The following is a 144179-nucleotide window of genomic DNA, read 5'->3' on the forward strand; positions in this document are numbered from 1 at the left end:
CTCATGATGGTCCTACAGAAAATGTATTTTTTCTCCCTAAGGGAGTTTTGTATTGAACAAATTGTTCACCACTGGCTGGTATATGACCACAAGTGGACACATTTCTTATGATACTGATCTTGACAGCTATTTTATACAAACTACAGAAAGTTATATATTGTATTCCCCTGTATAATTATTTGTATTATCATAAATATATTTGTATGATTTTACAGAACTGTGAAATCAATGCCTTTCAGTATTTAAGTCATATTTATTTTTAAACCACAGTCTGTGTGTTACAGAATTACATTTGATGTTTAAAAAGTGTCTTTTTAAATATAATAAACATTTCAAACATTGTCAATAATGTTCTTATTTTTTCCATTATTTTCTGTCCAATGCTTTTTATAATAGCTGTAAATAAATAGTCCATGGCTATCTGAGTTCAAATGTACCAACAGAGAGCAACATTACTTCAAATACACCAGTAGAATAAGAATAGGTAGAGTGGTACGAAAGGATACCAAGAGGGCTTCGGTAAGCCCCACGCCCCTTGGTTACTTTAGCAAACTCAGACATTTTCCCAGGAAGCCCAAATCCCCTTTCAACCACCGACAAAATCCCCCCAGAATGATCCCAATCTGTGTTTCTAATGAACAATAAATAAACACAGACTACCCCTTACAAATCAGGAAACTCTTGGGTATGTTGTGTCAGACTTCACTAAACCCCACGCCCCACTGGGTTACTATAGCAACCATTGACATTTTCCCAGGAAGCCCAAATCCCCATTCATTCACTGGCAAAATCCCCTCAGAATGATCTCAATCTGTGTTTCTAATAAACAATAAAATAAACACAGACTACCCCTTGCAATTCAGGAATCTCTTTGGTATTTTGTGTCAGACTGTCATTACAATTGCTTCACAGAAACCTGGTAAAATGATGTTTGTAGTATAACTAGCCACTAAATGGCTCTGAATTCACTGTCAGCATACAGTCAAAGCTATAACCACACAGAGCACAGTATGACAATAGGCAGAAACTGCTTCTCCTATAGAAATCCCCAATAAAACTCAGGCGATACAGTTGCAATGTTGGCTGGCTAAGCTCATATGTAGAAACACATCATGGGGTCTAACGGTCTTCTCACACCAAACTGTGCATGTGTAGGCCATCAAATCAAAGGCACTCCTTTGATATAAAGTTGTTTTTGACAAAAAAGAAAACACGTCAGTTTGTAACTGATGTCTACAGCAGATTGGAGTTGTATTCATAACATTTCCAACTTGCTAACATACATTTTGAGAACAAGTTATTGTGAGGACAGACGCTCGGAGACGAGAAGCAAGTACAGGGAGTGAACATATAATAAACGACATGAATCAAACAAGGACAGCATCTGGACAGGGGAAAACAAAACAACAATAATGCTGACACAGGGAACAAACTGAGGAACAGACAGATTTAGAGGGGCAATCAACAAAGTGAAGTACTCCAGGTGAGTCCAATGAGAGCTGATGCGTGTAATGATGGTGACAGGTGTGCGTAATGATGGGAAGCCTGGCATACTCGAGCTCCAGAGAGGGGGAGCTGGAGCAGGCATGACAGTTATATTATATTAAGTGGTTAGCTAGCGTCAGCAACGTTTTGTGGTCAATGAGACTGAGAGCTAGCAAACCAGCTGATCTACCAAATAATGTCACAAAAGTGTAATTTTGGATTTGAAAAAAATACTCCATCAACAGGCTCTGCATTTCAGAGATCACATTATCAAGTACTCCTGCTTCTCTGTTCAATTATTTAGCCATTTAAACATGATTTGTTTTAATGATAATAGCCCTAACTGGCTTTCATGGGATTTAAAGGTGAGCTCAACTTGTTTGAGGTGTTGGACTCAATGACATTTCCTATCCATTGGAACACTGTTAATGAATGCATCATGGTGGCGGTGGGGTTATGGTATGGGCAGGCATAAGCTACAGACAACAAACACAATTGCGTTTAAAGGATGGAAATTTGAATGCACAGAGATACCGTGATTGAGATCCTGAGACCCATAGTCATGCAATTCATGAGCTGCGATCACCTCACGTTTCAGCATGATAATGCACGGCCCAAGATGGCAAGGATCTGTACACAATTCAGAGAAAACAGATTCGCACAGCCATTTAAGAGGAGAGGGACAACATTCTACAGGCCACAGTTAACTGCATTGATCAACTCTACGCGAAGGAGATGTGTCTCACTGCATGAGGCAAATGGTGGTATCACCCAGTGGCGATTTTAGCGTGTAAATGTTGGTGGGGCAAAACCTAAAATAAGTGGGATGCATGCCAGCAAAGCCACTACACAACACAACACAACACTAAACAATACATTAAACAACTAAATACAAAACAAAACAATACATTATTTGCACTATAACAGTGACAAACGATGCCAACTAACTGTTAAGGCCTACATAAAGCTAAACCTGGCTAACAGTGGAGCCTTGTCTGGCAGCGAAACAGTTCATTCAGCCTCAATTACTGCCTTTCAAAGAAAAATAGATTTTATGGCTGACTTTTGCTTTGCTTAAACAAATGTGGTTTTTAATGACAACTGAGATGTACAAACTATGGCAATAGGGGACGACAAGCGGATAAGAGGCCATCCGTCATTTCCATTAAGACATTAATGTGCGAGCTAGGATGGACCTAACGTTGGTCAATATAACAATTTGTTTAGCACCTTTGAAATGTACAGCGACAGAATTCAGAACACGGGCCATTCTTACAGTGTTCTCCCTGTACACCAAGTCAGAACAGCAGACGAAATTAAGAGGGGTAAATAGACCAAATTATTAGGTTGAGGCACATGGACTACTATTTTTTATTTTTTTTATTTAACCTTCATTTAAACAGGAAGTCACATTGAGATTAAAAATCTATTTTACAAGAGAGCCCTGTACTCATTAGAATAAAAACAGAACATTAAAACAACATACACATGTTTATAAAACAATATAATTCAGCACAATAAAAAACAAACATTTAATAAAAGCAATCAACTGCAACTACGTAGAGGTCGTCAATCAATTATTTAAACTTCCTGAGTGACATCAGCACATCTAACTGCAGTGAACTCTGCAGATTGTTCCACAAATTAGGGGCAAAAAAACAAAACGCAGATTTTCCCAAATCTGTGGAGACTGGAGGGATCTCTAATGTTATCTGTTCCTGTGAACGGGTTTGATAACTTATGATTCTTAACTTTATTAATGATGTTACATATAGAGGGAGTTTCTGTCAGATTGCTTTGTAAATAAATAAAAGAGAATTCAGCTTTCTTCTTATAGACAGAGAGGTTCATCCCACATGTTTGTACAGACTACAATGATGAGTCCAAATATTGTCCCCTGTGATAAAACCTAATGCTGAATGGTAGACTGCAGCCAAGGGTTTAAAAACAGAGGTTGTGCCGCGTGCATGTAAACAATATCACCAACATCCAATACAGGGAGAGGTGTTGTTTGAACAATCATTCTCCCATTTGTAATAATTAGGCTTGATTTATTTTGATATAAAAAAACTATCTTGGATCTTAGCTTCTTCACTCAGATTTTTTATATGTATTACGAAGGACAACTAACATTTTACTACACAACATAGACTTAGTATTTCTTAGCTACCGTACACATATCTCTCTGGCATATTACATCATTTATGCAGCAGCATACAATACATTTTTGGACTCCCCTTGTTGTGCTGTGTTCACTTCAACAGGAAGGTGGTGCGGCGGTCCTTCGTGGGCAAATTTTGTCATCAAAGTCTGGCATTCTCTGGATTTATGGGTCTTTCAAAACAACTGGAGGCTGGATTTACAATCCTGAGTTGGATGACTGTTCAAAACGTATTTTCCAAGTTGGAGCTAATTTATTCACGACTTCCCAGTTGTCGTGAACTCACTAAAGTCAAAGTTTTCACACTTCCAAGTTAACAGTTATTTGGACGAGGCACAAATCATGCTTCACTGACAGCATGGCCGATGTCGAATGTTGATCATTTTAAACTTGGAAAAGAGCCCCTTAATCCCAGATTTGGGACCACACAGCCACTGTCACTGATTCCTTCCAAACCAATCGCTGAATTTGCGATTTCCAACTTGTTGTGTAATGTTTATGTCCAATGGCCGATGAGCACCGATACATTTAATCTATAATTTCTCTTTCTCTTGACAAGGATTAAAAAGGATTTGTCAGTAGCTTGTCGAGTTGATTCATGATGACTACTAGCTAAGATTTTGAAAGTATGATGTTGACAAGATCAGTCCAATCAAAGCTGCCTGTAGATATAACGTGATTTGACGTCATTTTATCAGTGGCTAATGACCTTGAGCCTTCTTGGATGGGCACTTCTAATGTAAGTCTATGGCAGCACCCAAAAGGGCTAGACATTTTGAGGTTTTCTTTTAGACTTTGGGGTGACGTAGTGTCCACATGATTGACAGAACACTGAGCCAATCACGGCGCAATGCTCCATATTTTCTGCTGGCTTCCACACCACCACAGAGAGCACTGAGCTAGGCTGAAACACCTGCATTTTTCTGCCTTACTCAAGAAAACAAAAAAGAGGTCATGTTTGTATGCGGCTTTTTTAAACTAAAATAAAGTTTGCAAACTGATATGGGACACGTATTAATGCCAAAATAACATGCAAAACAGGCAAGCCACACCCTCCCACCAAAACATTTTCATAACATTTTTTTCCCAAAAATGTGGGGCTCAAAACATGAATGACGGGTCACTACTGGTCACACCAGACACTGACTGGTTGTCTGATCCATGGCCAGGCATTCTTTTTAAGGTATCTGTGACCAACAGATGCATATCTGTAGTCCAAAGATTAAGGCCTCAATTGACTGATTTCCTTGGATGAACTTTAAAATCTTTGAAATTGTTGCATGTTGTGTTCATATTTTTCTTCAGTGTAGATGATACAGTATCTGTCACCTCATCAGTCACACCTGGACTTCATTACTACCTTGATTACTTACCCTAACCCTCATTCTGGGGCTGCAGGGTAGCCTGGTGGTTAGAGCGTTGGACTAGTAAATGAAAGGTTGAAAGTTCAAATCCACATGCTGACAAGGTAAAAATCTGTTGTTCTTCCCCTGAACAGGCAGTTAACCCACTGTTATTGAAAATAAGACTTTGTCCTTACCTGACCTGCCTAGTTAAATAAAATAATTCTAGCCTGAAAGCTAAACCTCATTCTGGCTTTCACCAGCCGTCTTTCATCCTAGCCTGAGAGCTAACCCTCATGCAGGCCGTCTTTCATCCTAGCCTGAGATCTAACCCTCATACAGGCTTCCTTCTTTCATAATAACAACCATATTTGCAGCATAACATAGATTTTTTGGCATGGTTAAGTCCATGCTTCCACATCTCCCTTTTCTTGTAAAACATCTACAGGGCTTCTAAATTAAATAGCTTTGAAGATACCAACATCCTGCCCTTTTCCTCTGCATTTACAGTATACGCCAACCTTTACGATAACCGTTATGACTAGTAAAAATGTCACTGAAGTTACCAAGCAACACTGTGTATGATTACATTATTAAGTGGTTATACTCAAACATAAACTGTTGGAAAGTGATTATTTCTCCACCTGTTATTGCTCATAACTGAGTCATCCTAATTAGAATCCATTAGGGATATCAAACCTTTATCAGACGCCATCTTGAAATCTCTGTTTCCTCACCGGCAGCATTAACGTCTTGGCCTAAGGAATGGGGGAACCTCTAGGAGTTAAATAAACAGTACTTCTGACGTAGATGTTCAGAGTGTAAGTGAGTCCAGTCAGGAAGGATGTGAGCCATGGTAGTCAGTGCAGGCAGCCAACAGGAGTCTATAGTGTTGTTTCCCATCACACAGACAGAAAACCTGTCTGTCTCCCTGTATCCTCATGACAAGTTGTCTTTCTCCCTGTATCCTCATGACAACCTGTCTGTCTCCCTGTATCCTCATGACAACCTGTCTGTCTCCCTGTATCCTCAAGGCAACCTGTCTGTCTCCCTGTATCTTCATGACAACCTGTCTGTCTCCCTGTATCTTCATGACAACCTATCTGTCTCCCTGTATCCTCATGACAACCTGTCTGTCTTCCTGTATCCTCATGACAACCTGTCTGTCTCCCTGTACCCTCATGACAACCTGTCTGTCTCCCTGTATCCTCATGACAACCTGTCTGTCTCCCTGTACCCTCATGACAACCTGTCTGTCTCCCTGTACCCTCATGACAACCTGTCTGTCTCCCTGTACCCTCATGACAACCTGTCTGTCTCCCTGTATCTTCATGACAACCTGTCTGTCTCCCTGTATCCTCATGACAACCTGTCTGTCTCCCTGTATCTTCATGACAACCTGTCTGTCTCCCTGTATCCTCATGACAACCTGTCTGTCTCCCTGTATCTTCATGACAACCTGTCTGTCTCCCTGTATCCTCATGACAACCTGTCTGTCTCCCTGTACCCTCATGACAACCTGTCTGTCTCCCTGTACCCTCATGACAACCTGTCTGTCTCCCTGTATCCTCATGACAACCTGTCTGTCTCCCTGTATCCTCATGACAACCTGTCTGTCTCCCTGTACCCTCATGACAACCTGTCTGTCTCCCTGTATCCTCATGACAACTTGTCTGTCTCCCTGTATCCTCATGACAACCTGTCTGTCTCCCTGTATCCTCATGACAACCTGTCTGTCTCCCTGTATCCTCATGACAACCTGTCTGTCTCCCTGTATCTTCATGACAACCTGTCTCCCTGTATCTTCATGACAACCTGTCTGTCTCCCTGTATCCTCATGACAACCTGTCTGTCTTCCTGTATCCTCATGACAACCTGTCTGTCTCCCTGTATCTTCATGACAACCTGTCTCCCTGTATCCTCATGACAACCTGTCTGTCTCCCTGTATCCTCATGACAACCTGTCTGTCTCCCTGTATCCTCATGACAACCTGTCTGTCTCCCTGTATCCTCATGACAACCTGTCTGTCTCCCTGTATCCTCAAGACAACCTGTCTGTCTCCCTGTATCCTCATGACAACCTGTCTGTCTCCCTGTATCCTCATGACAACCTGTCTGTCTCCCTGTATCCTCATGACAACCTGTCTGTCTCCCTGTATCCTCATGACAACCTGTCTGTCTCCCTGTATCCTCATGACAACCTGTCTGTCTCCCTGTACCCTCATGACAACCTGTCTGTCTCCCTGTATCCTCATGACAACCTGTCTGTCTCCCTGTATCCTCATGACAACCTGTCTGTCTCCCTGTATCCTCATGACAACCTGTCTGTCTCCCTGTACCCTCATGACAACCTGTCTGTCTCCCTGTATCCTCATGACAACCTGTCTGTCTCCCTGTATCCTCATGACAACCTGTCTGTCTCCCTGTATCCTCATGACAACCTGTCTGTCTCCCTGTATCCTCATGACAACCTGTCTGTCTCCCTGTATCCTCATGACAACTTGTCTGTCTTCCTGTATCCTCATGACAACCTGTCTGTCTCCCTGTACCCTCATGACAACCTGTCTGTCTCCCTGTATCCTCAAGGCAACCTGTCTGTCTCCCTGTATCTTCATGACAACCTGTCTGTCTCCCTGTATCCTCATGACAACCTGTCTGTCTCCCTGTATCCTCATGACAACCTGTCTGTCTCCCTGTATCCTCATGACAACCTGTCTGTCTCCCTGTATCCTCATGACAACCTGTCTGTCTCCCTGTATCCTCTCAAGCTGTGCATATCCTTTAATTAAAATGCAGAAACACAGTAGTGGGTTAGTCAAGTTCTACACTGTTATAACAAAACCCAACTCAATGAAATGCACTTGAAATAGAGGTTGACTTGACATAGTACATTTGTCAACTGTTAGCTTACAATATTCAACAGATTTTACACCCCACTCTTCATGACAACAAATGCTTGATGTGGTGTTAGCCAGACATTTCAAAGGAGTGAAAGAGACATTTCAACACCAGCTCAGTATCTGTGAGTCTCTGCCCAGGGCAGAGGCTGTTGTTAATGAATGCTTCCTCCATCTTTGTTTCCTGTTGCAGCCCGGGCTTTGGGCTCTGGCACCTACTCAGAGACGCTCTTATCTGCCTGACCAACACAATAGGATAGAGTCCAGATATCTAAAAGAGGGAGAAAGTTACCAAGTTGGAACTTCCAGAGTAGCCTGGAATGAATGATGAAAGGTTTCTTTGGCCGTTGTTGTAATGTGGAGTGTGTGTGTGTGTATATTATATACACTGCTCAAAAAAATAAAGGGAACACTAAAATAACACATCCTAGATCTGAATGAATGAAATATTGTTATTAAATACTTTTTTCTTTACATAGTTGAATGTGCTGACAACAAAATCACACAAAAATTATCAATGGAATTCAAATGTATCAACAAATGGAGGTCTGGATTTGGAGTCACACTCAAAATTAAAGTGGTAAACCACACTACAGGCTGATCCAACTTTGATGTAATGTCCTTAAAACAAGTCAAAATGAGGCTCAGTAGTGTGTGTGGCCTCCACGTGCCTGTATGACCTCCCTACAACGCCTGGGCATGCTCCTGATGAGGTGGCGAATGGTCTCCTGAGGGATCTCCTCCCAGACCTGGACTAAAGCATCCGCCAACTCCTGGACAGTCTGTGGAGCCTGTCGAGACCTGGCACGTCCAGCAGAGGGAGCCATCGCCTCGTAATGCATACTCCGTTTGTCACCAGGCCTTGACGAGTCTCCCCCTGGTGGATGACCTGCTGTACTTCACAATATGCACAGAGTACCAGAGAGCAGTATCATTTCATCCAATTGATAAGACTAGAAACATATCGTTTGGAGATTTACCTGCAGAAGAGCATCACATTTTAAACTTACCATGGTAAGTACTGTTGAGATAATTGGTTTATGCCTTAAAATTAAGATGCACCAGTTAGTTTATACGCATTTCAGACAGCCAATGCATTTCTCAGTCTGTAAAGTATGGCTTGATGTTGTCTCCACAGGACTTCTGCTCTGCATCACAGCAAGCCAGAAGCCCCAGCTCATGGATCACACTCTTCCTCCTGTATACAGGTAAGAAACACATTTCAAAAGATCTATGCATTTATAAAATCCCACTCATGTAAACTCATTCATGTACTGTATGTCAATATTGACCTTTTTGTCATTTCTCAGTTGTCACCATGTGCACTAGAGTAGAGGGCTGGTCCTACCATCACTCCCAACGAAAGTATGAACTGGGACACTGCTAGAAAGTGGTGCACGGAGCACTACACTGACATGGTGGCCATCCAGAACCGTGGAGAGATCTCCCACCTTAAAGGTCCCCAAAGTCGCTCGTCTTTTCAGTTCGCTGCAGCTAGCGAGTGGAACGAGCTGCAACAAACACTCAAACTGGACAGTTTTATCTCAATCTCTTCATTCAATGACTCAAATAATGGACATACTTACTGACAGTTGTGGCTGCTTTGCGTGATGATGTATTGTTGTCTCTACCTTCTTGATCTTTGTGCTGTTGTCTGTGCCCAATAATGTTTGTATCATGTTTTGTCCTGCTACCATGCCGTGTTGTCATGTGTTGCTGTCTTGCTATGTTGTTCCCTTATGTCTCTCAATCTGTATGTAGTGTTGTCTCTCTTGTCGTGATGTGTAATTTGTCCTATATTTATATATATTTTTATTTTTAATCACAGCCCCCGTCCCCGCCGGCCTTTTGGTAGGCTGTCATTGTACATAAGAATGTGTTCTTAACTGATTTACCTAGTTCAAATGTATTTATTTTTTAAAATTGTGGATATGGGCTGATAGACTTGCCCAGTCTTTCAAAAACAGTGTCATGGTTAAAGTTCACAAAATCACACTTTTATTTGTATGTGGCACGAGTAACACTAAGTGACTAGTCTAGTCTGACCACACAGGCTAAACCAGGGCAATCATCATTATAAAAACACATGGTCGTGTTATATGAAATGCCCAACAGGAGCTCAGTATAAAATGTAAGTATTTTTTTTTTTTTATCAAACAGAACTTGTCAGTGGTCCACTGTAAACAATGGCTGTATGTTGTACTTGGCAGCAACAAAGTGGATCGGAACATGGGAGTGTTCATTTGGAACCGTCATATTACATTACTGTTATAAAATGTAAGTTTTTTTTTTTTTTTAAACAAACAGAACTTGTCAGTGGTCCACTGTAAACAATGGCTGTATGTTGTACTTGGCAGCAACAAAGTGGATTGGAACATGGGAGTGTTCATTTGGAACCGTCACATTACATTACTGTTATAAAAGTAAGTATTTTTCCCGTTTACTAGTACTTAACCTAGTCGATTCGTCCTTTGATCTTATGAGCCTTCAAACGTGTAGACAGTTTTCGTACTCATCACTGCATGGACTTTGATGTCAAGTAGATTGATCCATTGCTACGTTTTCGTTTAAAAAGCCCTTTAACAAAAACAATCACTGTACCTAACATCATTACTAACCTTTAGACTTATGAGCTACCACCCCCCCCCCCCCCCCCCCCCCCCCCAGGGATGATTAACTCTGGAAATTCCTTTGGTTTCTATGGAGTTAGGTAAATCGGCTTTGAGTTTTCTCGCACCTTATTTGTTGAGCAATCTTCAAAATGTTCTGAAATGTGATGTTTCGGTGCTTCTAAGGTAACTCAGAAAACCGATTGAGGATTTCACTACTGATGAATGTGTTTGTTTTTTTGACCGTTTTTCTTTCTGATTGCACTTTGCATTTTATATTTTAATGTGACTATTATCTGTCATTTTTATAATTCAGGGCTCGTCTGTAAACGAGACCTTAGTCTCAGTATGACTCCCAGATAAAATAAAGGTTAAATAAGTATCCCCTGTGGCTAGGCCAGGTAAACCACATAGGCCTACTAATACACCAGGTTTAAAGCCACTGAGGTAAGATGTTCATTTGGGATAGCCCCATCACATGGAGTATATCACGCTGCAGGCCGTATCTCCATGTCCTGCTGTATTACAGATAATGGGGTTACAGGTGAGAGCATTCCCCACTCCTTCAGCCTCCATTTTCCCCAGGTACTCCTTATCAGGCCTCTGGAAGCCCTCCTTGACACTGGGGGGCAGAGAGTTGAGCAGCCCCTCCTCTACCAGCAGTCCACTAGGCATCAGGCTGTGGCACTCCTCCAGCTCGGCAGGAAGGCTCTCCAGCTGGTTCCCCCTCAGGTCCAACACCACCAGGTTGGTCAGCTCACCCACCTGCACGGTTGAGATCAATTCCATTTCACTTCAGAAGCCTTTCCCAGAATTGTTTGCGTTATCAAGTCAACTCCTTTTCACTGGAATGAGTGACAAGGTGTTGGCATGATAGCACAAACAGACTTGCACTAAGGCTATTCAATTCAGGAACAATACAATTCGATATCCTTTTTTGTCCATGTACCTGGAAATTAATTGAGTGAAATCAGCATCCAAATACACAACAAAACAAAACACTATCATACATGCAATACGAAAAACCCTGGAATGATACTAATGAATGCATACATAATTATTCACAGTCGGCCTCCCGGGTGGCGCAGTGGTTAAGGGCGCTGTACTGCAGCGCCAGCTGTGCCATCAGAGTCCCTGGGTTCGCGCCCAGGCTCTGTCGTAACCGGCCGCGACCGGGAGGTCCGTGGGGCGACGCACAATTGGCCTAGCGTCGTCCGGGTTAGGGAGGGCTTGGTCGGTAGGGATGTCCTTGTCTCATCGCGCACCAGCGACTCCTGTGGCGGGCCGGGCGCAGTGAGCGCTAACCAAGGTTAGCCAGGTGCACGGTGTAGCCTCCGACACATTCGTGCGGCTGGCTTCCGGGTCGGATGCGCGCTGTGTTAAGAAGCAGTACGGCTGGTTGGGTTGTGTATCGGAGGACGCATGACATTCAGCCTTCGTCTCTCCCGAGCCCGTACGTGAGTTGTAGCAATGAGACAAGATAGTAACTACTACAACAATTGGATACCATGAAATTGGGGAGAAAAAGGGGTAAAAAAAATAAATAAAAAAATTCAATTAAATTATTCACAGTCCCTGCCACCTACTGTCCAACCATGTATTGGGCCTAAATCTGTCCTATAGAAAACCATTGAGGAAAATCTGAATTTCAGTTGACTTCCTGAATTGAAATAGAATTGACCAACTCTGCTCACTTACCTGGTGAGGGACCACTGACAGGTTGTTGTGACCTAGCAGTAGGGACTGGAGGGTCTTACACTGGAACATACCTTCTGGGAGATGGTCGATCTGAGGTATAAGAGATATAAACAAATAGATTCTGATTATAAAGTTGTAATTCGGCCTGTCGTTCTGATGTCTCTCTCACTCAAAAAAAAAGGTACCTATATATTACCTTTCTCTCAATACAATGATTTAACACTCAGTTTTTACACTTGCTTTATAAATATTTTAGGGTTGTGGGTTAAGTTAACACAATCAAATAGCCTAAACAACTACAATGATGTCCATGCGTCTGTATAAAAAGAAAGTTTCCCCCCAAAAAAACTTGATTAATGAATGAACACATTAAATGCGTAATCTTAATCATATATAATATGCATACATTATTGTTAGACACATTGAGGAGCTGCAGTCTCTTCAGTTCCTGTATTTCAATAGGAATGGCAGACAGCTTGTTGTGACTGAGGTCTAGCAGATAGAGTCTGCTGCACAGGAACAGCTGCGGTGGCATGCAGCTGATGAGGTTATGACCCAGATGAAGCTGCTCCAGGTTGCCCAGCACGCCGACGTGGACAGGGATGTAAGTGATACTGTTGTACTTCAGCTTCAGGACAGAGAGCTTGGGAAGGTGCTGGAAACTGATGATCTCCTCAATGGTTTTGAGGTTGTTCCCTTTGAGGTCTATTTCTTGCAGGTTCTTCAGGCTGAAGATAGGACTCGGGATCCGCTGGAGATCACAGTTCGGTAGCTCCAAGCAGGTGAGCTGTGACATCATTTTCAGACTCTGCAGGACAGAGAGTTGGGTGCCTTCGTTGTCGACGGAAAGCTTCTGTATCGAGGGTATTGAGTTGGTAATGACTTTCGGCATGGCGGTGATGGTGCACTTGATGAATAACACCTTCAGAGTCTTGAGCTTGGGTAGGCTGTTGACGAACGTTGTGTTGTCCTGATTGAACATATTTCCATACAGATAGAGCTCAGTCAGGTTACGCAAACTGAAAACCCACCAGGGAGCCTGTTCCACCTCTGTGAACTTCATCCTCAGGATCCTCAGGTTCTCAGAGAGAAACCCCAGAGCCATGAGGTCTACGGTGGCAGGAGAATGATCCAGCCAGATCTCTCTCAGGTTCCCAAGCTGCGTAAGCTTCTGCGTGAGCCTAGGATCCGGTATCAGCTGCAGCTTGAGCACCTCTAGCTCCCTGATATCGAACACGGCCTCTGGGATGCCGCTGAGGAGCATGAGATGGAGCTCTATCTGGTCCTGAGCGTTACGCATCACCTTCTGGGTCAGCTTCTCCAAAGGCCACATGTAGTTCAGGTTGAGCTGCCTCAGTTTCTTCTCACTGACCTCTGAGAGGAAGACTGCAAAGCGTTTAGAGAACAGAGGGTTATACTGGTCCAGGAGGTGGAGGATGAAGGCGAAGTCATTCTTGACATCGGGGATGTCGCTAAAGCTGCTCTCCTCCCTCACTGAGTCAAAGGAGTACTCCCTGAGAGAGTTTCTCACCATCCACCAGAAGCTGTAGAAGCAAGTCAAGCTGTAAATGACCATCAGTACTGTGTAAACCAAGGAGAGGAGCCAGAAAATGGTGGCCAGTGAGTGAACACAGTGAAAAGGCTGAAACGGCATCAGCGCTTGGGAATCTACCACACAGTCAACGTCAAACAGGATATGTGAGGCTGCGTAAGGGATATAGGCCAAGGTGAACAGCAGAAACACAATCTTGGTGACTATCTGCCTCATATACAAGTGATAAATGATGTCTTTGTCCTCCACGTGTACTTTCAATTTCTTCACCTTCTCAAAGATAGCTTTGGCCTGCTCACCTTCCTTTTTGTCTAAAACGCTAAGAAACTCTGTCCCCATCGGCCTTCTGCTGCTACAGTCTGATGTTGAAGTGGCCTGGAGAGCAGGACTGCACATGCTCATTGAGGGCTGGGCCCCACCCTGCTCTGCCACTGTCTCGGACAAGGCCCGGGTGGTCCAGGGAGAGTCACAGCATTTGTGTAGAATGGAGACAAAGTGCATGAGTCTGGAGCTGGTGCTAGGGTACTTGAACCACAAGTTGCTTATAATCACAAGAGCCAGAGTCTCTAGCATCACAACGTAAGGGAAGAACTTGGCGAACCAGTGGAGTTGTTTTTCGTAGCACACGGCGTCAACGTAAGCATACTGCTGAAGATCTAGCTTGTAAAGGCCCTTGGGGAGGAGAGGGAAGCTGGCTTCAGTCGTGGCATTCCTTAATGTGGTGCCTCTATGGTTAAAAACCACACAGAAGTCATCTGATGTCATCTGACAGGGGACGCAGACGATCTTGCGGAGGGTGACCTGCAGGGCATTTAAACATAAGGAAGCATCAGAAACGTCATAATAACCTGGAACCAGAAGCCTTATACACTGGGAGACAGATGGAATTACATTGAAAATCGCATTGAAAAACACAAATGAAAAAATGTTCTGTTAAAATTCCTTGCCTGCAGAGTTCCTCCGAGGGTTCCGATTGAGAACATCATGATGGATAGGTAGTGGCTGAAGACATCCCACCAGGGCTGGAGAACACGGTACAGGGACTGGCCCTGGGCAAAGTCCTTCAGCTCACCTTCTGAGAGCATCTCAGCTGCCTACATGGAAAAAGACTCATCCATAAAGGAAGGGATAATAACAGTGTATTAAAAGCAACAACGAAAAAAAAAAAAAATAATGGATAAATTAGGCTGGTTAAAAGCCCCAAAACAATAAGGAAACATGAAGACCACAAGGCCTATCTTCCCCTATGCTCTACCAGGGTTTTGTGCAAATAAAACTAACATGAGTCAATTGGTTACAACAATGAGTTTGAAAACCAGTTTTGAGTTTAAACTCTGAAGAAAGTGTAGGGCAGGGGAGGCTGCCTGTAAAGTTAAGAATACTTGTTTGATTTTCATGAAAAAGTGAGAGCCGATGTACAGTACTTTTGTGTGTTTACTAATCAATAATTGTGTTATTAGCATTTTACCAGTAATGTTGTATTATCTAAATATGTTAAGAAGCTAGCTACAGTAGCTGCCTTAATATGGCCCTTATCTAACGTTACATGACAGCTAGCTAACGTCAGCTAGTTAGCTTAAGTGTAGCTAGCTAGCTAATGATGTTACCTAAACAATACCTTTGACTAGCTAAATAGTAACAAAAACATTGATAAAAACCGTAGCTACTTCTATTGGTATTTTCTTTGAAGAACAATACGAAACTTTGTGTGAATCTGCTGGCACACTGTTGGTTAGCTAATAACATCACAGATATAACGAGAACATATTTGATAATATTGCAACGGCTCTGCCGTTCGCGCATGTTTTTGTGGCACAGTCGATAGCGCGCCCGACCTCGGCATCGAGGTTCGAGGGTTCGAGACCTGCTCCCTGCTGTTTCATTACAATATCTAACTATCTAACAAGCTGGAAGAGAGTAGAAGAAAAAAAAAACATGAACTGCCGATGAGTATTATTGACTAAGTGACAGCCCGCTGCAAATTGAGGAGATACAGACACACAACCACCCCCCCCCCCCCTCCGCAAATGGGGGGGGGGGGGGGGGGGGTCTATAAACTTGTATATTGTCTATAAACATCTATTTAGGAATATTAAAACACTTCCTGATTTTTTTCTTTTTTCTCCCTATCATCAGATCCGACTATAAACGGTCAATTACGAATAAGAGTATGGCCAGGTTGGCATACACCTGGTCTTTTTCAAAGGCCAGCCACCTCGACCTTGATGACAGCCTGGACACAAGGGGGTGGACATAATATAGTACATGTAAATCCGACACACTCTTGATGTTATGTTTCGTATGATATGTATTCATTTGTGGATGTTAATTATCCATTGCGTATGATATGTTACGAATTGCAATTTGTTGTGGCTAACACTACTAGGTGTCTAACATTTGCTAGGCTAGGGGTCAGAGGTAGGGTTAAATTTAGGGTTATGAGTTAGGTTAAATAGTTATTAAAAGCCAATTTATGCTTGATCTGTCAATGTGGTCGAAGGCTCCAATAGCGGAGCCTCCGGAGGGATGCAGAGGCCAAATTTAGCTCTGTACCGCATCGCCGTGCGCCTCCCAAATTGTGTAACAATGCAGAGAACTCCGTATGGCCCCCGTTGACGTAACTGATGGACGGTAGATGGGGACCGGAGGTCCAGTATAAACACAAACTCACTTCATTGACAACGTCCTTCACAACATCTCTGCTCAACAGCTCTGTGCTGCTCCGCGAAGCCCAATAAGTATGAATGCCTTGACTTCTGCAGATGCCGTATCACTGACGTCAGATTGACCATGCAGCATATTTTAGCTAACATCCCAAGTAGTTGCAAAGTAGCTAAAAAAGTAGTAAGTAGTTGCAAAGTTGCCTAAATGCTAAAGTTGTCCATGATGAGATTTGAACAAGGGTCTGGCCAATAAGACACAGCTGCGACCTAAAAGGTCTTCAGACCTGTAACCCATCCATTTCAACACCATACCTAAACGTTTTATGTTATCTAAAGAGAAGACGTGAGTTGTGTAGTTAATGGACTCTCACATGCTGTTTATATCTTGTAGCGTTGTGCTTCTAGCGGACATGTAAGCTAAAATACCATTTATGTTTGATCGGTGAATGCGGTCGGAGGCTTCATATGGAGGATGTGACTCAATCGCGGAGCCTCTGGAGGCATGCAGAGGCCAAATCATCTTCGTACCGCATCGCCATGCGCCCCTCAAATTGTTTAACAATGGGGCTCCATATAACTCCGCATTGACATGAATAGTTGAAAGTAGGTGGGGGTGGTACGTCCTGTATTCACAAACGCACTTTCTTGACAATTTCCTTCACAATAGCTTTGCTCTGCTAAGAGCAAGAACCAACCCTGAGATCGGCAGAAGCTGCATGCAGTAAATGCTGTACAGCCACTTCAGATTACGGATGACCATATGCAGAGCCTTTAAATATGGGGGAAAAAATGCATATTAGTGTGTGCAATGTCTGACCTTTGCAGAATTAATGAAGGCGGCATGGTCAAAACCGATGGCCCTGCAGCATTTACAGTGGTACTTCTTGCGCTTGGCGGAGCAACACGGGCCTGTTGAGCAGAGTTGTTATGAAGGTAGTTGTTAAGGAAGTGAGTTTGTGTTTATACAGGACCTCCAGCCCCCCCAAATGTTTTTAAAAACACCGAAACGCATGCACAGGCATTTATAATATTAAAGGTTGCACTGACATGTCAACCAATCATGTCAATGCGGAGCTATACGGTGACCTCCACATTCTTATAACATTTGGGAGGCGCAGTCGGTGGAACTTAATTTGGCCTCTGGATGCCTATGGAGGCACCGAAATTGCGTCACACCCCCAGACTACATTTTCTGATCAATTATACATTGGCTCTTGAACCTATTTGTTAGGTTTGGAGTTTGATTTGTTATTATTAGCTTGTAACTAACACATATACTTAATACAGTCTTCTGTATTGCTATTTTTAGCCTATGCATTGCTACATGTGCATTTATTGAGTGTTGCCATTGACTGTTATTTAAGCAGTATTTATCACTATATAGCATTACATGCAGTTGAAGTCGGAAGTCATTAAAACTAATTTTTCAACCACTCCATAAATGTCTTGTTAACAAACTATTAATTTTCCAAGCTGTTTAAAGGCACAGTCAAACTTCTGACCCACTGGAATTGTGATACAGTGATAATTGTTTTGATAATTGTGATCGGATCATCAAGAACTTCAAGGAGAGCGGTTCAATTGTTGTGAAGAATGCTTCAGGGCGCCCAAGAAAGTCCAGCAAGCACCAGGACCGTCTCCTAAAGTTGATTCAGCTGCAGGATCGGGTTACCACCAGTACAGAGCTTGCTCAGGAATGGCAGCAGGCAGGTGTGAGTGCATCTGCACGCACAGTGAGGCGAAGACTTTTGGAGGATGGCCTGGTGTCAAGAAGGGCAGCAAAGAAGCCACTTCTCTCCAGGAAAAACATCACGGACAGACTGATATTCTGCAAAGGGTACAGGGATTGGACTGCTGAGGACCTGGGTAAAGTCATTTTCTCTGATGAATCCCTTTTCCGATTGTTTGAAGCATCGGAAAAAAAGCTTGTCCGGAGAAGACAAGGTGAGCGCTACCATCAGTCCTGTGTCATGCCAACAGTAAAGCATCCTGAGACCATTCATGTGTGGGGTTGCTTCTCAGCTAAGGGAGTGGGCTCACTCACAATTTTGACTAAGAACACAGCCATGAATAAAGAATGGTACCAACACATCCTCCGAGAGCAACTTCTCCCAACCATCCAGGAACAGTTTGTTGACGAACAATGCCTTTTCCAGCATGATGGAGCACCTTGCCATAAGGCAAAAGTGATAACTAAGTGGCTCGGGGAACAAAACAATGATATTTTGGGTCCATGGCCAGGAAACTCCCCAGACCTTAATCCAATTGAGAACTTGTGGTCAATTCTCAAGAGACGGATGGACAAACAAGAAAAAACCCACAAATTCTGACAAACTCCAAGTATTGATTATGCAAGAATGGGCTGCCATCAGTCAGGATGTGGCCCAGAAGTTAATTGACAGCATGCCAGGGTGGATTGCAGAGGTCTTGAAAAAGAAGGGTCAACACTGCAAATATTGACTCTTTGCATCAACTCCATGTAATTGTCAATAAAAGCCTTTGACACTAATGAAATGCTTGTAATTATACTTCAGTATTCCATAGTAACATCTGACAAAAATATCTAAAGACACTGAAACAGCTAACTTTGTGGAAATTAATATTTGTGTCATTCTCAAAACTTTTCGCCACGACTGTATGTTCATAATAACATTTGGGGGAATTGAGTTAAAAATTGTATCATTGATGGATTACTGTGGATACCAATATCCCTGTGAGCCTCCCAGGCCCATGTTGTGCATCTAAAAGTTAAGAACATACATTGTGGATGAACAAAATTACATTGTATTGTATTGACCACTCTAAACTTTTTCCACAGAATTATTGTCCAAAATTATTTTAGTCTGTTGTTGCTAGCAATATTAAAAAACTGAATTGTAAAAAAAAAAAAAAAAATCGTCAGCAAGACCCCACTTTGGGAACCCCTATACAGTGCAAGTTACATTTCTTTAGTCCTATCCCTTTATATGTAACCGAGTGGTAGGTCTGAATTGGTCTGAAACACAATTTGCTGCATGTACCTTTAATGTGGCTGGAGCTGGAGAGAAGTCGACACACTCATTTCCCCCTTGGAATCCACATTTTCCTCCAGTTAAATATCGTAGGTCTATTCTTCAGTTGTAAGTATGCTTGCAATGTCCTAAAGTCAGTTTCAAGTACATGTGTCATTCTATTTAGCTTTGCTCGCTTTTGTTCAGAAATAATTTCAATGACGTGCAGTGAAGTTTCATGACAAAATTCATGAAATATATAACGTTACTGCTATTTGCTGCGGATATTTTGATACATTTGGCTTCCCAATACATATGGGATTCTTATTAATGTTGTACGTTTCGTAATAGAATACTTTGCGATTTAAAACTATTACGTTTTATAACTTTATAAACGTTTTAATTTTAAACATGCATATCAGACTCTCTGAATCACGAAAGTGTCAATCATTAATGGTGTTCAGTTGTATAACTACGAACCATTCTATTCACTGATTCGATTGGTCAGAGTTGGGGGTGGGGATAATTTGACGTGTAGAATCTTACGACGCAAAACATTAACTAGTTTTGCTTAACGCGTCTCCTCTCTCTATTTGCAAGTAAGTGAACTAGAATTTTCAGCTGCATATTTTATGATCGGTGCTATCCGGAATACTTGGAACGTCCCGTTGTATTGGGTTTGGAGCTCTGCAACCAGAGCCCGGCGGGCCCCGACATTATACATTGCTTTAGGGCCGGGTAAGGCCTTTTTTTAAAACATGATCAATTACTAGGGTACCGGCATGGTTTGGGGATCACTAAATTGATCACTAATATTTTGAAGCTGAGCCGTTTCCATGTGCTCTACTGCACTGCACAGTTCAGTCATATGACTAAGATCATAACATGGTGTCAGAAGTGCTTTAACCTTGCCAAATATAAATCAGGAAAAAAGCTACAAAATAAGGAATTTTTCCGCCTCATTTACATTTGTAAATATAATATTTGACCAAGAGAATGATAATGTTAATAAATCGTTATGTTATTATACCCTGATGAAGACAGCTTGGCTGTCGAAACGTTGGTATTACATTTTTGCATCTGAGCTCTTAGAGTGTGCGGCTCTCTTTTATTTTCAAGTTTCTACTCCGCTAGCCAGCACCTCGTCTTAATAGGTGTGCGTTTCTTTTTCTTCTAATAAATAGTTATGATCGGAATTACAAGGATAGGCATAATTCCATTTAATATCATCAAAGGTTAACATAGGTAATTCTTGAGATTTTATACAAAACCATTAATGAATTTCAATCCATAGTTTACTAGAATGGCAGGATGAAGAAAATAAATGCTCTATTGATTCTAAATCAAAGGACCAAAAAACTCAAGGCATTTCGTCAAAATTGAGTCTTTTGTGCAAGAAATCATTAACAGAGTAGAAGGAAGAAAATATTTTAAAATGAGTTTCTTTAACTTTTGTGATAACTGGACAAGTAAGGTAAAAGGTGGTGTCTTTTGACCATAGCATGGGCTGGTCACTTCCATAGCAATATATTGAATTATAATCACCAAAAATGGCTTCATTAACTGCCAATCGTATCCACTTATTTTGGCATTTTTTATTGAAAAAGATTCAAGTAATTAATTTCTTAACGTGGAAAACAGGGAACTACCTCATAATATAACAAAGTGTTCTTAGTAAGTCCAAGTAAAAAGGAAGTGGAATTGCTTTGCAAACCTTCATATATTCTCTCTGAGTAATATTAACCTGAAATTTACCAACGAACTCATCAAACGGCAAGAACTCCCCAGTGTTGTCGACCAAATCACATACAAAATGAATACCCTTGTCAAACCAAAGGCCGTTGAAAATCGATTTCCTATTCATTTTAATAACTCTATTATGTTTTGTGGGGGGGGTAAAATTGTGTTTGTTTATCATTTTCCAGAAGAAAAAATTTCTGGGGAAACTTAGATTAATTTAGACAATTTCACAGTTAATTTTTGGAGGGTCAAAATTCACAATTCATTAGGAATTCAAACATCTTCCATTATCCCACTGTAATTTAAAATATCTAAAAACCAATTGTATATGGTTATGGAAACTCCTTTAATGGGGCGGCAGGGTAGCCTAGTGGTTAGAGTGTTGGACTAGCAACCGGAAGGTTGCAAGTTCAGAACTCCCGAGCTGGCAAGTCTGTCGTTCTGCCCCTGAACAGGCAATTAACCCACTGTTCCTAGGCCGTCATTGAAAATAAGAATTTGTTCTTAACTGACTTTCCTAGTTAAATAAAGGTTAAAATAAAATGAAGCCTGATTGAGTTTCACTGATTATATCAAGGCCTTTTCTCAGCCTATAGACATAGACATGGGCTAGTAACTTATAGTCACCACATTGTCAACAATGTCCAGGTAAAGAGAGTCCTTCTTTGGTTTGGGTATAAGAACTATTAGTCCCTGTCTCAAAGAAGGAGGTAATTAGCAATACCCTCTTTATAGACCGAAAGCAATAACTCTAATATCAGACCCAAAAATGTCGATTGGCTTGGTCCAACTCAGAATCACAGAGTTTCTTAAACCTTTCTTCTATAGGCTTAACAGAGTTATTAACTGAATCAAAAAAGGAATCCAAGTCGCCCTCTGAAATATGAGATTGATATAATGAAGAGTGTCTTTTCTTATTAATCACTTCAAGATCATCAGATATAGTTTAATTTACATAAATTGATGTAATACTATTCCTAGTCTGCCTACTCTTCTCCAAATTAAAGAAATAAGATGTTTGTTTTTATTTTCTTCACCTTTTCCAATCCATTTGGCCTTTGAATGGATGAAGGTATTATCGTTATCTATCACGTCTAGTTCACATTGACATTTAGCAAGCTCAGCCTTTTTCATCTTCATTTAAATCAAGTGTATTGCTCAGCCTGTTAATATCAACAATAATATCCATCTGCTCTGAGAATCTTTTCCGAGCTAGCATTTTTACCAGCAGTGATGGCAAGACATCGAATTCTGAATTTAATCATTTCCCATTTGTTAGTAGAAGAAAGAGCAGAATTGAGACAGGTCTCTGCTAATCATAGTTACCATGTCCGGGAATTGGACCAGTTTGAAAACTATGTCGCAGGTGAAAATGGATTGGTCACACATTGCAGGTTTTTGGCCTACTTCTAAGTTGCACCACAGCTGCCATGCTGTGCAGTCATTCAGTTCTAGTGATTGTCTTGTGTTTTGTGGCAGAAATATAGTTCACTTTTGGGATCATCAGTTTTTGTATTGCAGTGTTGATCTGTCAAATTAAAAATGATTTTGATCTGCACTGTTTTGTAGATATGAACATTACACGTCGAACCCTCAGCTCTGCATGCCGCTTGATTAACATCAACTGTATCAGAAACATCTCCTGCTCACAGGTGAGTGTTACGACATGTTTATATCATTGTTATAGCCTAATGTAATGTTGTGTGTAGATGTTCTTGCTTATTCCTGGCATCTCTATTTCTTTGTCTCAGTGTGCTATGACATCATCAAGGCATACAAACTCCAAAAGGATTGAGGGACTGGACAAGAATGTTTGGTAAGTTCGTTGCCAGGTTACCAAGACCTGTACGTTGGTCCCACTAACGAAACCAAGGGTAGCGTCGGGCGGGAATGAGTCTCGAACTCTGCGAACCACTTTGCTTTGCGGTGTGCAAGTCAGCGGTTCATTGGATGGTGTATACCATGTGTATCCCGTACATACGACTAATACAACTTGAAAGGAACTTTAAACTCCAATAATGTCCCACCTTGGGGGGGGAAGATCGTAACGTGCTTTAAAAACATTCCTTCATTTCATTAATTAAAGGCACAGTAACTAACTGTCTGTGTTGGTGTCAGGGTGGCCTTCACCTCGGTGGCAGCAGACCCCACCATAGTGAACCTGGGCCAGGGCTACCCTGACATTCCTCCCCCAGCCTACGTCAAGGAGGCCCTGGCTAACGCTGCTGCAGTGGACAAGCTCAACCAGTACACAAGAGGCTTTGTAAGTCTAATAACAGAGTATCTTATCTATTGAAATGGGATATTTTAGGCCTACATTTAGTGCATCAACCCATAGTCATTGGCACTGGCAGGCATATTGACTGTTTAATGATGTACCATACCAGCCTGCCAACCTGCCAGCCAGCCTGCAATTGTATAGATTGACTTGTGTGTAAGTTCTAGATCATTCTGAGCTAAACTGGTCAACTGTGGTCATGTAGTGTATAACAGGGTGGTGGTCACTTTACAGTACAGTACACAGCAAGCTCTGTTAGTTAAATAAAACATTGGTATTAGATTGCCTCCAGTCATGTGTAAGTGTACGTGATCTCGTATTGCTTCTCTGACACTAGTACTTTGTTTGGTCTCTTACAGGGCCACCCGTCTCTGGTGAAGGCTCTTTCTCAGGTGTATGGGAAAGTGTATGGACACCAGATTGATCCTTTCAAGGAGATACTGGTCACAGTAGGTGGCTATGGATCCTTGTTCAGTACCATGCAGGCACTGGTGGAAGTGGGAGATGAGGTGAGGGGTTATTCTTTGTTTAAACCTACTGACTAATATTTAGCCTGGTACCAGAACTGTTTGTGTTGTATTGCCAACTCCTATGGTCGTAACAAACAGATTTGGGACCAGGCTAGGACATGTTACCCTTTCTGAAACATTTTCACATTTTGATAATGTTTCATAAAAGTTACACCTGTATCTGTAATCTCTCCTCTCCTCTCCTCTCCTCTCCTCTCCTCTCCCTCTCCTCTCCCCTCTAGGTTATAATTATCGAACCCTTCTTTGATTGCTATGTACCCATGGTTCGAATGGCAGGGGCAACACCTGTCTTGATACCATTACGACTTGTAAGTCTACTACTATTCAAACATATTATAGTCACAGGTTTTGAGTAATTGTGGGAAACATACATATTGCAGAATGACATGGAGTGTTTTACTTCTCTCTTGTCTTCCTCACTGACATCTCAGAGATCCAATAAGGAGACCAGTAGTGTTTCCAGTGCTGACTGGGTCCTGGATCCAGAGGAACTAGCCAGTAAATTCACCTCAAAGACCAAGGCCATCATTATTAACACTCCTAACAACCCCATTGGGAAGGTAAGTGTGGCAGCAGGTAGCCTAGTGGTTAGAGCTTTGGGGTCAGTAACTGAAAGGTTGCTGGATCGAATCCCCGAGCTGACAGGGTAAAAATCTGTCGTTCTGCCCCTGAGCAAGGCAGTTAACCCACTGTTCCCCGGGCACCAAAGACGTGGATGTTGACAATGGCAGCCCCCCCCCCCCCCCGCACCTCTCTGATTCAGAGGGGTTGGGTTAAATGTGGAAGACACATTTCAGTTGGAGGTATTCAGTTGTACAACTGACAAATCCCCCTTTCCTCTACGGCAATTCTCATGAAGTAGGCATAGTACAATTGAGTGATTACTGTCCGTGTAGCGTTCCTCGTTAGAATGAGACCACGGTGCAGCGTGGTAGGCGTACATTATTTTATTTAAATGTTCCACCAAGAAAAAAAACAATACAACGAATGAAAAGCTTCGTTGTGCAAACTACATGCACTCAAACAAAGACAAGATCCCACAACTGAAGGAGGGAAAAAGGGCTGCCTAAGTATGACCCCAATCAGAGACAACGAAAGACAGCTGCCTCTGATTGGGAACCACACTCGGCCAAACACAAAGAAATAGAGAACATAGATTTCCCACCCCAAATCACACCCTGACCTCACCAAATAGAGAAATAAAACGGCTCTCAGGGCGTGACAGTCCGAGAAACATTTTCCAATTTATTCCACCGTCTGAACTAAGTCCTGTTGGCGAGGTCTCCCTTGTGAAGAAGTTATTCTGGCCTAAATGCTTTACCCTGGTTAAATAAATAAAGACTTAAATACATCACTACCCTGTCCCTGTCACACTGACCTGTGAGTTTCTGTGTTTCATCCATGTCCCATATTCCAGATATTCACCAAGGGTGAGCTTCAGACTATCTCCGACCTCTGCATCAAACACGATACTCTGTGCATCAGTGATGAGGTGTATGAATGGCTCATCTACAAGGGACACCAACACATCAAAATAGGTACTGTACTTACATCGTGTTTAGGCTGTGAACACGATTCCTCACATCATATAAGGAAACAGATGTGTTTTATGTTTAGTGCATTGTAGTTTAGTTTCATTCTGTTTAGTTCAGTTTAATAGTTTGTTTACCTAGGTTTACGGTTTCCTCAACCCTCTTCTGTTTTGCTAGCCACTCTTCCTGGCATGTGGGACAGAACGATCACCATCAGCAGTGCAGGGAAGACCTTTAGTGTGACGGGCTGGAAGGTAAGGGCTGGGTATTGTTTTTTACCATGGGAAACCCTCTGTCATGACTTTTAGAGATGAGGGATTTCTGTTACCCTGGGAAACCTCTGTCATGACTTTTAGAGATGAGGGATTTCTGTTACCCTGGGAAACCTCTGTCATGACTTTTAGAGATGAGGGATTTCTGTTACCATGGGACACCTCTGTCATGACTTTTAGAGATGAGGGATTTCTGTTACCATGGGACACCTCTGTCATGACTTTTAGAGATGAGGGATTTCTGTTACCCTGGGAAACCTCTGTCATGACTTTTAGAGATGAGGGATTTCTGTTACCATGGGACACCTCTGTCATGACTTTTAGAGATGAGGGATTTCTGTTACCATGGGACACCTCTGTCATGACTTTTAGAGATGAGGGATTTCTGTTGCCATGGGACACCTCTGTCATGACTTTTAGAGATGAGGGATTTCTGTTACCATGGGACACCTCTGTCATGACTTTTAGAGATGAGGGATTTCTGTTACCCTGGGAAACCTCTGTCATGACTTTTAGAGATGAGGGATTTCTGTTACCCTGGGAAACCTCTGTCATGACTTTTAGAGTATTATGTGTGTGTGTGTCCCGTTTGTTTTATTGTGTGTGTGTGTGTGTGTGTCCGTGTGTGTCCGTGTGTGTCCGTGTGTGTGTCCGTGTGTGTGTCCGTGTCTGTGTCCGTGTGTTTGATCATGTGAAGTTGAGTTGAAATGGTTGTGTATATTCTAACCAGTAGTCTTTGTTTTGTTCAGCTTGGCTGGTCTATAGGGCCAGAACACTTGATAAAGCACCTTCAGACTGTTATGCAGAACACCTTGTACACCTGTCCAACGCCACTGCAGGTAAGGCCTGCTCATCATTCTAGCAACACGTATTCCGTTGGAAGTGTTAAAAAAATCAAACGAGTGGGAATTCAAATACTGTTGTAAAACCCTAACCCCTCGTCAAAACAACGCATTTTAGCCTTGTCGTGAGAGAATGGAAACGCGAAGAACATTTCTATTCCCTATTTAATACACTACTTTTGACCAGGGCCCGTAGGGCTTTGAATAATGCATCTGTATCAAGACTATGATCTGTTTCTGCAGGAGGCTGTGGCCCAGGGCCTGCTGAGGGACTATGAGCTGATGGGTCGACCTGAGTGTTACTTCTCCTCCCTGGCCGTGGAGCTGGAGGGGAAGAGGGACCGCATGGCTGCTATCCTACAGGACGTTGGCATGTCTCCTATCATACCCGAGGGAGGGTACTTCATGTGCGTGGACGTCACACCCCTTAGTAAGATACACTTTTATGAAAATAGTACGTTTTTACTTGGTTGTTGTGTAGATGTGATAATAACAGTGTGGTAAAGATGACATGAGGTCTTCCATTTGCTGTAATGTCCAAGGAAATTAGAAAATAAAGATAAACTGGGCCAGGCTAACTCTAAACTGGGCCAGGCTAACTCTTAGCTGGGCCAGGCTAACTCTTAGCTGGGCCAGGCTAACTCTGAACTGGGCCAGGCTAACTCTTAGCTGGGCCAGGCTAACTCTGAACTGGGCCAGGCTAACTCTGAACTGGGCCAGGCTAACTCTAAACTGGGCCAGGCTAACTCTTAGCTGGGCCAGGCTAACTCTTAGCTGGGCCAGGCTAACTCTTAGCTGGGCCAGGCTAACTCTAAGATGGGCCAGGCTAACTCTAAACTGGGCCAGGCTAACTCTAAGCTGGACCAGGGTAACGCTAAGCTGGGCCAGACTAGCGCAAAACTGAGCCAGGCTAACTCTAAGCTGGGCCAGGCTAACGCTAAACTGGGCCAGACTAACTCTAAACTGGGCCAGGCTAACTCTTAACTGGGCCAGGCTAACTCTAAACTGGGCCAGACTAGTGCAAAACTGGACCAGGCTACCAAACAGGCTTGGGATGATCAGAAGTGGAGAGGTCCTGTCTCTGTTTTATTTAACAGTAGATAACAAAGAGGATGGACCAAACATAAATAGTTTCTCTCTGCAGACTGTTTGGCATAACAACTACAAGGACCCTTCATTACTAACTGGCTATAGTTTGACCCTACTATATTTTTCATGGTTGTAGATGAGGACTTGTCTCATATGGGGGATGATGAGCCTTACGACTACAGGTTTGTCAAGTGGATGATTAAGGAGAAGGTAAGAAAAAACCAACAGCTTGATGCCACATCTTATCTGCGTTTCAAATGGCACACTATTCCCTTTATTTATTTCACCTTTATTTCACCTTTATTTCACCTTTATTTCACCTTTATTTAACTGGGCAAGTCAGTTAAGAACAAATTCTTACAATGACGGCCTACCCCGGGCCAAACTCGGACGACGCTGGGCCAATTGTGCGCTGCCCTATGGGACTCCCAATCACGGCCGGTTGTGATACAGCCTGAAATCAAACCAGGGTCTGTAGTGACTCCTTTATGCACTGAGATGCAGTGCCTTAGACCTCTGCGCCACTCGGGAGCCCATATATTGCACTACCTTTGGCCAGTCGAAAGTAGTGCACTACAATAGGGAATAGGGTGCCATTTGGGACAGCTCTGTGGTAACAGTAGTTTTAGGGAACATTTTAACATGAAATATCACTTACTATCACACAATGAATGCAGAGTAATTGCTGCATGTTAACATTGTAGGTAGTATAAAAGGCTTGTTGAATGAAGCACTTGTTCACATGAGGATAATTACTATCAACAAGTTGATCTCTCCAGAGTGTGTTGTTGAGCGTTGTTGTGTGTTGTTGAGTGTTGTTGAGTGTTGTTGTGTGTTGTTGAGTGTTGTTGTGTGTTGTTGAGCGTTGTTGAGCGTTCTTGAGTGTTGTTGAGTGTTGTTGAGTGTTGTTGTGTGTTGTTGAGCGTTGTTGAGCGTTCTTGAGTGTTGTTGTGTGTTGTTGAGCGTTGTTGAGCGTTCTTGAGTGTTGTTGTGTGTTGTTGAGCGTTGTTGAGCGTTCTTGAGTGTTGTTGTGTGTTGTTGAGCATTGTTGAGCGTTGTTGAGTGTTGTTGAGCGTTGTTGTGTGTTGTTGTCGTGGTTTTGTTGTAGAAACTGGCAGCCATTCCGGTCACAGCGTTCTGTGGTGATGCTTCCAAGAAGCAGTTTGAGAAATACGTCCGTCTATGCTTCATCAAGGTAAACATGGGTTCTCTCATTCAGAAAAAAAACAGACTTTCTCACAGGCCAGTTCATTGTGTTAAAATATCTATATATTTTTTAAAAGATGTATTCTTTCGGTTTGCTTTAACGTGATCATGTGAATATTGAAGAACGTATCTCATCACCTGTCTCTCTGTGTGTCTCTGTAGCAAGACAGCACTCTGGATGCAGCCGAGGCTATTCTCAAGAACTGGAACAAGTAAAATAAGTCCTGTTGGATGTAAGGGTTTGTCTCAAGACCCTCTCTTTTTACTGTGACACCCCTATAACACGTTACTTTGTAGGACAGGTATGGAACGGTTTGTAGGACAGGTATGGAACTGTTTGTAGGACAGGTATGGAACTGTTTGTAGGACAGGTATGGAACGGTTTGTAGGACAGGTATGGATGGAGCTGTTTGTAGGACATGTATGGAGCTGTTTGTAGGACAGGTATGGAACTGTTTGTAGGACAGGTATGGAACTGTTTGTAGGACAGGTATGGAGCTGTTTGTAGGACAGGTATGGAACTGTTTGTAGGACAGGTATGGAACTGTTTATAGGACAGGTATGGAACTGTTTGTAGGACAGGTATGGAACGGTTTGTAGGACAGGTATGGAGCTGTTCGTAGGACAGGTATGGAGCTGTTTGTAGGACAGGTATGAAACTGTTTGTAGGACAGGTATGGGACGGTTTGTAGGACAGGTATGGAACTGTTTGTAGGACAGGTATGGAACTGTTTGTAGGACAGGTATGGAACTGTTTGTAGGACAGGCATGGAACGGTTTGTAGGACAGGTATGGAACTGTTTGTAGGACAGGTATGGAACTGTTTGTAGGACAGGTATGGAACTGTTTGTAGGACATGTATGGAACTGTTTGTAGGACAGGCATGGAACGGTTTGTAGGACAGGTATGGAACTGTTTGTAGGACAGGCATGGAACGGTTTGTAGGACAGGTATGGAACTGTTTGTAGGACAGGCATGGAACGGTTTGTAGGACAGGTATGGAACTGTTTGTAGGACAGACATGGAACGGTTTGTAGGACAGGTATTGAACTGTTTGTAGGACAGGTATGGAACTGTTTGTAGGACATGTATGGAACTGTTTGTAGGACAGGTATGGAACTGTTTGTAGGACAGGTATGGAACTGTTTGTAGGACAGGTATGGAACTGTTTGTAGGACAGGTATGGAGCTGTTTGTAGGACAGGTATGGAACTGTTTGTAGGACAGGTATTGAACTGTTTGTAGGACAGGTATGGAACTGTTTGTAGGACAGGTATGGAGCTGTTTGTAGGACAGGTATGGAACTGTTTGTAGGACAGGTATGGAACTGTTTGTAGGACAGGTATGGAACTGTTTGTAGGACAGGTATTGAACTGTTTGTAGGACAGGTATTGAACTGTTTGTAGGACAGGTATGGAACTGTTTGTAGGACAGGTATGGAACTGTTTGTAGGACAGGTATGGAACTGTTTGTAGGACAGGTATGGAACTGTTTGTAGGACAGGTATTGAACTGTTTGTAGGACAGGTATGGAACTGTTTGTAGGACAGGTATGGAGCTGTTTGTAGGACAGGTATGGAACTGTTTGTAGGACAGGTATGGAACTGTTTGTAGGACAGGTATGGAACTGTTTGTAGGACAGGTATGGAACTGTTTGTAGGACAGGTATGGAACTGTTTGTAGGACAGGTATGGAACTGTTTGTAGGACAGGTATGGAACTGTTTGTAGGACAGGTATGGAGCTGTTTGTAGGACAGGTATGGAACTGTTTGTAGGACAGGTATGGAACTGTTTGTAGGACAGGTATGGAACTGTTTGTAGGACAGGTATGGAGCTGTTTGTAGGACAGGTATGGAACTGTTTGTAGGACAGGTATGGAACTGTTTGTAGGACAGGTATGGAGCTGTTTGTAGGACAGGTAGGGAACTGTTTGTAGGACAGGTATGGAACTGTTTGTAGGACAGGTATGGAACTGTTTGTAGGACAGGTATGGAGCTGTTTGTAGGACAGGTATGGAGCTGTTTGTAGGACAGGTATGGAACTGTTTGTAGGACAGGTATTGAACTGTTTGTAGGACAGGTATGGAGCTGTTTGTAGGACAGGTATGGAGCTGTTTGTAGGACAGGTATGGAGCTGTTTGTAGGACAGGTATGGAGCTGTTTGTAGGACAGGTATGGAACTGTTTGTAGGACAGGTATGGAACTGTTTGTAGGACAGGTATGGAGCTGTTTGTAGGACAGGTATTGAACTGTTTGTAGGACAGGTATGGAGCTGTTTGTAGGACAGGTATTGAACTGTTTGTAGGACAGGTATGGAGCTGTTTGTAGGACAGGTATGGAGCTGTTTGTAGGACAGGTATGGAGCTGTTTGTAGGACAGGTATGGAGTTGTTTGTAGGACAGGTATGGAACTGTTTGTAGGACAGGTATGGAACTGTTTGTAGGACAGGTATGGAACTGTTTGTAGGACAGGTATTGAACTGTTTGTAGGACAGGTATGGAGCTGTTTGTAGGACAGGTATGGAGCTGTTTGTAGGACAGGTATGGAACTGTTTGTAGGACAGGTATGGAACTGTTTGTAGGACAGGTATGGAACTGTTTGTAGGACAGGTATGGAACTGTTTGTAGGACAGGTATGGAGCTGTTTGTAGGACAGGTATGGAACTGTTTGTAGGACAGGTATGGAACTGTTTGTAGGACAGGTATGGAACTGTTTGTAGGACAGGTATGGAACTGTTTGTAGGACAGGTATGGAACTGTTTGTAGGACAGGTATGGAACGGTTTGTAGGACAGGTATGGAACTGTTTGTAGGACAGGTGGGGAACTGTTTGTAGGACAGGTATGGAGCTGTTTGTAGGACAGGTATGGAACTGTTTGTAGGACAGGTATGGAACTGTTTGTAGGACAGGTATGGAACTGTTTGTAGGACAGGTATGGAACTGTTTGTAGGACAGGTATGGAACTGTTTGTAGGACAGGTATGGAGCTGTTTGTAGGACAGGTATGGAACTGTTTGTAGGACAGGTATGGAACTGTTTGTAGGACAGGTATGGAACTGTTTGTAGGACAGGTATGGAACTGTTTGTAGGACAGGTATGGAACTGTTTGTAGGACAGGTATGGAACGGTTTGTAGGACAGGTATGGAACTGTTTGTAGGACAGGTGGGGAACTGTTTGTAGGACAGGTATGGAGCTGTTTGTAGGACAGGTATGGAACTGTTTGTAGGACAGGTATGGAACTGTTTGTAGGACAGGTATGGAACTGTTTGTAGGACAGGTATGGAACTGTTTGTAGGACAGGTATGGAACTGTTTGTAGGACAGGTATGGAACTGTTTACCCTGTTTATATTTGTAGACATTTTTGTGTTTTTATGTTCTTTTATTAATTTATTTTTATTGCCTTTTTTGTTTGAGTTTTTATCTCATTTGATTGGATTTTATATGACACATAGAATGGATTAACTTCCAGGTTTGAATTTCCTCTTTGTGACATAAGCGCTCGCTGAGTAGCACTCGTCATCCTGTCAACATTGTTTTCCTGTACCCTTCATATGATGGGATAGAACAGTTTTGATCCTGTGCAGCCCTCCTGGTTTGGTGTTGAATTTCGTCTGTGAATAAAATATTACTTTTTTAAAATATCAGGAATATTCAGTCAGTTCTACAAACGGAGTGTGGTTCTGTGTATGATGAGACTGTTCGTAAAATAACTTTTTTGTCACATTAATGTATTGGTAAAACAAGGATAGTACACCAGAGGAGGCTGGTGGGAGGAGTTATAGATACATGATCTGATAGGACACGCCTACTGTAGAGGCATTATATACCAAGTGGAAATAAGCAGGGAGTATTTATGCCTACGCTGTGTGTACTTTGCACTAGCAATCCTAGCTTTCAGTAGAACCTTGTCTGCCAGATGATGTCCGACCAGTGGATTGAGCTGGTGAATTATGGGCACGTACAGTATCCTCCTACACCTTTTATAACGGAGGCCAGTTGTGTTTTATAAAGACTGTTCATACTTCACAGCTAGCTTGGTTTTATTGACTGTTCATACTTCACAGCTAGCTTGGTTTTATAAAGACTGTTCATACTTCACAGCTAGCTTGGTTTTATAAAGACTGTTCATACTTCACAGCTAGCTTGGTTATATAGACTCTGCATACTTCACAGCTAGCTTGGTTTTATAGACTCTTCATACTTCACAGCTAGCTTGGTTTTATAGACTGTTCATACTTCACAGCTAGCTTGGTTTTATAAACTGTTCATACTTCACAGCTAGCTTGGTTTTATAGACTGTTCATACTTCACAGCTAGCTTGGTTTTATTGACTGTTCATACTTCACAGCTAGCTTGGTTTTATAGACTCTTCATACTTCACAGCTAGCTTGGTTTTATAGACTGATCATACTTCACAGCTAGCTTGGTTTTATTGACTGTTCATACTTCACAGCTAGCTTGGTTTTATAAAGACTGTTCATACTTCACAGCTAGCTTGGTTTTATAGACTCTGCATACTTCACAGCTAGCTTGGTTTTATAGACTGTTCATACTTCATACATAGAAAAATCTTGGACTTATTGTAGTGGGCCCAAATGTGATCATGCTACTATTATCATGATTTTTCATTCATGCAAATATTTACAGCCAGCCAGACTCTTTCCTGAAGGACCGCCAGACTCTTTCCTGAAGGACCGCCAGCCAGACTCTTTCCTTCATTATCTACCATTACTGGTTAATTTCAACCTATTTTTTATCTGTTGATCAGTGTGGACAAGTTTGCTCCGTTATTTTCTGTCTCTTCCTGCCCCCCAGACAGACAGACAGAGGCTTCTCTGGAATGATCCCAAATTGACCAGCTCCAGGGCAGCGACCCCCTCTGGCTTATTTCATCACTTCCTTTTGGAGCAAGAAAGATATTTCACTGTACTTGTGCATGTGACATTAAAACTTGAAATTGAAACTCTTCCGGTCTAGAAATCTTTCATTTCCCCTGGAAAAAGTTTGGCCTACATTAACATTTCCTTCCTGTCGGTCGATGAGGGACCTGAAGACAAGAACCCACCTAGTCATCACTTTGGCAAAGGACATCCTGTTTGGCCTAGTAATAGATAATACTATAGGTCTACTACTACCACCAATCTTGTATTCTGCTCATAATGTAGGTAGATTTACAGTCCAGTGAAAACTATGTTCAGTTTGGAAGAGAGTTTGGCAAATCCAAGGTTTTGTTCATTGTGAAGGTCTGATGTTTTTTTTATCATGCTTAAGACCTTCAGTAGACAACACATTCCCATATATCACTTAGTAAAGGGGGCAGGAAAAAGATGGAGTTTCCTATCAAACCCAATGTTGTAAAATATTCCTGGAATGATATCGCCACTGCTCTACCTCTACTTGTATGCATTTGATTAAACAGTATTGGGAATATCACCCTCCTTTATCCGCAGTAGGTTTATACAGTGTCAGCATGGCTGGTTCCTGCTCTGTCAAACTACACACACACACCCTGTTTCAGACCAGTCACGCAGGCTGGGGCACAGTACAGCCTCTTCCATGTGCAGCCCTGGACCGTGGGAGAGGGATCCTGTTTCTCAAGTCAGACTCATCTGAGTCAGAGTATACTTGTAGTGTAGCACGCACACACGGTCTGAAAACGTGACTTGAGGCTGGTTTGTCAGGTTTCACTAGAGGTACCAGTTTATTATCTACGAGTGTTTTAGTTCAGGATGAAGTACCAGTCAAACGTTTGGACACACCTACTCATTCAAGGCTTTTTCTTCATAAATTTACAATTTTTACACTGTAGAAGAACAGGAAGACAAACTATGGAATCATGTCGTAACCAAAATGTGTTAATCTAAATATATTTGATTTGAGATTCTTCAAAGTAGCCACCCTTTGCCTTTGACAGCTTTGCGCACTCTTGGCATTCTCTCAACCAGCTTCATGAGGTAGTCACCTGGAATGCATTTCAATTAACAGGTGTGCCTTGTTAAAAGTTAATTTGTGGAATTTCTTTCCTGCCTCAATGTGTTTGAGCCAATCAGCTGTGTTGTGACAAGGTAGGGGTGGTATACAGAAGATGGCCCTATTTGGTAAAAGACCAAGTCCATATTATGGCAAGAACAGCTCAAATAAGCAAAGAGAAACGACAGTCCATTACTTTAAGACACAGTTAGTCAATCTGGAAAATTTCAAGAACTTTTAATGTTTCTTCAAGTGCAGTTGCAAAAACCATCAAGAGCTATGATAAAACTGGCTCATGAGGACCACCACAGGAAAGGAAGACCCAGAGTTACCTCTACTGCTGAGGATAAGTTCATTAGAATTACCAGCCAAATAAATGCTTCAGAGTTCAAGTAACAGACACAGCTCAACATCAACTGTTCAGAGGAGACTGCGTGAATCAGGCCTTCATGGTCGAATTGCTGCAAAGATCCCACTACTAAAAGACACCAATAAGAAGAGACTTAGTTGGGGCAAGAAACACGAGCAATGGACATTAGACCGATGGAAATTTGGCCTGATGAGTCCAAATATGCGATTTTTAGTTTGTCTTTGTGAGACACAGAGTAGGTGAACGGATGATCTCTGCATATGTGGTCCCACCGTGAAGGAGGTGTGATGGTGCTTTGCTGGTGACGGTGGTCTGTGATTTATTTAGAATTCAAGGCACATTTAACCAGCATGGCTATTACAGTATTCTGCAGCGATACGCCATCCCATCTGGTTTGCTCTTAGTGGGACTATCATTTGTTTTTCAACAGGACAATGACCTAACACACATCCAGGCTGTGTAAGGGCTATTTGACCAAGGAGCGTGACGGCGTGCTGCATCAGATGACCTGGCCTCCACAATCACCCAACCTCAACCCAATTGAGATGGTTTGGGATGAGTTGGACTGCAGAGTGAAGGAAAAGCAGCCAACAAGTGCTCAGCATATGTAGGAACTCCTTCAAGACTGTTGGAAAAGCATTCCAGGTGAAGCTGGTTGAGAGAATGCCAAGTGTGCAAAGCTGTCATCAAGGCAAAGGGTGGCTACTTTGAAGAATCTAAAATATATATGTGGATTTGTTTAACACTTTTGGTTACTACATGATTCCATGTGTGTTATTTCATAGTTGATGTTTTCACTATTATTCTGCAATGTAAAAAAAAAAAACAAGACAAACCCTTGAACGACTAGGTGTGTCCAAACTGTTGACTGGTAGTGTATATGTTACCAGACTGTGAACCGCATTCCCCTTTGGCCCCATGCCACACCACTATTCCCTGTTTGTTAGAATACACTACATGAATACCTCAACAACCTATATCTCCTAATCACTTGAAGAGGAATAGCCAGAGACTTTGCTTCCATTATATGAAGTATGTATTTAATTACTTGTGATATGTTGGTCTAAATGTTTTCTTGACATGAGCTAGCCACACAGAACCATAGTTTTATAAATGACTGACAATGCACGGTCCAATCAGCAGACATTCTGATTCAGCTAACAGACAACAACAACAACAAAAAAAAAATGGCCATCGAGCCCTAGAACATTTAAAAACAGTCTAAAATTGAGATCAAAATACTGAAGAGGTGGTTGTCACACCATCATGAACCATTCCACACATGAGCAAACACAACACCAGACTAGGACTGTCTTTTCAAAATGACCACAAAAAAAGTATTCTTGTTTCGACATGTCACACGCCAACAACAATTACACTTTTGTTATTGTACATATATATATTTCTACATTCCGTTTTGAAAATAGCTCAGTCTCTCACGAGCTGCCCGTCTCGGCATCTCCATATACCTGTATCCAAACATCCTGTAAAACATGATTATACTGTACATCAAGAGTCAACGTGATAGTGTTCTTTCTTATAAAACAGTATAAAACTAAAAGTTAGCTTCTTTTGTTCAACACCACAATACATGATGTATGGGGTGGGGATTGATTGTGTTTGAGAGGAGGGGAAAACTGAAAACCTATCAAAGAGTAAATGTCGATTGGAGTTAAACTGCTTTACAAGGTTCAAGTGCTCCAATCAATGTCTAATCTTGGCCAAGGTCTGTTCTGTCAGATGCAGATAGTTTGAGAAGAGAAGACTGAATTTTTTTGGCAGCTGGCTTTGGTAGGTTTTTTAGTACCTGATGATAGTTACTGATTGAAAGCCCTTAAACAGTTTAATGTTAACACAATTTAAGGCAACTTTTAAATAAATGCAATAACATCCTGCTAGATCAGTCAGAATGATCCATGTGGTAACGCCCTTTCATACATTTCTTGTTGTTGGGCCATAATTCAGTTTCTACACGCCACAGTTACACCTCATAAGCTATTAACTTGATTTTCAGTCTATCCTTTTTTTTTGTTCAGAGAAATATATATATATATATAAAAAAAGCGCTGAAGATGACCTGAGAAGGTGATTATGTGGAATGACCCTGTGATCTGAGAAGGTGATTATGTGGAATGACCCAGTGATCTGAGAAGGTGATTATGTGGAATGACCCAGTGATCTGACAAGACTAAATGATGGCTCTTAGCGGTCTCAAATTGACAGTTAAAAATACAAATAAAAAAAGTTGAGTAAAACTTCATAAAATTGCCAATCCCTGACATGGCACAGGCAGCAAGGAACAGAGTGCAGCAACATGTTGTTGATATCCTTAGGGGGGGGGGGGGGGGGGGGGGGGGGGGGGGGGGGGGGGGGGGGAGTGTTGATATTGCTGTTGGTCTCTGTTACAGACAGTTCACAGTGTTAGGGTTAGGGTATCGTAGTGTTGAGGAGGAGCAGGACGCTGGCAATTGGCTAACACCAGTCTGCGATGTAGTCAAAGTCGGCGAACATTTCCTGGTCCTCGGCTGTCAGAACCCTGGGCTCCCGGGGCGGAGTCAGGATTGGTACTTCTGAGGTGAACTCGTCGTCAAAGTTACTGACGTCCTCTCTACCCTTGATGGTGGGAATGAACTCTGGCCGCACCTTCTTAGCCAGTAGACCGTCCCAGTCCACACTCTGAGGGAATACAGACCGTCAAGAGAGAGAGAGATAGAATTTCATTACGTATAGCTCATACGGGTGTTATGAATGCGCTCATAATGCATCATGAAGAGTTCATAAACGTTTCACACTTTGCGATTGGGATCATAAACCGATACAGGGAACCTACCCTAAAGAACGGATGCTTCTTAACTTCTTCTGCGTCTTTCTCACCAGCCCCAAGACGTCTCTCTGGGTTTCTCCTCAACAGCTGGGGAAGAGTCGAGTTAGTTACAAAAATAAAACAGGCATTTATTTACATTAAACAATAGTCCAGTAAACACGACTGAATTCTCAGTGTACGTTGAATTATTTTACATCTAAATAACCATCCTGAGATACACAAGTAAACAAACCATACCCTTCTCATGATGGAAATAGCTTCGGTAGAGAGGAATCGTGGGTAGCGGACTTCATCGTTTACGATGCTGTCAAACACCTCCTCTTCGTCATCTCCAGGGAATGGGGACTCCCCCACCAGCATCTCAAAGATGAGCACCCCTAGGCCCCACCAGTCCACGGCCCGCGTGTATGACGTCTCTGTCAGCACCTCAGGGGCCAGGAACTCAGGAGTACCGCAGAACGTACTGGTGCGGTCCTGATAGCCCATTCCTACAGGAACACACCAGCAGACAGAGAGATGATCAATGAAGCCAACTATTACAAAGCAATACCAAATGGGGTTATTATTCAAGACTGAGGGAATTAGACATGTCTTGCATTAAACCCCTAGGGCCAGTTTCCCAGACACAGATTAAACTTAGTCCTGGACTATAGAGCTGACGGTGTTGAACATTCTGAGGCGGCAGGTATCCTAGTGGTTAGAGCGTAGAGGCGGCAGGCAGCCTAGTGGTTAGAGCGTTGGATCAGTAACCGAAAGGTTGCCAGATCGAATCCCCGAGAAGACAAGGTAAAACCACTCTGTCGTTCTGCTCCTGAACAAGGCAGTTAACCCACTGTTCCCAGACCGTCATTGAAAATAAGAATAATGTTCTTAACGGACTTGCCTAGTTAAATAAATAAAAGGTAAAATAAAAATTCTCCACCCACCTTCTTTACATAGGCCAAAGTCAGCGATCTTCACGTACCCCTCTGTGTCCAGCAACAAGTTGTCTAGCTTCAGGTCTCTGAAGAAGACCATCACAGAAATACAAGAGAGGGGCATTAGTCAACTATTGTAGTAGCAAATCATATGTGGTGTTAATAAGGGACTAACCAATTCATGTATAGTACAGTAATATACACACACAACTGTATGTGGGCATACCTGTATACAATCTTATGGTCATGAAGATACTGCAATCCCAAGACAACACAAGCAGCATAGAACCTGATGGAGACAGGAAATAGAGCTGTTAGATATTAACAACATTAAAATCTACCACACCCACCTACCCAACTGAGAATAAACAAAGATTACTCCACTATGAAATTACACAGAATTAAAAAAATATATATAAAAAAAAACAACATTCAACCATTTCAAAACATTTTAACAGTTCATATTAGGAAGTCAATTCATTAGGCCCTAAATATGTGATAATCTATGGATTTCACATGACTGGGAATATACAGATATGCATCTGTTGGTCAGACATCTTAAAAAAGGGAAGGGATGTGGATCAGAAAAATCAGTCAATATAGTCAGGCCATGGAAGAACTGGGACAATTTTCAGCTTCCAGGAAGTGTGTACAGATCCTTGTGACATGGGGCCGTGCATTATCATGCTGAAACATGAGGTGATGGCGGTGGATGAATGGCACGACAATGGGCCTCAAGATCTCGTCACGGTATCTCTGTGCATTCAAATTGCCATCAATAAAATGGCATTCTGATGCCTGCCTATACCATTACCACACCATGGGGCACTCTGTTCACAACGTTGACGTCGGCAAACCGCGCGCCCACACTACGCCATACACTCTGTCTGTCATCTGCCAAGGACAGTTGAAATCAAGATTCATCCATGGAGAACACACTTCTCCAGCGTGCCAGTGGCCATCGAAGGTGAGCACTTGCCCACTGAAGTCGGTTACGACGCCAAACTGCAGTCAGGTCAAGACCCCGGTGAGGACGACGAGCACGCAGATGAGCTTCCCGGAGGTGGTTTCTGACCATTTGTGCAGAAATTCTTTGGTTGTGCAAACCCACAGTTTCATCAGTTGTCCGGGTGGCTGTTCTTAGACGATCCCACAGGGGAATAAGCCGGATGTGAAGGTCCTGGGCTGGCGTGGTTACAAGTGGTCTGAGTTTGTGAGGCCAGTTGGACGTACTGCCAAATTCTTCAAAACAACGTTGGCTTATGGTAAAGAAATTAACATTAAATTATCTGGCAACAGCTCTGGTGGACATTCCTGCAGTCAGCATGCCCATTGCACACTCCCTCAAGACTTGAGACATCTGTGGCATTGTGTTATGTGGCAAAAAACTGCACATTTTAGGGTGGCCTTTTTGTCCGCAGCACAAGGTTGACCTATGTAATGATCGTGCTGTTTAAATCAGCTTCATATGCCACACCTGTCAGGTGGATGGATTCTCTTGGAAAATGAGAAATGCTCACTAACAGGGATGTAAACAAATTTGTGCACAAAAATTGAGAGAAACATGGGACCAAACACTTTACATGTTGAGTTTATATATATTTTTGTTCAGTATAGTACGGAATGAGAATAAGGAGTTGTTACTCACACAGCCCGAGGTTCTTGGAACACGTCCGTGTGTATGTGCATCATGAGGTCACCACCAGCCGCATACTCCATGACAAAGCACACGTGTTCCTTTGTCTGGAAGCACGCAAACAGGTTGACCAGGAAGGGATGTCTGACGTTGTTCACAGTCTCAAAGATTCGCTTCTCACACATCAGGCTGAGGAGAAGACAGAGGTCAGTTATTTTACTACAGATCATTTCTAAGGCTTTTTAAATGCATCAGAGAGACAATATAAAATCAATATAGATGCATCTCAAATTTATATTGAGGGGTCAAAACATTAAGAACACCTGCTCTGTCCATGACATACACTGACCAGGTGAATCCAGGCTAAAGTTATGATCCCTTGTTGATGTCACTTGTTAAATCCACTTCTATCAGTGTAGATGACAGGGAGGAGACAGGTTAAAGAAGGAGTTTTAAGCCTTGGACTGTGTCATTCAGAGGGCAATAGGCAAAACTAAATATTGAAGTGCCTTTGAACGGGGTTTGGTAGTGGATGCCAGGCGCACCGGTTTGAATGGGGTTTGGTAGTGGATGCCAGGCGCACCGGTTTGAACGGGGTTTGGTAGTGGATGCCAGGCACACCGGTTTGAATGGGGTTTGGTAGTGGATGCCAGGCACACCGGTTTGAACGGGGTTTGGTAGTGGATGCCAGGCGAAACCGGTTTGAACTGGGTTTGGTAGTGGATGCCAGGCGAAACCGGTTTGAACTGGGTTTGGTAGTGGATGCCAGGCGAAACCGGTTTGAACTGGGTTTGGTAGTGGATGCCAGGCGAAACCGGTTTGAACTGGGTTTGGTAGTGGATGCCAGGCGAAACCGGTTTGAACTGGGTTTGGTAGTGGATGCCAGGCGAAACCGGTTTGAACTGGGTTTGGTAGTGGATGCCAGGCGAAACCGGTTTGAACTGGGTTTGGTAGTGGATGCCAGGCGAAACCGGTTTGAACTGGGTTTGGTAGTGGATGCCAGGCGCACCGGTTTGAACTGGGTTTGGTAGTGGATGCCAGGCGAAACCGGTTTGAACTGGGTTTGGTAGTGGATGCCAGGCGAAACCGGTTTGAACTGGGTTTGGTAGTGGATGCCAGGCGCACCGGTTTGAACAGGGTTTGGTAGTGGATGCCAGGCACACCGGTTTGAACGGGGTTTGGTAGTGGATGCCAGGCGCACCGGTTTGTGTCAAGAACTGCAACGCTACTGGGTTTTTCACGCTCAACAGTTTCCCGTGTGTATCAAGAATGGTCCACCACCCAAAGGACATCCAGCCAACATAACAACTGTGGGAAGCATTGGAGTCAGCATGAGCCAGCATCCCTGTGGAATGCTTTCGACACCTTGTAGAGTCCATGCCCCGACGAATTGAGGCTGTTCTGAGGGCAACTCCGTGGGGGGGAGGGGGGGTAAGCAAGGCGTTCTTTCTTTTTTCGTTCTCTCCCCAATTTTGTGATATCCAAATTGGTAGTTATAGTCTGGTCTAATCGCTGCAACGCCCGTACGGACTTGGGAGAGGCGAAAGTCGAGAGCCGTGCATCCACCGAAACACTGGACTCCAACCCAGAATCTCTAGTGGCACAGCTAGCACTGTGATGCAGGGCCTTAGACCACTGTGCCAGTATGGAGGCCCCTGGGAAGTTGTTCTTAATGTTTTGCATACTCAGTGTTTATTGTCATTAAGTTGTCGGCGTTACTTCCTACCTGTCTACTTCATCACGTGATACGATGTCTCCTTTCTTCAGGGCCTTGATAGCAAACATCTCCCCAGTACTTTCATAGTCAGCCAGGAGCACCTGTTGAATAACAGAGAGCAGTTAGATGTGGCGAAGGTGAAAAAAAAAGGCCATGTGTGTGACATCACTACTGCCTTCCTGAGACATGCGTGTGTGGCCTTACCTTTCCAAAGTGTCCTCGGCCCAGGACTGCCACACATTTAAAGTCTACGAGACTGAACTGGAAGTCTTCCTTCTCCCTGGTATCCGTGGTGTGTTGGACAGGTAACCTCTCATTGGGCTGCTCTACAATAACACTGTCGTCTAGGTTACACTTCAACATACTGTTCCTGCTCTCATTCAGGAAGTCAAATGTAGACATGGCTTCCTGGGTACAAAATACACAGAATCACAATCACAGTTAGATCGAAATACACCAATCACAGTTAGATCGAAATACACCAATCACAGTTAGATCGAAATACACCAATCACAGTTAGATCGAAATACACCAATCACAGTTAGATCGAAATACACCAATCACAGTTAGATCGAAATACACCAATCACAGTTAGATCGAAATACACCAATCACAGTTAGATCGAAATACACCAATCATTGTTAGATCGAAATACACCAATCACAGTTAGATCGAAATACACCAATCACAGTTAGATCGAAATACACCAATCACAGTTAAGTAAAACCAACTTTAACAGTTACAGAACTGTCACGTTACAGACCATGTTCTCTAGAGCAACTTACAAGGGCAATAAAATACCATGGCTGAAGAACAGCATGAAACGAGTCAGAAAAACTCTGATTAAAATGGTCATGTCTTTACTAAAAAGAACCAACATGAATCTTTCAGAGTTTGTGAATTGATACATTGTATTCACAGCTACCTGTACTTTCTCTCCGTCTGCAATACTGCTCTCCAGAATGGGCTCTCCAATAGAAGTCACAGTGTGGCGCTTCAGGGGAAGTGGGGGCTCTTTGCCAAACTCCAGTTTGGTCACAATCAGGTCACTGAAAAAAGAAAGAGAAAGAGAAAGAGCGAGAGAGAGCGCGCGAGAGAGCGAGGTCACTTCAGAAGGGGACTAAACTGACAGTATCATGCAACTTTAAGTTTCATTTCTGTTCACTTCAACAATTTGTAAGGGGTGGACCAATAGATAATCACTGGACGAGGTGTGTGTGTTTACCTGGGGGAGGCCAGGTGCAGGATGGACTGGGACTCAGGACCTAGCTCTGTCCCCATGTCTGGCAGCTGAGCTGGACTGAAGGAGTTGTTGACAGAGGGGATGGCTCTCCTCACCAGCCGACCCCACGTAGCGATGTTTATGTTCATCTGAGGGGCACGCAGGAACGTCTTCCCTGGGGGACACAGAGCAGAGGGTCACAACCATAGCTTCATTCATCCAATCAATAAAAATCAACAAATATGTATTTATTTAGACCTTTATCCAACATAATTATGTTACACAGCGCTTTAAAAATAACCTTAAAGCTTGGACTTTACGGAATAAACTACAGACCTTGTTGTTTGGAGAATATCTTTTTTTGCCTTTGAAGTTTTGACCTCCGCTCAATAACTGGGTTGAAAAATGTAACCTGTGGGAAAACACACATAGGTCATAGGTTATGAGTAAATTCTGTAAATATTCTGAATAAATCTTTTTTTTTTTTTTGCAAGAAAAGGTAAATGTGGGTGTTTTGTTGGGAGAAGTGGATAATTGAATCGTACCTCAGCAAACAGTTTCCCCTGAGGCTCCAGGTAGAGGCACATGCCATGTCGTTGGTTGTCCAGGAAGTCTTCCAGGCGTAGGAACTTGACGGCACACAGTGATCTCCAGTCCCTCCAGTAGACTGAGATCTCCAGCTCACGAGACTGTGGAAGATAAAAACTGTAACATCTCCCCACCAGGTCTCCTCTAACACCAGTCATCAGGTCTCCTCTAACACCAGTCATCAGGTCTCCTCAATTACCAGTCATCAGGTCTCCTCATCAGGTCTCCTCTATCACCAGTCATCAGGTCTCCTCTATCACCAGTCATCAGGTCTCCTCTATCACCAGTCATCAGGTCTCCTCTATCACCAGTCATCAGGTCTCCTCTATCACCAGTCATCAGGTCTCCTCTATCACCAGTCATCAGGTCTCCTCTATCACCAGTCATCAGGTCTCCTCTATCACCATTCATCAGGTCTCCTCTATCACCAGTCATCAGGTCTCCTCTATCACCAGTCATCAGGTCTCCTCAATTACCAGTCATCAGGTCTCCTCAATTACCAGTCATCAGGTCTCCTCTAACACCAGTCATCAGGTCTCCTCATCAGGTCTCCTCTATCACCAGTCATCAGGTCTCCTCTATCACCAGTCATCAGGTCTCCTCTATCACCAGTCATCAGGTCTCCTCTATCACCAGTCATCAGGTCTCCTCTATCACCAGTCATCAGGTCTCCTCTATCACCAGTCATCAGGTCTCCTCTATCACCAGTCATCAGGTCTCCTCTATCACCAGTCATCAGGTCTCCTCATCAGGTCTCCTCTAACACGAGTCATGAGTTAGTCCCACTAAAAGCCTGACTTTGGGAAGCTTCAGGAAAAAGCAATAGATTCCGGCAGACTTAGTACCGGCCGTTCCGGCAGACTTAGTACCGGCCGTTCCGGCAGACTTAGTACCAGCCGTTCCGGCAGACTTAGTACCAGCCGTTCCGGCAGACTTAGTACCGGCCGTTCCTGGTATTCAGAGTTACAGTTGCACAACTCCAGAATAGAGAGCTGCTCTCACTTGTCCTGCCTGGGTACGACGTGCTAATGAATCCGTGTGATTTGCTGAAGGTTGTGAAATAGAAACAATGACCCAAATACAAACAGAAATCTGGATTAAATGTTTTTATAAAAAAGCGTTTGAGGCGATTTCAGACACTAATGGCATTGTATGGGAAAGGGGAAACCTTCCCAGAGTAATTGAGGTAAAGCCTAAAGTAGTTTGTGGTCTATGTTACCCTGTCTAGTTCCACAGTGGATATATAGTGAAGTCGTGTGTGGTCTAGATTACCCTGTCTAGTTCCACAGTGGATATATAGTGAAGTAGTGTGTGGTCTAGATTACCCTGTCTAGTTCCACAGTGGATATATAGTGAAGTAGTGTGTGGTCTAGATTACCCTGTCTAGTTCCACAGTGGATATATAGTGAAGTAGTGTGTGGTCTAGATTACCCTGTCTAGTTCCACAGTGGATATATAGTGAAGTAGTTTGTGGTCTATGTTACCCTGTCTAGTTCCACAGTGGATATATAGTGAAGTAGTGTGTGGTCTAGATTACCCTGTCTAGTTCCACAGTGGATATATAGTGAAGTAGTTTGTGGTCTATGCTACCCTGTCTAGTTCCACAGTGGATATATAGTGAAGTAGTTCGTGGTCTATGTTACCCTGTCTAGTTCCAATGTAAACTTCTGGTCCCAGGACTGGTTGCTGACTGGTTTCCAGCTGGTCTGTCCCACTTCAGTGTTGTCCAACTTCAGCACAGCACTGATCTCATCTGGACAGAGCGAGAGAGAATAAGTTTATTCAATCTGGACCCAGGGCAATGTTCAGGAGGCATGAAATGGACTGAAAACAGGGAGTACTTGTCCAATTGTCTGTACTCGCGCTTTAAGAAAACACTTGTTTTGATTTTCTGTGCAAAACATTTTGAACACCAACCCTGATTTCACCCCTCTGTTCAAACAGCAGGCAGACACTGAGCAATATTTTACAGCTAGATGCAAGGCATTAGTCAGAGGAGCTTCTCCGAGCAGCTTCAAAACATCAGACAGAGACACATCGGGGTGTGGGTCAATAGAGCAACACTCAACTGGACAGGTCGTCGGTCTTGGAGAGGTTGCGTGAGCTGGCTCCTTTGTTCTTGTTGCTTCTGGACATGAAAGAGGATCGCTGTTCACTGGGGCTCCAGCCGGGGTGGGAGGCTGAGAGGGTCTTACAGCGACCTGGGACGTCCTCCAGCAGGTCCTGACAGCCCATCAGACGCACCTCCAACGTACCTCGGAGAAAAAAAAAACAGGTAAAAACACACTAGACAGTAGCCCAGAAAGACGAAGGCCGGGGGGGGCACTGTGTATCAATCGTCTCAGAGTAAGGGTGCAGGTCTAGGATCAGGTCCCTCCTGTCCATGTAAATATTATTCATTGTGATCTAGAAGGCAAAACTGATCTTAAATCAGGAGTCCTCCTTGATACATACTGCCACTGCACTATGGACTTACACGTTGCTATTGTAAACGTAAAATGTTGCTCAAGTCCGACCCGAGTGGGTGAGGCATTACATACCGACTCAATCTGAAGTTTATCATCGTCTAACAGCGGTTTATTCTATTTACAGTACAATGTGCACGTGTCTTTGGGATGAGGGTGGCTGTGTTATGCCGTGTCATCTCTGTTGACCTTGAGGAATGCTTCAGAGCGTTGAACTTAAAGGGAGGCTGCTGTGTTTTGAAATCTAGGGTATCCCGTAACGATAAAGACAACACTGAGTTGTTGGTTCTAAAAAGGACCGTCTTACCTGTGAGTGCAGCAGGCTTGGTGACCGTGCTGTACTGGTTGTATGTAGACATAACGCTATGGCGTGGGCTGAGTGGCGGGGACACCACCATGGCCAGCTCCTCCATGATGAGAAGGTTCTTAGGGTGGTTCTTAGGCAGCTCACTCAGCCGCTGCTCCAGAGATAACTTCAGCAGGTCCAACTTCTGATTGGACTCATTGAACCGGGCTTGAGCCTGGGGGGGGGGGGGGGGGGGGGAGAGACCAGTATTAAAATGTTTAAACATACTAGCACATAACACACGACCATACGGCTGGACACATCTGAAAACTTCAGTTTAGGGCAAGCATTCAGAACGTACTCAGAGGTTAACATTATGGAACACCTGGGTGAGGAACGGTATGCTGTGGAATGTTTATTTTTACATTCCACACCGATGTGTTATGGTAAGCTGGCTTGACTCTCTGCAAGACTTGACATTTAACATCATTCACAGAATATGGAAGATAGGCTTCTTCACACTCCTTCATCCAGCCCAAAAAAACCTGCCTAGAGACTTCCAGATCTCCTGCTTTATTCCCTACTTTTTCTGGGAATCTTCCAACCAGGTGTTCTGGGAAAAAAACCTAGGATTTTTAGGTAAAAGTAACCAGAATTTTGCAACCCTAGGTATACATCCATCGTCTCACCTCAGAGTGGGCCTTCTTCTCCGTAACTTTCCCAGAAGAGCCCAGCAGGATCATGACGTTCTGGGCTCCATCAGCTACAGCATGTTCTATCCTGGAGTGATGTCGCAACTCCTCTAGTCTCAGGTCCAGAGGACTGATGATGGGCTTGGACACAGAGACTGGGGACCAGAAATGTATCATTATCACAGAGACTGGGGACCAGAAATGCATCATTATCATTATCACAGAGACTGGGGACCAGAAATGTATCATTATCACAGAGACTGGGGACCAGAAATGTATCATCATTATCACAGAGACTGGGGACCAGAAATGTATCATTATCATTATCACAGAGACTGGGGACCAGAAATGCATCATCATTATCACAGAGACTGGGGACCAGAAATGTATCATTATCAAAGAGACTGGGGACCAGAAATGCATCATTATCATTATCACAGAGACTGGGGACCAGAAATGTATCATTATCACAGAGACTGGGGACCAGAAATGTATCATCATTATCACAGAGACTGGGGACCAGAAATGCATCATCATTATCACAGAGACTGGGGACCAGAAATGTATCATTATCACAGAGACTGGGGACCAGAAATGCATCATTATCATTATCACAGAGACTGGGGACCAGAAATGTATCATTATCACAGAGACTGGGGACCAGAAATGCATCATCATTATCACAGAGACTGGGGACCAGAAATGTATCATTATCACAGAGACTGGGGACCAGAAATGTATCATTATCACAGAGACTGGGGACCAGAAATGTATCATTATCACAGAGACTGGGGACCAGAAATGTATCATCATCATTATCACAGAGACTGGGGACCAGAAATGTATCATTATCATTATCACAGAGACTGGGGACCAGAAATGTATCATTATCACAGAGACTGGGAACCAGAAATGTATCATTATCATTATCACAGAGACTGGGGACCAGAAATGTATCATTATCACAGCGACTGGGGACCAGAAATGTATCATTATCATTATCACAGAGACTGGGGACCAGAAATGTATCATTATCACAGCGACTGGGGACCAGAAATGTATCATTATCACAGAGACTGGGGACCAGAAATGCATCATTATCATTATCACAGAGACTGGGGACCAGAAATGTATCATTATCACAGAGACTGGGAACCAGAAATGTATCATCATTATCACAGAGACTGGGGACCAGAAATGTATCATCATTATCACAGAGACTGGGGACCAGAAATGTATCATCATTATCACAGAGACTGGGGACCAGAAATGTATCATCATTATCACAGAGACTGGGGACCAGAAATGTATCATTATCACAGAGACTGGGGACCAGAAATGTATCATTATCACAGAGACTGGGGACCAGAAATGTATCATCATCATTATCACAGAGACTGGGGACCAGAAATGTATCATCATCATTATCACAGAGACTGGGGACCAGAAATGTATCATCATTATCACAGAGACTGGGGACCAGAAATGATTTATCATTATCACAGAGACTGGGGACCAGAAATGTATCATCATTATCACAGAGACTGGGGACCAGAAATGTATCATCATTATCACAGAGACTGGGGACCAGAAATGTATCATCATTATCACAGAGACTGGGGACCAGAAATGTATCATCATTATCACAGAGACTGGGGACCAGAAATGTATCATCATTATCACAGAGACTGGGGACCAGAAATGTATCATCATTATCACAGAGACTGGGGACCAGAAATGTATCATCATTATCACAGAGACTGGGGACCAGAAATGTATCATTATCACAGAGACTAGGAACCAGAAATAGCATCATCATTATCACAGAGACTGGGAACCAGAAATAGCATCATTATCACAGAGACTGGGGACCAGAAATAGCATCATTATCACAGAGACTGGGGACCAGAAATAGCATAACTATCACCTTTTCATAACGCAGAAAATATTTGAACATGAAATGTTTGTTACGTCTAGAAAAACAAATCATACAACATTTAAAAAAAGGGATGTACAAAGTCAAAATAAAAGCCTAATTCCCCACATATACTTTACATAGCAGAGGGAGAAGCCCTCCAACAGACACAACGCATGCCCTTGGTGAGAGATGTGTTTAAGGTTATAGTGGGTTCATACCGTCGTTATCGCCGTAGTTGGTCTCACCAGTCTGGCTGGCTTTGAGGATCTGCATCCTGATAAACTCCATCTTGGTCTTGCTGTCCTGCAGCATCTGCTGAGCAGTGGCAAGCAGCTTCTTATCCTATGGGTGGGGGGGGGGGGATATACATGTAAACATAAGCATGTTAAACACGGGGCTATTTCTTTGGCTCAGTGTTTTAACCATTTTGTTTTCACCATCTGTTTTGATTTCTCTTGGACCTTATACATGGTATTTCAAATGAGGTTAAAAGCATTGAGACATTCCAGCTCAACTCAAATCTAATTGCTTTTGAGGGTAGCCATACACCCCCCCCCCGTACCGCCCCTCACTCCCCCCCCCCCATAGCGCCCCTCACTCCCCCCATAGCGCCCCTCACTCCCCCCCCCCCCCCATAGCGCCCCTCACTACCCCCCCCCCCATAGCGCCCCTCACTCCCCCCCCCCCCCCCATAGCGCCCCTCACTCCCCCCCCCCCCATAGCGCCCCTCACTCCCCCCCCCCCATACCGCCCCTCACCCCCCATATACCGCCCACCCCCCCCCTCACTCCCTCCCCCCCCCATACCGCCCCTCACCCCCCCCCCATACCGCCCCCCCCCCCCATAGCGCCCCTCCCCCCCCCATAGCGCCCCTCACTCCCCCCCCCCCATAGCGCCCCTCACCCCCCCCCCATACCGCCCCTCACCCCCCCCCCCCATACCGCCCCTCACCCCCCCCCCCATAGCGCCCCTCACTCCCCCCCCATACCGCCCCTCACTCCCCCCCCCCCATGGCGCCCCTCACTCCCCCCCCCATGGCGCCCCTCACTCCCCCCCCCATAGCGCCCCTCACTCCCCCCCCCATACCGCCCCTCACTCCCCCCCCCCATGGCGCCCCTCACTCCCCCCCCCCCCATAGCGCCCCTCACTCCCCCCCCCATACCGCCCCTCACACCCCCCCCCCCCCCATAGCGCCCCTCACTCCGCCCCCCCCCCCCATAGCGCCCCTCACCCCCCCCCCCCATACCGCCCCCCCCACGTACCTTGGAGGATCCATTGGAATACATTTGAATCATATTCTCAGCTCCTTGTTTGCATTTTAGCTCAATGTCGTTCTGCTTCTTCAGAGCCCCCAGTCTGCTACTGCACATTCTTGACTCACTGCTGGGGGTGTCTGGGGTCAGAGGGCAGCCGGGAACTACAATAACAGAATAGATATGAGGGCAGTCCAACTACAACACACACACAAAAAAACAAAAAAAAGGATGAAATTAGACAATGCCATAATGCAAAAGGAAGAAGAGTGGACTCCCGAGTGGCGCAGCGATCGAAGGCACTTCATCTCAGTGCTAGAAGCATCACTACAGACCCTGGTTCGATCCCGGGCTGTATCACAACCGGCCCGTGATCGGGAGTCCCATAGGGCGGCGCACAATTGGCCCAGCATCGTCCGGGTTATGGGAGTGTTTTTGCAGGGGTAGGCCGTCATTATAAAATAAGAATTTGTTCTTAACTGACTTGCCTAGTTAAATAAAAAAGGTTAAATTGTATATTGATAGCCAATGTAAAATGGTCAGTGAGCTTATTTTAAAATGTACTGAATTGTACCCGACGCAGTCTATGTTGATACTTTAAAAATAATCACTTAGTAATATAGGCCTAAATTAATCAAATTGAGCTGTTTTTTTTTTGGTATAAAGACAGGATTTTTCCCAGACATATTTTTCTATTTAGAGGCTGTTGAGCAATATTGGTAGCTGTCAGATTGAAACAATGTGACATTGTTAAGGCTTGTACAGACAAGCCGAGTTTCACTGACAGACAGAGAAAAATCAGGTTTCAGTGAGACTGACTCCCAGGTGAAATGGAAAGAGTGGGGGGCCCCCCACACCACAACAGTACGTAGCGTACACAGCCAGGCCACGGAACAGACTGCAGAGATCAACCACCCTGGGTCACATGGAGAAACATTTCCCCCTTTTGGATCCTCAAGAGACTTCCAAGTCCTATTCGACAACATCTGACAATTATCACGGTCTTCCATATAACCTTATACCCCCCCAACGGCATACCGAATCAAAGTAGTTTATTTCCCATAATAAAAAGCCCCTGTGATGTACAGGACAATCCCTCCCGATGTACAGAAGGGAGTTACATGCCTTCATCCTTGTGTAGGTATTTCCCCTTTGGCTTACTACATCGATCACAAAAGAGCACTGCTGTGCTGTACTCTGCGCCATTCCAGACTCCAGAAATTCATACCAGGTCGTACAGGATGATCCACTGTCCTGTCTATTTAACTCAACATAATAGGCCTACTGTACCTTTCACAAGAAATTACAAGAATACAATGTTTATACGATACTCTCCGTGTCTTAGGAAGACTTGTTTAGACTGTAGTACAAAATCACTCTTAACTAAGCAAGACATGTACAGTAACTATTCTCTATATATTCAAAAAGACCTCCCTGAAATATAAACACTTCCTACTTCCTGTATAGGGCACGCACAGCAGCTCAGAAAGATGGAGGACAAGACCGAAGATGATACTTGTACCTTCAGATAACTGTCCAAGAAAAGATCCACATAAAGCGTCTTAATAAGGTGTTTGGCCACCAGCAGCCAGAACAGCTCCAATGCTCCTTGGCACAGATTCTACAAGGTTCTAGAACTCTATTGGAGGGATTCTTCCACGAGAAGAATGGAGGTGGAAAACGCTGTCCAGAATCTCCCTTCCCGCCGAGCAAAAACTGGTTGAACATAAATGTTGTTTCTACGTCATTTCAACCCCCCCCCCCAAAAAATTATAATGTGACGACATTGAATCAACACAGAAAACTGATTGGATTTGCAATGACCCATTGACATTTTATGGTTGATTTCACATTGGTTAACAACTCAACCAAATGCAAATCAAATCTAGACGATGAAATCTGACACACACACCCTTTAACCCTTTATGGCCTGTTCAGACCACTCTTTCAAAGTCACTGAGATCTCTTCTTCTAGCCATGGTAGCCAAAACAATGGGGCAACTGGGTATTTTTTTAACCTAAGCATAATGGGACGTTAATTGCTTAATTAACTCAGGTACCACACCTATGTGGAAGCACCTGCTTTCATTATACTTTGTATCCCTCATCTCCTCACGTGTTTTTATCATTTTGGCAGTTACCTGTACTACACGGCTTCATCAACAGCATAGAGACGGTCCAGGTTCAACTTGGGGGAGGTCAATACAGTACCATATAGTGTACAACATACTGTACCTGTAAGCCTACATAGATGCCTGAGGTTTGATAAGACCTATATAAAAAGGGCTCACAGAAAACAAGAGAGTGAGTGTGTCAGAGGATAAATAGATTTACAACTAGCAGCTAGGCTTGCAGAGTGAGTGTGTCAGAGGATAAACAGATGTACAACTAGCAGCTAGGCTTGCAGAGTGAGTGTGTCAGAGGATAAACAGATTTACAACTAGCAGCTAGGCTTGCAGAGTGAGTGTGTCAGAGGATAAACAGATTTACAACTAGCAGCTAGGCTTGCAGAGTGAGTGTGTCAGAGGATAAACAGATTTACAACTAGCAGCTAGGCTTGCAGAGTGAGTGTGTCAGAGGATAAATAGATTTACAACTAGCAGCTAGGCATGCAGAGTGAGTGTGTCAGAGGATAAATAGATTTACAACTAGCAGCTAGGCTTGCAGAGTGAGTGTGTCAGAGGATAAATAGATTTACAACTAGCAGCTAGGCTTGCAGAGTGAGTGTGTCAGAGGATAAACAGATTTACAACTAGCAGCTAGGCTTGCAGAGTGAGTGTGTCAGAGGATAAACAGATTTACAACTAGCAGCTAGGCTTGCAGAGTGAGCGTGTCAGAGGATAAACAGATTTACAACTAGCAGCTAGGCTTGCAGAGTGAGTGTGTCAGAGGATAAATAGATTTACAACTAGCAGCTAGGCTTGCAGAGTGAGTGTGTCAGAGGATAAATAGATTTACAACTAGCAGCTAGGTTTGCAGAGTGAGTGTGTCAGAGGATAAATAGATTTACAACTAGCAGCTAGGCTTGCAGAGTGAGTGTGTCAGAGGATAAACAGATTTACAACTAGCAGCTAGGCTTGCAGAGTGAGTGTGTCAGAGGATAAACAGATTTACAACTAGCAGCTAGGCTTGCAGAGTGAGTGTGTCAGAGGATAAACAGATTTACAACTAGCAGCTAGGCTTGCAGAGTGAGTGTGTCAGAGGATAAATAGATTTACAACTAGCAGCTAGGCTTGCAGAGTGAGTGTGTCAGAGGATAAATAGATTTACAACTAGCAGCTAGGCTTGCAGAGTGAGTGTGTCAGAGGATAAATAGATTTACAACTAGCAGCTATGCTTGCAGAGTGAGCGTGTCAGAGGATAAATAGATTTACAACTAGCAGCTAGGCTTGCAGAGTGAGCGTGTTAGAGGATAAATAGATTTACAACTAGCAGCTAGGCTTGCAGAGTGAACGTGTTAGAGTTTGCATCCCAAATGGCACCCGATTCCCATATGGTGAAAAGTACTGCACTATATAGGAAATAGGGGCCCATTTGGGACTCACTCAGAGGCTGTGAGAAGGGCAGTCTGTCTCATGAACAGAGGCGACACACTGCAGCTTTAATGGAACCAGGAACTAGGAACTAGGAGACAAGGGTTTCCAGACAGACAGATGTAGTTCCCTAGCGAGCATATTGAAACATCTTGACCTACTGGAGAACCTTCGTCACGTCCGAATCCCCCTTCACTCTGGAAAAATGTTTTTCCCCTGTTCATGCTGCCTGAAGTACACCCCTTTTCAGTCTCATCCATTTCACTAACAGGATGGCTATAGTCTGGTGGAGACTAGACTACTTGACTTGAAACTCTTCTTCCTGTCCTAAAGACCCTTGTTTACAGGAAGAGGGGGTCTGGACATAGAACAAGCCCCATAGCTCCTGCTTCCTGACGACCTACTCAAACACGTTCACTTCCTCTCCAACACAGCGCTCCTGCTTCCTGATGACCTACTCAAACACGTTCACTTCCTCTCCAACACAGAGCTCCTGCTTCCTGATGACCTACTCAAACACGTTCACTTCCTCTCCAACACAGAGCTCCTGCTTCCTGATGACCTACTCATACACGTTCACTTCCTCTCCAACACAGCGCTCCTGCTTCCTGATGACCTACTCAAACACGTTCACTTCCTCTCCAACACAGAGCTCATGTGCACTCACCCATACAGATAGTTTGTGTGTATGTATTGATATGTGCATTTAAAAAATAAATAATAATTGTATTAATCATTTAAAAAAGTTGAATTGATTTAGTTCTGTTCTTGTCTATTAATGTTCTGTATTATGTTTCAGGTTCTGTGTGGAACCCAGGAAGAGAAGCTGCTGCTTTTGAAACAGCTAATGGGGATCCTAATAAAATACCAGAAAAACAGTCAGTCATTAACAACCAGGGGATTCAAAAATACACTACAGTCTACAGTAACCTTGCAGCAATCAAACCCTCACAGACTAGCAGAGCCCAGTGGGTAGAACAATGCATCTGTTCTCCGTCTAGTAATCCTGAATATATTCAGAGCAACAATGTCCACATCCTCATTCATTTAACAGACCCAGCAGAAAGCCTCAGCCCCTTCCTTCCTTCCTTCCTTCCTTCCTTCCTTCCTTCCTTCCTTCCTTCCTTCCTTCCTAGACCCAGCAGAAAGCCTCAGCCCCTTCCTTCCTTCCTTCATTAGCTGCTGAATATGAATGTAAAGAATGTGAATAAAACAATGCCTGGGTTCCTGTATGTTGCTACTGCATGCTAGTCACGGGGCTGAGAGACACGGGGCTGAGAGAGAGCGAGGGAGACACGGGGCTGAGAGAGACGGGGCTGAGAGAGAGCGACACGGGGCTGAGAGAGAGCGACACGGGGCTGAGAGAGAGCGACACGGGGCTGAGAGAGAGCGACACGGGGCTGAGAGAGAGCGACACGGGGCTGAGAGAGAGCGACACGGGGCTGAGAGAGAGCGACACGGGGCTGAGAGAGAGCGACACGGGCTGAGAGAGAGCGACACGGGGCTGAGAGAGAGCGACACGGGGCTGAGAGAGAGCGACACGGGGCTGAGAGAGAGCGACACGGGGCTGAGAGAGAGCGACACGGGGCTGAGAGAGAGCGTAAGAGAAGGCTGTATAGCGGAGTATTTGGAAATGGCCACGGGATGGTTTTCATATACCATCACAACATTTTATTTTAAGTTTTTCAATAAATCTGAATAACTGTAGATACTTTACGTTAAAACCTGCAGTCAGGGGATGAAGCAGATTGTGTTGTTAATGTCACATCATTTTATATTATGAAGGTTAACGTAGTAGAGCCAGTCAAATGTGGATTTGTAAATAGCACAATGGGAGCCGGTGAGTACATAGCGCACACACACTAATATATAAATAAATAAATATATATATACATACATACATTATACACACACACACACACACACACACACACACATATATACACACACAACACATAACACATACATATCTATAAGAGTCTCTTTGATGTGTGGCTCATATGATGTGATGAAACTCCACTTGTATGCAAATCACTGCTAAATGTCTAAGATGTGCTATACTCTCCAGCTTTCTCCCATGTATTTCGTTACTTGTTAGTTAGCTAAGTGGCTGAATTAATTGTATTTACTATATCTAACTAGGCAAGTCAGTTATCCGGGAGACTTGGCCCTTAAACTCTCACCTCATCCACTTTCCCAAACATGGTGTATAACAGGTATGTGTTCATTTCACCATAACTAATAGTTCCTCTGGGTTAGGGGTAAGGGTTCTATACCTAGCAGGATCTCTGGGTCCTTGACCACGATGTGAGCGTTGAGCTCCTGAAGCTCCTGGTGCAGCTCCTCCAGCTTCCTGTTGCTCTTCTTCAGCTGGTTGTCAACGTAGGCCAGGCTCTTCTTGTCCGTGGTGACCTTCTTCAGGTTCTCAGCTCCTTCCTTAATCTTCAACTCCTTCCTGATCTCCCTCTTGATGTGGTCCTTGAGCTCCTCTAACCTCTGCTGCACCACGGTGTCCGACAGGTCCAGGTTCTCACCCAGACTCCTGGAGTCTCCCTGGAACAATACAAATAAATTAAAACAAAATCAGAGTGATGCTTCAAACAAAACACTTTCACCGGACTTCCAAATACTCAAAATCAGTTTAATAACCAGTGACTTGTTGGAAGGGTTGGGGTCAATTCCATCTCAGTTCAGTCCATTGAGGAATTACACTGTGCACTTTTGTTAAATTGACTGGATTGACCTCAACCAGCCCTTTTGGTTGGTGATGAGTGATGCTTCAAAACAACATCACTTTCACACCGGTCTTACAGATCACGACTATATCAAAATCGACAACCAATCAATATTCACTTTTAGCAGTGAATCTCTGAAGTGAATTGCCCGTAGGACTCCTCTTTAGCCATGACATGCTTTGAAAGGCTAACATCAACATCCCAAACACCCTGGATCCACTAAAGTTTGCATACCACCCCAACAAATAACACAATTTCTATTGCACTCCACACTGCCCTCTCCCACCTGCACCAGAGGAACAGCTATGTCAGAATGCTGTTCATTGACTACAGCGCAGCGTTCAACACCATCGTGCCCTTCATGCTCAGGACGCTGGGACTGAACATCTCCCTCTGCAACTGGATTCTGGACTTCCTGATGGGCCACCCCAAGGTGGTGAGGGTATGCATTAACACATCTCCACACGCTGTTCCTCAACACTGGGGTCCCTCAGGGGTGTGTACTTAGTCCCCTCCTGTACTCCCTGTTCACCCTTGACTGCATGGCCGCGCACGACTCCAACACCATCATTAAGTTCGCTGTCGACCCGACGGTCTGATCACCGACGACTAGGGCTGGGCGATACGGCAAATAAAATATATATCTATCGTGATAATTTATCAAATAATGTTTAAAAAAAAGGTGCATATCTGCTTCAGACTCAAGAATGCCTGAACAAACCAAATGCTTTAATGTTTATTTTTTGTCAGAAGTAGAACTCACAAATATTTTTTTTTTGGGGGGGGGGGGGGGGGGCTGTAAACCTTTAGAAGTCATGAGCAATAAATAAAAAGGCAATATGTATTAAAACTATTAAAACAACAAGTTACAAGCAAGAAAGACGAGTCTGTCTACGGGCTTTAAAGCTGCCCTATGGCAGGTCACTATGTTGCCACGTGCTAAAAACACGCTGAGGGGGAGCTGGTCGCAGGAATGCACAAGTAGAGCTTTTGGTGGCTGACTTTGGTAAGGTTTTTTGGGGTGGATCTTCCACCAGTTCAGTGGATTGGTTTCACTGTCAGCATCAGGAGACTGAATGTAAAAGCTGAGTTCCTTCTCTACCAGCTGGATTTCAGTAAGACCTGTGATGGTGGAACACGGCTTTTTGAAGGAAAAAAAACCTGCCCAGTGACTTTCTCTTTTTAGCTGGCAGTTGTGGTGAAGCTGTAGCCACGGAAACCCAAGCCCAGCACAGGGAGACGTGTACCTCATTGACCATTTCCATGCCTCCCTGTGCTGGGCTTGGGTTTCCGTGTCCCTCATTGACCATTTCTGAGAAAGCTCTTGCTTTTATACGTGTCCCACCTTCTCCTCTTTGATGTAATGTGTTTTTAAACGGAGGGTCGACCAACGAGGCTATGTCCAGGAGGTCAACATATGTCTCATTCAGATAGTCCATGACAATCTTTTTTTTTAATGGTTTGGTTGAACTCTGTTTCGCCATCATTAAGGTTTCATGACCTCTGTAGATTTGCCTGGTGCTTGAGGGGCGTTAATCAATACAGTGGCGTAAACTCAAACTTTCTTTCCATTTTTTACTTCTTCAGACGGTGAAAAAGGTTTGTCGTATTACCAGACTTGGTAGCCATCTTGTCTTACGGCACAATTTGCACCGAACGTTGCTCTGCTCTTCGTTAGACTTCAAAAAAGCCAAACCACTTCCAAATAAACTGAAACAGTTGAACCCTTTTTATCAATCATTTCTTGGTTGGAAGCGGCTCCTTCTCCATGGCTATCGCTGCCACTGTTTGCGCCTGTCACTATTAACCATTTTTCCCGTGGTTAATAGTGGCTACTCCATCACTTGAGGTGCTAAGTGGTTCTGTGGGCGTATACCTCTCCTCGTGCATATTGTCACTTCTCCGCACGTTCCTGCTGCGTCACAGAGGTAAAATGGACCGCTGTACCCAATTATTCTATAATCGACATTATCGAAAATGTATCTAAACGTTTTTAAATCTCAATAATGATTGATTTATCGCCCAGCCTTACCGACGACAGTGAGAAAGCCTATAGGCAGGAGGTCAGTGACCTGGCAGTGTGGTGCCAAGACAACACTCTCCCTCAACGTCAGCTAGAGCTGATGGTGGACTACAGGAAACGGAGGGCCGAGCCACGCGCCCATCCACATTGACGGGGCTGTAGTGTGGGTTGAGACCTTCAAGTTCCTGTGTCCACATCACTAAGGAATAAACATGGTCCACACACGCACACTAACACAGTTGTGAAGAAGGCACAACAACTCTTCTTCCACCCTCAAGAGGCTGAAAAGAATTGGCTCTCAGATCCTCAAAAGGTTCTACAGCTGCACCAATTGAGAGCAAGGCGATACAGAGGGCAGTGCGTACGGCCCAGTACATCACTGGGGCCGAGTTCCCTGCCATCCAGGATCTCTATACCAGGCGGAGTCAGAAGATGACCCTAAAAATTGCCAAATCCTCCAGCCACAGACTGTTCTCTCTGCTACCACACAGGAAGCGGTACCAATGCACCAAGCCTGGAACCAACAGGACTCAGAACATCTTCTACCCCCAAGTCATAAGTCTGCTAAACAGATAATCAAATAGCTACCCGGACTATCTGCATTGACCCCCTTTTGATTCATCACATATGCTGCTGCTACTGTTTATTGTATCCTGTTGCCTAGTTGACGTTATCCCTGGTTGACACACTGGTTGATGCTTATTTATAAAACCCTCTTAGGCCTCACTCCCCCCTATCTGTGATATCTACTGCAGCCCTCAACTTCCACATACAACACCCGTTCTGCCAGTCACTTTCTGTTAAAGGTCCCCAAAGCACACACATCCCTGAGTCGTTCGTCTTTTCAGTTTGCTGCAGCTAGCGACTGGAACGAGCTGCAACAAACACTCAAACTGAACAGTTTTATCTCAGTCTCTTAATTCAAAGACTCAAATCATGGACACTCTTACTGACCGTTGTGGCTGCTTTGCGTGATGTGTTGTCTCTACCTTCTTGCCCTTTGTGCTGTTGTCTGTGCTCAACAATGTTTATACCCTGTTTTGTTCTGCTACCACGTTGTGTTGCTACCATGTTGTTGTCAAGTTGTGCTGCTGCCATGTTGTCATATGTTGCTACCATGCTATGTTGTCATCTTAGGTCTCTCTTTATGTAGTGTTGTCCCTCTTGTCGTGATGTGTGTTTTGTCCTATATTTTTAAACCCAGCCCCCCCCGCAGGAATTTGTTCTTAACTGACTTGCCTAGTTAAATAAATAAAATAAAAGTCTAGCCAAGTTACTCATTGTATCTAGCCAAGTTATTGTTACTCATTGTATCTAGCCAAGTTATCGTTACTCATTGTATCTAGCCAAGTTATTGTTACTCATTGTATCTAGCCAAGTTATTGTTACTCATTGTATCTAGCCAAGTTATTGTTACTCATTGTATCTAGCCAAGTTATTGTTACTCATTGTATCTAGCCAAGTTATCGTTACTCATTGTATCTAGCCAAGTTATCGTTACTCATTGTATCTAGCCAAGTTATCGTTACTCATTGTATCTAGCCAAGTTATCGTTACTCATTGTATCTAGCCAAGTTATCGTTACTCATTGTATCTAGCCAAGTTATCGTTACTCATTGTATCTAGCCAAGTTATCGTTACTCATTGTATCTAGCCAAGTTATCGTTACTCATTGTATCTAGCCAAGTTATCGTTACTCATTGTATCTAGCCAAGTTATCGTTACTCATTGTATCTAGCCAAGTTATCGTTACTCATTGTATCTAGCCAAGTTATCGTTACTCATTGTATCTAGCCAAGTTATCGTTACTCATTGTATCTAGCCAAGTTATCGTTACTCATTGTATCTAGCCAAGTTATCGTTACTCATTGTATCTAGCCAAGTTATCGTTACTCATTGTATCTAGCCAAGTTATCGTTACTCATTGTATCTAGCCAAGTTATCGTTACTCATTGTATCTAGCCAAGTTATCGTTACTCATTGTATCTAGCCAAGTTATCGTTACTCATTGTATCTAGCCAAGTTATCGTTACTCATTGTATCTAGCCAAGTTATCGTTACTCATTGTATCTAGCCAAGTTATCGTTACTCATTGTATCTAGCCAAGTTATCGTTACTCATTGTATCTAGCCAAGTTATTGTTACTCATTGTATCTAGCCAAGTTATTGTTACTCATTGTATCTAGCCAAGTTATCGTTACTCGTTGTATCTAGCCAAGTTATCGTTACTCGTTGTATCTAGCCAAGTTATCGTTACTCGTTGTATCTAGCCAAGTTATCGTTACTCATTGTGTATTCATTGTATCTAGCCAAGTTATCGTTACTCATTGTGTATTTATTGTATCTAGCCAAGTTATTGTTACTCATTGTATCTAGCAAAGTTATTGTTACTCATTGTATCTAGCAAAGTTATTGTTACTCATTGTATCTAGCAAAGTTATTGTTACTCATTGTATCTAGCAAAGTTATTGTTACTCATTGTATCTAGCAAAGTTATTGTTACTCATTGTATCTAGCAAAGTTATTGTTACTCATTGTATCTAGCAAAGTTATTGTTACTCATTGTATCTAGCAAAGTTATTGTTACTCATTGTATCTAGCAAAGTTATTGTTACTCATTGTATCTAGCAAAGTTATTGTTACTCATTGTATCTAGCAAAGTTATTGTTACTCATTGTATCTAGCAAAGTTATTGTTACTCATTGTATATAGCAAAGTTATTGTTACTCATTGTATCTAGCAAAGTTATTGTTACTCATTGTTACTCATTGTATCTAGCAAAGTTATTGTTACTCATTGTATCTAGCAAAGTTATTGTTACTCATTGTTACTCATTGTATCTAGCAAAGTTATTGTTACTCATTGTATCTAGCAAAGTTATTGTTACTCATTGTATCTAGCAAAGTTATTGTTACTCATTGTATCTAGCCAAGTTATCGTTACTCATTGTGTATTTATTGTATCTAGCCAAGTTATCGTTCCTCATTGTATCTAGCAAAGTTATTGTTACTCATTGTATCTAGCAAAGTTATTGTTACTCATTGTATCTAGCAAAGTTATTGTTACTCATTGTATCTAGCCAAGTTATCGTTACTCATTGTGTATTTATTGTATCTAGCCAAGTTATCGTTACTCATTGTGTATTTATTGTATCTAGCCAAGTTATCGTTACTCATTGTGTGTGTGTATTGTATCTAGCCAAGTTATCGTTACTCATTGTGTGTGTGTATTGTATCTAGCCAAGTTATTGTTACTCATTGTGTATTTATTGTATCTAGCCAAGTTATTGTTACTCATTGTATCTAGCAAAGTTATTGTTACTCATTGTATCTAGCAAAGTTATTGTTACTCATTGTATCTAGCAAAGTTATTGTTACTCATTGTATCTAGCAAAGTTATTGTTACTCATTGTATCTAGCAAAGTTATTGTTACTCATTGTATCTAGCAAAGTTATTGTTACTCATTGTATCTAGCAAAGTTATTGTTACTCATTGTATCTAGCAAAGTTATTGTTACTCATTGTATCTAGCAAAGTTATTGTTACTCATTGTATCTAGCAAAGTTATTGTTACTCATTGTATCTAGCAAAGTTATTGTTACTCATTGTATCTAGCAAAGTTATTGTTACTCATTGTATCTAGCAAAGTTATTGTTACTCATTGTATCTAGCAAAGTTATCGTTACTCATTGTGTATTTATTGTATCTAGCCAAGTTATCGTTACTCATTGTGTGTGTGTGTATTGTATCTAGCCAAGTTATCGTTACTCATTGTATCTAGCCAAGTTATCGTTACTCATTGTATCTAGCAAAGTTATTGTTACTCATTGTATCTAGCAAAGTTATTGTTACTCATTGTATCTAGCCAAGTTATCGTTACTCATTGTGTATTTATTGTATCTAGCCAAGTTATCGTTACTCATTGTGTGTGTGTGTATTGTATCTAGCCAAGTTATCGTTACTCATTGTATCTAGCCAAGTTATCGTTCCTCATTGTATCTAGCAAAGTTATTGTTACTCATTGTATCTAGCAAAGTTATTGTTACTCATTGTATCTAGCCAAGTTATCGTTACTCATTGTGTATTTATTGTATCTACCCAAGTTATCGTTACTCATTGTGTGTGTGTATTGTATCTAGCCAAGTTATCGTTACTCATTGTGTGGTTATTCCTTGCGTTATTAGTTTTTATATTTCTCTCTGCATTGTTTGGAAGGATCCAGAAGTCAGAATTACCATGTATGTTTTAACACCGGTTGTTTACCTAGCATGTGACAAGTAGCATTTGAGTCTCGTTGGTCTGTAATCTGGCACTACAGTTACTTGGCAGGCCATCGTCTTGTTGGTCTGTAATCTGGCACTACAGTTACTTGGCAGGCCATCGTCTTGTTGGTCTGTAATCTGGCACTACAGTTACTTGGCAGGCCATCGTCTTGTTGGTCTGTAATCTGGAACTACAGTTACTTGGCAGGCCATCGTCTTGTTGGTCTGTAATCTGGCACTACAGTTACTTGGCAGGCTATCGTCTTGTTGGTCTGTAATCTGGCACTACAGTTACTTGGCAGGCCATCGTCTTGTTGGTCTGTAATCTGGCACTACAGTTACTTGGCAGGCCATCGTCGGCGGCTCTGTGACCGTTATGTAACAGACTAAAGGGAAAGCAGCTCATCTGTGGCTGGTCAGGCGTCAGGCTGGTCAATACTTAGACACGGGGACTCTCAGTGGTGCTGCTAGTCTACTGTTACCCCAAAATGGCACCCTATTATCCTATATAGTGCACTTCTTTTGACCAGGGCTCTATAGGCTCTCGTCAAATGTAGTGCACTATAAAAGGAAATAGGGTGCCATTTGGAACACAGGTTATACACTGGACCAAACACACTAGGCCTCACCAGCTGACCTTAACAAAAGTCCTCTGGCTTGCTGGTCAAACAATGACAGGGAATGCAGAGGAAAACACGTCACTGCAACAGGACAGACAGAAGAGGGCCCCCCCCCCCACAGACCAAGTACACTGTTGTAGGTTACACAGCCTGCCGTATTGTTCACATCAATTTAAGGATAAACGACAAGTATTTCCTCAACTGACCTGAAGTCAAATGTAATTGTGGCCTGGCCTGACTCGGGTTACTGGGCATCACTCTTTGAAACATCTATTCACTGGTTGTAAAACAGGTGACGGCTAATGTTATTTAGTACGGAAGCAAACCCTGAATTTGGACTTAATAAGATGACCACCACATTCTTCAACTCTGAGTCGCTATTTAAGAGCTGGGTTTCAGCGGGCATAGCTCTGGACCGGCCTTCACTTGACCCAAACATAACGACCATGATTGGTTTAGATTTGGTCTCCAATTATAGACGTCTATGTTTTACAAGTTTGGACAGTAAAGTAAAGTCCAGTCCAGTAAAGTAGAGTATAGTCCAGTCCAGTAAAGTAGAGTATAGTCCAGTACAGTAGAGTAGAGTATAGTCCAGTAAAGTAGAGTATAGTCCAGTACAGTACAGTAGAGTATAGTCCAGTATAGTAGAGTTGAGTAGAGTATAGTCCAGTAAAGTAGAGTATAGTCCAGTACAGTAGAGTAGAGTATAGTCCAGTACAGTAGAGTATAGTCCAGTACAGTAAAGTAGAGTAGAGTCCAGTACAGTAAAGTAGAGTATAGTCCAGTACAGTAGAGTATAGTCCAGTACAGTACAGTAGAGTATAGTCCAGTACAGTACAGTAGAGTATAGTCCAGTACAGTACAGTAGAGTATAGTCCAGTACAGTACAGTAGAGTATAGTCCAGTACAGTAGAGTATAGTCCAGTACAGTAGAGTATAGTCCAGTACAGTAAAGTAGAGTAGAGTCCAGTACAGTACAGTAGAGTATAGTCCAGTACAGTAGAGTATAGTCCAGTACAGTAGAGTATAGTCCAGTACAGTAGAGTATAGTCCAGTACAGTAGAGTAGAGTATAGTCCAGTACAGTAGAGTATAGTCCAGTACAGTAAAGTAGAGTAGAGTCCAGTACATTAAAGTAGAGTATAGTCCAGTACAGTACAGTAGAGTATAGTCCAGTACAGTAAAGTAGAGTATAGTCCAGTACAGTAGAGTATAGTCCAGTACAGTAGAGTCCAGTACAGTAGAGTATAGTAGAGTCCAGTACAGTAAAGTAGAGTATAGTCCAGTACAGTAAAGTAGAGTATAGTCCAGTACAGTAAAGTAGAGTAGAGTCCAGTACAGTACAGTAGAGTATAGTCCAGTACAGCACAGTAGAGTATAGTCCAGTAAAGTAGAGTATAGTCCAGTACAGTAAAGTAGAGTATAGTCCAGTACAGTACAGTAGAGTATATTCCAGTACAGTAGAGTCCAGTACAGTATAGTAGAGTCCAGTACAGTAGAGTCCAGTACAGTACAGTAGAGTAGAGTCCAGTACAGTAGAGTAGAGTCCAGTAAAGTAGAGTATAGTCCAGTAAAGTAGAGTATAGTCCAGTAAAGTAGAGTATAGTCCAGTACAGTAAAGTAGAGTATAGTCCAGTACAGTAAAGTAGAGTATAGTCCAGTACAGTAGAGTATAGTACAGTACAGTATAGTCTAGTCCAGTACAGTAGAGTATAGTCCAGTACAGTACACACTAGAGCATTAGCGGTACGCGGGGGGAAAAAAGAAATCACTGGGGAACCCAAGCTCGCTCAGTTGAGCTCAACGAAGATTGGCAAGTTATTTATTTATTTTTGTAAATAGATTTTTTTGCCAAGGGAGGCCACATGTTTGCTGGCTTCCCTTACCTTCAATGCTACAGTTGGCAACAATGTCATACCCTTTTTGAACAGACAGCATAAGATAGATGGGCTACACATAGAGCGACAGAGGGGCGCTGTTTCACTCACTCGGATACTTTCTCCTGTGATTGGTCTATTTTTTTGGGAGGCCTGGCATCCATGAATACACCACTGCATACTAGATTGGATCATTACGAAGTTGTCATAAAGTAGAACAAAAATGTTCTTATACCAACATGACAGGTTTTATTAAAAAGATAAAACATTGTCAGTTGCGTCGTCAACTCTGCTATAAATCATAAATTAAAAAAAAAAAAAATATATATATATATATATATATATACACATACACATTTTAAATTTATTTTATTTTTTTAAAGACAAAAAAACATTTATCCAAAAGGAACAAGTCACCTACACAGTTATAAAAACACATCTTCAAAATATTATATTTATATAAAATACATTTGTGAATGACCTGTCCTAAAGGCTATTCGTATGAACATTTTAATTAAGAAATAACAAAAACACAGCTGTTTTGAAATACAATCTAGGATTCTAATTTAATATGGCCTAGGCATGAGACTTTGAATTAGGCCAAATAAATAACAAAACATGCTGTCGACGAACACCAGGGCCGGCTGGTCATGGCTAAAAGGGATCAGATTAACGTCAGATTTGACTTTTTCGTAGCAGGTTAGGAGAACCCACAGAGCAGGTTAGGAGAACTCACAGAGCAGGTTAGGATCATTAAAGTAGCCGGTTGGGAGACTTAAATTGAGGTTAGGAAAACGGTTTGCTAAAATGCGTTAATTTGACAGAAGCTGGATCCCTTCCCGCTGCAATTCTTAATCATTAATTCTGTCTTTTAGGGAAAGGGGGATACCTAATCAGTTGTACAACTGAATGCCTTCAACTGAAACACATCGTTGTCCGCGCCCGGGGAACAGTGGGTTAACTGCCTTGCTAAGGGGCAGAACGACAGATTTTTACCTTGTCAGGTCGGGGATACGATCCTTTCAGCTACTGGCTCAACGCTCCAACCACTAGAATACCTGCCGCCACAGCAGAAGGAAGAGGACACTCTTCGCGGCCACAAAAATGAATAAATTATAAAACTGATGTTGGACAATCAAATTTGATATGTAACTACATTTTTACAAGGCTGTTTCATTGAAAGCTAATTCTGCTCCTGTGAAATGAGGCCGGTGGCATCCATTTTATGAACGCACTTGTTTCCAAAACGCAAATAAAAAAATTGTGAGTTAACAGTTCTACTGGATGAGCTTAAAAAAAAAAGAAGCTTTAACTTCCTGACTGATGTCTTGGGATGTTGCTTCAATATATCCACATAATTTTCCTTTCTCATGATGCCATCTATTTTGCAAAGCACCCCCACAACATGATGCTGCCACCCCCATGCTTCACGGTTGGGATGGTGTTCTTCGGCTTGCAAGCATCCCCCTTTTCCCTCCAAACATAATGATGGTCATTATGGCCAAACAGTTCTATTTTTGTTTCATCAGACCAGAGGACATTTCTCCAAAAAGCACGATCTTTGTCCCCATGTGCAGTTGAAAACCTTAGTCTGTCTTTTTTAAGGCGGTTTTGGAGCAGTGGCTTCTTCCTTGCTGAGCAGCCTTTCAGGTTATGTCGATATAGGACTCGTTTTACCCTGGAAATAGATACTTTTGCACTTTCATCTCTAGGAGACAGAATGCGTCTCCTTCCTGAGTGTTAGGCCCAGTATGATGGCTGTATGGTCCCCTGGTGTTTATACTTGTTCATCTGTACAAACAATAGTACACGTGGTACCTTCAGGCGTTTGGAAAGTGCTTCTTAGGATGAACCAGACTTGTGGAGGTATACCATTTTTTCCCCCCTGAGGCCTTGCCTGATTTCTTTTGATTTTCCCATGATGTCAAGCAAAGAGGCACTGAGTTTGAAGGTAGGCCTTGAAATACATACACAGGTACAAATCCAATTGACTCAAAGTATGTCAATTAGCCTATCAGAAGCTTCCAAAGCCATGACATCATTTTCTGGAATTTTCCAAGCTGTTTAAAGGCACAGTCAACTTAGTGTATGTAAACTTCTGACCCACTGGAATTGTGATACAGTGAATTATAAGTGAAATAATCGGTCTGTAAACAATTGTTGGAAAAATGACTTGTGCCATGCACAAAGTAGATGTCCTAACAGACTTGCCAAAACTATAGTTTGTTAACAAGAAATTTGTGGAATGGTTGAAAAACGAGTTTTAAATGACTCCAACCTAAGTGCATGTAAACTTCCGACTTCAACTGTACGTGGCTTATTGATTACAACTATATGTCCTAATATTAGGTAGTTGGCTGCCTATATTAGTGATCAACATTGTTACTCTCTGATATGAATGGTTGGCAACGATGATTCGTTTCTAAGTGCTACTGAATAAGTGCAACTGAAATGCACGTGAACCACATAATTACTCAATCAATCCATTCCAAATCCTTATACAGGACACGGGGGGGGGGGGGGGGTATGTTGATCTGGCCTAGGACAGCATCAGAACTGCTAGGACTGGGCCTGACAAGCACAATCACTTGCCCTCTAAGTTACTTGCATTTGCGGAGGAACTTGGCCTGCTCAGAGTGAGCGGCTGCTGTCGGGAAGTACAAACTCGGTAGCTCGATGTGCATCAGCCTCATTACTTTGACCTCGAGAAACAGTGATCTGGAGGCCGTCTTTACTCTCGTTTTGGAGAAATAATCCTCTCTCTCGGCAGGCACACTGGAAAAGGGGATAATCAACACAATCTTCACCAAACAGTAACACACCCAATACTAATTTCCAAGCCGCTTGAGGATTTAATATGAAGTATGTTAGCCTTTGATGTTGGAGCACGTCGACTGGTATTTCCGTCAATGAATAAAAAGCCTTATTTTGAAATGGATTTTTGTTGTCGTTGACGATTTGGGTCAGCAACCATTTGATTTAACAGCTTTTCTTTTCGAAAGCTGGCATTTACCAGGAAACACTGATTCATATCCAGAATTACATACGTGTGTGTGTGTGTGTAGTACAGAGCAGGGAACCATGATTACATTCTGTTACCGTACAGACCAGGGAACCATGATTACATTCTGTTACCGTACAGACCAGGGAACCATGATTACATTCTGTTACCGTACAGACCAGGGAACCATGATTACATTCTGTTACCGTACAGACCAGGGAACCATGATTACATTCTGTTACCGTACAGACCAGGGAACCATGATTACATTCTGTTACCGTACAGACCAGGGAACCATGATTACATTCTGTTACCGTACAGACCAGGGAACCATGATTACATTCTGTTACCGTACAGACCAGGGAACCATGATTACATTCTGTTACCGTACAGACCAGGGAACCATGATTACATTCTGTTACCGTTACAGACCAGGGAACCATGATTACATTCTGTTACCGTACAGACCAGGGAACCATGATTACATTCTGTTACCGTACAGACCAGGGAACCATGATTACATTCTGTTACCGTTACAGACCAGGGAACCATGATTACATTCTGTTACCGTTACAGACCAGGGAACCATGATTACATTCTGTTACCGTTACAGACCAGGGAACCATGATTACATTCTGTTACCGTACAGACCAGGGAACCATGATTACATTCTGTTACCGTACAGACCAGGGAACCATGATTACATTCTGTTACCGTACAGACCAGGGAACCATGATTACATTCTGTTACCGTTACAGACCAGGGAACCATGATTACATTCTGTTACCGTACAGACCAGGGAACCATGATTACATTCTGTTACCGTACAGACCAGGGAACCATGATTACATTCTGTTACCGTACAGACCAGGGAACCATGATTACATTCTGTTACCGTACAGACCAGGGAACCATGATTACATTCTGTTACCGTACAGACCAGGGAACCATAATTACATTCTGTTACCGTACAGACCAGGGAACCATGATTACATTCTGTTACCGTTACAGACCAGGGAACCATGATTACATTCTGTTACCGTACAGACCAGGGAACCATGATTACATTCTGTTACCGTACAGACCAGGGAACCATGATTACATTCTGTTACCGTACAGACCAGGGAACCATGATTACATTCTGTTACCGTACAGACCAGGGAACCATGATTACATTCTGTTACCGTTACAGACCAGGGAACCATGATTACATTCTGTTACCGTTACAGACCAGGGAACCATGATTACATTCTGTTACCGTTACAGACCAGGGAACCATGATTACATTCTGTTACCGTACAGACCAGGGAACCATGATTACATTCTGTTACCGTTACAGACCAGGGAACCATGATTACATTCTGTTACCGTTACAGACCAGGGAACCATGATTACATTCTGTTACCGTTACAGACCAGGGAACCATGATTACATTCTGTTACCGTACAGACCAGGGAACCATGATTACATTCTGTTACCGTACAGACCAGGGAACCATGATTACATTCTGTTACCGTACAGACCAGGGAACCATGATTACATTCTGTTACCGTACAGACCAGGGAACCATGATTACATTCTGTTACCGTACAGACCAGGGAACCATGATTACATTCTGTTACCGTACAGACCAGGGAACCATGATTACATTCTGTTACCGTTACAGACCAGGGAACCATGATTACATTCTGTTACCGTACAGACCAGGGAACCATGATTACATTCTGTTACCGTACAGACCAGGGAACCATGATTACATTCTGTTACCGTTACAGACCAGGGAACCATGATTACATTCTGTTACCGTTACAGACCAGGGAACCATGATTACATTCTGTTACCGTACAGACCAGGGAACCATGATTACATTCTGTTACCGTTACAGACCAGGGAACCATGATTACATTCTGTTACCGTACAGACCAGGGAACCATGATTACATTCTGTTACCGTACAGACCAGGGAACCATGATTACATTCTGTTACCGTTACAGACCAGGGAACCATGATTACATTCTGTTACCGTTACAGACCAGGGAACCATGATTACATTCTGTTACCGTTACAGACCAGGGAACCATGATTACATTCTGTTACCGTTACAGACCAGGGAACCATGATTACATTCTGTTACCGTACAGACCAGGGAACCATGATTACATTCTGTTACCGTACAGACCAGGGAACCATGATTACATTCTGTTACCGTACAGACCAGGGAACCATGATTACATTCTGTTACCGTACAGACCAGGGAACCATGATTACATTCTGTTACCGTACAGACCAGTGAACCATGATTACATTCTGTTACCGTACAGACCAGTGAACCATGATTACATTCTGTTACCGTTACAGACCAGGGAACCATGATTACATTCTGTTACCGTTACAGACCAGGGAACCATGATTACATTCTGTTACCGTTACAGACCAGGGAACCATGATTACATTGTGTTACCGTTACAGACCAGGGAACCATGATTACATTCTGTTACCGTACAGACCAGGGAACCATGATTACATTCTGTTACCGTACAGACCAGTGAACCATGATTACATTCTGTTACCGTTACAGACCAGGGAACCATGATTACATTCTGTTACCGTACAGACCAGGGAACCATGATTACATTCTGTTACCGTACAGACCAGGGAATCATGATTACATTCTGTTACCGTTACAGACCAGGGAACCATGATTACATTCTGTTACCGTACAGACCAGGGAACCATGATTACATTCTGTTACCGTACAGACCAGGGAACCATGATTACATTCTGTTACCGTTACAGACCAGGGAACCATGATTACATTCCGTTACCGTGTGTAAATCCACTTCACTTCACCGTAGTTCAATAACCAAAATATATATTTTTTCTAAAGTCATAGCTGACATCTTTGAATCTTGAGCAGATATTTTTTGGGGAAAACGTAGTCACAAACTGAAGGAGATTTGACAGAAATTCTGTTAATAAAACGTTGAATCTGCACAGTTCTAGTGAATGTATTTTTTGTAAACATGTTCTATGTAAATTGTTATGCATAGAGTTTAATGGTTTGTTAAACTTTGAAATCAATGGTTTTGGTTTGGGAAACATTTTCTCAGCGCAATTGCATTACTGTGGAATTGCTGTACTACAAATCAGTTCAGCTATACTGGATTTAAAAAAAAAAAGGCAAGGATCTCTCTTCACTATTTACAAATATACAGTATCAACTTCAACGGAGTTGTAGACAAACATGTTTAAATGATCTAACGATGTGGCTATACTGCGTAGACAAAGCAGGCCATTGTGTTATCTGACCTTGTTTAGCTAGTTCATCCTGAGCTATAAATCACAACACAACTCATACAGAATGCCGACTCCCATAATTAGTATAGAGAAGAACTTGACATTCACTATGATGAATGTAATGGAGACAACTACAAACAACTCCTACAGAGCTGAACAGGTGTTCCTTACCATGTCCATGACATTAAGCACCGAGGTATGAACTGATCCAAGCATTTTCCAATGTACTGTACCAGCTTTCCCCCCCTCCGTTTCCTTGGTTTGAAACAAGTTCACAACAAACTGGAGAGGTAGTACAATCCACTGCTATGAAGCACCACGGCCATACTGGTTGGTACGTCGTACGTCTGCAGTCACTCACGCTTGGTTTAGTTATGGTGTTTTGTTTTCACAGCCTGCTCCTTTGCGGCATCAGAATAGCTGATAAGCAGTTTGGAGAGGACTGAGGAGGACAAATCCCGCTAAGCTGTTATAGTGGATAAAACCCCCCAGTGATGCAAGCAGACGAGTTACGTATCGTTTGGGTGTTAAAGTAGCGCGGTTCCCAAAGCCACAGACGTGTTATTCTTCTGCCTTCTCATCCACATTTCAACCCAACACCGCCATGAAAAAAAAAAAATCCTCCATCCATCCTCTGGCCAGACAGACAAGGATATTTCAATGGAACCGGAGGCGGTGACGGTGATTGAATAACCGCGTAACCGACGGTTACGTACGAAGACCGCCACGAACATAAAAAAGACGTCAAAACCGTTTGAAAATAGGCCTCAGCATTTTTATTTATTAGCTTTATTTTCATGTAGACAAACTTGACCTAACAGTGGGAGTGTTTACTAATGATTATAAAGCCGTTGTTTTATTAACTTCAGTCAGTCTACATCTCTTCCCAACTGCCGTCTGACGCTCCAGTAGCTCATCCGCTAGATGTGCGGGGCGTAGAAGTTCTTGCCTATAGGCTGCGTTTGATGTGTGGACTTTCTTTTATACAACGGTTTCATTGCTGTCTAGTGAAAATATACATTGGTCTTGTTTTAAATAAAAGATGGGTCTGACTATTCAATAATTATTCAACAGCAGTCAACAAGGTTGTTCTGGCGCCGAGGTCCGACAATGAGCTAATGTGTCAAAATGGACAATCCAACAAGGCATATAGGTTATAATTTGACACAGATTATTTTCTAAATTTATATAGACTACTCAACACTGTTAAATAGGCTCTTGACATGTTGCATGTATTTGTTCACATCTGAATGGATTGTCACAATTGCATCGTCACTTTCCCACATTGTTGCAGTGTCAGCAAAGGTGTGAGGAATGATGACAGGAGAGAGTCCAGCCTTTCCTCTCTTAACAACTGAACGAAACGTAGCCAAGCTCCTTTCATGGTTCACCCTAGCTATAGGATGAATAGCCTATATCCTAGTGTCCTCTCCTGCCAATTTGAGCTCAGCAGAGTTGGTAACGTTATGCAAATTGTTCAAAAAAGTGCAATCAATCTATTTTTCGGAATTCCTCTCGAATCTGACATTTCTTACATTTGTATACTAGACTAATATTTAGAGGTAATAATACCAAAATGTAACTGATAATAACGAATTGTAACCGCCACAGATCTACTGTAACCTGTTGTACCGTAGCTGTCAACACAACAGTCACTAGGTCACCAAGGAAACCGCCTGGTAGTCCAGACACCAACACACACAAGTCCTGCGAACTCCGACATTTAGCCTCAGAGCCTAAAACACTAGAACCAACAACGGACCAATGACGTTTGATTTTGTAAATAAATAAGCCAACAAATATATATTTTTTTAAAGCTTCACCTGCTTCTTCCCTGACTTTGCCGTAATGTTTGTATTTTACATTTCATTACAAATCAAACATATTGAGCAATGAGTTAAAAACATTTTTTACCATTTATTTAAAAAAAAAAACATTTTTTGCCAGGCTCTAACACGCCTCTCTCCTCTGAATGAATGACATAGGCTAAATGGATGAATGGGCAATAGAAACTGAGAATTGTGCACTTTACTTCGCAATCAAATTTAAAAATTAGGCTTAACTGAATGATAAGGAGGGTGAAGACGTTGATTTAATTTAGAACAATAGTGCAATGAAGAATTGTGGCCATGGTGACTGAAATCGGGAGTTTAGAGAGGAGAAAACAAGATGACTGATTCAGTCATAAAAAGCACAATAAAGGGTCCCGTACAATCAATAAATGACAATGGTTTTCAAACACTATATATACAAAAGTATGTGGACACCACTTCAAATTAGAGGATTCGGCTATGTCAGCCACACCTGTTGCTGACAGGTGTATAAAAATGAGAAGACAGCTAGGCAATCTCCATAGACAAACATTGGCAATATAATGGCCTTACTGAAGACCTCAGTTATTTTCAACGTGATACCGTCATAGGATGCCACTTTTCCAACGTCTAGGAGCAACACTTCCTCAGCCGCAAAGTGGTAGGCCACACAAGCTCACAGAATGGAACCGCGTGTAAAAAATAATCTGTCCTTGGTTGCAACACTCACTACTGAGTACCGAGTTCCAAACTGCCTCTGGAAGCAACGTCAGCACAAGAAATGTTCGTCAGGGACTTTATGAAATGGGTTTCCATGGCCGAGCAGCCACACACAAGCCTAAGATCACTGAGCACAATGCCAAGCATCGGCTGGAGTGGTGTAAAGCCATTGGACTCTTGAGCAGTGGAAACTCGATCTCTGGAGTGATGAATCCCGCTTCACCATCTAGCAGTGTGACAGACGACTCTGGGTTTTCCAGATGCCATGAGAACGCTACCTGCCCCAATGAATTGTGCCAATTGTAAAGTTTAGTGGAGGAGGAATAATGGTCTGGGTCTGAATGGAAGCAAGTCCGGCAGCAAATGTTCCAACTTCTAGTGGAAAGCCTTCCCAGAAGAGTGGAGGCTGTTATAGCAGCAATGTTCCAACTTCTAGTGGAAAGCCTTCCCAGAAGAGTGGAGGCTGTTATAGCAGCAATGTTCCAACATCTAGTGGAAAGCCTTCCCAGAAGAGTAGAGGCTGTTATAGCAGCAATGTTCCAACATCTAGTGGAAAGCCTTCCCAGAAGAGTAGAGGCTGTTATAGCAGCAATGTTCCAACATCTAGTGGAAAGCCATCCCAGAAGAGTAGAGGCTGTTATAGCAGCAATGTTCCAACATCTAGTGGAAAGCCTTCCCAGAAGAGTGGAGGCTGTTATAGCAGCAATGTTCCAACATCTAGTGGAAAGCCTTCCTAGAAGAGAGGAGGCTGTTATAGCAGCAATGTTCCAACTTCTAGTGGAAAGCCTTCCCAGAAGAGTGGAGGCTGTTATAGCAGCAATGTTCCAACATCTAGTGGAAAGCCTTCCCAGAAGAGTGGAGGCTGTTATAGCAGCAATGTTCCAACATCTAGTGGAAAGCCTTCCTAGAAGAGTGGAGGCTGTTATAGCAGCAATGTTCCAACTTCTAGTGGAAAGCCTTCCCAGAAGAGTGGAGGCTGTTATAGCAGCAATGTTCCAACATCTAGTGGAAAGCCTTCCTAGAAGAGTGGAGGCTGTTATAGCAGCAATGTTTCAACATCTAGTGGAAAGCCTTCCCAGAAGAGTGGAGGCTGTTATAGCAGCAATGTTCCAACATCTAGTGGAAAGCCTTCCTAGAAGAGTGGAGGCTGTTATAGCAGCAATGTTCCAACTTCTAGTGGAAAGCCTTCCCAGAAGAGTGGAGGCTGTTATAGCAGCAATGTTTCAACATCTAGTGGAAAGCCTTCCCAGAAGAGTGGAGGCTGTTATAGCAGCAATGTTCCAACATCTAGTGGAAAGCCTTCCCAGAAGAGTGGAGGCTGTTATAGCAGCAATGTTCCAACATCTAGTGGAAAGCCTTCCCAGAAGAGTGGAGGCTGTTATAGCAGCAATGTTCCAACATCTAGTGGAAAGCCTTCCCAGAAGAGTGGAGGCTGTTATAGCAGCAATGTTCCAACATCTAGTGGAAAGCCTTCCCAGAAGAGTGGAGGCTGTTATAGCAGCAATGTTCCAACATCTAGTGGAAAGCCTTCCCAGAAGAGTGGAGGCTGTTATAGCAGCAATGTTCCAACATCTAGTGGAAAGCCTTCCCAGAAGAGTGGAGGCTGTTATAGCAGCAATGTTCCAACATCTAGTGGAAAGCCTTCCCAGAAGAGTGGAGGCTGTTATAGCAGCAACGGGGGGGACCAACTCCATATTAATGCCCAGGATTTAGAATGAGATGTTCAATTAGCAGGTGTCCATATACACTACCGTTCAAAGGTTGTCATAACTTCGGTCATGTAGTAGTGTATTTCGTCATTTTCACACATATTAACGCTTCACATTTGTGCCTATTTAACAGCGCTGGCGCTCATGTTTATAATAATTTGACTTTTGCGGGTTGATATTTTCCCATTACTGGACTATCATTCACTATAACTCTAATACTAATGAAATGTAAAGGAAATGAAAACATGCTACGTGTTGCAGTAGTCCTTTAGAATAATGCAAAAACATATCAATGACTCTATTCAAGTTGATGACCGAAGGGAAGCGAACGATGCCAGTCAGCCTGCACATCGAAACTAATTTCACACATAATAAGAATTCGCCTAAAGACAGTCTGAGTGACAATATTATTAGTTGTCATATTGTACACGAAGAGATGGGGCACAGCTTGGAATTGGCACAGGCAGGGAGAGGAGCAGGGTCACAAGCAGGTAAAACGGTTTTGATTTCTATATAGTATCAGAAAAAGCTGCAGTTTCTATGATACTTACCTTCGTCAAATAACTACATTCAACAGCTCGATTTCCAAATATAACTTTTTCCAAGTATGACCACGCTGTCTGTGTTCAGCACATGAACACTCATGGCAGCATTGCTCAGGCTACTAAGCAAAGACTAGTAGTAACTCGTCTAACTTCCACAATGTTTGTTTAGGGATGCACAATCTGTCGGTGAACATATCGGAAGATATTAGCTAAAAATGCCAGCGTCGGTATCGGCCCGATGTCTAGTTTCATAATAATAAGTAAATAAATATAAGCAGCCAGCTAGCTTCATCTGGCTAGTGAAGCTCGACCTGACCAGGTTCTGTGTTGTGAAGCTAGCCACAATACGGATTAGGCACAATTGTGAAATTTGCGGCTTGCCTTCAAAATAAAAGTACCTCTTTGAAAAGTGATGCAGAAGGTTACAATTGGCGGAATGATGCCATATTTAGAGTAGATAATGTTAAACAACGTTGGAATGTGAAGCAATGAAATGGGGTCAGTCTACTCGGTGACACCCACAGAACACAACTGTGAAGAGTTTATGCAAATACTAGCCTTGTAGCTCTTATCGCGGGACTGTTACTGTGTGAATCACCTCCCCAGTCAGCCTATTGTGTGTATTGACATTCATATTTCACTGTACAGCTTTACCTAAGGATTGGGGATCAGTCTACTCAATACCTAATATATTTTTTCCCAACGTCCTCAGAGTTATTCGACTTCAAAACATCCATGCAGTATTGTTTTTCCTCTGGGATAGTGTTCAATACACAGGTTGACAATAAATGTGGATCAATTCACAGTTGTTTCAGAGTGCCGCAATAAGAGCTACGATGCTAATGTTCTCTGGGTGTCACTGAGTAGACTGATACCATGTCATTGATCCACAATCCATAGGTAAGGTTGTACAGTGAAATTAGGATGCCCCCAAATGCAATTCTAAAGTATAATACATCCAGTGTGATTTTTGTCAAATTAACAAATTAATGTATTTTGTTGATTTTATATAAACAACATTCCAACCTCGTTTAGCATGATGTATTCAATTATGCAATAATTCTACTATTTGTAATCATCTGCATCACTGTCAATTACATACTTTTATTTTGAAGGCTAACCGCAAAGTCCACTATTGTGGCTAATCCTTATTGTAGCTAGCTTCACATAGATGTGTCCGACCACCATTAATCAAATAAGAAGTCTTATAAAAATCAGGGTCATTTTAGATGACATCTAGCTATATAGTTAGCTAGCTAATACCCCCCAAAATACTTTTTGGTCAGTGTGGTTTGTGTAACTATAATTTAACTAGGCAAGTCAGATAAGAACAAATTCTTATTCACAATGACTGCCTACCCCGGGCCAAACCCGGACGACGCTGGGCCAATTGTGAGCCACCCTATGGGACTCCCAATCACGGCCGGATGTGATACAGCCTGGATTCAAACAAGGGACTGTAGTGACGCCTCTTGCACTGAGATGCAGTGCCTTAGACCACTGAGTCCATGTGTGTGTTTTAACTATTTTACTGTACTAGAATGCTTAAAAGGCCACTAAAATGTGTAATATCGGTATCGGGTTGTTTGGCAAGGAAAATATTGGATATCGGTATCGGCCAAAAATACCATGTGGGTGCATCACCAGTTTAGTCCTTTTAAAATGAAGTTATACATGTATATTTGTGATAGGTCAAGAGTTAAATCTAGTTGTTTTTCATTTTTATTATGTGTTGTTGTTGGAAGAGCGCCATGGTCAGTTTAGCTCAGAAAATGGTCGCCCCATGTCAATCTCCCGTCATACGAGGCTACATAGTTCTACCTCATGAGCGGGCCGGTCGTGCTACAGTGTTGTACTTCTATGACCCTCAGTTGTTTTTGCAACATGCTTATTCGCTGAAAGGGCCGGCGGCTTTAGTGTTATGAGTTTCATTTTAAAAAGATGAGTCAGACTCCGACAGAAGAATGTAGAAATGTGGTTTCAGGCATTCCTCCAACATTGGAACCAACTTCCAGCTAAAATAAAGTGCTGGGCTGAAGGACAGGGTCTTAGCATAGCGAGAGAGAGAGAAAGCAAGGGGGAGAGAGAGAGAGAGAAAGCAAGGGGGAGAGAGAGAGAGAGAGAGAGAAAGCAAGGGGGAGAGAGAGAGAGAGAGAGAGAAAGCAAGGGGGAGAGAGAGAGAGAGAAAGCAAGGGGGAGAGAGAGAGAGAAAGCAAGGGGGAGAGAGAGAGAGAAAGCAAGGGGGAGAGAGAGAGAGAAAGCAAGGGGGAGAGAGAGAGAGAGAAAGCAAGGGGGAGAGAGAGAGAGAGAAAGCAAGGGGGAGAGAGAGAGAGAGAAAGCAAGGGGGAGAGAGAGAGAGAGAAAGCAAGGGGGAGAGAGAGAGAGAGAGAAAGCAAGGGGGAGAGAGAGAGAGAGAAAGCAAGGGGGAGAGAGAGAGAGAGAAAGCAAGGGGGAGAGAGAGAGAGAGAAAGCAAGGGGGAGAGAGAGAGAGAGAGAGAGGGAGAGAGAGAGAGAGAGAGAGAGGGAGAGAGAGAGAGAGAGAGAGAGAAAGCAAGGGGGAGAGAGAGAGAGAGAGAGAGAAAGCAAGGGGGAGAGAGAGAGAGAAAGCAAGGGGGAGAGAGAGAGAGAGAGAGAAAGCAAGGGGGAGAGAGAGAGAGAGAGAGAGAAAGCAAGGGGGAGAGAGAGAGAGAGAAAGCAAGGGGGAGAGAGAGAGAGAGAAAGCAAGGGGGAGAGAGAGAGAGAGAGAGAGAAAGCAAGGGGGAGAGAGAGAGAGAGAGAGAGAGAAAGCAAGGGGGAGAGAGAGAGAGAGAGAGAGAGAAAGCAAGGGGGAGAGAGAGAGAGAGAGAGAGAGAAAGCAAGGGGGAGAGAGAGAGAGAGAGAGAGAAAGCAAGGGGGAGAGAGAGAGAGAGAGAAAGCAAGGGGGAGAGAGAGAGAGAGAGAGAGAAAGCAAGGGGGAGAGAGAGAGAGAGAGAAAGCAAAGGGGGAGAGAGAGAGAAAGCAAGGGGGAGAGAGAGAGAGAGAGAGAGAAAGCAAGGGGGAGAGAGAGAGAGAGAGAGAAAGCAAGGGGGAGAGAGAGAGAGAGAGAGAAAGCAAGGGGGAGAGAGAGAGAGAGAGAGAAAGCAAGGGGGAGAGAGAGAGAGAGAGAGAAAGCAAGGGGGAGAGAGAGAGAGAGAGAGAAAGCAAGGGGGAGAGAGAGAGAGAGAAAGCAAGGGGGAGAGAGAGAGAGAGAAAGCAAGGGGGAGAGAGAGAGAGAGAAAGCAAGGGGGAGAGAGAGAGAGAGAAAGCAAGGGGGAGAGAGAGAGAGAGAAAGCAAGGGGGAGAGAGAGAGAGAGAAAGCAAGGGGGAGAGAGAGAGAGAGAAAGCAAGGGGGAGAGAGAGAGAGAGAAAGCAAGGGGGAGAGAGAGAGAGAGAAAGCAAGGGGGAGAGAGAGAGAGAGAGAAAGCAAGGGGGAGAGAGAGAGAGAGAGAAAGCAAGGGGGAGAGAGAGAGAGAGAAAGCAAGGGGGAGAGAGAGAGAGAGAAAGCAAGGGGGAGAGAGAGAGAGAGAAAGCAAGGGGGAGAGAGAGAGAGAGAAAGCAAGGGGGGAGAGAGAGAGAGAAAGCAAGGGGGAGAGAGAGAGAGAAAGCAAGGGGGAGAGAGAGAGAGAAAGCAAGGGGGAGAGAGAGAGAGAAAGCAAGGGGGAGAGAGAGAGAGAAAGCGTGAGAGAGAGCGAGGGGGAATAAGAGAAAGCGAGGGGGAAAGAGAGAGCGACAGACAGAAGAACAGAGACAAATGGCAGCCTGATTGCGTAACTCACTAATTCCCCCTGTGGGATAACAGGTGTCCACGTGCTGTTTAAAGCAAAAGACTATTGGAGGTACACTGTTGTACTTTGTAACCCTCAGTCTTTTTCGCAAACATGCTTATTACTGACTGACTGTAATAACAATTTAGAGTCATGGGTGTAGTCCAAAATGGCCTCTTAACCCACATCTGACACGTCCCACTCCATCCACACTGTGACTAAATGGATAGTGTCTGCCTATAAATCAACGTTCCTACATTTAGGGGAGACCTCAACCTCTTTATTACATGTGTTATTGTACCACGACATGTTGAATACTGATACTGCTATTAATATCTGATTAATCTTGTCCGTTTCCCACCCCCCCCCCCTAGTAGGGTTAATGTAATCTCATCCACCAGCCAAGTCTCTCTATGCAGTAGGCCAACAATTCACCGATAATGGAATTTCACTGACTCAGTTTGGTAACAGAATTGTGGTAAAATGTCCCTCTGTTTTTTTAATGTGAACACGTTTTCCCGAGAACTCCGCTCCGATTGAACTCCGCTCCGATTGAACTCCGCTCCGATTGAACTCCGCTCCGATTGAACTCCGCTCCGATTGAACTCCGCTCCGATTGAAGAGTCAAAAGGTGACTCCAGAAAGAATGAGGTTTCAGCCTGACATGACAGACTACATTTGAATAAATGGGTTTTGCTTGTTGAACAGCAGTAGATGAAGTGGATTTACATTTTTTGGGGATTTAACTAGGCAAGTCAGTTAAGAACAAATTCTAATTTACACTGACGGCCTACACCGGCCAAACCTGGACGACGCTGGGCCAATTGTGCGCCGCCCTATGGGACTCCCAATCACGGCCAGATGTGATTCAGCCTGGATTCGAACCAGGGACTGGTTCTTGCACTGAGATGCAGTGCCTTTAGACCGCTGTGCCACTCAGGAGCCCATACGGTAACAGAATTACATCCGGTAACAGAATTACATTATGGGTGCCTGATTTGTACTACACAGAAGTGCATAATTATGAATATGAATATCATTCTCAACGTCTGTTTCACAAGTTTGGACATCACAGTACAGCACAGCATTACTTTGACCACCAAACAGAAAGGGGAAAAAATATGTTATGAGGTGAACTGCTACTGTCCTCCCTTCCACATTGGAAGGGAAGACAGTAGCAGGAGACCCTATGAGGTGAACAGTGGAAGGGAGGACAGTAAGCAGGAGACCCTATGAGGTGAACAGTGGAAGGGAAGACAGTAGCAGGAGACCCTATGAGGTGAACAGAATGCCAGTGGAAGGGAGGACAGTAGCAGGAGGCCCAACTGTGGTTTATGATCAACTACTATGATTTCCCATTTTAGCCAATTCAATTGCAGTAATTCTGATACCAAAATCTGTTTTTTTTTAACTAACAGAATTACATGTTTTAATCACTTAATAAATCATAAGCAAACTTGATATCAGTAAAAACACTATAACTAACTATAACTGGTAGGTCTACCTTTACTTGTGTGAATTTACATTTTTTTTTAAAATCTTTATTTAACTAGGCAAGTCAGTTAAGAACAAATTCTTGTTTTCAATGACGGCCTAGGAACAGTGGGTTAACTGATGTCAGCTCGGGGATTCGATCTTGCAACCTTTCGGTTACTAGTCCAACGCTCTAACCACTAGGCTACCTGCCGCCCCAACATTGTCCTCCCTCATGACAAAATGTTAAAATATCTTTAAGAGATGTGGGGTTTTGGTAAAGAATTAAGACACTGTTAAGGCAATGTTTCTTAAAACTTACGGAAGGCAATTTTTTTTTTATCAAAAACTAAATATAAAGTAGTTGTCAGGGGTCTTTAATTCAACAATATTGTGTGTTTTGATGAATTTCTAATACATTTTAAAGACTTTCTGGTAAATGTCTAAGACCCCTTTACCGAAGTCCTTTGCGTAGGCTTATTACACATTTTTGGGATAGATAAATGGTTATACATGCCTTAATTTCACTCCATAAAATAGAGACTCTTAGCTTCAATTTGACATGCCTCTATTAACTTCACATGGGTCCTTTTACATGGAAATGCCCAGTAGCAAGTTAGCCTGGGGAACGAGGTCACATTCAACACAACCCTAAAGTGCCCCTCCAGACCAAATGGCAGAGATTGTACCAAGTCATTCATAAAGGCCTAACTCAGAGGATATACATCCCCAACTGTTGGAATTCCATGTTCTTGATAACCACAAGAGGAACAATCCACTTCCTTGTTTGTAAAACCTCTTCCATAACCCCCTTGCCCTCTGCTCTCCCCTCACTGCTCTGAACCCAAAGAGCTATACTCTAGTCACCTGAAGTTAATGAATCAAATCCAATTGTATTGTCACATGCGCCGAAATACAACAGGTGAAATGCTTACTTTACAAGCCCTTAATTAACCAACAATGAGGTTAAGAAAATACCTTTTAAAAAAAGAACAAGAGATAAATCATTTTAAGAGCCGCAGTAAATAACAATAGCGGGGCTATCCTAGGTGGTCAGTTGGTGGACATTTTGCTGATTCATAACGATAAATAACCTATAGAGCCCTACCAGAGAAACGTGAAGTTTGAACAGAAATAACTTTTCTAATATAGGTGATTGTTCATATGACAATTGATAGGTATAACATTCAAAGTAGTAGTTGTAAGGGTCATAAAAAATAAAATAAAACGATGGTGCACATTAATGTTATAATCTTTTCGTTCAATATATCGTTATAATTCAATACGTTTATCGCAATAACGATTTTTGTCCATATGACCCAGCTCTATGGGGTGCCTTAAACAAACTGTCACACCCACAGACAGAGACAGAGATTGGTTTGACATAATCTGAGTAACAGAGATTAGGGCATATTACTTTATTGATCACGTGAATAATTTCACTTCCGCTTTAAGAAGCAATCAAACAAAATAGGCTAGGGAGGGATTATGCAAAGGGATACAATCACATTTTGTCTAACACTACAGCTGGACACAGGGTAACGAGGTATAAACAAATTCCTACCAAGGCCAGTCCTTTACAGAAATAACCATGACCTGAAAACGAAAGATGTCATTATAGGCCCACAAACTGTTGTAAAACAAAGCGTTTAGTTGCAGAGTTCTTACCTGTAGGGAATCCGCCGCCATCTTGGTTTTTCAACTTTGAATAAAACTCGGGACAGAGGATATGGGACGACTCATATGAAGAAAGAATATTATTCCTCCCGTAGCCTATGCAGGATATTTTCCTAAAAATACGAATTCCTACTTCGTAAATCCGAAATCATCAGTAATCACCTCTTCTTCGTGATTAACATAGGAACTTTCCCATTACTGTATTTTTAGACTTCATTCTGTATGCTTTTCAAAAAGATTCAACCGCAAAACAATCCCAAAATATTATCTTGTAGTTATCTCCTTATGTAGAACTAAAAATACTAAACGCAAGCGCTCCTATCCTGAAATCGTCCTCAGAAACGCACCGAATTAAAAAATGTATGCGCGGTTCCGACTGAACGTTGTCTGCCAGTCCAGCAACAAATTCACACACTATATGTAGCTTTCAAAACAACTGTGAACTCGGAAATATCCGACTTCAGTGCGTTCAAGACAACTGGGAACTGGGGAAAAACGAGCTCTGACTGGGAAAAATCTTTTTGAACGGTCATCCAACTCGGGAACTCTGTAGAGTTTCGATTTTCCGACAAGAAGATCACTGACCCAGTTGTCTAGAAATTACCATAACCTATAGTCGCAGGGTGTGCTTTCCACACACTTTTCCACACGCCCACTACTTTCCTTTCGACACACCCACTCGTCCATTCCCCGGTCACCATATTGGGATGCAGCTACCCCCTTCTTGCTCTAACCAATATAAACCACAGCTGGTCGTTTCCGATGGGAATAAATGCGCCACAGTGGGAAAAACAAGCAAGGAGGGGGGCAGAGCTAAAGACGAGCTAGTGAGATCCTATTGGCGCGTTCTCTAGCCTCATCTGCATATTTCCGTTACGCCTACTTTGTGAAGTGCGCGTGTGCAATAACTCAATTCGCCTTTGCTTTGCACTCTTTCTAAACAACATGATTTTAAATAAAAAAACTTTTGCAAATGGTAAAGTATAAAAATCGCAGTCCACTCTGTCCATAACATATTCTAGTTTTGGGAACATCAAACTGTATTGAGATCAAACGTTTCATCGCTGAGAACATTTGCAGAATGTCGGCCAAAATCCATCTTGTTCAATCTTCTCCCGCTGCCCGTGGGTGTAAACCATATTTGGTAGTATTTAATATTTAAACCATATACCATATTTGGTAGTGGGTGTAAACGCTAGCGGATGCTTCACATTTAAACATCCAGTGAAATATCTGTCTCATTGTTCAATCTGTGCTCTAACGAGGCAAGATTAGGTTGGACCATTCTAGCCAACGAGAGAGCGGACACGCGTATGAACAACAGGCACAACGGTTTCCACTAGTTACAGCAGCCACAAAGTCAAAGAGTGCTGTATTAAGGTCAGCCATAAGGTTAATGTTAGGTTTAAAATCACATTTTAAGAAGAGACAATGCAGAAATAAACGGGGTTTATGACTTTGTGGCTGTGGTAACTAGTGACAAGTGAAGACAACTGCGATATACAGTGTTTTTCTCAAAATTGCCGGGATGTCACGGTATTTATTTTTTAATTTTTATTAAACCTTTATTAAACTAGACGAGTCAGTTAAGAACAAATTCTTATTTACAATGACGGCCTACCCAGCCAAACCTGGACAACGCTGGGCCAATTGTGTGCCGCCCTATGGGACTCCCAATCACAGCCAGATGTGATGCAGTCTGCATCAGTACACTTATCAATACACTTGTAACGACCTAGCTAAATCAAATCAAATTTTTATTGGTCACATACACATGGTTAGCAGATGTTAATGTGAATGTTGCGAAATGCTTGTGCTTCTAGTTCCAACAGTGCAGTAATATCTAATAACATGTAATCTAACAATTCCCCAACAACTACCTAATGACACAAATCTAAAGGGGTGAATGAGAATATGTACATATAAGTATATGGATGAGCGATGGCCGAGCGACATAGGCAAGGTGCACTAGATGGTATAAAATACAGTATATACATGTGATATGAGTAATGTAAGATATGTAAACATTATTAAAATGGCATTATGTGCATTGTGTAAAGTGACCAGTGATCCATTTATTAAAGTGTCCAGTAATTGGGTCTCAATGTAGGCAGCAGCCTCTGAGTTAGTGATTGCTGTTTAGCAGTCTGATGGCCTTGAGATATAAGCTGTTTCTCAATTTCTCGGTCCCAGCTTTGATGCACCTGTACTGACCTCGCCTTCTGGATGGTAGCGATGTGAACACGCAGTGGCTCGGGTGGTTGACGTGCTTGATGATCTTTTTGGCCTTCCTGTGACATCGGGTGGTGTAGGTGTCACGGAAGGTAAGTATTTTGCTCCCTGTGATGCGTTGTGCAGACCTCACCACCCTCTGGAGAGCCTTGCAGTTGAGGGCGGTGCAGTTGCAGTACCAGGCTGTGATACAGCTCGACAGGATACTCTCGATTGTGCATCTGTAAAAGTTTGTCAGGGTTTTGGGTGACAGGCCAAATTTCTTCGGCCTCTTGAGGTTGACCAGGCGCTGTTGTGCCTTCTTCACCACACTGTCTGTGTAGGGGGACCATTTCGGTTTGTCTGTGATGTGTACGCCAAGGAACTTAAAACTTTCCACCTTCTCCACTGCTGTCCCTTCGATGTGGACAGGGGGGTGCTCCCTCTCCTGTTTCCTGAAGCCATTGATCATCTCCTTTGTTTTGCTGACCTTTAGGTGAGAGGTTGTTTTCCTGACACCACACAGAGAGCCCTCACCTCCTCCCTATAGGCTGTCTGGTCGTTGTTGGTGATCAAGCCCACTACTGTTGTGTCGTCTGCGAACTTCATGATTGCATTAGAGGCGTGCATGGCCACGCAGTCGTGGGTGAACAGGGAGTACAGGAGTGGGCTGAGCACACACCCTTGTGGGGCCCCAGTGTTACGAATCTTCTATTCGACCACAACAAGCCACACGTAGACCCAGTGCGAATAATCCATACTTTTTTTGTTAGCTTGGTTTCCATCCTATTGGCAACATATTTTTCTTATGAATATTCCGAAGTGCACATAAAAATACCTTTTGTGATTCAATTCCCTTGTATGCATGCCGAATAAAAAAATACAAATTAAATGGGTTTTCATTGCATTTTCAACAGTTTTCTCACAAAGAAATGTTGCAGTGATATAGGGAGTGTGACCGCTGTGGTTTTGGCAAGTCGTGTGCTCTAGACCAGGGTTTCCCTGTAGTGTGACTCCAAGTTTACATTCATATGAAGGTTATTATATCAACATTTGCACATAAAAGTGTTTCCACCGATATATGCATCATTTATTTTACCGACACAAAAAAATGTCCCACAGTGTCGAACAGACAAATTATCTTTCTGGAATTTATACAATTGTACCAAAACTTCCTGTTTGCATCACAGCTGTGATTTAAAAAAATAAATAAATATATATATATATATATATATATATATATATATATATATATATATACACGATATGACTTTACACGCATTCAAACTGGATGGAAACATGGTTATTGACCTCCATGCAACAACTCCTTGCTTGGTGAGCGGGAAAAAAACACCACCTGCTGGTGAAGACAGATTTAGGCCCCAGTTATCCCTTTCTCCTCTTCTTCTCTTCTTCTCTGGTGACACTCCATCTTAACTCCTCCACACTTACTGGATTGGTTGAAAAGAGAAGAAGAAGGAACACCAGTAACGCATTCAGGTATATTACATAAAAGGTATAAAATAGTTATGTCATGATGATAATATCATAGACATTTTGGGTGGGAGAAAACATCAAGTCGTTAGCAGAGTAATAGGGGCCAAATAAGAGGGAAATACTAAGATGTCTCTCAGAACTATGTTAATAGCCCCCCCCCCCCCATTGTCAACATGTATGGAATTTGCATATGGATTATAGACTAGATTTGTCTTTTTTTTTTCTCTATTATCAGAGAGTGCCTGGACCACCAAGATAATAAAGGGATGGACATGGTAACAGGGATTCACTTTTCCATCCCCCGTTCGCAAAACCCAATTACTTTAAGTTGGAACAGGTATGTGGTGTATTACCCTGAAACAACAACTAAAAAGGATTAACCATGTCTTTATTATATATACTGTAAAATACTACCTATATTCAAATAATAATTACATAGGAAAATTGGTGGCTCATAAGAATTTTCTGAATTAGTTTATTGTTGATCATTTTCAACACAACACAACCATACATAAAGCTGCAGGTTGCCTAGTGGTTAGAGTGTTGGACTAGTAACCAGCAGGTAGTCTAGTGGTTAGAGTGTTGCACTAGTAACCAGCAGGTTGCCTAGTGGTTAGAGTGTTGGACTAGTAACCAGCAGGTAGCCTAGTGGTTAGAGTGTTGGACTAGTAACCAGCAGGTTGCCTAGTGGTTAGAGTGTTGGACTAGTAACCAGCAGGTAGTCTAGTGGTTAGAGTGTTGCACTAGTAACCAGCAGGTTGCCTAGTGGTTAGAGTGTTGGACTAGTAACCAGCAGGTAGCCTAGTGGTTAGAGTTTTGGACTAGTAACCAGCAGGTAGCCTAGTGGTTAGAGTGTTGGACTAGTAACCAGCAGGTAGTCTAGTGGTTAGAGTGTTGGACTAGTAACCAGCAGGTTGCCTAGTGGTTAGAGTGTTGGACTAGTAACCAGCAGGTAGCCTAGTGGTTAGAGTTTTGGACTAGTAACCAGCAGGTAGCCTAGTGGTTAGAGTGTTGGACTAGTAACCAGCAGGTAGCCTAGTGGTTAGAGTGTTGGACTAGTAACCAGCAGGTAGCCTAGTGGTTAGAGCGTTGGACTAGTAACCAGCAGGTAGCCTAGTGGTTAGAGTGTTGGACTAGTAACCAGCAGGTAGCTTAGTGGTTAGAGCGTTGGACTAGTAACAAGCAGGTAGCTTAGTGGTTAGAGTGTTGGACTAGTAACCAGCAGGTAGCCTAGTGGTTAGAGCGTTGGACTAGTAACCAGCAGGTAGTCTAGTGGTTAGAGCGTTGGACTAGTAACCAGCAGGTAGCCTAGTGGTTAGAGCGTTGGACTAGTAACCAGCAGGTAGCCTAGTTGTTAGAGCGTTGGACTAGCAACCAAAATGTTTCAAGATCGAATCACTGACCTGACAAGGTAAAAATCTGTCGTTCTGCCCCTGAACAAGGCACTTAACCCACTATTCCTAGGCTGTCATTGAAATTCTGAATTTGTTCTTAATTAACTGCCTTGCCTAGTTAAACAAAGGTTAAATAAATACATGAGGACACAGTACAATAAAATCAGAGGATGTTTAAAAATGTATTTGCATTGGTGTAAAAGTACTAAAGTCTTTACTATTTATATTTTTGACAACTTTTACTTTTACTTCACTACATTGATAAAGAAAATGATGTACTTTTTACTCCGAACATTTTCCCTGACACCCAAAATACTCGTTACATTTTGAATGCTTAACAGGACCAGTTCACACACTTATCAAGAGAACATCCCTGTTGCCTCTGATCTGATGGACTCACTAAACACAAATTCTTAGTTTGTAAAGTGTTGAGTGTTGGAGTGTGCCCCTGGCTATCAGTGCGCCGCCCGGGAGGCCCGTGTTTTCTATTTGTCTGTTGCCAGTTTGTCTTGCTTACCAGCGTTTGTCCTGCCAGCGCCTGGGTTTTCCCGAGCCTCTCTCTTTCTTTCTTGCCCTTCTGGTCTGTTTCACCTCTCTTTGTGCTTGTCTCCACCCCCCTCCAGGTGTTGCCCATCTTCCCCATTATCCCCTGTGTACTTATTTTCAACCTTCGTCTTTCCCGAGCCCGTACGAGAGTTGTAGCAATGAGACAAGACAGTAGCTACTACAACAATTGGATACCACGAAATTGGGGAGAAATTAAGCGTCGCCCCACTGACCTCCCGGTCAGTTACGACAGAGCCTGGGCGCGAACCCAGGGACTCTGATGGCACAGCTGGCGCTGCAGTACAGCGCCCTTAACCACTGCACCGCCCGGGAGGCCCGTGTTTTCTATTTGTCTGTTGCCAGTTTGTCTTGCTTACCAGCGTTTGTCCTGCCAGCGCCTGGGTTTTCCCGAGCCTCTCTCTTTCTTGCCCTTCTGGTTTTTGACCCTTGCCTGAACCAGACCACTCTGCCTGACCCTGCCTGCAGTCCTGTACCTTTGCCCCTATCTGGATTTTCGACCTCTGCCTGAACCTGACCCCTCTGCCTGACCCTGACCCCTCTGCCTGACCCTGACCCCTTTGCCTGAACCTGACCCCTCTGCCTGACCCTGACCCCTCTGCCTGACCCTGACCCCTCTGCCTGACCCTGACCCCTCTGCCTGAACCTGACCCCTCTGCCTGACCCTGACCCCTCTGCCTGACCCTGACCCCTTTGCCTGACCCTGGCCCCTCTGCCTGACCCTGACCCCTCTGCCTCAACCTGACCACTCTGCCTGACCCTGACCCGGAGCCTGCCTGCAGTCCTGTACCTTTGCCTCTGTTGCTGTAATAAACACTGTTACTTCGACACGGTTTGCATCGGGGTCTTACCTCCTGTTAATCAGTAAATAAATAAAAAATTGTGCCACCTGGTTTGCTTAATATAAGGAATTTGAAATTATTTATATTTTTTGTTTTGATGCATAAGTTTATTTTGGAAATTATATTTACTTTTAATTCTTAAGTATATTTAAAACCAAATACTTTTTCTGAAGTGGTATTTTACTGGGTGACTTTCCCTTTTAATTTAAGATATCTTTACTTTTACCCAAATATGACAATTGGGTACTTTTTCCCAACGCTGCAATTGTGATCCACATGAAAATAAATGAAAACAAAATGATTATAAAATGAAAAACAAAATCCCAAATCTACTGACAAAAAAATATAAACCCAACATACTGAGTTACAGTTCATATAAGGAAATCAGACAATTTAAATAAATAAATTATGCTCTAATCAATGGATTTCACATGACTGAGAATACAGATACAGTGGGGCAAAAAAAGTATTTAGTCAGCCACCAATCAGCCACCACCATAATTTGCAAATAAATTCATTAAAAATCCTACAATGTGATTTTCTGGATTTTTTTTCTAATTTTGTCTGTCATAGTTGAAGTGTACCTATGATGAAAATTACAGGCCTCTCTCATCTTTTTAAGTGGGAGAACTTGCACAATTGGTGGCTGACTAAATACTTTTTTTGCCCCAACTGTATCTGTTGGTAACAGACACCTTGAAAAGAAAAGGTAGGCGCATGGATCAGAACCAGTCAGTATCTGGTGTGACCAACATTTACCTCATGTAGCGCGACACATCTCCTTCACATAGAGTTGATCAGGCTGTTGATTGTGGCTGGTGGAATGTTGTTCCACTCCACTTCAATGGCTGTGCGAAGTTGCTGGATATTGGCAGGAACTGGAACACGTTGTCGTAGACGTCAATACAGAGCATCCCAAACATGCTCAACGGGTGACATGTCTGGTGAGTATGCAGGCCATGGAAGAACTGGGCCATTTTCAGCTTCCAGGAATTGTGTACAGATCCTTGTGACATGGGGCCGTACATTATCATGCTGAAACATGAGGTGATGGTGACGGATGAATGGCACGACAATGGACCTCGGGATCTCGTCCTGGTATCTCTGTGCATGCAAATTGCCGTCGATAAAATGCAATGTGTTCGTCGTCTGTAGCTTGTGCCTCCCCATACCCCCACCGCCACCATGGGGGACTCTCTTCATTTACATTGCTGCTGTGATGCCGGTTAGACATACTGCCAAATTCTCTAAAATGACTTTGGATGCTACCAATGTCTGGTGGACATTCCTGCAGTCAGCAAGCCAATTGTACGCTCCTTGAAAACTTGAGATATCTTTGGCATTGTGTTATGTGACAAAACTGCACATTGTGAGAGAAAAAATGGGTATTTACCCAATTTGTTTGATATCAATAGTTAGCAAGTAACACTTAACTTATAGGAAGACATTTCTGTCCTGCTAGTGTCTGTGTTTTTATGGTCTCCACTCTAGTTCCCTGCAGCTAATCTGGGCGTATGGTCACTAGAGATGGCTTGAGCTGACAAATTACTTAAAGACTGCATTACATAGACAAGAATGTGTTTTACTAGGGATAGATTAGAAGTAGAACAATCCCTCATTGTCTCAAAATCATCCTTGTAACTGGGAAACTAAGCCAGGGTGGGGTCAAGACAACTATCCCGTGCAGATAACGACAGGATGAACCCAGAGTGGCTTATGATGCTCCTTGGTCTGTATGAGGGGGGTTGAACCAACCATGACTGAGCATCGTTAGTATCAGCTATATATAGTACTCTGCATTTGTGTAAAGGTTAGGTTACTCAGTCGAACACTCAAGGGTGTGGGGTCGACCAGTCTCATTATTGCAATAATTAATCAATATTAAATCAAGATGATTGTTTGAAGAAATGACAAAGTCTCTCTCACTCGATTAGAATATTCCAGGACAATATTTATTGTCCCCAGCACAAGGTTCACCTGTGTAATGGTCATGCTATTTAATCAGCTTCTTGATATGCCACACCTGTCAGGTGGATGGATTCTCTTGGCAAAGGAGAAATACTCTCAAACAATGGGGTGTAAACAAATTTCTGCATAAAATTTGAGAGAATTAAAGCTTATTTTTGTGTGCTTCTGGAACATGTCTGAGATCTTTACTTTCAGCTCATGAAACACGGGGACCACAACACTTTCCACGTTGCGTTTTATATTTCTGTTCAGTATACATCTTATCAATAAGGAGGAAACCGTGAAAGGAATAAAATAGGTTACCAAGTAACATTTATTCTAAACAATTTATACCCTCTCTAAGCCTGTGCAGTTTTAAAGGATTTTGCCCATAAATCATTTCTTAAGGTTTATCTTAAAATTCCCTTGCGTAAGTGATGGATTTTTTGTATATGTTTTGGTACACCATTCCATTCCTCTGCACCAGTGTTTAAGGAAATAGCTTTTTCCGTCAGGCTCCTATAGCGCAGCAGTCTGCTGCTATTGGCAACACTGGCTCTGATGTCATTCTAGGAGAGTCTAATGACATTCAAATAGCCAGACCTGTAACTTGGGGCAAGGTCATCTATAACTTTAAAAACCATCAACAGTTTGATCTACTCTGCCTGGAGATCAACTGGAAGCCAGTTCAGTTTCCTGAAATGATTAGGACGAATGTGTGTCCTAAGGGCTGAGCTTGAGTATAATTCTCATTAGTTTGTTTTGGGCAGTTTGTAGTTTGTCCTTCAGATTGTTGCTTATGCTACCGAACCATGAGATACAAGCATAGTCATAGTGACGTTGGATCAGAGATGATGCCAGGGTCCTCATAGTGTCTGTTTCTAGGAACTTGGCTACCTTTGCCAGGAACTTTGTCCTGGAGTGAACCTTCCCAATGACCTTCAGAGCCATGAGTTCACCTGTCATCTGTTGGTCCAGTTCACATCCGAAGTATGCAACAGAGCATTTCTCCATTACCACAACACCATTACACTTGGCCCAAAAGTTGGAAGAGTTTCTCAGTTGATTCTTTGGATACAAACACAGTACATTCTGTCTAAATGCAGGGACAGTTTATTGTCGGATAACCTACTGACTTTATGGTTTGAGCATGTTGATCAAGAGTTCAAGGTCAGTACTGCTGTCCTGGTCCTGGCCATGAATTTACCTCACTTCCTTAGCAACCACAGAACAAATGAGAAGGTCGGTGGATTTCATTGGCTACATGTACAGTATAGTGTTCATTTGAAGGCCATCTAATGTAATAATGATGCAAGTCGGGATGCGTCCCAAATGACTCCCTATTCCCTGTAGTGTGCACTACTTTAGACCAGGGCCCATAGGGGTAGTGCACTACTTTAGACCAGGGCCCATAGGGGTAGTGCACTACTTTAGACCAGGGCCCATAGGGGTAGTGCACTACTTTAGACCAGGGCCCATAGGGGTAGTGCACTACTTTAGACCAGGGCCCATAGGGGTAGTGCACTACTTTAGACCAGGGCCCATAGGGGTAGTGCACTACTTTAGACCGCAGGAAGAGGGATTGTTAGATAGCTGATTCAAATCATAATTCCTTTATTTAACTAGGCAAGTCAGTTAAGAACAAATTCTTATTTTCAATGACGGCCTAGGAACAGTGGGTTAACTGCCTTGTTCAGGGGCAGAACGACAGATTTTTACCTTGTCAGCTCAGGAATTTGATCTTGCAACCTTCCAGTCACTAGTCCAACACTCTATCCACTAGGCTACCTGCCTCTAACCACTAGGCTACCTGCCTCTATCCACTAGGCTACCTGTCTCTATCCACTAGGCTACCTGCCTCTATCCACTAGGCTACCTGCCTCTATCCACTAGGCTACCTGCCTCTATCCACTAGGCTACCTGTCTCTATCCACTAGGCTACCTGCCTCTATCCACTAGGCTACCTGCCTCTATCCACTAGGCTACCTGTCTCTATCCACTAGGCTACCTGCCTCTATCCACTAGGCTACCTGCCTCCGTCCACTAGGCTACCTGCCTCCGTCCACTAGGCTACCTGCCTCTGTCCACTAGGCTAACTGTCTCTATCCACTAGGCTACCTGCCTCCATCCACTAGGCTAACTGCCTCTATCCACTAGACTACCTGCCTCTAACCACTAGGTTACCTGCCTCTATCCACTAGGCTACCTGCCTCTATCCACTAGGCTACCTGCCTCTAACCACTAGGTTACCTGCCTCTAACCACTAGGCTACCTCTCTCTAACCACTAGGCTACCTGCCTCTAACCACTAGGTTACCTGCCTCTAACCACTAGGCTACCTGCCACCCCAATAATCGAAGCTTGATGATTAGTTGATTATATGAAATCAGCTGTGTAGTGTTAGGGCAATTAAAAAAACGTGCTACCTTTGGGATCCCGAGGACCGAGTTTGGGAAACATGGGATTAAAGTGTATTGATCAGCAAGTGGTAATGGAAGCTCCCAATAGTCTCATCCACTAACATTGTGCTGGTTGTTACCCTACAGGTGCTACTTCATAGAACTGCCTCTACTTAGTTCATCAAGTCTACATTTGTATGTGGTGTCATTTCCATATTTAACTTGATTCTGCTTTGACCTGTTACCACTTGTGATAGTAGAGGGAATGTTTCCTCACCCTAAACTTGCTACTGCTTGTTTATCTCCATGCTGTTATACCGCCCTCTGGTGATATTGTCGCATTACTGCAAGAGTTGAGTTGGTAGATTTGACATGTGGCTTTTCCACCACTGGAGGGAGACAAAGTATATCAAAACAGATCTTTCGACCCTTTTTCCAACTCTGATGTTTTCTTTATCAAATCTATGAGGTAGTGAGGCATCTGAATATATGTATAAAAAAAACTATATGGTCAATAGCATTCCCTCCAAAATAACCATTAGCCTATCAGATATCCCTGACAGTTTATTTAGGCTGTTACTGCCAAGCGCTCTTAACCTTTACTTTACATTTACTGGCCTGTAAGTAAGGCTTTAGCAACTGTAGTTGCACAATGTGAAAAATAATGTGAATTTAAGAAGCCAACAGCTGTGTAAGACAATCGGTAATGGGGCAGCAGTATACACACAACATAGCTGTCAGAATGGTAAGAAAAATAGTTATACTAGTTTGACCAACAGCAAGACAAGTTGTCCACTTTCTGCAAGACAAGTTGTCCACTTTCTGCAAGACAAGTTGTCCACTTTCTGCAAGACTAGTTGTCCACTTTCTGCAAGACAAGTTGTCCACTTTCTGCAAGACAAGTTGTCCACTTTCTGCAAGACAAGTTGTCCACTTTCTTCAAGACAAGTTGTCCACTTTCTGCAAGACAAGTTGTCCACTTTCTGCAAGACAAGTTGTCCACTTTCTGCAAGACAAGTTGTCCATTTTCTGCAAGACAAGTTGTCCACTTTCTGCAAGACAAGTTGTCCACTTTCTGCAAGACAAGTTGTCCACTTTCTGCAAGACAAGTTGTCCACTTTCTGCAAGACAAGTTGTCCACTTTCTGCAAGACATATTGTCCATTTTATGCCATTTTGAAACCTTCAAGTTCTCTTCCTCCCATCTCAGTGAATTGTTGTGGTCAAGAGCCACGGAGGCAGGTAATGTCAGGTCTGGGGAACTTGAAACCTGCACATTTGAATAACCACACTGAACTGTGTGAAGGAACAAAACAAAAAAAAACAATTACACCTGTCTGTGGGAACCAGATCCTGTGTCGTTAAATAAACACACTTCTTCAGCAACCAAACACCTTCTTCTCACCAGCCTTTTCACTACATTCATGAATTTGGAATTCGGACGGGCGGTAGTAAATTAAATCGTGTAGATTTTGTAACTTGCAGCCGGTAATTAATGCATATATTTCAGGACTGGACGTCACTGGACCGTTATCCCTACTGTATCCCTACAGCCCTTTTGTTTTGTATTAAATTAAATTAAATCTTCTTGAATGTCCTTTACATTTGCAGTGGATCACTTTTCTAGCAGATTCAATTTCATCTCATTTGGAGAGTAATCCTCACCACCGGAACAGATGGCAGGAGTCATGTTTATCAAAAAAGACGAAAATGAGACTGGGAAACAGGAGGATTGGGGACACTGTCCGTACCACACATGAACTCAGTGATAGGGATATGCCAACTGAGTCATGGAATACATGCCCTCTTCTTCCTTCTCGCCCACCCCATTCCTAAATATATGTATGAGAACTTACTTGAGTCCTCCTGACATACGTGCCCTTTGCCCATGCACCTCCTGATTATTTGAGAACATACACTATGGCATCCTTGCCCATTCCATGCTTACATATATGCATGTAATTAAACAAACAAACAAACAAACAAAAACAAAAACAGGATCTGATGCAAGTTCAAGGGAAGCACTAATTAAACCTGTCAAAATAAGTTACGTCTTATCAGCACAAAATACCTTCAAACAATACACAACCTTACTCAGCATTACCCAGTCACATGGCCGAACTTCATTCCCCAGTCACATGGCCAAACTTCATTCCCCAGTCACATGGCCGAACTTCATTCCCCAGCCACATGGCCGAACTTCATTCCCCAGTCACATGGCCAAACGTCATTCCCCAGCCACATGGCCAAACTTCATTCCCCAGTCACATGGCCAAACTTCATTCCCCAGTCACATGGCCGAACTTCATTCCCCAGTCACATGGCCAAACTTCATTCCCCAGTCACATGGCCAAACTTCATTCCCCAGCCACATGGCCAAACTTCATTCCCCAGCCACATGGCCGAACTTCATTCCCCAGCCACATGGCCAAACTTCATTCCCCAGCCACATGGCCAAACTTCATTCCCCAGTCACATGGCCGAACTTCATTCCCCAGTCACATGGCCGAACTTCATTCCCCAGTCACATGGCCGAACTTCATTCCCCAGCCACATGGCCGAACTTCATTCCCCAGTCACATGGCCGAACTTCCCAGCCACATGGCCAAACTTCATTCCCCAGCCACATGGCCAAACTTCATTCCCCAGTCACATGGCCGAACTTCATTCCCCAGTCACATGGCCGAACTTCATTCCCCAGTCACATGGCCAAACTTCCCTCTGACCAGCACCTTCTGCCGGAAGCCGGTCTTAAAATAAAATAAGTAAGAGGGTAAATGGGCAAGACAAAAGATATAAGTGCCTTTACAGGGTATGGTAGTAGGTGCCAGGCGCACCGGTTTGAGTGTTGAGTGTAATTTCTGAGGGCAAAAGGGGGTGCAAGTCAATATTAGGAAGGAGTTCTGAATATTTTGTACACTCAGTGTATGTGTAACAGCTGTCCAGGAGAGACAAGAAGAATGGCACCAGTGTAACAGCTGTCCAGGAGAGACAAGAAGACTGTGGTACATAGTGAACTCATACACATTGTAAATACATAGGTACATAGTGAACTCATACACATTGTAAATACATAGGTACATAGTGAACTCATACACATTGTAAATAGGTGCTTCTTGTAAATACACATTGAAAATAGAATACAAGTATTTCAGAACGTGACCTACCACTTTTATGTTAATATTGCCCCTGTCTGCAAGCATGACCAATGGCACAACACCTTATTAACATCTGACTTGAACCAACCAATTAGAATACATAAACATCAAATACATATTTCTGCAGTGTGAAGTGAAAACATAATCAACCCAGTTACATATATATGATAGCTTGGTCTAACTGAGTCCTAAAACACACAGCCCATGAATCTCATGCTTATATGACTCTACCCACCTCATGCTTACATGACTCTGCCCACCTCATGCTTACACGACTCTGCCCATCTCACGCTTACATGACTCTACCCACCTCGTGCTTACATGACTCTGCCCACCTCATGCTTAAATGACTCTGCCCACCTCATGCTTACATGACTCTGCCCATCTCATGCTTACATGACTCTGCGCACCTCACGCTTACATGACTCTACCCACCTCATGCTTACATGACTCTACCCACCTCGTGCTTACATGACTCTGCCCACCTCACGCTTACATGACTCTACCCACCTCATGCTTACATGACTCACTCCCACCTCACACTTACATGACTCTGCCCACCTCACGCTTACATGACTCTGCCCATCTCACACTTACATGACTCTGCCCTTCTCATGCTTACATGACTCTACCCTTCTCATGCTTACATGACTCTACCCACCTCACACGACTCTGCCCATCTCACACTTACATGACTCTGCCCTTCTCATGCTTACATGACTCTACCCTTCTCATGCTTACATGACTCTACCCACCTCACACTTACATGACTCTGCCCATCTCACACTTACATGACTCTACCCTTCTCATGCTTACATGACTCTACCCACCTCACACTTACATGACTCTGCCCATCTCACACTTACATGACTCTGCCCATCTCACACTTACATGACTCTGCCCTTCTCATGCTTACATGACTCTACCCTTCTCATGCTTACATGACTCTACCCACCTCACACTTACATGACTCTGCCCATCTCACACTTACATGACTCTACCCTTCTCATGCTTACATGACTCTACCCACCTCACACTTACATGACTCTACCCACCTCACACTTACATGACTCTGCCCTTCTCATGCTTACATGACTCTACCCACCTCACACTTACATGACTCTGCCCTTCTCATGCTTACATGACTCTGCCCATCTCACACTTACATGACTCTGCCCTTCTCATGCTTATATGACTCTGCCCTTCTCATGCTTACATGACTCTACCCACCTCACACTTACATGACTCTGCCCATCTCACACTTACATGACTCTACCCTTCTCATGCTTACATGACTCTACCCACCTCACACTTACATGACTCTACCCACCTCACACTTACATGACTCTGCCCTTCTCATGCTTACATGACTCTACCCACCTCACACTTACATGACTCTGCCCTTCTCATGCTTACATGACTCTACCCACCTCATGCTTACATGACTCTACCCACCTCATACTTACATGACTCTACCCACCTCACACTTACATGACTCTGCCCATCTCACACTTACATGACTCTGCCCTTCTCATGCTTACATGACTCTACCCACCTCATGCTTACATGACTCTACCCACCTCATGCTTACATGACTCTACCCACCTCATGCTTACATGACTCTACCCACCTCACACTTACATGACTCTGCCCTTCTCATGCTTACATGACTCTACCCACCTCATGCTTACATGACTCTACCCACCTCATACTTACATGACTCTACCCAACCTCACACTTACATGACTCTACCCACCTCACACTTACATGACTCTGCCCATCTCACACTTACATGACTCTGCCCTTCTCATGCTTACATGACTCTACCCACCTCATGCTTACATGACTCTACCCACCTCACACTTACATGACTCTACCCACCTCATGCTTATATGACTCTACCCACCTCATGCTTATATGACTCTACCCACCTCATGCTTATATGACTCTACCCACCTCATGCTTATATGACTCTACCCACCTCATGCTTATATGACTCTACCCACCTCATGCTTATATGACTCTGCCCTTCTCATGCTTACATGACTCTACCCACCTCGTGCTTACATGACTCACTCCCACCTCACACTTACATGACTCTACCCACCTCACACTTACATGACTCTACCCACCTCACACTTACATGACTTTACCCACCTCACACTTACATGACTCTGCCCTTCTCACACTTACTTGACTCTACCCACCTCACACTTACATGACTCTACCCACCTCATGCTTACATGACTCTACCCACCTCATGCTTACATGACTCTACCCACCTCATGCTTATATGACTCTACCCACCTCACACTTACATGACTCTACCCACCTTATACTTACATGACTCTACCCACCTCATACTTACATGACTCTACCCACCTCACACTTACATGACTCTGCCCATCACACACTTACATGACTCTGCCCTTCTCATGCTTACATGACTCTACCCACCTCATGCTTACATGACTCTACCCACCTCACACTTACATGACTCTACCCACCTCATGCTTATATGACTCTACCCACCTCATGCTTATATGACTCTACCCACCTCATGCTTATATGACTCTACCCACCTCATGCTTATATGACTCTACCCACCTCATGCTTATATGACTCTGCCCTTCTCATGCTTACATGACTCTACCCACCTCGTGCTTACATGACTCACTCCCACCTCACACTTACATGACTCTACCCACCTCACACTTACATGACTCTACCCACCTCACACTTACATGACTCTGCCCTTCTCACACTTACATGACTCTACCCACCTCATGCTTACATGACTCTACCCACCTCATACTTACATGACTCTACCCAACCTCACACTTACATGACTCTACCCACCTCACACTTACATGACTCTGCCCATCTCACACTTACATGACTCTGCCCTTCTCATGCTTACATGACTCTACCCACCTCATGCTTACATGACTCTACCCACCTCACACTTACATGACTCTACCCACCTCATGCTTATATGACTCTACCCACCTCATGCTTATATGACTCTACCCACCTCATGCTTATATGACTCTACCCACCTCATGCTTATATGACTCTACCCACCTCATGCTTATATGACTCTGCCCTTCTCATGCTTACATGACTCTACCCACCTCGTGCTTACATGACTCACTCCCACCTCACACTTACATGACTCTACCCACCTCACACTTACATGACTCTACCCACCTCACACTTACATGACTCTACCCACCTCACACTTACATGACTCTGCCCTTCTCACACTTACTTGACTCTACCCACCTCACACTTACATGACTCTACCCACCTCATGCTTACATGACTCTACCCACCTCATGCTTACATGACTCTACCCACCTCATGCTTATATGACTCTACCCACCTCACACTTACATGACTCTACCCACCTCATACTTACATGACTCTACCCACCTCATACTTACATGACTCTACCCACCTCACACTTACATGACTCTGCCCATCTCACACTTACATGACTCTGCCCTTCTCATGCTTACATGACTCTACCCACCTCATGCTTACATGACTCTACCCACCTCACACTTACATGACTCTACCCACCTCATGCTTATATGACTCTACCCACCTCATGCTTATATGACTCTACCCACCTCATGCTTATATGACTCTACCCACCTCATGCTTATATGACTCTACCCACCTCATGCTTATATGACTCTGCCCTTCTCATGCTTACATGACTCTACCCACCTCGTGCTTACATGACTCACTCCCACCTCACACTTACATGACTCTACCCACCTCACACTTACATGACTCTACCCACCTCACACTTACATGACTCTGCCCTTCTCACACTTACATGACTCTACCCACCTCACACTTACATGACTCTACCCACCTCATGCTTACATGACTCTACCCACCTCATGCTTACATGACTCTACCCACCTCATGTTTATATGACTCTACCCACCTCACACTTACATGACTCTACCCACCTCACACTTACATGACTCTACCCACCTCATGCTTACATGACTCTACCCACCTCACACTTATATGACTCTACCCACCTCATGCTTATGTCTTTAAATGTCGCCCATCACAATGACTAAGAAATGTTCAGCAACAGAAGTTGAGACGAACCACACCTAGGCCTGCATTCATAAAGCGTCTCAGAACATGAGTGCTGATCTAGGATCAGGTCCTTCCTGTCCATATAGTCTTATTTATTATGCTTTACAAGAGAAAACTGCTCGCAGATCAGCACAACTCTCAGATGCCTTATGAATTGTCTGTTTTATTGCTTGGCCCTGTTGGCTGTGTTCAATAATGTGAGTCTGGTCTGGAGGTGAATACATTTTGTGTACCGTTACTGGGATCATATGTGTGTTCCTTAATAACCTCTGGGTGTCTATGTTACCCAGACAGATGTGTGTTCCTTAATAACCTCTGGGTGTCTATGTTACCCAGACAGATGTGTGTTCCTTAATAACCTCTGGGTGTCTATGTTACCCAGACAGATGTGTGTTCCTTAATAACCTCTGGGTGTCTATGTTACCCAGACAGATGTGTGTTCCTTAATAACCTCTGGGTGTCTATGTTACCCAGACAGATGTGTGTTCCTTAATAACCTCTGGGTGTCTATGTTACCCAGACAGATGTGTGTTCCTTAATAACCTCTGGGTGTCTATGTTACCCAGACAGATATGTGTTCCTTAATAACCTCTGGGTGTCTATGTTACCCAGACAGCAACATTGTCTTAAAGAACAGGGATCCGTTTCAGAAGCTGCTCTGTCAAATAAACTCTCCTCTGAACAGTCCAGTGATATAGATTCTCAAAATAAAATAAGAAATAGCTCTTAAATCACCAATTCTAAAGTATTTTGACATAATTTATTGTGGATTAATGTTCATTTTGACAAATAGAAATGAGCAACAAATCTAATTGAATTTAATCCTTAATCCTAGATTGTGCCGTACAGCAAACACATGGAGCCAGACATACTGAATCACGATGACCCTGGATAGGTCAGCGAGTCTAAAGCTGTGGTCCAATTAGCACCCTATTCTCTACATAGTGCACTACTATTGACTAGTGACCTATGAGCCCTGGTCAAAAGTAGTGCACTCCATAGGCAAAAGCATGCCATTTTTTGGAGACAACCTAAATATGAGTGAGAATGGAAGCATTGTACCCCTACACCCCACTGCACCCCCATAATCCTGTCCTCCTGCTGCCTGCCCTCACCCAGGCCATATGGCAGTGTGAGCCCGTGCCGGCCAGCCCTCAGTGCCAGCCCTGCTCTGTGCTGTGAGCACACACATAGCCCTAACAGCTTGGTGGACACATAATTAATTTGCCCAGGCGTCTGCCATTTATTTTCCAACCTACATTTTGTTAATTGGACAGAGGAGGTTAAAATCAAATTAATGTCTCTGGGTGTGTTCAGGACACTAATTGTGTGGAATCTGAGAGAGAGGGAGTGAGGGAGAGGGATGGTGAGAGAGAGCGAGAGAGAGGGGGGAGAGGGAGTGAGGGAGAGGGAGGGGGAGAGAGAGCGAGAGAGAGGGGGGAGAGAGGGAGTGAGGGAGAGGGAGGGAGGGGGCGAGAGAGAGTGAGGGAGAGGGAGGGGTAGAAAGAGAGAGGGGGGAGAGAGGGAGTGAGGTAGAGGGAGGGGGAGAGAGAGCGAGAGAGGGGGGGGGGGAAGAGGGAGGGGGGCAGTGGGAGTGGGAGAGAGAAAGAGACATCAGTGGGTGGCTGGAGGGAATAGGGGTGACATTTGAGGTTGTTGTTGGGGGGGGGCACAGGGAGATGAAGAAGGATGTCGTTACATCACCTACAGTCAACAAAGATACTCAGCAAACCTTGAACAGAACCAGATGATCAGAACTGGATTCAGGATTTTAGTATTTCACTACAACGTTTATAAGCAACGTGGTAGACTTTCCAAAACACCCATAGAAATATTAATGACCGTCAATAAATATTAATGACCGTCAATACTGTTTTTAGTGCTTGTGTTTTCAAACATATCAGATACAGTGTATCTACAAATACAGTGGATGGACCCATTCATATAGCTGTGGCAGGTTAGAGAATAATGTGAGAATGGTGTTTCTAAACAGACAGTTTGGGTGGTGTCTCTATACATATAGCTGTGACAGGTTATAGAGTGGCTGTGACAGGTTATAGAGTGGCTGTGACAGGTTATAGAGTGGCTGTGACAGGTTATAGAGTGTTTCTAAACAGACAGTTTGGGTGGTATTTCTATACATATAGCTGTGACAGGTTATGGAGTGGCTGTGACAGGTTATAGAGTGGCAGTGACAGGTTATAGAGTGTTTCTAAACAGACAGTTAGGGTGGTGTCTCTATACATATAGCTGCGACAGGTTATAGAGTGGCTGTGACAGGTTATAGAGTGGCTGTGACAGGTTATAGAGTGGCTGTGACAGGTTATAGAGTGGCTGTGACAGGTTATAGAGTGGCTGTGGCAGGTTATAGAGTGGCTGTGACCGGTTATAGAGTGTTTCTAAACAGAAAGTTAGGGTGGTGTTTCTATACATATAGCTGTGACAAGTTATAGATTGGCTGTGACAGGTTATAGAGTATTTCAAAACAGACAGTTTGGGTGGTGTTTCTATACATATAGCTGTGACAGGTTATAGAGTGGCTGTGACAGGTTATAGAGTGGCTGTGACAGGTTATAGAGTGGCTGTGACAGGTTATAGAGTGGCTGTGACAGGTTATAGAGTGGCTGTGACCGGTTATAGAGTGTTTCTAAACAGAAAGTTAGGGTGGTGTTTCTATACATATAGCTGTGACAAGTTATAGATTGGCTGTGACAGGTTATAGAGTATTTCAAAACAGACAGTTTGGGTGGTGTTTCTATACATATAGCTGTGACAGGTTATAGATTGGCTGTGACAGGTTATAGAGTGTTTCTAAACAGACAGTTAGGGTGGTGTTTCTATACATATAGCTGTGACAGGTTATAGAGTGGCTGTGGCAGGTTATAGAGTGGCTGTGGCAGGTTATAGAGTGGCTGTGACAGGTTATAGAGTGGCTGTGTCATTTGCAACTAGGTCTGTAATGTCTCTCTCTCTCTCTCTCTCTCTCTCTCTCTCTCTCTCTCTCTCTCTCTCTCTCTCTCTCTCTCTCTCTCTCTCTCTCTCTCTCTCTCTCTCTCTCACTCACTCTCCGATGGGTTGTGGTGTGCGTCATTTCGCCAGGCTGCCTTGCTTCTTGATTCACTTAAAAGGCCACTGAGCAGCAAACCACTTCCCCCTCCCCCCTTTCCCCTCCCTCAACCAAAGTTGGATCAGATTTTGAATCTGAATTTAATCAAGTTAATTGACTATTAAATACAAATGCAATTAGGGGTGTAATAGGCAGAGGATAAATCTAAATGATGCCTAGTTTTCAGACTGGGTAAACACTCAAAGATGAAGGCAGTTATTATCTAAATGATCAGAGAGATGGGAGACGTTGATTGAGAGAAAGGCATATTAATGATTTAGGAGAAACCCAGACCTTAGAAAAAGAGGTGTGACAAATAACACATAGGATATCCCTGTAACAGCCTGGCATGCAGAGGGTAAAGTAGCCCTAGGTTTATCAACGTTTGCTCATCAGGGTCGTATTCACCAGAATCCAAACGGAAGAAAATGGACTGAAACTGTCCTGAATGTGTCCAATAAGAAACTCTTGTTTTAGTTGCAAAGCGTTATTTTTTTCCCCCGTTGCTAAATGTTTTTGCTACGCTTTGCAATGACGTGCACCAAAGAATATGACCCTGAGGTCAAGGATACATCGTTTGTCCTTTTCTACCGTGGTCACTTGGCTTTGGTAACTCAGGGTTTTAGCATAAATATGACACAGGTTTTTCCCAACCCCACTTGGGTGTTTTTCCGCTCACCTGTCTGTTCCTCTTCACGGTGAGTGATTCGCTGGTACAGTACACGAAGTGTGTTATTGCTCTGTCACGTTGATCTGTTTTGGAATCATCAGTCCGGCTTTTGGTGTTCCAGACCTCCAGAATTGACCAATAGAATGCTATGAGAAGGTGTTACGGCCATTCATGCCCGGAACATGAATGGTGTTCCAGATCTCCAGAAGTGACCAATAGAATGCTATGAGAAGGTGTTACGGCCATTCATGCCCGGTACATGAATGGTGTTCCAGATCTCCAGAAGTGACCAATAGAATGCTATGAGAAGGTGTTACGGCCATTCATGCCCGGAACATGAATGGTGTTCCAGATCTCCAGAAGTGACCAATAGAATGCTATGAGAAGGTGTTACGGCCATTCATGCCCGGTACATGAATGGTGTTCCAGATCTCCAGAAGTGACCAATAGAATGCTATGAGAAGGTGTTACGGCCATTCATGCCCGGAACATGAATGGTGTTCCAGATCTCCAGAAGTGACCAATAGAATGCTATGAGAAGGTGTTACGGCCATTCATGCCCGGAACATGAATGGTGTTCCAGATCTCCAGAAGTGACCAATAGAATGCTATGAGAAGGTGTTACGGCCATTCATGCCCGGAACATGAATGGTGTTCCAGATCTCCAGAAGTGACCAATAGAATGCTATGAGAAGGTGTTACGGCCATTCATGCCCGGAACATGAATGGTGTTCCAGATCTCCAGAAGTGACCAATAGAATGCTATGAGAAGGTGTTACGGCCATTCATGCCCGGAACATGAATGGTGTTCCAGATCTCCAGAAGTGACCAATAGAATGCTATGAGAAGGAGTTACGGGCCATTCATGCCCGGAACATGAATGGTGTTCCAGATCTCCAGAAGTGACCAATAGAATGCTATGAGAAGGAGTTACGGCCATTCATGCCCGGAACATGAATGGTGTTCCAGATCTCCAGAAGTGACCAATAGAATGCTATGAGAAGGTGTTACGGCCATTCATGCCCGGAACATGAATGGTGTTCCAGATCTCCAGAAGTGACCAATAGAATGCTATGAGAAGGTGTTACGGCCATTCATGCCCGGAACATGAATGGTGTTCCAGATCTCCAGAAGTGACCAATAGAATGCTATGAGAAGGTGTTACGGCCATTCATGCCCGGAACATGAATGGTGTTCCAGATCTCCAGAAGTGACCAATAGAATGCTATGAGAAGGTGTTACGGCCATTCATGCCCGGAACATGAATGGTGTTCCAGATCTCCAGAAGTGACCAATAGAATGCTATGAGAAGGTGTTACGGCCATTCATGCCCGGAACATGAATGGTGTTCCAGATCTCCAGAAGTGACCAATAGAATGCTATGAGAAGGTGTTACGGCCATTCATGCCCGGAACATGAATGGTGTTCCAGATCTCCAGAAGTGACCAATAGAATGCTATGAGAAGGTGTTACGGCCATTCATGCCCGGAACATGAATGGTGTTCCAGATCTCCAGAAGTGACCAATAGAATGCTATGAGAAGGTGTTACGGCCATTCATGCCCGGAACATGAATGGTGTTCCAGATCTCCAGAAGTGACCAATAGAATGCTATGAGAAGGAGTTACGGCCATTCATGCCCGGTACATGAATGGTGTTCCAGATCTCCAGAAGTGACCAATAGAATGCTATGAGAAGGAGTTACGGCCATTCATGCCCGGAACATGAATGGTGTTCCAGATCTCCAGAAGTAACCAATAGAATGCTATGAGAAGGAGTTACGGCCATTCATGCCCGGTACATGAATGGTGTTCCAGATCTCCAGAAGTGACCAATAGAATGCTATGAGAAGGAGTTACGGCCATTCATGCCCGGAACATGAATGTGCACAAAATGGTTAAAATAAACGTTTGTTGCAATGTAATTTCTAAAATGTATTGTGACGTTAAATCTACGTTAAATTCTACCCCTTTGGTTTCGCATCCAGGATTTTTAACAAAGCCCTTCTTAGCCATGATATTTGTCACTGACTATTACCAATGTGCTATTGTAAGAATGATTGCTGACAGATCCTCCACACAAAAACGAAATACTGTAGATTCATTGTCGCTGTCAAAGTCATTCCAAAGGGATGGTTTAACAGAGCAAATTAAATGGGACAAATACTTAGCCTTCATATGTCATCAATGATGCTACTTAGACCTAGAGTTGAAGTCGGAAGTTTACGTACACCTTAGTGAAATACATTTAAACTCAGTTGTTCACAATTCCTGACATTTAATCCAAGTAGAAATTCCCTGTCTTTAGGTCAGTTAGGATCACCACTTTATTTTAATAATATAATAATAGAGAGAATGATTTATTTCGCTTTTACTTCTTTCATCACATTTCCAGTGGGTCAGAAGTTCACATAAACTCAATTAGTAATTGGTAGCATTGCTTTTAAAGTGTTTAACTTGGGTCAAACGTTTTGGGTAGCCTTCCACAAGCTTCCCACGATAAGTTTGGTGAATTTTGGCCCATTCCTCCTGACAGAGCTGATGTAACTGAGTCAGGTTTGTAAGCCTCCTTGCTCACACACACTTTTTCAGTTCTGCCCAAACATTTTCTATAGAATTGAGGTCAGGGATTTGTGATGGCTAGTCCAATACCCTGACTTTGTTGTTTTTAAGCCATTTTGCCACAACTTTGGAAGTATGCTTGGGGTCATTGTCCATTTGGAAGACTCATTTGCGACCAAGCTTTGACTTGACTGATGTCTTGAGATGTTGCTTCAATATATCCACATAAATTTCCTACCTCATGATGCCATCTATTCTGTGAAGTGCACCAGTCCCTCCTGCAGCAATGCACCCCCACAACACGATGATGCAACCCCCGTGCTTCACGGTTGGGATGGTGTTCTTCGGCTTGGAAGCTTCCCCCTTTTTCCTCCAAACATAACGATGGTCATTATGGCCAAACAGTTCTATTTTTGTTTCATCCGACCAGAGGACATTTCTACAAAAAGTACGATATTTGTCCTCCTGAGCGGTATGACAACTGCTTGGTCCCATGGTGTTTATACCTGCATACTATTGTTTGTACAGATGAACGTGGTACCTTCAGGTGTTTGGAAATTGCTCCCAAGGATGAACCAGACTTTTGGAGGTCTACAATTTTTTTCCCGAGGTCTTGGCTGATTTGTTTCGATTTTCCCATGATGTCAAGCAAAGAGGCACTGCGTTTGAAGGTAAGCCTTGAAATACATCCACAGGTACACCTCCAATTGATTCAAATGTTGTCAATTAGCCTATCAGAAGCTTCTAAAACCATGGCATAATTTCCTGAATTTTCCAAGCTGTTTATTAAAGGCACAGTCAACTTACTGTATGTTAACTGACCCAATGGAATTGTGACACAGTGAATTATAAGTGAAATAATCTGTCTGTAAACAACTGTTGGAAAAATGACTTGTGTCGTTCACAAAGTAGATGTCCTAACCGACTTCCCAAAACTATAGTTCGTTAACAAGAAATTTGTGGAGTGGTTGAAAAACGAGTTTAAACTGTATATACTGCAGCATTTGCAAAGTCATAACGTCTATTGTTTAACAACACAATAGGCTCGGGGTTTCATTGTAAATAAGAATTTGTTCGTAACTGACTTGCCTAGTTAAATAAAGGTAAAATAAATACAAATAAAATACAATTCAAGATCTGGTTGATTTCAAATGTAATGATATTTAGTGATGTTGAATGGTGTTTTGTTGTCAACGGAAACCAAATATCAACGTTTGAAGGAGATGTATCTTCTGCTTGAATATATTTATCTTCTGCTCTGTTACTGACTTAGTCTGGCTTTAAATTAATAATTTAAATTAATTATTGATATGTTGGTTTCACGTCTCCATCTCGACCATAAAAAATGTAAGTTAAATATAATAAAATCTGACTTTATTTAAAGTGCATTTAAAGTTTGATTCGATTTAGTCCTATTCTTTAACTTTGGTTGATTTTTGGTTGAGATGGAGACGTGAATCCCACATTTCCATCATACATTTTAAGACCAACTGGAATTAAAGCCAGACTAAGTATTTGGTTGCGTTGACAACCAAAAACAATTCAACATCACTAAATATAATTACATGTGAAATCAACCAGAGCTTGAATTTAATAAATGTTTTATTTATTGAACTATTATTAACCAGGCAAGTCAGTTAAGAACAAATTCTTATTTACAATGAAACCCAAAGCCTATATTATTGTCTATTCTTAGTTCAATTCTGGGTTGAATTGAAACAATAGATGTTAAAGACTTTGTAAACGCTACAGTATATACAGTAGGTCTAAGTCAGTGTATACAGTATGTACAGTAGGTCTAAGTCAGACTAAGTCAGTGTATATAGTATATACAGTAGGTCTAAGTCAGACTAAGTCAGTGTATATAGTATATATAGTAGGTCTAAGCCAGACTAAGTCAGTGTATATAGTATATACAGTAGGTCTAAGCCAGACTAAGTCAGTGTATACCGTATATACAGTAGGTCTAAGTCAGACTAAGTCAGTGTATATAGTATATACAGTAGGTCTAAGCCAGACTTAGTCAGTGTATATAGTATATACAGTAGGTCTAAGCCAGACTAAGTCAGTGTATATTGTATATACAGTAGGTCTAAGCCAGACAAAGTCAGTGTATACCGTATATACAGTAGGTCTAAGTAAGACTAAGTCAGTGTATACAGTATATACAGTAGGTCTAAGTCAGACTAAGTCAGTGTATATAGTATATACAGTAGGTCTAAGTCAGTGTATATAGTATATACAGTAGGTCTAAGCCAGACTAAGTCAGTGTATACAGTATATACAGTAGGTCTAAGTCAGACTAAGTCAGTGTATATAGTATATACAGTAGGTCTAAGTCAGACTAAGTCAGTGTATATAGTATATACAGTAGGTCTAAGTCAGTGTATATAGTATATACAGTAGGTCTAAGCCAGACTAAGTCAGTGTATATAGTATATACAGCAGGTCTAAGTCAGACTAAGTCAGTGTATACCGTATATACAGTAGGTCTAAGTCAGACTAAGTCATTGTATATAGTATATACAGTAGGTCTAAGCCAGACTAAGTCAGTGTATATAGCATATACAGTAGATCTAAGTCAGACTAAGTCAGTGTATACCGTATATACAGTAGGTCTAAGTCAGACTAAGTCAGTGTATATAGTATATACAGTAGGTCTAAGTCAGACTAAGTCGGTGTATACAGTATATACAGTAGGTCTAAGTAAGACTAAGTCAGTGTATACAGTATATACAGTAGGTCTAAGTCAGACTAAGTCAGTGTATACCGTATATACAGTAGGTCTAAGTCAGACTAAGTCAGTGTATACAGTATATAGAGTAGGTCTAAGTAAGACTAAGTCAGTGTATACAGTATATACAGTAGGTCTAAGTCAGACTAAGTCAGTGTATACAGTATATACAGTAGGTCTAAGTAAGACTAAGTCAGTGTAGATAGTATATACAGTAGGTCTAAGTCAGACTAAGTCGGTGTATACAGTATATACAGTAGGTCTAAGCCAGACTAAGTCAGTGTATATTGTATATACAGTAGGTCTAAGCCAGACAAAGTCAGTGTATACCGTACATACAGTAGGTCTAAGTAAGACTAAGTCAGTGTATACAGTATATACAGTAGGTCTAAGTCAGACTAAGTCAGTGTATATAGTATATACAGTAGGTCTAAGTCAGTGTATATAGTATATACAGTAGGTCTAAGCCAGACTAAGTCAGTGTATACAGTATATACAGTAGGTCTAAGTCAGACTAAGTCAGTGTATATAGTATATACAGTAGGTCTAAGTCAGACTAAGTCAGTGTATATAGTATATACAGTAGGTCTAAGTCAGTGTATATAGTATATACAGTAGGTCTAAGCCAGACTAAGTCAGTGTATATAGTATATACAGCAGGTCTAAGTCAGACTAAGTCAGTGTATACCGTATATACAGTAGGTCTAAGTCAGACTAAGTCATTGTATATAGTATATACAGTAGGTCTAAGCCAGACTAAGTCAGTGTATATAGCATATACAGTAGATCTAAGTCAGACTAAGTCAGTGTATACCGTATATACAGTAGGTCTAAGTCAGACTAAGTCAGTGTATATAGTATATACAGTAGGTCTAAGTCAGACTAAGTCAGTGTATATAGTATGTACAGTAGGTCTAAGTCAGACTAAGTCATTGTATATAGTATATACAGTAGGTCTAAGCCAGACTAAGTCAGTGTATATAGCATATACAGTAGATCTAAGTCAGACTAAGTCAGTGTATACAGTATAAACAGTAGGTCTAAGTCAGACTAAGTCAGTGTATATAGTATATACAGTAGGTCTAAGTCAGTGTATATAGTATATACAGTAGGTCTAAGCCAGACTAAGTCAGTGTATATAGTATATACAGCAGGTCTAAGTCAGACTAAGTCAGTGTATACAGTATATACAGTAGGTCTAAGTCAGACTAAGTCAGTGTATATAGTATATACAGTAGGTCTAAGTCAGTGTATATAGTATATACAGTAGGTCTAAGCCAGACTAAGTCAGTGTATACAGTATATACAGTAGGTCTAAGTCAGACTAAGTCAGTGTATACAGTGTATACAGTAGGTCTAAGTAAGTCTAAGTCAGTGTATACAGTATATACAGTAGGTCTAAGTCAGACTAAGTCAGTGTATACAGTATATACAGTAGGTCTAAGTCAGACTAAGTCAGTGTATACAGTATATACAGTAGGTCTAAGTAAGACTAAGTCAGTGTATACAGTATATACAGTAGGTCTAAGTCAGACTAAGTCAGTGTATACAGTATATACAGTAGGTCTAAGTCAGACTAAGTCAGTGTATACAGTATATACAGTAGGTCTAAGTCAGACTAAGTCAGTGTAGATAGTATATACAGTAGGTCTAAGTCAGACTAAGTCGGTGTATACAGTATATACAGTAGGTCTAAGTAAGACTAAGTCAGTGTATACAGTATATACAGTAGGTCTAAGTCAGACTAAGTCAGTGTATACCGTATATACAGTAGGTCTAAGTCAGACTAAGTCAGTGTATACAGTATATAGAGTAGGTCTAAGTAAGACTAAGTCAGTGTATACAGTATATACAGTAGGTCTAAGTCAGACTAAGTCAGTGTATACAGTATATACAGTAGGTCTAAGTCAATGGCACAGATGGAACTATCCAAGCAGAAGATAAATCTCCTTCAAATGTTGATATTTGAAACACAATTCAATATCACTTTTGAAATACAATAAATATCCTATTAACTTGTTGACGAATTATAAGTTGACTCAAACCCCCCCCACAAATAAAAGTTAGAACTCAGAAACACCGGTCGAGATTGTCACGTTTGCCTACCGACAATGTTTAGCACCTCTGAAGAACAGAGTGTCCGACAGTCAACCTCTTTTGTGTTCACACAGGAAAGACCTTAGGAGACGTCAGCCACTCAGCCTTGTTATTAAAATACTCCAAACCAGAAGGAGGCAGTAGCGTTGTTTGGAAATGCGTGTCTGTGTGTGCTGCTTTATCAAAAGATTTGCACGACTAACCCCAGACAGACCACATCTTGTCGTTTCCAATGGGAGCCAATGAATCATTGTGGGCAGAACAAGCAAGGAGGTGGGCAGAGCCAAGCACGAGCTAACGAGATCCTATTGGCCTGTTCTAGCATGTATTTGCATATTTCTGTTAGGGAACGCCTATTCTGTGAAGTGTGCGTGTGCAATAGCAACATTTGTCCCTGCACTCCTTCTAAACAGCACACATAAAAATAAAAAATAACTTTGTCAAAGTCTACAAAAGTTAGTCCACTCTGTTCGTAACAGATCCTACCTTAGAGAACAGAAAACGGTATTAAAATAATCAAATGTTACATCGATGAGAGAATTAGCAGAATGTCAGCCAAAATCCATCTCACTCCATCTTCTCCCACTGCTCGATGTAGTCATATAAAGCATGCATGTTCACGATCTGTTGTAGAAATAAACTAAATATCTGACATTGTTTTCCCATTGGAACTTTGTTGTGCTTTTAAATGATTGAAAGCAACAGTGATAGACATTTGGGTGACAACTAAACCCCCCCCCCCAAAAAAATCAGACATTGTTTTTTCCATTGGAATTTGTGCTTTTAGATGGTTTAAAAGCATAGTGATATCACGTTGAAAATTCAACTAACTTTTTGTTGTTGTCTCAACCGAATATCACCCAATTATCCACGTTGAAATGATGTGGTGTGTCCAGTGGAGTGTTCCCGTTCCATAAAGCCACGGCTGCATCCCCAATGACCCTTCTTTCTTTCTATCATTCACTATTTTAATCAAAAGTAATACACTTTATAGGGAAGAGGGTGTCATTTGGGACACAGACATGGACTGCAGGCAAGAGAGAGAGAGAGAGAGTGAGAGAGAGAGAGAGAGAGAGAGAGACAGAGAGAGAGACAGAGAGAGAGAGGGAGGGAGAGAGAGAGAGAGGAGAGAGAGAGAGAGAGAGGGAGAGACAGAGAGAGCGAGAGAGAGAGAGAGAGAGAGAGAGAGAGAGAGAGAGAGAGAGAGAGAGACAGAGAGAGGGAGACAGACAGAGAGTATGTGAGTGTCACAACCTGTTTTGGTCAGTGTGGAACGTCGGCCGTGCGCACTAGATCCCCAGCTGGGTGCAGATGAGAAAGTGGTGCTTCAACATCTAGAATGGTTGAGAAATGAACAGAAATTGAAGGGCCGATGTTCTGTGGTCAGAGGCGATAGGACGGACACCCGCTATCTTTTAACCGGTTATCAGCACGTTTTTTTTTTCGTTTTTTTTCATTGTCCTTTTAGAGGCCTGTATACAAGCACACACAATGGTTGTAATCTATGACAGCAGAGAGCGCATCACGAGAAAACTGAGCAGCATCCTTCAAACAGTGAAGTGAACATCATCCCTAGATCATATCTGATGATGCGTTTTATGCCACTCATTGAAGGGCCAATCACACGGCCCAATAAGAAGAATCGCTCTGAACATAACACTCATAAAAATTTGTTCTCAGTTATTTATTTAACCAGGCAAGTCAGTTAAGAACAAATTCTTATTTTCAATGACAGCCTAGTGGGTTAACTGCCTTGTTCAGGAGCAGAACGACAGATTTGTACTTTGTCAGCTCGGGGGTTTGAACTTGCAACCTTCCAGTTACTAGTCCAACACTCTAACCACTAGGCTACCCTGCCACCCCAGATGGTTGGTCATTCACCATAGTCTACAGACAAACAGTCAGTAAGGGTTACAGAAACCGCACTCCTGCTACAATTGCCTCTTATCTCCCAACATTCCTACTTCAGGTCTTTCCATGTGGTTGATTGGCTCTGTAGTTACCCCCCCCCCTGATACAAGCCAAGGCTAATGAGAATTGGAGGCCTGGAGGCTTGGAGCGAGTGCAGTAAGGGGTTAATGACAATACAAATTACAGAAGAAAGTTTGTTGCTCTCCTTCAGGGGGTGATTCTGTTCCACATCATCTGCAGCAGCTGTACGGAAGGGAAGGGGTGCTTTTGTGGCTGGCGCCCCCCCGAGCGGGAGCAAAACAGGGCAGGTTGCCCGCCGCAACGGTCCCCACTGTTGTTAATCACATGCTCTCTCTCTCTCTCTCTCTCTCTCTCTCTCTCTCTCTCTCTCTCTCTCTCTCTCTCCCTCCTCTGCGCTGATTTGCAAGAGCAGATTAATCAGGGTGCGGGGGCCTTGATGACATTTTGCTGTTATTGTTCCCAATTTTAGCAGAATCTGTTATTGTCTTCATCATTCATTTAGAGCAGGAGGAAGGGGGGATTGAGTCAATTATGCAAATGAAGTTGCACACTCCTGCAGATGACTTCATTCTGTAGGGCCGTAGCCATTGTTTGTATGAGAATTTAATTATTAACTATTATTATGCTCACGTTTCCTTCAATTTTCCCAAAGCTTTGGTTTCAATTTGATTTCTCTTCCAGCTGCTCTTCTCTCTTTGCTCATGCCAGTATCAAAGCATCGCCAAATAAACTCCCCTCAAGTTTGAGTCCCTTGTTCTCCTCTGAGCTCAAAGCTACGCTGGGCGCATTCTGATTCAATTTAATGAGAAGAAATTGAATTCAAGTTTGTTCAGAATTGACTTCAATTAGACTTCAATTAATCTTTTCCCAGGACTTAGTTTTTCAAAAGGTTCCTCTGACAGCAACAGAGAGAGCCAGTAAATAACACACTCTGGTGTTAGATCTGAGGGATGATGGTGAAATTAAAGCTTTTGTAGTTAACACATTCAAAAGAAATGGAATGTACTATTTGGCCTGATTCCCAAATGGCCCCCCTATTCGCCATGTAGAGCACTACCTTTAATGGGCCCTGGTCAAATGTAGTGCACTATGTAGGGAATAGGGTGGCCTTTAGAACTCAGCCTTGCTACACATTCTAATTTCCATTTTATGGTACCCAGCATCGTTGCTGCTGCCGTGTTTCTTCAGAGATGGATAACCGGCCATTTAAATATTGTCAGGCATTTGAGATTTAATCCTGTTTGACCAACTCCTAATTGAACACACATATTCAGAGTTGAAAAGAATGTGAAATCTAGAGGCGGGGTGGGGGAAGGAAGGAGGGAGGGCGCATTCTGCCTTCTAACCACTGATGCAGCATTAGCAGAAATGTACCATAGCAACATACTGATGTACCATAACAACATACTGATGAACCATAACAACATACTAATGTACCATGGCAACATACTGATGTACCATGACAACATACTGCTTGCTGTACCATGACAACATACTGCTGTACGATAACAACATACTAATGTACCATGGCAACATACTGATGTACCATGACAACATACTGCTTGCTGTACCATGACAACATACTGCTGTACCATAACAACATACTAATGTACCATGGCAACATACTGATGTACCATGACAACATACTGCTTGCTGTACCATGACAACATACTGCTGTACGATAACAACATACTGATGCACCATAACAACACACTGATGTACCATAACAACATACTGATGTACCATAACAACATACTGATGTACCATAACAACATACTGATGTACCATAACAACATACTGATGTACCATAACAACATACTGATGTACCATAACAACATACTGATGTACCATAACAACATACTGATGTACCATAACAGCATACTGATGTACCATAACAACATACTGATGTACCATAACAACATACTGATGTACCATAACAACATACTGATGTACCATAACAACATACTGATGTACCATAACAACATACTGATGTACCATAACAACATACTGATGTACCATAACAACATACTGATGTACCATAACAGCATACTGATGTACCATAACAACATACTGATGTACCATAACAACATACTGATGTACCATAACAACATACTGATGTACCATAACAACATACTGATGCACCATAACAACATACGGATGTACCATAACAACATACTGATGTACCATAACAACATACTGATGTACCATAACAACATACTGATGCACCATAACACCATACTGATGTACCATAGCAACATACTGATGATGTACCATAACAACATACTGATTCACCATAACAACATACTGATGAAGCATCTCAGAGTAGCAGTGCTAATCTAGGATCAGGTGCTCCCCAGTCCATGTTATCTTAATCATTGTGATGTAAAAGTTCAAACTGATCCTAAATTAGCAATCCTCTGAGACACTTAACAATAGGTACTGTAATAGGCCTAAAGGTCTGACTGGCACAAAGGAAAGGGGGAGAATCTATCATACGAAAGAATGAGTGCTACAAATCCCTGACATTTTGGAGGCTTGAATATACAATGGCTTCCTGGAACATCCCAGCTACCTCTGCCCTTGCACAGCTCCACAGAGGGACATGGGTACACGTTATTTCACCCTTCCTTACTCACAGGTTCTGGAGGACTCTTATTACATGCTTTACCCCCCCCCCCCCCCTCCACACACCTCTACACCCCCCAACACTAGTGACTTGCTCTATATGTCAGTCTGTTCATCAGTATATGCTCTGAGATAGTTGGAATCTCACTCAAGGATGTTTTGTTGTCCCATGATGGGTTATTGTTGGTTCCTTGGGGTTGATGTTTTTTTTTATTGTTAGTGTTGATTTGTCGTTGCTTATATGGGTAGTGGGGAGGGGAGGGATCACCAGCTAGCTAGCCCAGAGCCCCTCACAGTCACAACGCTGTGTGTGTATGTATCCCAAAGCTGCCTGGCCCGGGAGGAGCTTTGGCTGAGAGGAACAGCTGTCTGCACTAACGAGGCTGCACACACACACACACACACACACACACACACACAGACCAGAGACAGTGCCACTTGGAGTCCTCGAGTTAGGCCTGGGGACTTAATGAGAGTGCCGTGTCATTACAGTAATTAACAGGCCTCATGTCAACCACTGTCACATGCATACAGTCTCACCAAGGTCTCACCAAGGTCTCACAAAAGTCTCACCAAGGTCTCACAAAAAGCCTCACCAAGGTCTCACCAAGGTCTCCCCAAGGTCTCACAAAAAGTCTCACCAAGGTCTCACTAAGGTCTCACCAAAGTCTCACCAAAGTATCATAAAAAGTCTCGAAAAGGTCTCACAAAATGTCTCCCCAAAGTCTCACCAAGGTTTCACCAAGGTCTGCCCAAGGTCTCACAAAAAGTCTCACCAAAGTCTCACAAAAGTCTCACCAAGGTCTCACCAAGGTCTCACCAAAGTCTCACCAAGGTGTCATAAAAAGTATCAGCAAGGTCTCACCAAGGTCTCACCAAAGTCTCACCAAAGTCTCACTAAGGTCTCATAAAAAGTCTCAACAAGGTCTCACAAAAAGTCTCACCAAAGTCTCACCAAGGTTTCACCAAGGTCTGCCCAAGGTCTCACAAAAAAGTCTCACCAAAGTCTCCCTAAGGTCTCAACAAGGTCTCACAAAAAGTCTCACCAAAGTCTCACTAAGGTCTCATAAAAAGTCTCAACAAGGTCTCACAAAAAGTCTCACCAAAGTCTCACCAAGGTTTCACCAAGGTCTGCCCAAGGTCTCACAAAAAAGTCTCACCAAAGTCTCACCAAGGTCTCAACAAGGTCTCACAAAAAGTCTCACCGAGGTCTCACCAAGGTCTAGGTTCCAACTGGCACCCTATTCCATTTATAGTGCACTACATTTGACCAGGGCCCATAAAAAAGACTACAGTTTACTATAGAATACTACAGTTTACTATAGAATTCTGTAGTGAACTGTAGTATATTATACTACACACTTTAATATCTGTCACAACTTCCGCCGAAGTTGGTCCCTCTCCTTGTTCGGGCAGCGATCGACGGACAACGTCACGGTTTTCTAACCGGTTTTCATTTTCCATTTGTTTTGTCTTCATTGTACACACCTGGATTCCATTCCCATAATGATATGTTCCTTATTTAACCCTCTGTGTCCCCAATGGTTTTGTGCATGTTTGTTCATTGTAAGTTGGTCTCGTTTGTGAGCTTGATTATTGTAACGTCCGTCTTTAAATGAAGACCAAGGTGCAGCTTGGTAGGCGTACATTTTCTTTAATTATAAATGTTCCACTAAAAAACAACAAACAACTCAATAATGAACGTAAAGCTAGGAGTGCAACACATGCAACGCACAAAGACAAGATCCCGCAACAGAAGGTGGGAAAAATGACTGCCTAAGTATGATCCCCAATCAGAGACAACGATAAACAGCTGCCTCTGATTGGGAACCATACTCAGCCAACAAAGACATTTAAACATAGATTTCCCACCCAAGTCACACCCTGACCTACGAAATAGAGAATTTAAAGGTTCTCTAAGGTCAATGTGTGACAGTACCCCCCCCGCCCACCCCCCCCCCAAACCTGAACCTATAGGGGAGGGTCCGGGTGGTCATCTACCCTCGGTGGCGGCTCCGGTTCGGGATGTAGCCCCCCCCCCCCCGCTCCCTACACTGATCCCTCCGCTTCTGTGGAACTGAACTGTGGATCGTCGCCAGAGACTCAGGACTGTGAATCGTTGCTGGAGGAACCGGACCATGGATCATCGCCGGAGGCTCTGAACTTGGAACCACCGCTGGAGGCTCCGGACTGCAGATCGTCGCCGGAGGCTCCGGACTGGGAACCCCCGCTGGAGGCTCTGGACTGCAACTCTTCGCTGGAGGCTCTGGACTGCAGACCGTCGCTGGAGACTCTGGATTGCAGACCGTCGCTGGAGACTCTGGACTGAGGACCGTCGCTGGAGGCTCTGGACTGGGGACCTTCACTGAAGGCTCCTTGCCTTGGATCATCACTGGAGGCTTCGTGCAATGGATTATCACTAGAGGCTCCAGGCCATGGATTATCACTGGAGGCTTCGTGCCATGGATCTTCACTACAGACCTCAGGCCATGGATCATTTCTGGAGGCTTTGTGCCATCGATTATCACTACAGGCTCTGGGCCATGGATCATCACTGGAGGCTTCGTGCCATGGATCATCACTGGAGGCTTTGTGCAATGGATCATCACTGGAGGCTTCGTATGTGTAGCCGGTACAGGTCTCACTGGACTGAGGTGACATATTAGGGGCCTGGTGCGGGGCGCTACCACAACGCATCCTGGCTGGATACCCACTTTAGCTCGGTGAGTGTGGAGAGCTGGCACCGGACACACTGGGCTGTGAAGGCTCACTGGGAGCATAGTGCGTAGAGCCGATGCAGGATAATCTGGGCCGTGGAGGCGCACTGGAGGCCTGGAGTGTAGAGCTGGCACAACGCGTCCTGGCTGAATCCCCCCTGTAGCACGGCAAGTGTGGGGAGCTGGCACAGGCCGCACTTGGTTGTGCTGGCGAACTGGGAATACCGTGCGTAGAGCTGACGCAGGATATCCAGGGCCGAAGAGATGCACCAGAGGCAAGGAGCGCTGAGCCGGCACAATCCGTCCTGGCTGAATGCCCAGTCTAGCATGGAAACTGCGGGGAGCTTGTACAGAGCGCACCGGGTGCGCAGAACCAGATAAAACGGTGCTTGACCGATCACTCGCTCCCCACGGTAAGCACGGGGAGTTGGCTCAGGTCTGAACCCTGACTCCGTGTGCCTCCCCCCAATTTGTTGGGGGGGGGGGGGGGGCTGCCTCTCGTGCTTTCTTTGTTGGTTTAAGTCCTCATAACGTCGCCGTTCTGCTTTCGCTGCCTCCATCTGCTCCTTCGGACAGCGATACTCCCCGGCCATTGTCCAAGGTCCAGCTCCCTCCAGGATTTCCTCCCAGGTCCAGTCCTCCTGACCACGCTGCTTGGTCCATTGGTGGTGGGATCTTCTGTAACGTCCGTCTTTAAATGAAGACCAAGGTGCAGCTTGGTAGGCGTACATTTTCTTCAATTTTAAATGTTCCACTAAAAAACAATAAACAACTCAATGAACGTAAAGCTTCGGAGTGTAACACATGCAACGCACAAAGACAAGATCCCACAACAGAAGGTGGGAAAAAGGGCTGCCTAAGTATGATCCCCAATCAGAGAAAACGTTAGACAGCTGCCTCTGATTGGGAACCATGCTCGGCCAACAAAGAAATATAAACATAGATTTCCCACCCTAGTCACACCCTGACCTACCAAATAGAGAATTTAAAGGATCTCTAAGGTCAGTGTTAAGGTGCGTGAATGAGGACCCAAAAGCGAATTAACAAAACAGAGTTACTTTAATGACGAAACACACGTAGGCTCAGATGGACAGGCAGATTCCGACAGGACAGGACAAGGTTAGATGAACAGGCAGATTCCGACAGGACAGGACAAGGTTGCAGCAAACACAACGATAGTCTGGTTCAGGCATGAGTAACACAAACGAGAATCCGACAAAGACAGGAACAAAAACAGAGAGAGATATAGAGGACTAATCAGAGGGAAAAAGGGAACAGGTGGGAAAAGGGGTGACGAGGTAGTTAGGAGGAGACAAGGAACAGCTGGGGGAAAGAGGGGGAGAAAAGGTAACCTAATAACGACCAGCAGAGGGAGACAGGGTGAAGGGAAAGGACAGAAACAAGACACAACATGACAATACATGACAGTACCCCCCCACTCACCGAGCGCCTCCTGGCGCACTCGAGGAGGAAACCTGGCGGCAACGGAGGAAATCATCGATCAGCGCACGGTCCAGCACGTCCCGAGAGGGAACCCAACTCCTCTCCTCAGGACCGTACCCCTCCCAATCTACTAGGTACTGATGACCACGGCCCCGAGGACGCATGTCCAAAATCCTACGGACCCTGTAGATGGGTGCGCCCTCGACAAGGATGGGGGGGGGGGGGGGAAGACGAGCGGGGGCGCGAAGAACGGGCTTGACACAGGAGACATGGAAGACCGGGTGGACGCGACGAAGATATCGCGGAAGAAGAAGTCGAACTGCGACAGGATTGATGATCTGGGAAATACGGAACGGACCAATGAACCGCGGGGTCAACTTGCGAGAAGCGGTCTTAAGGGGAAGGTTCTGAGTGGAGAGCCAAACTCTCTGACCGCGACAATATCTAGGACTCTTAGTTCTACGCTTATTAGCAGCCCTCACAGTCTGCGCCCTATAACGGCAAAGTGCAGACCTGACCCTCTTCCAGGTGCGCTCGCAACGTTGGACAAAAGCCTGAGCGGAGGGAACGCTGGACTCGGCGAACTGAGATGAGAACAGCGGAGGCTGGTACCCGAGGCTACTCTGAAAAGGAGATAGCCCGGTCGCAGACGAAGGAAGCGAGTTGTGGGCGTATTCTGCCCAGGGGAGCTGTTCTGACCAAGACGCAGGGTTGCGAAAAGAAAGACTGCGTAAGATGCGACCAATAGTCTGATTGGCCCGTTCTGCTTGACCGTTAGACTGGGGGTGAAAGCCGGAAGAGAGACTGACGGAAGCCCCAATCAAACGGCAAAACTCCCTCCAAAATTGAGACGTGAATTGCGGACCTCTGTCCGAAACGACGTCTGACGGAAGGCCATGAATTCTGAAAACATTCTCGATGATGATTTGTGCCGTCTCTTTAGCAGAAGGAAGCTTAGCAAGGGGAATAAAATGAGCCGCCTTAGAGAACCTGTCGACAACCGTAAGAATAACAGTCTTCCCCGCTGACGAAGGCAGTCCGGTGACAAAATCTAAGGCGATGTGAGACCACGGTCGAGAGGGAATGGGAAGCGGCCTGAGACGGCCGGCAGGAGGGGAGTTACCGGACTTAGTCTGCGCGCAGACCGAACAAGCAGCCACGAAGCGACGCGTGTCATGCTCCCGGGTGGGCCACCAAAAACGCTGGCGAATGGAAGCAAGCGTACCCCGAACGCCAGGGTGGCCGGCTAACTTGGCAGAGTGAGCCCACTGAAGAACGGCCAGACGAGTAGGAACGGGAACGAAAAGAAGGTTCCTGGGACAAGCGCGCGGCGACGGAGTTTGAGTGAGTGCTTGCTTTACCTGCCTCTCAATTCCCCAGACAGTCAACCCGACAACACGCCCCTCAGGGAGAATCAGTGGTCAGTGGAGGCTACTGAAGAACTGAAGAGACGAGATAAAGCATCAGGCTTGGTGTTCTTAGAGCCCGGACGATAAGAAATCACGAACTCGAAACGAGCGAAAAACAGCGCCCAGCGCGCCTGACGCGCATTAAGTCGTTTGGCAGAACGGATGTACTCAAGGTTCCTATGGTCAGTCCAAACGACAAAAGGAACGGTCGCCCCCTCCAACCACTGTCGCCATTCGCCTAGGGCTAACCGGATGGCGAGCAGTTCGCGGTTTCCCACATCATAGTTACGTTCCGACGGCGACAGGCGATGAGAAAAATACGCGCAAGGGTGGACCTTGTCGTCAGAGAGGGAGCGCTGAGAAAGAATGGCTCCCACGCCCACCTCTGACGCGTCAACCTCGACCACGAACTGTCTAGAGACGTCAGGTGTAACAAGGATAGGAGCGGATGTAAAACGATTCTTGAGGAGATCAAAAGCTCCCTGGGCGGAAACGGACCACTTAAAGCACGTCTTGACAGAAGTAAGGGCTGTGAGAGGAGCTGCCACCTGACCGAAATTACGGATGAAACGACGATAGAAGTTCGCGAAGCCGAGAAAGCGCTGCAGCTCGACGCGTGACTTAGGGACGGGCCAATCAATGACAGCCTGGACCTTAGCGGGATCCATCTTAATGCCTTCAGCGGAAATAACAGATCCGAGAAATGTGACGGAGGAGGCATGAAAAGTGCACTTCTCAGCCTTCACAAAAAGACAATTCTCTAAAAGGCGCTGGAGGACACGTCGAACGTGCTGAACATGAATCTGGAGTGACGGTGAAAAAATCAGGATATCGTCAAGGTAAACGAAAACAAAGATGTTCAGCATGTCTCTCAGGACATCATTGACTAATGCCTGAAAGACAGCTGGAGCGTTAGCGAGGCCGAAAGGAAGAACCCGGTATTCAAAGTGCCCTAACGGAGTGTTAAACGCCGTCTTCCACTCGTCCCCCTCCCTGATGCGCACGAGATGGTAAGCGTTACGAAGGTCCAACTTAGTGAAAAACCTGGCTCCCTGCAGGATCTCGAAGGCTGAAGACATAAGAGGAAGCGGATAACGATTCTTCACTGTTATGTCATTCAGCCCTCGATAATCTATGCAGGGGCGCAGGGACCCGTCCTTCTTCTTAACAAAAAAAAACCCTGCTCCGGCGGGAGAGGAGGAGGGGACTATGGTACCGGCGTCAAGAGCTACAGACAAATAATCTTCGAGAGCCTTACGTTCGGGAGCCGACAGAGAGTATAGTCTACCCCGGGGGGGAGTGGTTCCCGGAAGGAGATCAATACTACAATCATACGACCGGTGTGGAGGAAGAGAGGTGGCCCTGGACCGACTGAACACCGTGCGCAGATCGTGATATTCCTCCGGCACCCCTGTCAAATCACCAGGCTCCTCCTGTGAAGAAGAGACAGAGGAAACAGGAGGGATAGCAGACATTAAACATTTCACATGACAAGAGACGTTCCAGGAGAGGATAGAATTACTAGACCAATTAATAGAAGGATTATGACAAACTAGCCAGGGATGGCCCAAAACAACAGGTGTAAAAGGTGAACGAAAAATTAAAAAAGAAATGGTTTCGCTATGATTACCAGAGACAGTGAGGGTTAAAGGTAGCGTCTCACGCTGAATCCTGGGGAGAGGACTACCATCCAAGGCGAACAAGGCCGTGGGCTCCCTTAACTGTCTGAGAGGAATGTCATGTTCCCGAGCCCAGGTCTCGTCCATAAAACAGCCCTCCGCCCCAGAGTCTATTAAGGCACTGCAGGAAGCTGACGAACCGGTCCAGCGTAGATGGACCGACAAGGTAGTGCAGGATCTTGAAGGAGAGACAGGAGTAGTAGCGCTCACCAGTAGCCCTCCGCTTACTGATGAGCTCTGGCTTTTACTGGACATGAAGTGACAAAATGACCAGCGGAACCGCAATAGAGACAGAGGCGGTTGGTGATTCTCCGTTCCCTCTCCTTAGTCGAGATGCGGATACCTCCCAGCTGCATAGGCTCAGCACCCGAGCCGGCAGAGGAAGATGGTAGTGATGCGGAGAGGGGGGCAACGGAGAACGCGAGCTCCTTTCCACGAGCTCGGTGACGAAGATCAACCCGTCGCTCAATGCGAATAGCGAGTTCAATCAAGGAATCCATGCTGGAAGGAACCTCCCGGGAGAGAATCTCATCCTTTACCTCTGCGCGGAGACCCTCCAGAAAACGAGCGAGCAAAGCCGGCTCGTTCCAGCCACTGGAGGCAGCAAGAGTGCGAAACTCAATAGAGTAGTCTGTTATGGATCGATTACCTTGACATAGGGAAGACAGGGCCCTGGAAGCCTCCTCCCCAAAAACAGATCGATCAAAAACCCGTATCATCTCCTCCTTAAAGTCCTGATACTGGTTAGTACACTCAGCCCTTGCCTCCCAGATTGCCGTGCCCCACTCACGAGCCCGTCCAGTAAGGAGAGATATGACGTAGGCGACACGAGCAGTGCTCCTGGAGTAAGTGTTGGGCTGGAGAGAAAACACAATATCACACTGGGTGAGGAACGAGCGGCATTCAGTGGGCTCCCCAGAGTAACACGGCGGGTTATTGATTCTGGGCTCCGGAGATTCGAAAGCCCTGGAAGTGGCCGGTGGATCGAGGCGGAGATGGTGAACCTGTTCTGTGAGGTTGGAGACTTGGGTGGCCAGGGTCTCAACGGCATGTCGAGCAGCAGACAATTCCTGCTCGTGTCTGCCTAGCATCGCTCCCTGGATCTCGACGGCAGAGTGGAGAGGATCCGAAGTCGCTGGGTCCATTCTTGGTCGGATTCTTCTGTTAAGGTGCGTGAATGAGGACCCAAAAGCGAATTAACAAAACAGAGTTACTTTAATGACGAAACACACGTAGGCTCAGATGGACAGGCAGATTCCGACAGGACAGGACAAGGTTAGATGAACAGGCAGATTCCGACAGGACAGGACAAGGTTGCAGCAAACACGACGATAGTCTGGTTCAGGCATGAGTAACACAAACGAGAATCCGACAAAGACAGGAACAAAAACAGAGAGAGATATAGAGGACTAATCAGAGGGAAAAAGGGAACAGGTGGGAAAAGGGGTGACGAGGTAGTTAGGAGGAGACAAGGAACAGCTGGGGGAAAGAGGGGGAGAAAAGGTAACCTAATAACGACCAGCAGAGGGAGACAGGGTGAAGGGAAAGGACAGAAACAAGACACAACATGACAATACATGACAGTCAGGGCGTGACAATTATGTTCCTTTTTGGAATATTTGTTGTTTTGAGTAAAGTTACGGTTATTACTCATCTCTGTGTCCTGCGTCTAACTCCACCTCACCTGCTACACCTAGACGCCTTACAGTATCCCTCAATAGTGTGTAGCACTTAGTATAGAACGTTGTAGTATACTGTAGAATAATACTATAGTAAATACTACAGTATTATACACACAAAAAACACTCTAGTAAATACAACAAAAAAGTCTGCGAAAAACTTTTTTTAAACTATAGTAACTACTACAGTATTTAATTTGCATTTACTCCCCCCCCCCCCCATAATCGAGAATTCCTACGTAGACCTAGGATAGACCATATATTGTGTTCGCTATAGGTTATAGAAAAGAGCAGAAGCTTTGAGATATCCGTTCAGACCCCAGTCCTTCCTAACTACCTACAAGTTATGGAAAATTTGAGCTTTTAGTATTTGGGATGGACTTTTAGGCCGGAACATAATTACAAATACTTTGTAGACTGCTTATTGACCGCAAGAAGCCTAAACAGATATAATGTTTGACTAGAACATAATAATTTCTAACCTTGCTTACATTTGCGTGATTTCAGATTTCTTAAATTAAAATCACTTGGTACTGATTTCCTGGTGTTTTACAGTCTTTTATGTCCAAATGTTTTTTTTTATATAAAAAAATGAAAATGTTATTATTTTTAGCCCATAATGACAAAAGAAAACTGTTTTTTAGAAATGTTTGCTAATTTCTTAAAAATAAAAACCGGACAATCTGATTTACATAAGTATTCAGACCCTTTACTCAGTACATTGTTGACACACCTTTGGCAGTGAGTCTTCTTGGGTATGATACGACAAACTTGATACGACAAACTTGGCACACCTGTATTTGGGGAGTTTCTCCCATTCTTCTCTGCAGATCCTCTCAAGCTCTGTCAGGTTGGATGGGGAGCGTCGCCAGACAGCTATTTTCAGGTCTCTCCAGAGATGTTGGATCGGGTTCAAGTCTTGGCCACTCCAGAGACTTGACCTAAAGCCACTTCTGTATTAAGCTGTGTGCTTAAGGTCGTTGTCCTGTTGGAAGGTCAACCTTCGCTCCAGTCTGAGATCCTGAGCACTCTGGAGCACGCTGGGCCAATTGTGCACCGCCCTATGGGCCTCCCAATCACGGCCAGATGTGATACAGCCTGGATTCGAATCAGGGACTGTAGTGACGCCTCTTGCATTGAGATGCCGTGCCTTAGAGTGCTGCGCCACTCGGGAGCCCACCATGCTACACCGTAGGGATGGTGACACCACCGTGCTTCACCGTAGGAATGCCGCCACCACCATGCTTCATCGTAGGTATGGTGCCAGGTTTCCTCCAGATGTGACACTTGGGATTCAGGTCAAAGAGGTCAATCTTGGTTTTGTCAGACCAAAACATTATTGTTTCGCATGGTCTGAGTGCTTTAGGTGTCTTTTGACAAACTCCAAGGGGGCTGTCATGTGCCTTTTACTGAGGAGTGGCTTCCGTCTGGCCACTCTATCATAAAGGATTGATTGATGGAGTGCTGCAGAGATGGTTGTCCTTCTGGAAGATACTCCCATCCCCACAGAGGAACTCTCTAGGAAGAATCTTGGTGGTTCCAAACTTCTTCCATTTAAGAATGATGGAGGCCACTGTGTTCTTGGGGACTTTCAATGCTGCAGACATTTTTTGGTACACTTCCCCATATCTGTGCCTCGACACAATCCTGTCTGACAATTCCTTCAACTTCATGTCTTGGTTTTTGCTCTGACTTTTTTTTTATTTTTTACTTAATCTTTATTTAACCAGGTAGGCTAGTTGAGAAAAGTTCTCATTTACAACTGCGACCTGGCCAGGATAAAGTAAAGCAGTTTGACACATACAACAACACAGAGTTACACATGGAATAAACAAACCTAGAGTCAATAATACAGTAGAAAAAGTCTATATACAGTGTGTGCAAATGAGGTAAGATAAGGGAGGTAAGGCAGAAGATGAATGTGCAAGTAGAGATACTGGGGTGCAAAGAAGAAAGATAAATAAATAAATACAGTATGGGGATGAGGTAGTTGGATGGGCTATTTACATATGGGCTATGTACAGGTGCAGTAATCTGTGAGCTGCTCTGACAGATGGTGCTTGAAGTTAGTGAGGGAGATACGAGTCTCCAGCTTCAGTGATTTTTGCAGTTCGTTCCAGTCATTGGCAGCAGAGAACTGGAAGGAAAGGTGGCCAAAGGAGCAATTGGCTTTGGGGGTGACCAGTGAAATATACCTGCTGGAGTGCGTGCTACGGGTGGGTGCTGCTATGGTGACCAGTGAGCTGAGATAAGGCGGGGCTTTACCTAGCAAAGACTTGTAGATGACCAAGAGCCAGTGGGTTTGGCGACGAGTATGAAGCGAGGGCCAACCAACGAGAGCACACAGGTCGCAATGGTGGGTAGTATATGGGGCTTTGGTGACAAAACAGATGGCACTGTGATAGACTGCATATGTGATCGACTTGAACTGTCAACTGTGGGACCTTATATAGACAGGTTTGTGCCTTTACAAATTATGCCCCAAAAATTTAATTTACCACAGGTGGACTCCAATCAAGTTATAGAAACATCTCAAGGATGATCAATGGAAACAGGATGCACCGAAGCTCAACCTCGAGACTCATAGGAAAGGGTCTGAATACTTATGTAAATAAGGTAGTTCAATTACCTAAATAAGGTAATACAATTGATCAACTTTTTTCACGTGGAAGGACTGCACATTTGTTTGTTTTTGAATGAACTAATTCATTAGTTGTATTTATTTTACCTATATTTAACTAGGCAACTCAGTTAAGAACAAATTCTTATTTACAATGACGCCCTAGGAACAGTGGGTTAACTGCCTTGTTCAAGGGCAGAACAACAGATTTTTACCTTGTCAGCTCGGGGATTCTATCTAGCAATCGTTTGGTTATTTGCACAACTCTCTAACCACTAGGCTACCTGCCGCCCCGAGATAGGTCTCTGATTAAAAGTAGTGCACTATATAGAGAATAGGGTGCTATTTGGGAGGCAGCACCTTGGAGGAGGAGCAGAAAGCAGACATGCCATGCTACAGGTTGGATGACCAGGGGCCCATTAGTTCCTCAGAACATTCTGTCTGTGTCCCAAATGGCACCCTATTCCCTGCATAGTGCACTACTTTAGACCAGGAACCTATGGTGCCCTATTCCCTGCATAGTGCACTACTTTAGACCAGGAACCTATGGTGCCCTATTCCCTACATAGTGCACTTATCATATGGAATTGGCCCTGGTGAAAAGTAGTGAACTATATAAGGGAAAAGGCACGGTGCCATTTGGATCACCCAGTGTCTGTCTGTCTGTCTGTCTGTCTGTCTGTCTGTCTGTCTGTCTGTCTGTCTGTCTGTCTGTCTGTCTGTCTGTCTGTCTGTCTGAGTTCACTGTTCACTCCTCCACGCCTTCAGATGTTTGAACCAAAAGATTCTCGGGGGGCAGCAGGGGAAGGGGGGATATTTTCCCATGAAATGGAGCTGTGAAAAAGGATGATTTATTTTAACATGCCTTATCACACGCTCCTGGCTAATGAACATAGGGTGCGTTCCAAACAGCACCCTATTCCCTTCAATAGTGCACTAGGTTTGACCAGGGCTCTCTCCCGTGGACTTGGCACAGCGTCAGCGGCTATATTTGTATCCCCACCTGGCTTTGGGATGACGAGGACCATGAGTCATAGGTTAAATTTATATGTTTATATCATACAAGATGCAGAAATAAACACAGAATTAAAAAAAATATTATTGCTAAGCACCAGTTCATTAAAGGTATCCATTACGGTCAATGATGTGGTAAGTAGTGATGGGGGGGGGGAAATGAATACTGGGGGAAAAAACTGACGAGTCAAGTGGAAGGGTGAGAAGGTATGGAACTTGTTTGTCTGTCCTTTTATAGAAAATTGGCAACAACAAACAAATCGTTGTAAATAGAAAATATACCAATTTCATTTTAGGACCGACATGTTGACAGGACATGTTGACAGGACATGTTGACAGGACATGTCAACAGCTGCGCCATACAGGTTGCAAACTAGATGGGAAGAGATTTTCGATGAGCCGATTCCATGGCACATGGTTTATGAACTGGTACACAAAACAACACTTGATGCTGAATTCTGAGTTTTTGCCATTTAAATGATTATACTAAATTATTTCCACCAATGTTATGTAGTTGGGGCATACAGCTCTGCAGATTTTTCTGTGAAGAGACAAAATCATTAGATCACTTATTCGGGTATTGCTCCTATGTAGCTGGTTTCAAGTCACAGGTTCAGAAATGGCTGAAAAATCACATTAGCCAAAAATGAGCCCAACAAAGATTTAGAAAGCAATAGTCAAGCAATAGACAATATAATAAATAGTTTTAGTAAAAATAGGTGGGATGGACTGAGAGTAGCTGAGGGGTGGGGCTAAGGTGATAGGTGGGATGGACAAAGAGTAGCTGAGGGGTTGGGTTAAGGTGATAGGTGGGATGGACTGAGAGTATCTGAGGGGTTGGGTTAAGGTGATAGGTGGGATGGACTGAGAGTATCTGAGGGGTTGGGTTAAAAGCTCATGTTCTATAATATTAGGACTGCAAACACAATATATATAATGAATACTGTATGTGTTTAAGTACTAGCTATCTAGATGCAATATATGTCAAATAACTACAGTATGTAACCACTGTGTAAAAAAGTGCCGTGTCCATGAATCGAAAATGTCCGTAGAATGTAAATGTAACAAAAAATAAAAAGCTGTAAAAACAAAGTCATTTTTGTCCTCTGAAGATTGACAATATTTTCTGTTGTTGTGGACAATATCGCAATAAAATGCTTGCACTCTCAGTCCATCCCACCTATCACCTTAACCCCACCCCTCAGCTACTCTCAGTCCATCCCACCTATCACCTTAACCCCACCCCTCAGCTACTCTCAGTCCATCCCACCTATCACCTTAACCCCACCCCTCAGCTAATCTCAGTCCATCCCACCTATCACCTTAACCCCACCCCTCAGCTACTCTCGGTCCATCCCACCTATCACCTTAACCCCACCCCTCAGCTACTCTCGGTCCATCCCACCTATCGCTGTAAACCGGCCCTCAGGTACTCTCGGTCCATTCCGCCTATCACCCCACCCTCTTATGATTTGACAGGCAACTAGTGCTCCTCAATAGTAGCTTGTTCTTCATCTTCCTTTTAGAGCCAATGTGTTTTCAGAACTTTTATTTCCTTGACTGATCAAACCTTGTCTCTCTCTCTCGTCTCTCCGCAACAGACACGGTGAGCAATGTTTTTTTGGAACATCGAATCGCAATAAAATCACAGTATCGAATCACACAATACATACAGATTCGTAAGAATCGTGAGAATTGCAATACATATACGTATCAGCACCTAAGTATCGTGATAATATCTTATCGTGTGGTCCTTGCCAATTCACAACCCTAATGGCAAGGGTTTTAAACAACAGGAGTAGGAGCTGATATGTTCCACCATTCATGAGGCGGCCTGTGTTATGTATACTCACAAGAATTGTTTAGCCTCTTGACTAGTCCGTTTAATAACATGGTAGTTCCTCTCTGACCGCCTAACTCCCACTTCCCTGTCCCATACAGCCGTAGAAGTCTAGGCCTGTCTATGGTTAGGTTTAGGGGTCTAGCCTGTATATGATTAGGGTTAGTAGTCTAGTATAGTCCTGTATGTGGTTCAGGGTCTAGCTTGTATGTGGTTAGGGTTACATCAGGGATCATCAACTAGATTCAGGGATCATCAACTAGATTCAGGGAAAAACATCATAATTTCAAACTTTGCTTACATTTGGATACGATCACGTGTCTCTTTATCATGCGTGGGAATAGATTTCTGAAATTAAAATCACTTGGAGCTGATTTCCTGGTGTTTTTACAATCTTTTATGTTCAACAACAGAAATGTTTTACATTTTTTGCTCAGTTAACTTGGGGGGGCAAATAAAACCACCTGCGGGCCAAATTTGGCTCGTGGGCCGCCAGTTGCGGAACCTTGCAGTATATGGTTAGGGTTAGGTTTATGTGTCTGCGCTGCTGGCTGGGATGGATGCCTCTGCTGCACTCAAAGCAGTTGGTTGTGTATTCTGGTGTCTTTTTTAATTAGTGTTGAATTATTGAGGCTTACAAGTGGAGGGTGCTTGTTTGGATAGGGGCTGGGTGGTGTATGGGGGGGGGGGGGGGGGGGGCGATAGGGAGGGCGATTGAGGCTCAAAGGGGTGGCCTCGATTTTTTTTCATGCACTGCTCCCCCCAATTCAGTTTGTCCCATTTTTATACAGGCCTTTGTTAATATATTGAGGTTTGAGTTCACCTCCTCTGGGGTTTAGACCACAGTTCATTAATAAAGGGTTGGGGGGGGGTAAATACATGGTTAGCGTCCTAAATGACACCCTTTTCCCTCCAGGAAGTATTTACACCCTTTTACATTTTCCACATGCTGTTGTGTTACAGTTTGAATTTAGAAATGGATTAAATTATTATTATTATTTTTTTTTGCCACTGGCCGCCTAAACACTGGCCGTAGTGTCAAAGTGAAATGATGTTTTTAGAAATCTTTACAAATGAAATAAAAAATGAGAAGCTGAAATGTCTTCAGGTCACTAAGTTTTCAACCCCTTTGTTATGGCAAGCCTTTGTAACGGTTTTCTTGTGGTGAAGGAGAGGCGGACCAAAATGCAGCGTGGTGTTTATTCATGTTCTTTAATAAAGGAACTATACATGAATAAACTAACAAAACAATAAATGTGCAAAAACCTAAACAGTCCTATCTGGTGCAAACACAGAGACAGGAACAATCACCCACAAAAACCCAACACCAAACAGGCTACCTAAATATGGTTCCCAATCAGAGACAATGACGAACACCTGCCTCTGATTGAGAACCATATCAGGCCAAACATAGAAATAGACAAACTAGACATGTAACATACAATGCCCACTCAGATCACACCCTGACCAAACAAAACATAGAAACATACAAAGCAAACTATGGTCAGGGTGTGACAAGCCTAAATAAGTTCAGGAGTAAAAACGTGCTTAACAAGTCACAGAATAAGTTGCATGGACTCATTCTGTGTTCAATAGTAGTGTTTAACATGATTTTTGAATGACTTCATCATCTCTGTACCCCACACATACAATTTTCTGTAAGGTGTTTGGATGGTGTGTCAATGCACCCAGTCGCTACACAGATACAGGCGTCCTTCCTAACTCAGCTGCAGAAGACGAAGGAAGAGGAAGGATTTCACCTTGAGGATGTTGGTGACTTTAAAACAGTTACAGAGTTGAATGGCTTTGATGGGAGAAAACTGAGGATGGATCAATAACATTATAGTTATTCCACCATTCTAACCTAAATGACAGAGTGAAAAGAAGGAAGTCTGATACAGAATAAAATATATTCCAAAACATACATCCTGTTTGCAAATAAGGCACTAAAGTAAAGCTAAGAAATGTGATCAAGAAATTAACTTTATGTCCTGAATACAAAGTGTTTGGGGCAAATCCAACGCAACACACATCAGTGAGTACCACTCTTCATCTTTTCAAGCATGGCTGCATCATGTTATGGGTATGCTTGTCATAAACAAGGCCTATGCAGTTTTTTAGGATAAAAATAAACTGAATGGAGCTAAGCACAGGCAAATTCCTAGAGGAAAATCTGGTTCATTCTTCTTTTCAACCGAGACAGGGAGAGAAATTCACCTTTCAGCAGGACAACAACCTAAAACACAAGGTTTTTGCAGTGACTTTTTTACTTTTTATTTTTATTTCACCTTTATTTAACCAGGTAGGCTAGTTGAGAACAAGTTCTAATTTTCAACTGCGACCTGGCCAAGATGAAGCATAGCAATTCGACACATACAACAACACAGAGTTACACATGGAATAAACAAACATAGTCAATAATACAGTAGAACAAAAGAAAACAAAAAGTATATATAGTGAGTGTAAATGAGGTAAGATAAGGGAGTTAAGGCAATAAATAGGCCATGGTGGCTAAGTAATTACAATATAGCAATTACTGGAATGGTAGATGTGAAGAAGATGAATGAGCAAGTAGAGATACTGGGGTGCAAAGGAGCAAGATAAATAAATAAATACAGTATGGATATGAGGTAGGTAGATAGATGGGCTGTTTACAGATGGGCTATCTATATACAGGTGCAGTGATCTGTGAGCTGCTCTGACAGCTGGTGCTTGAAGCTAGTGACGGAGATATGATCTCCAGCTTCAGAGATTTTTGCAGTTCGTTCCAGTCATTGGCAGCAGAGAACTGGAAGGAAAGGTGACCAAATGAGGAATTGGCTTTGGGGGTGACCAGTGAGATATACCTGTTGGAGCGCGTGCTACGAGTGGGTGCTGCTATGGTGACCAGTGAGCTGAGATAAGGCGGGGCTTTACCTAGCAGAGACTTGTAGATAACCTGTAGCCAGTGGGTTTGGCGATGAGTATGAAGCGAGGGCCAACCAATGAGAGCGTACAGGTCGCAACGGTGGGTAGTATATGGGGCTTTGGTGACAAAACGGATGGCACTGTGATAGACTACGAACTCGAGGATCGGTAGGATGGTCAGTTTTATGAGGGTATGTTTGGCAGCATGAGTGAACGATGCTTTGTTTTGATATAAGATGCCAATTCTAGATTTCATTTTGGATTGGAGCTGCTTAATGTGAGTCTGGAAGGAGAGTTTACAGTCTAACCAGACACCTAGGTATTTGAGTTGTCCACGTATTCTAAGTCAGAGCCGTCCAGAGTAATGATACTGGACGGGCGAGCAGGTGCGGGCAGTGATCGGTTGAATAGCATGCATTTAGTTTTACTTGGTTTTAAGAGCAGTTGAAGGCCATGGAAGGAGAGTTGTATGGCATTGAAGCTGGAGGTTAGTTAACACAGTGTCCAAAGAGGGGCCAGAAGTATACAGAATGGTGTCGTCTGCGTAGAGGTGTATAAGAGAATCACCAGCAGCAAGAGCAACATCATTGATGTATACAGAGAAGAGAGTCGGCCAGAGGATTGAACCCTGTGGCACCCCCATAGAGACTGCCAGAGGTCCGGACAACAGGCCCTCCGATTTGACACACTGAACTCTATCAGAGAAGTTGTTGGTAAACCAGGCGAGGCAATCATTTGAGAAACCAAGGCTGTCGATTCTACAAATAAGAATGTGGTGATTGACAAAGTCGAAAGCCTTGGTCAGGTCGATGAATACGGCTGCACAGTAATGTCTCTTATCGATGGCGGTTAAGATATCGTTTAGGACCTTGAGCATGGCTAAGGAGCACCCATGACCAGCTCTGAAACCAGATTGCATAGCAGATAAGGTACGGTGGGGATTCTAAATGGTCGGTAATCTGTTTGTTAACTTGGCTTTTGAAGATCTTAGAAAGACAGGGTAGGATAGATATAGGTCTGTAGCAGTTTGGGTCTAGAGTGTCACCCCCTTTGAAGAGGGAGATGACCGCGGCAGCTTTCCAATCTTTGGGAATCTCAGACGATACGAGAGGTTGAACAGGCTAGTAATAGGGGATGCAACAATTTCGGCAGATCATTTTAGAAAGAGAGGGTCCAGATTGTCTCGCCCGGCTGATTTGTAGGGGTCCAGATTTTGCAGCTCTTTTAGAACATCAGCTATCTGGATTTGGGTAAAGGAGAAATGGTGGGGGCTTTGGCGGGTTGCTGTGGAGGGTGCCGAGCAGTTGACCGGGGTAGGGGTAGCCAGGTGGAAAGCATGGCCAGCCGTAGAGAAATGCTTATTGAAATTCTCAGTTATAGTGGATTTATCCGTGGTGACACTGTTTCCTAGCCTCATAGCAGTGGGCAGCTGGGAGGAGGTGCTCTTATTCTCCATGGATTTTACAGTGTCCCAGAACTTTTTTGAGTTAGTACTACAGGATGCAAATTTCTGTTTGAAAAAGCTAGCCTTAGCTTTCCTAACTGCCTGTTTATATTTGTTCCTATCTTCCCTGAAAAGTTGCATATCACGGGGGCTATTCGATGCTAATGCAGAACGCCACAGGATGTTTTTGTGCTGCTCAAGGGCAGACAGGTCTGGAGTGAACCAAGGACTATATCTTATTCCTAGTTCTACATTTTTTGAATGGTGCATGCTTATTCAAGATGGTGAGGAAGGCACTTTTAAAGAATAGCCAGGCATCATCTACTGACGGGATGAGGTCAATGTCATTCCAGGATACCCCGGCCAGGTCGATTAGAAAGGCCTGCTCGCAGAAGTGTTTTAGGGAGTTTTTGACAGTGATGAGGCGTGGTCGTTTGGTCGCAGACCCGTTACGAATGCAGGCAATGAGGCAGTAATTGCTGAGATCTTGATTGAAAGCAGCAGAGGTGTATTTGGAGGGTGACTTAGTTAGGATGACATCTATGAGGCTGCCCGTGTTTATGGATATGGAGTTGTACCTGGTAGGTTCATTGATCATTTGTGTGAGATTGAGGGCATCGAGCTTGGATTGTAGGATGGCCGGGTTGTTAAGCATGTCCCAGTTTAGGTCACCTAGTAGCACGAGCTCAGAAGATAGATGGGTGGAAATCAATTCACATATTGTATCAAGGGCACAGCTGGGGCCAGAGGTAGGTCTATAGCAAGCGGCAACAGTGAGAGACTTGTTTCTGGAAAGGTGCATTTTTAGAAGTAGAAGCTCAAATTTTTTGGGTACAGACTTGGATAGTAATACAGAACTCTGCAGGCTATCTTTGCAGTAGATTGCAACACCGCCCCCTTTGGCAGTTCTATCTTGGCGGAAAATGTTATAGTTAGAGATGGAGATTTCAGGGTTTTTGGTTTTCCTAAGTCAGGATTCAGACACGGCTAAGACATCCGGGTTGGCAGAGTGTGCTAAAGCAGTTAGTAAAACAAACTTAGGGAGTAGGCTTCTAATGTTAACATGCATGAAACCAAGGCTTTTACAGTTACAGAAGTCAAGAAAGGAGAGCACCTGGGGAGTGGGAGTGGAGCTAGGCACTGCAGGACCTGGATTAACCTCGACATCACCAGAGGAATGAAGTAGGATAAGGGTACGGCTAAATGCTAGAAGAACTGGCCGTCTAGCACGTTCGTAACAGAGAGTAAAAGGAGCAGGTTTCTGGGCACGATAGCATAGATTCAAGGCATAGTGTACAGACAAAGGTAAGGTAGGATGTGAGTACATTGGAGGTAAACCTAGGCATTGAGTAATGATGAGAGAGATGTAGTCTCTAAAGACGTTTAAACCAGGTGATGTCATCGCATATGTAGGAGGTGGGACAACATGGTTGGTTAAGGCATATTGAGCAGGGCTAGAGGCTCTACAGTGAAATAAGACAGTAATCACTAACCAGGACAGTAATGGACAAGGTATTAGAGAGAGGCATGCGTAGCCAAGTGAACATATGGGTCCAGTGAGTGGTTGGGCTGGGGACATGGCGATTCAGACAGTTAGCAGGCCGATGCTAACACGCTAACAGTTAGTTGGCCGGGGCTAAACAAGCTAGCAGTTAGCAGACCGGGGCTGGCAAGCTAGCAGTTAGCAGACCGGGTTAGAAAGCTAGCAGTTAGCAGACCGGGGCAGGAAAGCTAGCAGTTAGCTGACCAAGGCTAGCATGTTAGCCTTTGGGGGATGTCGCGATGTGGGTAAGTCTGTTTTTGCCTCTTCGTGCGGTGACGTCGATAGACCAGTCGTGGAATTAGTAGGGTTCCAAGTAGCTTTAGGTAGCTAGCAGGCCTAGCAGGTTAGCAGAATGGGCCTTCAGTGGATGTCGCGCCTGAGGGGCCTGTTGGAATCCTAGGGGCAGATTATGTCGTATTCCAGTCGTAGAGGATCGGCGGGTTTCCGTGCCCCGTACCGGCAGTAGAAGGGGTCCGGATATTGTAGCCCATGAGTGGGCTTCGGTGGTAGCACAGGAGCCCTGGCCGGGCTAGTTTCAGGCTAATTAGTGCTTGCTCAGAAATGTTAGCCACGAGTGGTCACCCGGGATTGCGATTAGCTAGTTGCGAAGATCCAGATTAAAATTTTCAGAGTTTGTGGCAGGAATCTGGGGATATAGAGAGAAATAGCTCCGTTATGCTCTGGTTTGAGTCACATTGTTCGAGAGATTTCTGAGCTAAAGGTTAGTTGCTGACCGCTAGCAATGGTTTGCTAACTGATAGCTGGTAGGTAGTTAGCTGGCTAGCTTCAGTTGAGGGATTCCAGATCTGAAGTAAATAGAAAGACTTTAGAAAAAAGCAGATCCAAGCCACATTGGGTGAGGCGGGTTGCAGGAGTTGAAGTTGAGGTTTAGGAAAATATTTTAAAAGACATGCGAAGAAAAATATGTAAAAATATATATACAAGGGACACGACAGGACAAAGACGTCTGACTGCTATGCCATCTTGGAAGAGAGTGATGGGGTAGCTGGAGTTGCTTACCAAAAACCACATTTAATGTTCCCATGTGTCCTAGTTACAGTTTTGACTTAAATCGGCTTTAAAATCTCTGGCAATACTTGAAGATGGATGTCTAGCAATGATCAACAACCAACTTGACAGAGCTTGAAGAATTTGAAAAGAATAATCCAGGTTTGCAAAGCTCTGAGAGACTTACCCAGAAAGACTCATAGCTCTTAGAGACTTACCCAGAAAGACTCACAGCTCTTAGAGACTTACCCAGAAAGACTCACAGCTCTTAGAGAGTTACCCAGAAAGACTCACAGCTCTTAGAGAGTTACTCAGAAAGACTCACAGCTCTTAGAGAGTTACCCAGAAAGACTCACAGCTCTTAGAGAGTTACCCAGAGACTCACAGCTCTTAGAGACTTACCCAGAAAGACTCACAGCTCTTAGAGAGTTACCCAGAAAGACTCACAGCTCTTAGAGAATTACCCAGAAAGACTCACAGCCCTTAGAGCCTTACCCAGAAAGACACAGCTCTTAGAGACTTACCCAGAAAGACTCACAGCTCTTAGAAACTTACCCAGAAAGACTCACAGCTCTTAGAGAGTTACCCAGACAGACTCAAAGCTCTTAGAGCCTTACCCAGAAAGACTCACAGCTCTTAGAGAATTACCCAGAAAGACTCACAGCCCTTAGAGCCTTACCCAGAAAGACACAGCTCTTAGAGAGTTACCCAGAAAGACTCACAGCCCTTAGAGCCTTACCCAGACAGACTCAAAGCTCTTAGAGCCTTACCCAGAAAGACTCACAGCTCTTAGAGAGTTACCCAGAAAGACTTACAGCTGTAATCACTGCCAAAGGTGATTCTAACATGTATTGACTCAGGGGTTTGAATACTTATGTAATGTACATTTTCAATAAATCAGCAAAAAAAATCTTAAAAGCATGTTTTCACATTGTCTTCATAGGGTGTTTGTGTAGACGGGTGAGAGAAAAAACAAAACAATTGAATCCATTTTGAATTCAGGCTGTAACATCGTCATCGTGGAGTAAGTCAAGGGGTACGAATACTTTCTGAAGGCACTGTAATGGGGCACTACCTTTGAATATACCCCTACAGGTCCAAATGAGTGTACTACATAGGGAATGTGAGGCCATTTGGGAAGTCCCAGTACCAGTACCATGTGTATATAGCCAAGTCCCAGTACCGGTACCATGTGTATATAGCCGAGTCCCAGTACCGGTACCATGTGTATCGTAGCCAAGTCCCAGGACCGGTACCATGTGTATATAGCCAAGTCCCAGTACCGGTACCATGTGTATATAGCCGAGTCCCAGTACCGGTACCATGTCTATATAGCTAAGTCCCGGTACCATGTGTATATAGCCAAGTACCGGTACCATGTGTATATAGCCAAGTCCCAGTACCGGTACCATGTGTATATAGCCGAGTCCCAGTACCACCCTTTACATTATATGGATGGTTTTACTGAAACACAGAGCGAGAGAGAGAGAGAGAGAGAGAGAGAGAGAGAGAGAGAGAGAGAGAGAGAGAGAGAGAGAGAGACAGAGACAGAGACAGAGAGAGAGAGAGATTCTAACTAATTATATTTTTATTAGGTCTTCCAATGAAGTGTTTGAATCAGATAATTCAAACTAATTCATTGGGTCTCATAATGTATAATGAAGTGTGTGGAAATGGACATGACATTTACATTGTTTTGTGTTTCTGGGGCTCAGGTAAGGTTAGGGGTTAAGGAGGTTAGGGGTAATGACCTTGCCTTCCCTGTTGTGTCCAGAGTGTTCTCTGGTTTATTCTCTGGTTCATTCTCTTCCTCCCTCCTTCAGAAGGAAAGAAAGGAGGGCTGTGCATTAATGAGTCGATGCAGAGAGAGCTGTATTATGTTTAATTAGGTCGTTTATATACCGGTAATGAGGTGTTCATTTCTAATGGGGGGACATGCTGTGAGCAGCACATCTGCAGGAATAACTCAGGCAATCAGTGGACGGCCGTGCCGTTGCCGCGCCTGCCGCGAGGACCCATGGAACTGCAAATGAGACTTAGTTACGCAGAAATGAATTATGTCTGGCTGCCTTTCTCTAAAGGGCCATTAATTAAATCCGCTAACATCAATGCATTTTTCTTAATTTCATGTTCATGTACAATCTGAGGTAGCACAATGCGATCACTTTGATGCTATTTATTTTACAGTATCATTTAAAGCTCTGTCTGGTAATGTGGGGAGAAACTTAAACACGGCTCCAGCGCCGTTGAGGCCTCGTTTTTTTACGAGACGAAACTCCCATCATGCCCGGCCGAAGGCAGCACAGACCGATGCAGATGTTCGTTGGAGTCAAACCTTTGTCGACGGAGTGTTCATTTAATTCACAGTGTGGAAAGATGTTTGCATGGCTCTGACTGTAAATGGCTCTGGATAAGAGCGTTTGATTAATGACTAAAATGTTAAAAGTAAATCTCCTGGTGTGTATGTGTGTGTGCGTGTGTGTGTGTGTGTGTGTATGTGTTTTACCCAAATTTATTTTTATGTGTGAGGTGAGAAGTGTCTTAAAGTTACTGTGGGGCAGTTAGCTGTAGTTCTAATAGTTAGAGAGCAGCAGGCCAGTTAGCTGTACTTCTAATAGTCAGAGAGCAGCAGGCCAGTTATCTGTGCTTCTAATAGTCAGAGAGCAGCAGGCCAGTTAGCTGTACTTCTAATAGTCAGAGAGCAGCAGGCCAGTTAGCTGTACTTCTAATAGTCAGAGAGCAGCAGGCCAGTTAGCTGTACTTCTAATAGTCAGAGAGCAGCAGGCCAGTTAGCTGTACTTCTAATAGTCAGAGAGCAGCAGGCCAGTTAGCTGTGCTTCTAATAGTCTGAGAGCAGCAGGCCAGTTAGCTGTACTTCTAATAGTCAGAGAGCAGCAGGCCAGTTAGCTGTACTTCTAATAGTCAGAGAGCAGCAGGCCAGTTAGCTGTACTTCTAATAGTCAGAGAGCAGCAGGCCAGTTAGCTGTGCTTCTAATAGTCAGAGAGCAGCAGGCCAATTAGCTGTGCTTCTAATAGTCAGAGAACAGCAGGCCAGTTAGCTGTGCTTCTAATAGTCAGAGAGCAGCAGGCCAATTAGCCGTGCTTCTAATAGTCAGAGAACAGCAGGCCAGTTAGCTGTACTTCTAATAGTCAGAGAGCAGCAGGCCAGTTAGCTGTGCTTCTAATAGTCAGAGAGCAGCAGGTCAGTTAGCTGTACTTGTAATAGTTAGAGTGTACTCAGGGCCATGCAGTCAGTCAGTCCCTGAAACTGGAGGAGTCATGAGTAAGTACATTTCTGCTCCAGAGAAGAGATGACGCCTCGTACCCAACGGTGCCCAAGTCAGACGGAGAGAGGAAGGAAGGAGGTGGTTGTATAACTAGGCAGTCAGTGGTGAAGGTAGGTACACTGAGTTAATGATGCAACTGCCTGTCCTCAACAATAACACTAATCACAGCTCACCTCCAGGCTGTGCCTCACAACAGGCTCTCTGCCATACATTCCATCTCCTGTATTGTTTTAATAAAGGGGTTTCTAAACATCCAGACTCCAGTGTTTAAATATCTACTGCTTTGGATGACTCTTACACTACCCTGGCTACCCTCGGTATTCACACACACACACACACACACACACACACACACACACACAGACACACACACACACACACACACACACACACACACACACACACAGACACACACACACACACACACACACACACACACACACACACACACACACACACACACACACACACACACACACACACACACACACACACACACACACACACACACACACACATACACAGAGACACACACATACACAGAGACACACACACATACAGACACACACATACAGACACAGAGACAGACACATAGACACACACACACACACACACAGAGACACACACACACACACACACTCACATTTTTCATACTTTATTTGAATCCACAAATCACATTACAGTCGAAGAAGGACTCAAACATTGATATGGACACTTATGGAAACAGACACCAGTACCTCGCTAGCTGCTCTGCCCTAGTCCTATGTAAGCCTGCAATACTGAAGGCCACGTACTGTCAGCCTATGTTCATTGCTGAGACTCCTAAAATATCAGCACTACAAGTTTGAAAAGAGAGAGCCATCCATTTCCAAAATGAGCACCTTCCTCCGGTCTCCCCTCAGCACGTTCCTCCGGTCTCCCACCAGCACCTTCCTCCAGTCTCCCACCAGCACCTTCCTCCGGTCTCCCCTCAGCACCTTCCTCCGGTTTCCCTCCAGCACCTTCCTCCGGTCTCCCTCCAGCACCTTCCTCCGGTCTCCCCTAAGCACCTTCCTCCGGTCTCCCTCCAGCACCTTCCTCCGGTCTCCCACCAGCACCTTCCTCCAGTCTCCCACCAGCACCTTCCTCCGGTCTCCCCTCAGCACCTTCCTCCGGTTTCCCTCCAGCACCTTCCTCCGGTCTCCCTCCAGCACCTTCCTCCGGTCTCCCCTAAGCACCTTCCTCCGGTCTCCCTCCAGCACCTTCCTCCGGTCTCCCTCCAGCACCTTCCTCCGGTCTCCCTCCAGCACCTTCCTCCGGTCTCCCCCAGCACCTTCCTCCGGTCTCCCCTCAGCACCTTCCTCGGGTCTCCCACCAGCACGTTCCTCCGGTCTCCCTCCAGCACCTTCCTACGGTCTCCCCCAGCACCTTCCTCCGGTCTCTTCCCAGCACCTACCTCCGGTCTCCCCCCAGCACGTTCCTCCGGTCTCCCCCCAGCACGTTCCTCCGGTCTCCCCCCAGCACCTTCCTACGGTCTTCCCCAGCACCTTCCTCCGGTCTCTCCCCAGCACCTTCCTCCGCTCTCCCCCCAGCACGTTCCTCCGGTCTCCCCTAAGCACGTTCCTCCGGTCTCCCCCCTCAGCACGTTCCTCCGGTCTCCCCTCAGCACCTTCCTCCGGTCTCCCCTCAGCACGTTCCTCCGGTCTCCCCCCTCAGCACGTTCCTCCGGTCTCCCCTCAGCACCTTCCTCCGGTCTCCCCTCAGCACCTTCCTCTGGTCTCCCCTCAGCACGTTCCTCCGCTCTCCCCCCTCAGCACGTTCCTCCGGTCTCCCCTCAGCACCTTCCTCCGGTCTCCCCTCAGCACCTTCCTCTGGTCTCCCCTCAGCACGTTCCTCCGGTCTCCCCCCTCAGCACGTTCCTCCGGTCTCCCCCCAGCACCATCCTC

General features: G+C 43.7%; 3 protein-coding genes across 8 annotated transcripts; 1 reads left to right on the forward strand and 2 right to left on the reverse strand.

Annotated features, from left to right (window-relative positions):
- Nucleotides 1-10837: 10837 nt before the first annotated feature.
- Nucleotides 10838-19516, reverse strand: LOC110524883 (volume-regulated anion channel subunit LRRC8B). Its single transcript, XM_021604842.2, has 5 exons — nt 19429-19516; nt 14693-14839; nt 12600-14546; nt 12194-12283; nt 10838-11260 (listed from the first exon to the last, which is right to left on the reverse strand). Exons 2-5 carry the CDS (start codon nt 14828-14830, stop codon nt 10970-10972), a joined length of 2466 nt encoding a protein of 821 aa, XP_021460517.2. The 5' UTR covers nt 14831-14839; nt 19429-19516; the 3' UTR covers nt 10838-10969.
- LOC110524884 (kynurenine--oxoglutarate transaminase 3) lies at nt 19400-33850 on the forward strand. 5 transcript variants are annotated; one of them, XR_005051911.1, is made up of 15 exons: nt 19994-20136; nt 22708-22790; nt 22890-22954; nt 23257-23401; nt 23776-23925; nt 24168-24254; nt 24378-24506; nt 25364-25484; nt 25656-25732; nt 26500-26589; nt 26836-27022; nt 27818-27891; nt 28790-28876; nt 29050-29258; nt 29332-30063. XR_005051911.1 is itself a non-coding variant. In XM_036978893.1 (15 exons), the coding sequence occupies exons 1-14, from the start codon at nt 20031-20033 to the stop codon at nt 29101-29103; spliced, it is 1455 nt and encodes a 484-aa protein (XP_036834788.1). In that variant the 5' UTR covers nt 19994-20030; the 3' UTR covers nt 29104-29120; nt 33700-33850. The 5 variants fall into 5 exon arrangements, 4 of the variants coding, with proteins under 4 accessions (XP_036834789.1, XP_036834790.1, XP_036834791.1 ...); XM_036978893.1 differs by lacking the exon at nt 29332-30063 and adding an exon at nt 33700-33850 and having other exon boundaries at nt 29050-29120; XM_036978894.1 differs by lacking the exon at nt 19994-20136 and adding an exon at nt 19400-19527 and having other exon boundaries at nt 29050-30063.
- zgc:153916 (serine/threonine-protein kinase N2) lies at nt 33824-84546 on the reverse strand. 2 transcript variants are annotated; one of them, XM_036978884.1, is made up of 22 exons: nt 83797-84546; nt 56552-56828; nt 50752-50906; nt 49708-49831; nt 47569-47726; nt 46901-47114; nt 46198-46383; nt 45772-45881; nt 44086-44229; nt 43877-43952; nt 43544-43715; nt 43244-43367; nt 42523-42726; nt 42328-42419; nt 40614-40790; nt 39192-39254; nt 38975-39051; nt 38286-38536; nt 38055-38135; nt 37601-37900; nt 37079-37567; nt 33824-33834 (listed from the first exon to the last, which is right to left on the reverse strand). In XM_036978884.1, the coding sequence occupies exons 1-20, from the start codon at nt 83815-83817 to the stop codon at nt 37697-37699; spliced, it is 2910 nt and encodes a 969-aa protein (XP_036834779.1). In that variant the 5' UTR covers nt 83818-84546; the 3' UTR covers nt 33824-33834; nt 37079-37567; nt 37601-37696. The 2 variants fall into 2 exon arrangements, with proteins under 2 accessions (XP_036834779.1, XP_036834778.1); XM_036978883.1 differs by lacking the exon at nt 33824-33834 and having other exon boundaries at nt 36243-37567.
- Nucleotides 84547-144179: the final 59633 nt, after the last annotated feature.

Source organism: Oncorhynchus mykiss, chromosome 5 (genome assembly GCF_013265735.2).
Source record: "Oncorhynchus mykiss isolate Arlee chromosome 5, USDA_OmykA_1.1, whole genome shotgun sequence".
In the NCBI taxonomy this organism is placed as follows: domain Eukaryota; kingdom Metazoa; phylum Chordata; class Actinopteri; order Salmoniformes; family Salmonidae; genus Oncorhynchus; species Oncorhynchus mykiss.

Excerpts from the sequence above, each read along its gene's own strand:
- LOC110524883 (XM_021604842.2), bottom strand. The coding sequence starts at position 14,830 with ATGCTCTCAGAAGGTGAGCTGAAGGACTTTGCCCAGGGCCAGTCCCTG. Across the intron at positions 12,284-12,599 it reads TCAATGTGTCTAACAATAAT|ATCGACCATCTCCCAGAAGG; the intron begins GTATGCATATTA and ends CTTATACCTCAG. Across the intron at positions 11,261-12,193 it reads TGTCAGTGGTCCCTCACCAG|GTGGGTGAGCTGACCAACCT; the intron begins GTAAGTGAGCAG and ends TCAACCGTGCAG.
- LOC110524884 (XM_036978893.1), top strand. The coding sequence starts at position 20,031 with ATGATCGGTGCTATCCGGAATACTTGGAACGTCCCGTTGTATTGGGTT. Across the intron at positions 27,023-27,817 it reads CGTGGACGTCACACCCCTTA|ATGAGGACTTGTCTCATATG; the intron begins GTAAGATACACT and ends TCATGGTTGTAG. Across the intron at positions 27,892-28,789 it reads AGTGGATGATTAAGGAGAAG|AAACTGGCAGCCATTCCGGT; the intron begins GTAAGAAAAAAC and ends GTTTTGTTGTAG.
- zgc:153916 (XM_036978884.1), bottom strand. The coding sequence starts at position 83,817 with ATGGCGGCGGATTCCCTACAG. Across the intron at positions 43,716-43,876 it reads GATATTCTCCAAACAACAAG|GGAAGACGTTCCTGCGTGCC; the intron begins GTCTGTAGTTTA and ends TGTGTCCCCCAG. Across the intron at positions 38,136-38,285 it reads CTATTTCCATCATGAGAAGG|CTGTTGAGGAGAAACCCAGA; the intron begins GTATGGTTTGTT and ends ACTCTTCCCCAG.